Here is a 142,973-nt window from a genome sequence, read left to right on the forward strand (position 1 = left end):
AAAAAACCCTTCAAAAAATCAATGAATCCAGGAGCTGGTTTTTTGAAAAGATCAACAAAATTGATAGACTGCTAGGAAGACTAATAAAGAAGGAAAAGAGAAGAATCAAATGGACACAATAAAAAATGATAAAGGGGATATCATCATCGATCCCACAGAAATACAAACTACCACCAGAGAATACTGTAAACACTTCTATGCAAATAAACTATAAAATCTAGAAGAAATGGATAAATTCCTGGACACATACACCCTCCCAAGACTAGACCAGGAAGAAATTGAATCCCTGAATAGACCAATAACAGGCTCTGAAATCGAGGCAATAATTAATAGCCTACCAACCAAAAAAAGTCCAGGACCAGACGGATTCACAGCTGAACTCTACCAGAGGTACAAAGAGGAGCTGGAATCCCCTGCAGATACTGAAGGATGACTGTATACTTTAATCTGGTATCATTTTTCCTTCTGCTTAAAGAACTTTCTTTAACGTTTTGTAATGCAAGTCTGCTGCTGATGAAGTATTTCAGCTTTTGTGTTTCTGAAAACATCTTTATTTCACCTTCATATAGAATTGTAGGTTGACAGATTTTGCTTTCGGTGCTTAAAGATGTACTCTTTCTCTTCTGTGGGTTTTAAAAAAAATTTTTTTATACTTGGATTCATTGAACTTGGGTTTATAGTTTTCATCAAATATGAAAAATTTTTGGCCATAATTTCTTCAAATATATTTTCTGAGCCATCATCTTTTTCCTGTTCTTGGGAATTTCAACTGTGCAGATATTAAGCCACTTAGAGCTCATTATGCTCTGTTAATTAAAAGAATATTTTTCTCTGCATGTTTCATTTTAGACTGCCGTCTTTTGTTATGTTTTAAAGTTCATGAATCTTTTCTTCTACAAAGTCTAATCTAGCAGTCATCCCATCTGGTGTATTTTTCAAATCAAACACTGTTTTTACTCTGGGAGTTTGATTTGGGTCCTTAAAAATGTATATTTTATATCTCCACTTAACTTAAAAAATTTTAAATATCTGGAACAGTTTTAGTAGATGTTTTAATAGTTTTAATAACCATGTTTGTTTGCTAAGTCTTTTTTTTTTTTTTTTTTTGAGACTGAGTCCCGCTGTCTCCCAGGCTGAAGTGCAGTGGCACAGCTTGGCCCACTGCAGCCTCCACCTCTCAGTTCAAGCGATTCTCCTGCCTCAGCCTCCCAAGTAGCTGGGACTACAGGTACGGGCCACCACACCTGGCTAATTTTTGTAATTTTAGTAGAGATGGGGTTATGCCATGTTGGCCAGATTGGTCTCAAACTCCTGGCCTCAAGTGATCCACCTGCTTCCGCCTCCCTAATTGCTTTGATTACAGGTGTGAAGTGCTGTGCCCGGCCCTGCCATAGGTGTTTCTATCAGACTCCCACAGTGCAGAGATCCTAGACTTTCTCTCCATTTCTTGCATTTCACAAGGCAATAAAAATAAAATCTCAGATTTGAGTCCTCTGAGATACAATACTGGATGCAAGACAATGAACAAATAATGTGTTCACTTATTGAAGAGAAAGGACACGGGGCTTAGAATTTTATATCGATATGGTTTAGATTTGTGTTCCCGCCCAAATCTCATGTCGAATAGTAATCCCCAATGTTGGGGGAGATGCCTGGTGAGAGGTGATTGGATCATGGAGGCAGATTTCCTTCTTGCTGTTCTTGTGATAGTAAGAGAGTTCGCATGAAATCTGGTTGTTTGAAAGTGTGTAGCACCTCCCCCTTCTCTCTCTTTCTCCTGCTCGGGCCATGTGAGACATGCCTGCTTCCTCTTCACCTTCTGCCATGATTGTAAGTTTCCTGAGGCCTCCCCAGCCATGTTTCCTGAACAGCCTGCGGAACTGTGAATCAATGAAACCTGTTTTCCTTATGAATTACCCAGTCTCAGGGAGTTCTTTATGGCAATGTAATAAAAGACTAATAGATATATCCAGTAAAGACTTCATTCAAATATGAGAATACGATAAAAAAAATTCTCAGGCATACAAAGTCTTAGAAGATTCATCATAGGAAGGCCACATTGGAAATATGCTTGAAGGAAGTATTCATATATGCAGTCATGCACCACATAATGAAAATTAAGTCAATAAACCACATACGTAATGAGGTCCCATAAGATTATATTATTATTATTTTTCCTGTTCCTTTTCTATGTTTAGATACATAAATACCACTACATTACAATTGCCTACAGCACTCAGTACAGTAAAACTACTGTACAGGTTTGAAGCTTAAGAGCAGTAGGCCACTATATGGCCTAGGTGTGTGGTGGGCTATACCATCTAGATTTGTGTAAGTTCACTCTATGATGTTCAGATAATGAGGAAATCATCACAACAACGCATTTCTCAGAATGTATTCCTGTTGTTAAGCATTGAACGACTGCTTATAAATACTTATCATTTTTATTGCTATGTGATAAAAAAGTTGGGAGATCACTGTTTTAATGGTCTCTAATATTTATCCCCATTTTGCCTGATCCATATTTTATCAATTAGGGCTTTCTAGTATTTTTCTTGTACACTTACGCAGTGACAATCTTTCTCTACTGTATTGTTCTTTCAATAGTAAATGGTTTTACATTTGTCCTTAATGAACTTCATCCCTTTTTTCCTTCCTGATTCCACTCTTATAAGGGTCATTTAGAATTCTGATCCTGTTCCTTTAGATTGCTGAATGACTAGAGGATTATCTGTATTAAAATCATTTGGAGAAGATTAAGGGATTGTTAAAAATGTAGGTATTCATCTAGGCCTACTGAATCTACACCTCTAGGGATAGGTTCAAGTAATTTATATTCATTTGTCTCCCAGGTGATTGTAAACATTAGAAGCTTGAGAATTCTGTTCTAAGTGCGATCTTTCTGGAATGTTTTCTCATTCCATTAACTAGTTTTCCAGTTCTCTGGATACCAAGTGGATGTCCAAGAATTTAATTCAGTTCTAACACTAACTACCTGGAGTTAGCATCAGACTCCAGAGTTTTAAAATCTTGATTCCCTAAGACTGCCTTCACTCCAGAGACCAGTCACAAGTATCAGGTCCCCAGGTAACCCACACTTCTGTTCAACTTGGCTACAAATCTGTGGGTTCCCACCTGCCCTGAGTTTCCATAATTTGCTGGAACATCTCACAGAACTCAGGAAAATGTTTTTTTATTAAAGAAAAAGAAAGATAGATTATTAAAGATACGAATCAAGGCATGCCACCTTCCCTTCGTGGCACTGTGTTCACCAACCTGGAAGCTCTCTGAATTTTCTTGTCCAAGAGTTTTTATAAAGGTCAATCTCTCGCCCCCAGCCTCCTCTCTGGAGCTCAGTGGGAGGGTCTGAAACTTCCAACCCTCAAATCACTTGGTCTTTCTGGTGACCAACTCCATCCTAAACTCATAAGGGGTTTCTTACAAGTAACAAAAGATGCTCCTATCACTCAGGACATTTCAAATGTTTCAGGAGCCCTGTGCCAGGGACTTGGGACAAAGACCAAATATATTTCCTATTATACCACACCATTCTTTCTTATCCTCATCTGAATGTCATCTGTACATCTGTCTATATACTTTCTATGGTTTTATTAGTCTGTTTTCACACAGCTATAAAGAACTACCTGAGACTGGGTAATTTATAAAGAAAAGAGGCTTAATTGACTGACAGCTCCACATGCTGTACAGAAGGCATGGCTGGGAGGCCTCAGGAAACTTACATTCATGGCAGAAGGCAAAGGAGAAACAAGCACGTCTTCATATGGCCAGCGAGAGAGAAGGAGAGGGGAGAGGTGCTATGCACTTTCAAGCAACCGGATCTCGTGAGAACCCTATTGCGAGACAGCACGAGGGGGATGGTGCTAAACCATTAGAAATCACCCCCATGATCCAATCACCTCCCACTGAGCCCCACCTCCAACATTAGGAATTACAATCCAACATGAGATCTGGGGGGGACACAGAGCAAAACCAGCTGTACATGATGCTTAGTCCTGTGTGGTGAAGTGAGTACTAACTCAGCAGCCCAATAGCATTAGTTCAATTTCTGGCTTTGAACAAAGCTGTGTGACCCTAAGTGATTCAATCTCTGTGACACTTATCTCTAAAATGGAGATGACGATTCCTATCTCAACATTTTGTGCTAAGTATTCAATTAAGAGTTATTAAGTTTTCAGGCTGGGCATGGTGGCTCACGCCTGTAATCCCAGCACTTTTGGAGGCTGAGGCGGGAGGATTTCCTGAGCTCAGGGGTTTGAGACCAGCCTGGGCAACACAGGGATACCTCATCTCCACTAATTTTTTTCTAAAAATTAGCTGGGGTGGTGGTGTACACCTGTGGTCCTGGCTACTCTAGAGGCTAAGGTGGGAGTATGGCTTGAGGATGGCTAGGAGGTTGAGAATGCAGTGAGCTATGATCACACCACTGCATTCCAGCATGGGTGACAGAGTGAGACCCTGTCTCAAAAGAAAAAAAAAGGGTTATTGTTAAGTTTTTGTACAGTGCATGATCCGCAGAAGTTGCAACCACATTGCTCATGAAATGTCAACAAGCTTGAGGGTCCAGGCTTGAATCTTTCACAATATGCTTTGCTATGCTCAGGACAGATCTCTTTTGAGTACAACTATAAAGATTTGTGCAGTCACCCAGTAGCTATGTAGTGTCAGTTATTTTCTCAGGCAATGATGAATATTCTTCACAGGGCACAACCTTGTTAAAATAAAGATAAGACAGATTACATACATTTCTTTTTTCAGTCAACCAACTCTACCACTCAATATTAGGAGATTAGATAAATCAGATAGAACAATTTTCACTGTAAAATCATGTTGCTAGTTGTCAATCTGCTGTTTTAAAAATATTTATTAATTGATTTGAGGATTACTGGATTACTGTTTCCAGGTGTAACGTTATACATATATATTATTATATAGGGCTCAGTTCACCCAGTTATATTTATTGTACTTAAGGAACCTCCACCCTGGATTAGTTTCTTGGCCAAATTATTATGCAATTTCTTTCTATAAATATAGAACTGTTACTAAAATTTCAGTATGAGTTCACACTTATAGAATACTTGACGAGCAAAATCTTTTCCTAAACTTTTTTGATACTGCAAACTTAAGCCATTTAGAAATAAATCTGCTCTTTCTTTTCTTTGAGATGAAGTTTTACTGTGTCACCCAGGCTGGAGTGCAGTGGCACGATCTCAGCTCACTGCAACCTCCACCTCCTAGGTTCAAGCAATTCTCCTGCCTCAGCCTTCTGAGTAGCTGGGATTATAGGCACATGCCACCCCGCATGGCTAATTTTTAGTAGAGACGGGGTTTCAACATGTTGGCCAGGCTGGTCTCGAACTCCTGACCTCAGGTAATCTGTCCTTCTTGGCCTCCCAAAGTGCTGGGATTACAGGCGTGAGCCACCATGCCTGGCCTAAATCTGCTCTTTCAATGTCTTCATAATCTATTCCAAACACTATCAGTAGGCAAACATGTATGTGTGCACACTGGTGTTCTTTTTGTCATCTTCTAGATAGTATTCTGGAATTCTTTAACATCTGTAAAAGCAGACTTGTTTTCATAATTATACATTATGACCACTGAATAATCAACTCATTTAGTAATCTTATTAATAGAAAACGTGCAGGGCTTTGGGAGGCCAAGGTGGGAGGATCACTTCAGGCCAGAAGTTGGAGACCAGCCTTGGCAACTTAGTGAGACCCCATCTTTATACAAAATAAAAATAATGATAATTTTTTAAAAAAGAAAATGTGCAGGGCACATAATTTTTCTATGGCAGATTGTATTTTCTATAGATCACCACCAATATACATCTTATCCCACTTGATCTTCTTACAGTCTGATGCTGTTGTTCTTCCATCAAATGATGACAGTCTGTGTTCTCTCCCTTTGAACCCAGGCAAATCTTTGTAACTGCTTTGACTAACAGAATACAGCAGAAGTGAGCCTGCTATATAAAAGGCAATATGGCTTCCATCTCCTTCTTCTCTCTGTCTCCCTCCACTTTGGAACCCAACCACCATGTTGTGGGGAAGCCCAGACCACATGGAGAGGCCACATGTTAGGGTTCCAACTGACAGCCTCAGCTAAGGTTCCAGCTAACAGCTAACATTAACCACTAGACAAAATCAAGCCTTCAGACTAGAGCTTTCCATAAAACATTCTGTGATGATGGAAACGTTCTATGTCTTCGCTGTCCAATACGGTTGGTAACTTACTACCACATGAGGCCATCGAGCAGTTCTAAGATAGCTAGTGTGAATGAGGAAGTAAATTTTAAATTTTATTTGACTTGAGTTAATTTAAATAACCACATAATTGCTGCCACATTGTGCAGTTCAGCTTCTTTTGGTTGCAGCTATCAGCCTTGGAGTCTTCCATCTGAAGTACCAGACATCACTGAGAAGAAACAAACTACCTCCAGTATGTCTTCTCTGTATTCCTCCTTTTTTTTTTTTTTTTTTTTTGAGACAGAATCTTGCTCTGTTGCCCAGGCTGGAGTGCGGTGGCATGATCTCAGCTGACTGCAGCCTCTGCCTCCTGGTTCAAGTGATTGTACTGCCTCAGCCTCCTGAGTAGCTGGAACTATAGGCATGCGCCACCATGTCCAGCTCATTCTTGTATTTTTGGTAGAGACGGGGTTTCACCATGTTGGCCAGGATGGTCTCAATCTCCTGACCTCGTGATCCACCCGCCTTGGCCTCCCGAAGTGTTGGGATTACAGGCATGAGCCACCACATCCAGCCTCCTAACTCTTGTAAACCATTAAAGAGAGTAACTAATTATTGTTGATTTAAACTACTCAGTTTTGGAATGATTTGTTATGGAACAATCAACAACATTTATTTATTTATTTACTATTTTTTAGAGACAGGGTCTTGCTCTGTCACCCAGGCTGGAGTGCGGTGGTGTGAGCATAGCTCACTGAAGCCTCAAACTCCTGGGCTCAAGCAATCCTCCCACCTCAGCCCCCTGAAGCTGAGACTACAGGTACGTGCAACCACCCCTGGATAACTATATATATATATTTTTGTAGAGCTAGGGTCTTGCTATGTTGCCCAGGTTGGTCTTAAACTCCTGGCCTCAAGTGATTATCCCATCTCAGCTTCCCAAAGACAGGCGTGAGCCACCCCAACCCCCACCCCCAATCAACAAGGAATACACTTTCTCTGCTTTATGTGGCTGTTCTCTACAGCAAATAGAAACTCGCAAGTCTCTCACATCTTTATTCCCCCCCCCCGCCCCAGGTGAGTTAACAGGAATCTCCCATCTTTTAAAAGCCTTCTGGCTATGATTGTATGTATCTTCTTCTCTTCACAGCCAGGCTTTTTGAGTGACCTTCGCACCTTCCTCACTCACAGCTTTCTACTCAATGCTCACTAGGCTCTGGACACAAAGGAGGTCACAGTAACATTAGTTCGGGCTTCTTTCTCCCTCTGGGGCAATGTAGGGCTTCAGCGCCCCACCCTGTCTTAAAAAGCCACTCCCTTCTGGCTGAGAAATTGCAAAAACCTATCTCTTCTGAAAGGACTAGAAAGAGACTCTTTTTAGGAAAAGGCACCTCTTCCTGAGGGCTGATGCGGTCGTCAGCCAGGGTCCACGGGTTGGCAAGTGGAGTGTGGGCTCTCCTTGGTTTGATGTCTTTGTGAGGGCACCAGCAGTGCGGGCTGCACAACCTGATGCTGTAGCTGGGTTCCTGGGGTGCTCTGAGCTTTCTGGAACTTGTCCATCAACATTCCTCTCATGTGGGCTCTGGTCTCCTTGCGGATGTCTGTGGCTCATGACGCTTCTGGAGGGTGGTGTCTTGGGAAGCACCCATTCCAGTCCACAGTGCTTCCCAAATTGCAGAGCCCTTGGGATGCTAGCGCGGAGCTACTTTCCGGCTTCTTCCCACCCCCCCCCCCCCCGTGCTCCTCAATGAAATGTGAAGAACGGCTGGCCTGTCAGCTCCACTATGCAGCACAAAGATAACCATGAATGCAGCTCTTTAGGCTGCTGTCTTAGTCTTCCTCTTCGCACCGGGCTCAGAAGCCATCATGGGTGTATGACTGGCCAAGAAACAATGCAGCCCTCTCCATGCACACCCTCTTCCTATTTCTGCACACCTCCCCTCAGCAGCATGCAAAGGCCCCTCTTGAGATCCCCTTCTTCCCTTCCCGAAACTGGCTTGTTGTCAGCTCTCAATTGTAATCTTGGGATCCAAAGGAGCTTCACGATTGCAAAGTCAGTAAAACTCCCAAATGCTGGGTTTGCCCAAATGAGTCAGACAACTGGGTGGAGAGCGTGGTTTGGGGTTTCGATTTCCTAGAACACACTACCTCTATGACAAAAGGGAGGGCATATTTCCATGACACCAGGTCTCTGGACGTGGGATAGCCTGCTTTTTCTCTCCATTGGGAAGACACAAGTTGATTTCACAGAAGGCTGAGCAAATGCCTGACTGTGCTCTGAAAGGTTGTTTTCACAGTCTCAGAAGGCCTGAAACATGGCAAACCATCTTATACGCAAAAATTAAACAAGGTATGTCAGGATTTGACTATTTGCCGTTTACATCTAGGGGGTCCGTGGGTCAAAAATGAGTACATTCCAGTCCCTGTAAGAAAGGACCAATTTATAATGAGGGGTTCTAATTTGTTTGGAAAATACCAAAGTATTACTAATTATGTTGATTATAACTGAATCCAAATTTCGCAGTGAAATACACACACACGCACGCGCACACATACACACACACACACACACATGCACATGCACACACACATACTCACACATTTTCCCCCTTACAAATCTGCTTTGGAACACTAAATTAATAATGGATCTGTTATTAATCAAGTAATAAGCTTTTGCACTTTTGGTTTAGAGTGAATAAACTCAGTGATATTAACTAGACAGGAGTTTTGCAAGAGAAAAGGAAATGCTATTTTTCCCAAGATGACTTTCTTGGATATCACTGTCAAAATATTGTCTGGTAGGAAAAAATTGCAAGCATGATTAAACTTCTTGTATATTTAGTGAATTTTCAGCATTAACTATACAAGTCCTCACAATCTTGCGAGATAGATCAGATTTCCTTTCTAATTTGAATAAACAGACTGTGCTCAGAAAGGATACTGATGCTTACTAAAATTCAACATTTTTAAGAAAACATTTTCATATTGTATACTTATGGATAATTTTACACTTAAAACCAAATGTGTGCCTGGATTTTTCTAGGTCTTCTGGCATAAACATAGCATTGTGAAAAAAAAAACGATGCTCAGAGTGTTAATTTTGATATTTCAAGAAATTTGTCAGTCAGACACAATTATAAATCTAAGCTTGGGTACCAATGCTTCTGTGAAACAAAGCTAGAAGAGATTCCTTTTGCTGACTTATCCCTTGGGATATTTGGGTGTGGCTTGTTTTCTTCTCTGACCGAAACAAAGATATGCAGGAAAATCTTCTTTTACAACTAAAATTCTTTGTTCTTACAAACGAGCTTGAGGAAAAAAAAAGCAGCAGATCTAGCCAGCTTAATCATTTGCTTATACTAGTGCATATATTGGATTTAGTCCAAGTTAACAAAAATAAAGCCGCAGGATAGGTACACGCAGTCGTATATTTAAGCTACTGACTCACATACACGTTAATGTCTGAAAGTCTTTAAAAAATATGAAGGCGGAAGAAAAACAGTAAGCAGTGATAAAACATAACAAGTTTTCTTATTCTTTATTAGTTTAAAGGAAGCTAGAACCTAATAACAATATGCCACATACGGCTCAGAACCAAACAAAAGCTGCTTAGTTATTTATTTTGCATTTGCATTTTGTAGGAAGTGAGAAAAAAACAGCTCTATTGGGACTCAAGTTTATTTTCAATTAAAATCCCCATAAATTAGGAAATGGCTCATAAAATGGAGAAATTGGAAAAAAACGTTATTCAGAAAAAAACTTTAAGTGTGCTTGTTTCCTGTAGCACCTTGGATTTTGTGATCAGTCTTTTAAAGATATTTAAAAAAAAAATTCAACCTCTGTCTTCACGTTTAGGACAGGGCATAACGGTGTCTTGTCCTTTCATGCAAATAAGAGGAAAAATTTATACTTGCTTAGTTTCGAGCACTGAAAGCACTCGCCCCTAATTCTGCCATTTGCTCATGTCCCACATGAATAAAAGGATACAGCTTAGAAACCAGGGCCTTGCTGCTATTGTATTTTTTTCTAATTAAAATTCAGAGTATTAAACACAGTTGAGTACATCCATGCATACATGACATACCGTCATCACATACCGGAAGCTCCCATCAAGAGCCCCGAGCAAAGCTCGTTTCATAACATCATTAAGATTCATTGTACACTGCGTTTCAGAAAGGCTTTGTGAAAGCAGATAATAATGGCCTGTCAGAAATGCACAAACAGAAATTGATATTAAATTGTCCTTTCCCTCCTTTTAAAATATGGGAATCTATTAATAGCTGCATTCCCGGTATAGGGGACTCAAGGCTTCAGTTAAAAAAAAGTCCCCAGCTTCTTAATATTGTAAGCTTATTACCAAAATAAGAGTATAAAAAGTTAAGTGAAAAATATTTGAGTAACTAGGTGGGGGTATTGCTGGGAATGCTAATCAAATATAATGACTATCAAAAACAAAGGCAGGCGGAGCTGAGGAGTGTGAAGGTAGATAGCATTGCTGAGTCACAAGGCGGAGTGTTTAATTTGGAACAAGTCAAATAAAAGCACTGCTTTCTTTTCCTTAAGAACCTTTGATACTCTTTATATTAACCTCAGAAAAGAAAGTTCTCTCATTTGAACATTTTTTTCTTTTATATCCTGCTGAGTGAAGATGCCTGGGGGGACAAACTTGACAGCTGGCTTCCCGAGTACAGGCGTAAGTATGATGTTATCTGGGACTTTAGTGGTGAGAATTCATGTCTTTAGATTCGATATTTTTCTTTACCGTGCTCATTGATGACACATATGTGCTGAAACAATAAAGGATTTAAATGCATCAGTTTCTTAACAAAATATGAGACACAGAAAAGGTGATGCAGTAATAACTGAATGCCATCCTGTAATTGGCTATTGATCATTTAAGTAGAAATGTGTGTATTTATATGTGTGGGTAAAATCTAAAGAGACCCATTCAAATGCTTGACAAAAGGTCCTTTGTGGTTTTAGTTTGGAGCCCTATTCTGAATCTGGCTCCCCAGGTCCCTAAAACCCAGAAATGCTGAGGGAGCAGTATGTTTAGCCCTGCTAGAAACAGAAGTCTCCTACTGGTAAGATGACAACTGCTTGGGTGAATGGAGAAATAACAGTGGCAAGCACAACATGGGCTCTTATTCAACCCTTTTTGGGCAACAAGCAAAGGGTTAGGAATATTTTGATTGAAAGCAACAGAAATGGCACCAGGCTAATGTAAGCAAAAAAGGAGGATTTGGATGGGCTCAGTGGCCCCTGTCTGTAATCCCAGTACTTTGGGAGGCTGAGTTGGGAGCATGATTTGAAGCCAGGAGTTCAAGACCAGCCTGGACAGCCTAGCAAGACCCCATCTCTACAAAAAGTAAAAATATTAGCCACGCATAGTGGCGTGTGCCTGTAGTCCCAGCTACTCAGGAGGCTGAGGCGGGAGGATCACTTGAGCCTGGGAGTTCAAGGCTGTAGTGAGCTATGATTGCGTCACTGCCCTCTAGCCTAGGTGAGACCCTGGAGTGAGACCCTGTGTCTTTAAAAAGCGGGGAGGGGGAATTTATTGGTGGAATACTGGGGTAGCTCTCAGAATCCAAGGACGAGCTGGGCAATTAAGCAACTAGAAGGCAGGAACAAGGGCAGCTCCAGAGACTTTCACCCATGGTGCTATGGATACTCTCTGGGGGCACTGCTATCCTAGTGGTTGAAGTCTGAACACACTCAGTCTCTGTGACTTTTGGTTTAAGTTTCTAATTCCCAGGAGAGAGAGACTGATTGGTCCACTTTGGGTAAGTTGTCTACCTCTAGATCATGCAGTGTTGGTCAGGGTCACACAGCTGGGGTCCACACTAGGGGTCCACGTCTGTGTGGTGAGATCATTTCCCCCAAAGAGGGAAGAGTTATGAGCTGCATGCCACTGTAATTGAAACCTGCTAGAGTTCAAGCACTGACACAAACCAGTGTATAGAATATTGGCTATTGTTACGGCTGGTTGGGCACAGTCAGTGACTATTGAGAAGAATCAGTGTCAAACCATAGTTCTGCTTTTCGCTTCCTATTTCTTTAGTACAAAATAGAGATAATCATAATTTGCCTCCATCATCCTGATACCTACCCTGCAGAATAGTAGTGGGACTTAATTGGGAGTACGGATGCAATGTGCTCACCATACTCCTGACATAGAAGATACTCAGTCAGTAGCAGACATCACTAACACACATTCAATACTTTTTTAAATTGTGAAGTTCTTATAAAAAGGGGGTTAGAGGTTTGCATGCAAGACTTACATTCAGATCTCTGAAGTATTCATTGTAATCTAAGGCATATCCCACCACAAATAAGTTTGGAATCTCAAATCCAGCATCTTAGCAGAGAGAGAAAGAGAAAAAAAAAAAAGGAACAAAATTTAGATTATATAAATGCAAGTCACCATATGCTGCTGTCGGCACTCAAACTTGAGGACCTTTCATTGAGGCAGGAGGGAGTGAGAAATGGTGAGCAATGCACAGGATGAGCCCAAGAGGGACCTGGACCAGAGGACTACTTGGGAGGAAGGAGGCAAGGCAAACAAGCCAACCTACAACGAAGAATGACTGATATAGCATACAGAGCTTAGAAAGGGCTCAGGAAGCCTGGTGCATAACAAGAAATATGCATAATTGAGTCACGTGGCCCTGGTGTTCTAAAGCAAGCTGCAGGCAGTGATACGATGCCAAAGGAAACACTCTCAACAACACAAAGGAAAGTTCAAGCGGAAGACGTTACGATGCTGCATTATGTGAACAGGTGCGTGGGCCACAGCAACTAGAAAGCAATTCTCCCGCTGTACTCAGTGTCTCGGCTGTTTAAAGGGCTGGAAAGCAAAAGCCAGGACACAAATGAAAGGCAACGGGATTGTTCAACTTGAGGAAGAGAATGTGGAGGTTGCATTAATGCTGGTCTTTGGGTTCATGATGCAGAGGATATTAATGAGCTCTCTATTGAGGGCAGAATGAGAGGGAATGGATTTAAGCACAGTGCAAGATACTTATGATAAGCAAAAGAAGAATTCATTGAAAAGATGATGATTTTTTGTCAGAAAGGATTCCTTTTTTTTTTTTTTTCTGAGACCGAGTCTCGTGATCTTGGCTTACTGCAATCTCCATCTCCAGGGTTCAAGTGATTCTCCTGCCTCAGTTTCCTGAGTAGCTGGGAAGACAGATGTGTGCCACCATGCTGGGCTAAATTTTGTAGTTTTAGTAGAGATGGGGTTTCACCATGTTGGCCAGGCCAGTCTCGAACTTTTGGCCTCAGTCTCCCAAAGTGCTGGGATTACAGGCATGGGCCACTGAACCCGGCTATTTTTTGAGAAAGGGTCTCAAAAAGGGTCCAGGCAGAGGTGCAGTGGTGTGATCATGGCTCACTGCAGCCTCTACCTCCACAGGCTCAGGAGATCCTCTCACCTCCGCCTCCCGAGTAGCTGGGACTACAGGCATGCGCAACTATTCCTGGCTAATACTTATTGGAGAGAATTCTTAAGGGACAGAAAATAGCTCTCTTTCTTCAGAGGTCTTGAAACAGAATAAAGGCGCACTGGTCCAATGATTTTCAAACTTGTTTCAGTGTTTTGGAATCTTACAAGTTTGCTTATTACAGTATTATAGGTGAGAGATTTATTGCTTACTTTTAATGGAACTGTACTTGGGTACAGCCAGGGCTTATAGCCTGGGCAAAGTCATCTCCACAGTGACTATGACCAATGATGCTTTCACAAGAAGAAAACAACTGGTTCATGCTCATAGAAAGTACTGGAGGTACTTATTTTCTAGGGGGTTGCATTATGGAGTCCCTTGCTAGGAAGCCTGCTTGATTCCTCCAAACTGCAGAGTTTCTTGAAAAAAAGAATCAGAGAGGAGAAGCAAGAGCAGAAGAGGTCAGAAGTTACATTGAGCATAAAAGAAAGAATCAATAGGAGAAAGGAATGCAAAGTACAAAGCCTCATAAATCCAGAGAGAAAGAAGGAACAGAGATTCTGAGCTAGCTAAAAGAATATGAAGCCGGGTGCGCACCTGCAGTCCCAGCTATTCAAGAGGCTGAGGCAGGAAGATCACTCGAGGCCAGGAGTTCGAGACCAGCTTAGGCAACAAAGTGAGACCCCATCTCAAAAAGAAAAAAAAAGGTAGGGTGCAGTGGCTCACACCTGTAATCCCAGCACTTTGAGAGGCTTAGGTTGGTGGATCACCTGAGGTCAGGAGTCCAAGACCGGCCTGGCCAACATGGTGAAACCCCATCCCTACTAAAAATACAAAAATTAGCCAGGTGTGGTGGCACCTGTAGTTCCAGCTACTTGGGAGGCTGAGGCAGGACAATCACTTGAACCTGGGAGGCAGAGGTTGCAGTGAGCCAAGATCGCGCCACTGCACTGGGTGACAGAGTCAGATTCTGTGTCTAATAATAATAATAATAATATGAGCAAATCCCAAGAAACCCTGTTTGTAACCAGGGTTGTAATAACGACTTGACAGGAGCAATGCAATCCTTCCATTAGGCAGGGCAACTCACACTGGGAAAATGAGAGCCCAAAGCCTATTTGAAGGCCAAACCTTGAGCTGTCATAGAATAAAAGAAGGACGATGGATCAGTAGGACAATCATGAATCAGAGTGACCTATCCTTAGCTGGCAAATGCGGGCAGCTCCTACGCTTACATTTGCAACAGCAGATGTTACTTGCAGATGTAGTGGAAGAGTCAGGGCAGTGACCGAAATCAGATTGCCTGGGCTTAATATTGGCGTGACACTCACGGCTACATGACTTTGGCAAGCTATTTAAGCTTGCTGTGCTCAATTTCCTCATCTGTAAAGTAGGTACAACAACAGCTCCTACTTTAGAGAGCTATTGTGTGGATGAAATGAGCTCATCTCTGTATAGCTCTTAGAATAGTGCATGGCACATCACGACCTCTTCCTGGTGTTAGCTGCTATTATTTTATTGCTGTTATTATAAGAGATATAAGAAATTTGTCATTAATTGGATATGTTTGAAGTGAATGTTTTTGAACTTCAGTTAAAATCTTATCTATACACTGAGTATCCTGTACTATTTCCTTAGACAATTTCTGCTTAGTAACCACATGCAACCGTGACTACATCCAGATTATACCTTTGATAATAGTAATAGATGGGAACATGCGATTGGGTCTCTCTGCCCAGAACTGACATGGTCCAGAGTTAACACATCCAGCACAGGCATGAAACTTGTTTTTAGAATGTGGAGTCACTGGCTAAATGTCGCTGGTGTGTCACCCATCCATACTGCACTTCTCTTTCGCTAATGTTTGTTCAGCTTGCTGAAGAGAACTGTAGCCAAATTATCCCAGGAGCTTTGGAGCAAATGTAAGTTATAAAAATCAAGCTGAAGTCTGCCTATGCAAGTGAAAAAAAATCACCTCTAGTGTTAGAACAATAAATAATCAGGCTGCGTGTTTATCCTTCCTGGTGTTAGAACTAGGCTTATTATGAGGAGAAGAGAGGAGAGTGTCCTAGATGAGGAAGCCCTACAGAACACATATCTGAAGTCAAGTGTGAAGATGGTATCTAGAGATACCTGCTCTGCTAATTCTCTATGTTATGGACCTTTGGTTTGGAGGTGAAGGGGAGCTGTCTTAGATTTCCCCTTCTGTGCGTTACAATTCAGTCTTGCTAAAGGTCACCATTATGCATTGTCTGGTAATAGTTCCAGATGATGGCATAAGAATCCCTCTAAACCTCCATAGCACCTCTCCTTGTCTGACTGGTGAGAACAGAGGCCAAGGTGGGGATCCTATGTGTCTGAGTCAGTCCAGCGGGATCAGGTCTTCCTCTACTCCCTGAAACTTTTCAGCTGACTTCTCTGTAGTTAAGCTGCTGTGTGAAACATACAAATAAAAATACCCAATGCACGGAACAGAGTTCCTGTGAAAGATGCAAATGAGAACATTGAAGACCCTCATTTTAAAGGGTTCTGTTTTCCCTATCAAGGTGGGGGAGATCATGAGGAATCTGTGGGACTATCAGCCCTACACAGTTTCAAATCCACATGCAATGCTGTCAAATAGGAAACCAAAGATTCTTAAACATAAAATGAAACACCACAAGCACAAAACAAACAAACAAACAAACAAAAAAACTAAAAAACACTTACAGTCAGGTCTAAAGCCATCACTTCTGGGTGTTCTCTTCACCAACAAACTACCATTAAAAAAGACATGCTTTAGTGAACCCAATCAAATCTCTATGAATTGTAAACAGAATCAAGCATCATTAAAAGATGTACTTGAAATACATATTTTGCTACTGTGGCACTATATAGATGGTTCTGGATACAAAGAAGAGAGCAGGTCAAGCAAAATGCCTACATCTGGAATCCCACTGCTTTGGGAAGACAACGTGGGAGGATCACTTGAGCCCAGAGGTTCAAGACCAGTCTGGGCAACATAGCGAGCTGGGTGTGGTGGCACCTGCCTGTAGTCCCGGCTACTTGGGAGGCTGAGGTGGGAGGATTGTTTTAGCCCAGGAGTTGAAGGCTGCAGTGAGCCATGATTGCACTATTGCACTCCAGCCTAGGTGACAGAGTGAGACCCTGTCTCAAAAAGTAGATAAAATATAAAAAAAACTTTTTAAAAAGGTAGCTGTCAGCCAGGCACGGTAGCTCATGCTTGTAATTCCAGTACTTTGGGAGGTCAAATCACTTAAGCCCATAAGTTTGAGATCAGCCTGGCCAACATGGTGAAAACCCATCTTTACTAAAAACACAAAAATTGGCTGGGCATGGTGGTAGGCGTCTGTAGTCTCAGCTACATGGGAGTCTGAGGCAAGAGAATCGCTCGAACCCGGGAGGCTGAAGTTGCAGTGAGCTGAGATTGTACCACTGCACTCCAGCCTGGGTGACAGAGCAAGACTCCATCTCAAAAAAAAAAAGTAGCTGTCCTAGCTACTCAGGAGGCTGAGCTGGGAGGATCACTTGAGCCCAGAAGTTTGAGGCTGCAGTGAGTTATGATCACACTACTGCCCTCCAGCTTGGCCTGGGCGACAGAGCAAGACCCTGTCTCTTATTAAGGAAAAAAAAAGGGCCGGGTGCAGTGGCTCATGCCTGTAATCCTAGCACTTTGGGACGCTGAGGCAGGCAGATCACTTGAGGTCAGGAGTTCCAGACCAGCCTGGCCAACATGGTGAAACCCCATCTCTGCTAAAAATACAAAAAATTAGCTGGGTGCGGTGGCAGGCGCCTGTAGTCCCAGCTACTCGGGAAGCTGAGGCATCAGAATTGTTTGAACCCAGGGGCTGGAGGTTGCAGTGAGCCGAGATTGTGCTACTGCACTCCAGCCCAGCCAGCCCAGCCTGGGTGACAGAGCAAGACTCTGTCTCAAAACAAACAAACAAACAACAAAAAAAATGAAGCGGAGCGGAGCAATTGCACGGGGGCTCATCCAGCTGCTCCTGGAAACAGCTAATGGAGGCACAGTAAAGAGGAACTCAGAAACACGGCAAAGCATGTCTTCTTCCCTTTCTTCTCTCAGGCTAGCAGTCAAGGGCTGTTTTTCAGTGTGGTAAAACTGTAATACCCCAGGGGAAAAGGTCACTAGTTTGGAATATATTACACTCTTTGGAAAGAGCATCCTGTGTTAGCATCCCTTTTGGGCTTGCTTGGAAAACTAGAAATTACTATGCTATGAATGTCCAACTCACCTGGCTACCTTAATCATGTTGGGCTTGTATTTCTCTATATTGCTGAGTAGTGCTTTCATGGTCCTCCCAGTTCCGACGACATCCTTTGCAAAAAGGACAGATAAATTCAACAAAATGCATTTGAGCAGCACTATAGACTTTTCACCCAGGGAGATACTCCTAATTAATAATGCATCGTAATTTAAAATGCCATCCAATTTGGAGCCACAGTAGGAGGAAGAGTTGGTTATGTTTTATTTAGACAGGCACTTCTTTCTGGAAGCTGAGTTTTGGGGAATCTACTGGAGACTCTTTCTTCCTTGAATCCTTTAGCTGTGTTGAAGGGCCAAATTTAGTCTTTGGACAGCATGTGGGACTCCTCGTTGAGTACACTTGGACTCGTGTATGCACATTCAAGGACTAAATTTGGCCCAGAGGTTATGTAACACAATACAAGGCACATGAATTTTCATGGATATGTACATCTGAATACACTGAATGGATAAATGCCTCCCCCTTGTCCTCCCCTACTCAATGGGGGATTCTATGGCTGGGAAGTGAGAGGTGTCTGGACAGCAGCTGGTGACAGCCTGTGAATTCTGAGGGTCCACGGCTGCAGTGAGCTCGGGCTCATCTCTGCTGATGAGCTGCTGCACAATTAGAGGAGAATGGGCAGCGGCGATTTATTGTCCTAAGGACAGGAATCAGCTGTCATGAGCTGATTATCAAAACAACAGGTCTGAATGTAGCCAGGGTTGGGCAATTCATTTGGTTAGAGGGTCTACTCCATGGGTTATACTGAGCAAGAACTCCAGATACACATGGCGCACACAGGCAATTGTGTAACAAAAGGTTGAAAACAGGTCCCCTGAATTTTTTGCTGTTTGATGAGACAAGCGTGCTCCTGAAGGAAACGTGGCCATTTGCTGTATTAGTCCACTACTGCCATAGGGATCCCACGTTCTCTTTTCTCTCTTTTTTAACAGAAAAACAAAAGTTAAAAAAAAAACGAAAAACAAAAAACGAAAAAACATAGCTTTCCCCATAGCTCGCCATTTTTAATTGATTGTGTTTAGGATTTTGATGCTGAAAGTATTTGAGAATTCTCGAAATCATCAGAGGTCCTTAGCAAAGACACTGAATTCAGGGTAAACAGAGTTCTAACCTTGGTTTTACTGTGAAATGAATTTGATTCGGTGAGCTAGTTTCCTCTTCTTTAAAATTGTCTGATTCACAAAGAAGTATAAGAATCAACACAGAGATACGTGGAACTGGATACACAAAAAGGATAAAGTCGTCCACAAATATTGTTGCAAAGCTTTTATTCTACATTATTTGAAATCAGGGATGCTATCTGGCCCCTATTCATTAAATTTGGAGAGTATGCACCCAGTGGGAGCTCAAGAAATCCTTGGTCAATTTGATAACAAGGTTTACAGTTTAAAACTCACCGTTAGATTCTTTCAACCTCCAAGTATGGAAAAGGAAATGCCAACTTACCTCAACAATGAGAACATTCTGAAATAAACAAAACCCATATTTTAGAATGTGATGCCAATCTGACTCAGAGGATACATACACATTTTTTTGCTTATAGTTAGAATTTCACAATTTGCTTAGACTGTCCTTCCCCATCCATCTAATTCAAAGGACTCGAGGTGATCTAGGTTTTCCAGATTCTTTTTAACAGGTCCTCTGGAATTAGTTGGTGGTGCAATATTAGTATCTATATTTAGGTTAGAAGCGAGCTTATCTTAGACCTGTCTGACGAACTCTCCATAAAGTCATCCCATTTTAGTAATTCTGCCAAGGGCCTCCCACCCCCAGCATTCCCTTGGGAGGCAAAGCCTGTTGAGAGTTTACCAGGAAAACAATGCAACATGAACTGCATTGCTAATGGAGACCATGCTCGGTAAATGCATCATGGGTTCAGCTGTGACAGCCTTACTCTTGCACAGCCACCAAAATCCCTGGGGACTCAGGATTTCCTCTTGGATTGTCAACCTAGATGAAGAGGGTAGGCTAGAGAAAGGGCTGGGAGGTGCCTGGTCTGTATTTTTAGTGAGCTGGTTAGATTCTTTGCAACAAACTCTCAAGGCATTCCTCCACCTCTCCCCTAAGAACACTGTGATATGGTTTGGATCTGTGTCCCTGCCCAAATCTCATGTTGAAATGTAATCCTCAGTGCTAGAGGCAGGGCCTGGTGGGAGGTGACTGGATCATGGGGGTGGGTCTCATGAATGGTTTAGCATCATCATGCCCCTTGGTGGTGTTGTCCTGATAGTGAGTTGCCCTGAAATCTGGTTGTTTAAAGATGTATGACACCTCCCCCTCTTTCTCTTGCTCCATATCTGTCTCCAGACATGTGAAGTGCTGCTCTCCCTTTGCCTCTGCCATAATTTTTTTTTTTTTGAAACAGGGTCCCACTCTGTCACCCAGGCCAGAGTGCAGTAGTGCGATCTCCATTCACTGTAACCTCCGCTTCCCGGGTTCAAGCCATTCTCCCACCTCACCTTCCCACGTGGCTGGGATTATAGGTATGCACCACCATGCCTGGCTAATTTTTGTATTTTTAGTAGAGATGGAGTTTTACCACGTTGGTCAGGCTGGTCTCAAACTTCTGAGCTCAAGTGATCTGCCCTCCTTGGCCTCCCAAAGTGCTGGAATTACAGGCACGAGCCACCACACCCAGCCACCTTCTGCCACAGTTTTAAGTTTCCTGAAGCCTCCCCGGAAGCAGAACAGATGCCAGCATCATGCTTCCTATACAGCCTGCGGAACTGTGAGCCAATTACGCCTTTTCTCTTTATAAATTACCCAGTCTCAGGTATTTCTTTGTGTCAGCGTGAGGAAGGACTAATACACGATGATTGTACTGCATTTTAATTTCTTGTTTGATATCTGTCTTCCCCACTATATTCTAATCTCCATGACGTGGGGATCATGTTTGTCTTGATTCCTACCGCATTGCCAGAAACTAGCATAATGCCTGCATATAAATGCTCAATAATTATTTGTTGAATAAAGCAATAATAACTGATTAAAATTATTACTGAGTTAAAACTGACCGATTAATTGGATTAGCAGTGACATGTTTGTTAATGCTGCCCCACCAAATTAAAATATGACTGTTAATATACCATCCCAGTTTACTAAATGGTGAGATTATTCTTTCAACGTAATGGTGTTTTTCTTTCTTTAGCTGACCTTTCATTTTTCTCTATGATTTATACAGTAATTTAAGAATCATGGCCTGGCACAGTGGCTCTCATCTGTAATCCCAGCACTTTAGGAGGCCGAGGTGGGTGGATCACCTGAGTTTAGGAGTTCGAGACCAGCCTGGCCAACTTGGTGAAACCCCGTCTCTACTAAAATATACAAAAATTAGCTGGGCGTGGTGGTAGGTGACTGTAATCCCAGCTACTCAGGAGGCTGAGGCGGGAGAATCACTTGAGCCCAGGAGGCAGAGGTTGCAGTGAACCAAGATTGCACCACTGCACGCCAGCCTGGGTGACAGGGTGAGACTCCATCTCAAAAGAAAACAAAAATCAGATAAAATACTACACATTTGATAACTTACTTATGTTTAATGCAAGATTTAATTAATAAAGATGTTAACCACCCAACCACCAAACCAGCCAACCAACAACTCTTGTTAACTTTGCACCGTATGTCAAATGCATTCTTATGTGAAAATAACTTCTTGGAAGTGTTTTTCTGTCAGTTATGACATTTTTATTCATTAAATCCATTGAAAATCTTAATTTTATCATGGAAATGTATAAGATTATTTTGTCCATTTTTGAAGCAGGGCATGCCATGGTACCTCCACTCTTTCAGTGTATTTCAGTATATTGAAACCCCTTCTGTAACAAAAAATACAAGAGTCATGCTGCCAGGGGAGTCCTCTTGGTATTTTCAACACGAATTTCTATGATCTTAACGACCAATTTGCAGTAGTTACTTGATATGTGCATTTTTAGTTTGATTGACGCTTACCAATCAGACCTATAAACCAACCAGAATACTTGGAGAATGTTGTGGTTAATTTAATTTTCTGGCTCACAATCTCTTTTTGTTTCAACTTTAAAAAGAAAAACCTTCCTAAAATGTGTTAGTCTGCATTCCTGCCTAATTAAGTAGAGTGTATGTATTGAATGTAATTAAATATTTTTTGACAGTACAGAACCTTGCAAAACAATAGAGTCATCTTTGAAAAGATTAGCTTCAATTCTAAGATATAGTGGTAAGTGGGAAGTAAGATTTGGATGTATACTGATATTGAAAGATATTGAAAGACACTGTCAAAATTATTCAAATACATTTTCAAATCAAGGTAATGCATACACATGTTTAAAATAGATTGAGGCCAGGCGCCGTGGCTCACGCCTATAATCCCAGCACTCTGGGAGGCCGAGGCGGGCAAATCACCTGAGGTCAGGAGTTCAAGATCAGCCTGGCCAGTGTATTGAAACCCCTTCTGTACCAAAAAATATAAAAATTAGCTAGACTTGGTGACCAGCTTGTAGTCCTAGCCGCTTGGGAGGCTGAGGCGGGAGAAGTGCCTGAACCTGGGAGGTGGAGGTTGCAGTGAGCTGTGATGGTGCCACTGCACTCCAGCCTGGGCAACAGAGTAAGACTCCATCTCAAAAACAAAAAACAAAAAACAAATCAAATAGATTGAAAGGTTTTTAAAAGAAAAACACCCCTCCATCACTTCACCTCTGTTCGCTCCCAATTTTGTTTCCCAGAGACAGTCACTTTTAACTCTTTTAGCTGTTTTTCTGCTTGTTATCTTTTTATTTCTAAAATATAGACTTAGTCATGTTTCACATAGTTATTTCTATACTTAAAAACATATTTAAATCATTTATTGACTTTTAGTTTGCTTGTTTCTTAAAAAGGGTTTAAGCATAAATGCATATTTTTAAATTTTATTTTTATTTTTTAGAGACAGGATCTCGATCATAGCTCCCTGTAACCTCGAACTCCCGGCCTCAAGTGATCCTCCCTCCTCAGCCTCCCAGAGTGCTAGGATTACAGGCATGAGCCACTGCGCCAGCCGTGTATTCATTCTTATTATAGAAAGTGCATGTATTTCCTTATATATAAATAGATATCTGTCAAAGAAAGTTTGTACTTTCTATAATATATAAATATAAAACATTACAGAATGCTTGAAAACCAGAAAAGTCTAAAGACTTTCTAAATTTTTGATACATGCTTAACTGTTTATATAAAATTTTTATGTGCTTTAAAATAGATTAAAGGTATCATGACATTCTTTATTATGTATAGCCAAACTATTATACATCCAACAAAAATGATGATAATTTCTTAACATCATATAAAGCCTACTATATTTTCAAATTTCCCCAGTTGTCCTTAAAATGGCCTTTGTATCTGCTTTATCCAACCTATACCATGGATGGATCTTCCCTTCTCTTTTAATTTAGAACAGTCTCTTTTGCTATATAGGCATACCTTGTTTTTTACATTTCCCTTTTTTCGTGATGAAGTCTCACTCTATTGCCCAGGCTGGAGTGCAATGGCGCGATCTCGGCTCACTGCAAACTCTGCCTCCTGGGTTCAAGTGATTCTACTGCCTCAGCCTCCCAAGTAGCTGGGATTACAAGTGTGCACCACCATGCATGGATAAGTTTTGTATTTTTAGTAGAGATGGGGTTTCACCATGTTGGCCAGGCTGGTCTTGAATTTCTGACCTCAGGTGATCTGCCCCTCTTGGCCTCCTAAATTTCTCTTTATTGCACCTTGCAGAGACCATGTTTTTTTTTTTGTTTGGTTTTTGTTTTACAAATTGAAGGTTTATGGCAACCCTGTGTTGAGCACGTGTATTGGTGTCATTTTTCTGATAGCGTGTACTCACTTTGTGTCTCTGTGTCATATTCTGGAAATTCTTGCAATATTTCAAACACTTTCATTGTCATTGTGGTTATGGTGATCTGGGATCAGCAATCTTTAATGTATTATTTGTTTTTATTTTATTTCTTTTGAGACAGAGTCTTGCTTTGTTGCCCAGGCTGGAGTGCAGTGGCACAATCTCGGCTCATGGCAACCTCTGCCTCCTGGGTTCAAGCGATTCTCCTGCCTCAGCCTCCCAAGTAGCTGGGATTATAGGTGCACACCACCATGCCCAGCTAATTTTTTTGTATTTTTAGTAGAGAAGGGGTTTCACCCTGTTGGCCAGGCTGGTCTCCAACTCCTGACCTCAGATGATCCACCCACTCGGCCTCCCAAAGTGCTGGGATTACAGGCATGAGTCACTGTGCCCCACCTAGACTGACTCTTTTTAGGGACTAATGCACTTGGTGACTTTAAGTTGAAGCCAATGCTCACTTACCATTCCAAAAATGCTAGGGTGCTTAAGAATGACGCTAAATCGACTTTACCTGTGTTCTATAAATGGAGCAACAAAGCCTGTTTATACAGGCACATCTGCTTACAGCATGGCTTATTGAAATGAATATTTTATGGCCACTCTTGAGACCTACTATGCAGAAAACAAGATTCCTTTCAAAATATTATGCTCATTAGCAATCTACTTGGTCACTTAAGAGCTCTGATGGAGATGTTTACAAGGAGATTATTTTCATGCCTGCTAACACAACATCCATTTTGCAGCCCATAGAGTCATTTAAACTTTCAAGTCTTATTATTTAAGAAATAGATTTTGTAAGGTGATAGCTGCCCATAGATAGTGATTCCTCTGATGGATCTGCGTAAAGTAAATTGAAAACCTGAAGATCCACCATTCTAGATGCCATTCAGAGCATTCGTCATCCATGAGTGGAGATCAAAATATCAACATGAATAGGAGTTTGGAAGAAGTTGATTCCAACCCTCATGCATGACTTTGAGGGGCTCAAGGTTTCAGTGGAGAGGTCGAGGGCGGTGGCTGCTGCAGGTAATCCTAGCACTTTGGGAGGCCGAAGTGGGCAGATTGCTTGAGCCCAGTGGTTTGAGACCAGCTGGGCAATATGGGAAAACTCTGCCTCTACAAAAAATGAGGTGGGAGGATCACCTGAGCCTGGGGAGGTTGAGGCTGCAGTGAGCCATGACTATGCCACTGCACACCAGCCTGAGCGACAGAGCGACAACTCGTCTCAAAAAAAAAAAAAAAAAAAGACTTTAGTGGAGGAAGTACATGCAGATGTGGTGGCAATAGCAAGAGAACCTGAATTAGAAGTGGAGCCTGAAGATGTGACTGAATTGCTGTAATCTGATGATCAAACTTGAACAGATAAGGAGTTGCTTTTTATAGATGAGCAAAGAAAGTGGTTTCTTGAGGTGGAATTTACTTCTGGTGAAGATGCTGTGAACATTGTTGAAATGACAACAAAGAGTTTAAAATATTATATATACTTAGTTGATAAAGCAGTAGCATGGCTGGAGAGAATTAACTTCAATTTTGAAAGAAGTTCTATGTGGGTAAAATGCTATCAAACAGCATCACCATCTACAGAGAAATCTTTCATGAAAGGAAGAGTCAATCTAAGCAGCGAACTTCACTGTTGTCTTGTTTTAAGAAATTGCTACAGCCACCCCAACCTTCTGAAGCACCCACCAGCCTGATCAGTCAGCAGCCATCAACGTCATTGCAAGACCCTCCACCAGCAAAAAGATGATGACTCACTGAAGGCTCAGATGATCATTAGCATTTGTTTTTAGCAATGAAGTAGTTTTTCATTAAGTTATGTGCCTTATTTTTTAGACATAATGTTATTGCACACTTAGTAGACTACCATACTGTATAAACATAAGTTTTATATGCACTGAAAAATCAAAAAATTTGTGTGGCTCTCTTTATTGTGGTGGTCTGAAACCAAATCCACAATAACTCTGAGATATGGCTGTGCCTAAGATTAGCTTAAAGAGCTAAAGAGCCAAAACTATTTATCTTTATATAATCAATATATAACATGGAGGCTGGTTGCGATGGCTCATACCTGTAATCCCAGCACTTTGGGAAGCCAAGGCAGGCAGATTGCTTGAGGCCAGGAGTTTGAGAACATCCTAGCTGACATGGTGAAACTCAGTCTCTACTAAAAATATAAAAATTAGCCAGGCATGGTGGCGCACACCTGTAGTCCCAGCTACTTGAGAGGCTGAGGCACATGAATTGCTTGAATGAGGGAGGCAGAGGTTGCAGTGGGCTGAGATCGTGCCACTGCACTCCAGCCTGGGTGACAGAGTGAGACTCTGTCTCAACCAAACAAAACAAAAGAAATGAACAAAAATACATAACATGGAGACTGGCATCTAGTAGGTGCTCAAGAAATACCTGTGTAGTGAATCAACAATTTTGACCTCATTTCTTTCACTTTCTCTAGTTCATTGTATTTCTGATTCATCCCCTCCATTTTTCCTTAACAATCTGCAATTCCTCCTTAACCAAGCTATCATCAATGTCTATTGCTTTTAATTTTGCACTAAGCAATTTCCTAAAATTCGCGTTTTTTGAGTGGGCAACTTCTCTTTTCAGTACACACTGTGCCTCCTAAACACTTCCAATCTGATAACTCCGATCACTGCATCTGAGATGTTTGCCAGTTACTGTCTTAGTCATCTCATCACACCTAGCTCATTTCCTCCCAGAAAGCCAGTAAGATCTGCAGCCTGGGAGCTGCAGGCAAAAACTCTATGAGGAATCTCTGGCTAATCACAAGGGATTTCCTAACAAAAAAGAAAAAGAAAGGAAGAAAGAAGAAAAGAAGGGAGGAAAGAATTGCACAAATCTACATGATATTCTTAAACAGGTTATTCCTACTTCTAGTATTTTAGAGCACACAGTGATTTGCACACCACACTGTCTCATCTGCAGCAGTGTAGTTTGGTGGCTGTGGTCTCACTAATCAAGAGCAATGGCAGCAGTGACAACGGGCTGTATTGGGGATGTGGAGAATGAGTAGGAATGTGAATATAAACCCCATGGAAAAGGGAATGTAGTTTAGCATTTCATTTTATGTGATAATTCACAAAATTTCCAGAATCATCAGTCAGTGGGTCTTTCCATTATTGTTCTCAGCTTAGTGAGATGCAATAAAAAAAGAATGATTTAAACAGTTAAGGCAGCCAAGGGGGAACTTTTGGCAGGTTCCGATGCTTCATTCTGGCATTTAATTAGAATCTTAGGCTGGGCACAGTGGTTCATTCCTGTAATCTCAGCACTTTGGGAGGCTGAGGAGGGTGGATCACGTGAGGTCAGGAGTTCGAGACCAGCCTGACCAACTTGGTGAAACCCCATTTCTTCTAAAACTACAAAAATTAGCTGGGTGTGGTGGTCTGTTCCTGTAATCCCAGCCACTCAGGAGGCTGAGGCAGGAGGATCGCTTGAACCTGGGAGGTGCAGGTTGCAGTGAGCAGAGATCGTACCACTGCACTCCAGCCCGGGCGACAGAGCGAGATTCTGCCACAAAAAAAAAAAAAAGAAAAGAAAAGAAAAGAAAAAAACACTTATTTGAGGGCAGGTTTGGGGGGCATGTCTCCCAAAATTTTGGGCTTAACCTGCACATATGTGTTTTCATGTTGCCAGATTTGAGCCTGTTTCCATGCATTTTGTTTTATTCCACCCTTTCAGAGGTTCCTCATGAATATGAATAAAATCTTGCTTTAATAGATACACACATTTTACGAAGTGCCAATATTAAATCAACTTTGGAAAAAAAAAATCAACCAGAGAGTACATTGTGTAGACAGCTTAAACACACCGAATAAAATGCTTTTAACATCATGAAGTGAAGAGGCCATTTAACTTAATCATTGAGGGCTCACTTTTTTCAATAGCAATGACCTATTTAGAACCATGACTCAGACAGCTTCCCTTGTGAGCTTCCTTTCCTTGGAAGAAAAGAAAGAGAGAGAGAAAAGAAGAGAGAGAAAGGAAGAGAAAGAAAGGAATTTTTAAAAAGCAAAACAAAAAAAAGAAAGAAAGAAAAAGAAAGGAAGAGAGAAAAAGAGAACAAAAAAAGAAAGGAAGAGATGAGAAAGAAAGGTAGTTTCTCGGGGTTCAAAGTAAAAAATGTTTTATTTAAAAAAAGAAAGGGAGAAAGAAATGGAAGAAAGAAAGAAAAAGACAGAGAGGGAGAGAGAGAGAGAGAGAGGTGGCTATGCAGAGTCTCCTTTTTTTCTAAATATTTTAATCCCATGTCTTCAAGGGCTCCAGAAGTATTGTACAGTTATGGGTTCATAATGCCTCTAACTCACAGCTTGACAAGATTATGTAGGTGAGCTATTTCCCCATGTTTTATAGAGTTCTTTCATACACAAATTTAATTTTAAAAAATCCTTTCTAGCCCTCCCTCCTTCATTTAACTCTGTCATGGCTCCTTTTGATGCCACGATTCCTTCTTTTCCACCCTAACTTGGCTCCTGTAGTTCAAGTGCTCCTGCAGGCTCCGCCAACCCCACCTCCAAACTGCTCTCTCCCCTCTTTCTGCCATTCTTCCCTCTTGTCAGTTTCATTTTCCTAAAACACAGCTCCATGATGTCATCTCTGCTCAAACACTTTTGTGCCTCTTGTTTGCTTTGCTGAGCAAGTTCAACTCTTCATTGCGACTTTCAATGTATTCTACACACCAAACCGCGTGTTTTCAGTTTTTTTTTTCCTACTACTTCCCCATTTTTGATTAATTTCCTTCAGTCATGCTGGTCCACTTATGTCCAGTGATCCTACTCTTTTCTCGATTACCCCATTCCATATTTTAATTTTTATTATTATTCTTGTAGGCTTTGTGGAATTTTCTTCGAAGCCGTCACCTATTTATGGAGGATTAGGGCTAATTATTAGTGGGGGATAGGTTGTGGTATTGTATTAAATTTTGGTGGGGTTTTTGTAGGTTTAATTTTTTTTTTGTTTTGAGACAGGGTCTTGCTCTGTCACCCAGGCTAGAGTGCAGTGGCATGATCTTGGCTCACTGCAACTTCTGCCTCCAGGGTTCAGGCAATTCTTCTGCCTCAGCTGGGATTAGAGGTGTGTGCCATCACGTCTGGCTAATTTTTGTATTTTTAGTAGAGACCAGGGTCTTGCCATGTTGGCCAGGCTGGTCTCAAACTCCTGACCTCAAGTGATCCACTCGCCTCAGTCTCCCAAAGTGCTGGGATTACAGGCATGAGCTACTGTGCCTGGCTGGCTTAATGGTTTTTTAAATTTATTTGGAGGGAAGGATCGTTGGTTTTGGGTACATGACAGTGATAGCTATGGAGGAGTACCTTGAGGCTTGGGGGTCAAATGTTGCCATTGGGGGACCCTTCCTCTCTCTTCTGTGTTAGTCACAAACACTTCTATTCCAGGCAAAAGCTTACCCTCCCCTCTCTAAGACTATCTGAATCCTAAGGAATCCTTCATTCTTTGGATTTCTTTAAATCCAAGGAGAGTCTTGTGTGGAAAGACCTATGGGACTCTTCTTAGAGTGTCAAGCATGAAATAAGATAAGGTATGTTCCTGGGAACAAATTCCTGGCAGAGTAATAACATGATACATGTAGTTTAAATGTAAGTTTACTGAATGACTGACAAATTGTATTATGACTATAGGAGAAAGGAGAAGTCACTGCAGCCTCAACCTCCTGAGCCCAGGTGATCACCCACCTCAGCCTCCTGAGTAGCTGAGACTACAGGCGTGCACCACCATGCCTGGCTAAATTTTAAATTTCTTTTGTAGAGACACAGTCTCACTATGTTGCTCAGGCTAGTCTCAAACTCCTGGCCTCAACAATCCTTTCATCCACTGCAGATATTTATTGCAGTTTCAGACTTTCTTCTACACCCATTAAAACAAGTATCCACTAACTGTTGGGTGCCTTTTCCTTTTACATTTTTTTTTCCAGCCAGTGTATATTCTGCATGATGGAAAGATTTTGGAGAGCCTCTAAAATTATTTCTAAAATCTTGCCAATCCTTATTTTTTAAATTTTATTTTTTCATTGATACACAATGTTTTATGTATTTATGGAGTACACGAGTGTTTGTTACATGCACAGAATGTGTAATGAGCAGGTCAGGGTATTTGGGGTAGCCATTGCCTTGACTGTCTGTCATTTCTATGTGTTGGGAACATTTCAAGTCTTCTAGCTGCTTTGAAATATACAACACATTGCTGTTAACCATAGTCACTCTACATTGCCATTGAATAGTGGGGCTTATTTGTTCTGTTTAACTTAATTGATAACCTTTCATGGAGAGGCTGAATGAAGAATGAGTGAACAGAGTGGGTCATATGAAGGCCTTTATCTTTTTTTTTTTTAACGTTACTCATATCTTGTATTTTATTTCTTACGAAAATGGCTACCCAAAGAAGTCATCGTAGCAGCCTACTATTCTAAGGCAGCAACTATAACTTAAATGCTAACAAACTCACTCCATAAGACCGAAAACCCTTCCCCAGGGCTGTAATGGGCATTTAAGTTTCCCAAACCCAGTGACAACTAATGATTTTTATTACCTATCGAATGGAAACAAATGGATTTTAATAGTTGCCCTACAGCTGAAAAACTCCACAAGCAATACATTGCATCTACCTACATGATCCGTTGACTCATGTCAGAAATAGCTTCTAAAACATTTACAGCTGTGATGTTCAAACTGGGCTCTGGCTACTTCTGGTGGTTATTTGGTGTTATGCCAAGGCATATTGGAAGGCCTTTATCTTTTTTAAGGAAAAGGAAATTTTAAAAGCTAAGTGAAATTTTTTTTTCACTGTTCCACCTCAGCTGTGTTGCATTCACTTCCTCAGTCCCCCTTGAATCTCCTGTGAGGAAGCCCTTCTGCCTCAACAAAGAGGGTGCTCCTCCCTCACTCAGCACCTTTCTCTCCACCTCTCAATTAACCAGCTGGTGGGTTTGTCCTTGGGTGTGACCAGGTGGACTTATTTACCATTTCCCTCTGCCCTGTCCTCTCTTCCCCCAAATTAATCGAAGACTTCTAATTTCTATATAAGAGGACCATCCACTTGTTCAGTCACCAAATATTTATTCCAATTTGTTATGGACCAGGTATGGTCTCTGCCCACTTCATGCTTACTTCCTGGTTGGGGAGAGAGGCAAATAAAAAATAAGCCCTAATGTAAACACTGCAACTTGTGGAAAGGGCTCTAGTGGAAACAAGGTATGGATATACAGATTATTATTATTTTTTTAAGGGACAGAGTCTTGTTCTGTCGCCCAGGCTGGAGTGCACTGGTGCCATCATAGCTCACTGCAGCCTTAGCTCTTGAGCTTAAGTGGTCCTCTTCTTCAGCCTCCCAAGTAGCTGGGATTACAGGTGCGCACCACCATGCCTGGCTAATTTTCGTATTTTTAGTAGAGACAGGGTTTTGCTATGTTGGCCTGGCAGGTCTCGAACTTCTGACCTCAAATGATCTGCCTACCTCGGCCTCTGAAAGTGCTGGGATTGCAGGCATGAGCCACCATGCCCAGCCGTCTATGTGCAAATTTCTTCTTGGCATTCATTTGGGAATTTTAGAGTTGTCACTTTGACAGACTCCATAGCAAAAGCACAAGGTAAACTATTTCTTTTGTGTAATAAACCTGTAAGGCAGTGTCCTACAATAAAATGCTAAAATGACGTATTAGCTAAAGACCACTCCAGGGTCGTTAAAACTTATGAATTTCTGGAAATTACTTTGAGTATTTTAGCTTTCTAGGATGTTGCTTTATGCACCAATGTAACAGTAACATCAAATGGTGGCTTAGTGGTGCATTAACAGCAACAAGTTAATTCCGATTTTTATGCAACACAATTTACTGCTAGATAGCCATTTAACACATAGATCTACTATGCTGTAGAGGGAAGTACACTGTTTTGTAGTCAGAGTCCTTGTGGCTCCACTTTGGGCAGCCGAAGCAGGTGGATCACTTGAGGTCAGGAGTTTGAGACCGGCCTGGCCAACATGGTGAAACCCCGTCTCTACTAAAAATACAAAATTTACCCGGGCATGGTGGCAGGTGTCTGTAATCCCAGCTACTTGGGAGGCTGAGGCAGGGGAATCATTTGAAACCAGGAGGTGGAGGAGGTTGCAGTGGGCTGAGATCATGCCACTGCACTGCAACCTGGGGACAGAGCAAGACTCTGTCTAAAAAAAAAAAAAAGAAAAAAAAGTCCTTGTGGCTCTATAGCCATCCTATGATTATTACACATATTTTTATTAAATGTGGCTGCTATTTTTTTCCCTACCCGGGCATTGCATAACAATAACAACCACAAGTATGAGAGATTAAGCTTGTGTAATAGACTAATCCATTTAACTTAGAAAGCCAAGCTGTTCAGGGATAAGGAATACAAGCTAAGTCAGTACGACTGAACAAAAACAAATTCTGGATTGCTTTTATTCGCAGCAAATATGCATTTCAAGTAACATTCCACGAACATCATCTTCGTTAGGAAACAACTCTTCTTTCCAGTTTATGTATTTATGTCAGAATCTAAACAGTCTTTTCACTTAATTATTAAGCACTGGCAGATTTGGAACTCCAAGTTACAACTGGAGGTGTTCTTCCTATTATCTAAGAGTTTACATTCTTTTTAACAGAAAAAAAGGCAAAGTGCTGAAAACGCACTCTTAAGAGTTCCTTTTCTCTTCCCTCCCCAGATTTTGTACATGTCAATGAACCTGTGTAAATGTCTTACTGACGTGCCTAGGTGCGGAGGATGGATGAAAAAAAAAAAAAAGGCAGACGAATAAATAAAGGGAAAGCTTCCTTTTCAGAAGGTGCCTGGAAAGATGAGTAGAAAAGGATTAGAACAAGGTGGGCAAAGGGGTTTTGCTGTCTGAAATAAGATTGGAAGGAAGCTTGGAGAAGAAAGCTTTGGTCTGCATGGTGTCTTGGAAGCATTCTAAAAAGAGTGTTTTAGAAAGGGGAGATCATTAAAAGGATTCACGCAGCCATTTGTATGAATTGGAAAACCCGGGAGCGTGTCTGAAATGTCCTGTGAGTGCTGACCTGAAATGCAGGTCACCGATGCCCCCAGACATCAATGCGGTCTGAGCACAGTTACATGAACAAACCTTTCCAGCCAGCGTTGAAAGATCATCGCCTCCGATTATCTGCATCTCACCCATGGACTGGTCATTCTGCAAAAAAGAAGAAAAAAAAAGGGAGACAATTTTACCGCACAAGAAAACCTTTAAAGCACATTTTCCTGTCTACCCAGTTAGTGGCCGGAATGTGCCTTACAAATATAGCACAAATAGCTAATAGGGATTCATGGTTGCCTATGGTTACCAAGAGCCACGCTCCTGCTACTGCCCTTGAGACAAAGCTTTCTAATGGCTGGCGGGGAGAGGCTGGGTGTGCAGGGGGAATGGGAGAGAGGAGAGAGGACAGACAAATTTAACATGAAGCAAAACACTCTGGAAGGTATCTGAGCCTATCCTGGAGCAGAGAAAATTGGAGAAGACAGTTACACTTCTGTGCTTTGCCTACCTAGGGGTGGACTGAGTGTGTGTCAGCTTTGCCACCAAGCCCTGATTAAAGATCTGCAGTGGAGAACAGTCAGATTCTGGTTCCCTGAGAGACTGGAGGCCTCCTCTACTCCCCATCATTGGAGATCCACCCCCTCATCTGACATCCAGGGCAATTCTAACAGGCCATGAATCAAGAAGTATTGTACTTAGACCTTCTGACATGAATGATGAGGCCTCAGCCAATTTCTGCAGTCCTAAGAATATGACACTCAGAACTATATGTGTGTGTGTGTGTGTATATATATATATACACACAAAATAAATATAATATACAAAATATATATACAAATATATATGCACATATGTGTGTGTATATATATGTGTGTGTGTGTGTGTGTGTATATATATATATATATATTTTTTTTTTGAGACAGGGTCTCACTTTTGCCCAGGCTGGAGTGCAGTGGCGTGATCATAGCTCGTTGCAGCCTCAATCTCTCAGGCTCAAGCAATCCTCCCATCTCTGCTTCCCAAGTAGCTGAGACTACAGACAGGCACATACTACAGTGCCTGGCTAATTTTTTTTTCTTAATTTATTTTTATTTTTAGTAGAGAAAAGATCTTGCTATGTTGTCCAGGCTGGTCTTGAACTCCCGAGCCCAAGTGATTCTCCTGTCTTGGCCTCCCAAAGTGCTGGGATTACAGAGAGGTGCCACCATGCCTGGCCTCAGAGCCATATTTAGAAGACTTTTCTTTCAAATCCTGTTAGAGTTTATGATCATTTACTTTCATCATGTTTATGTATGGTATATTATCCTGTCCTAATGAAATCTCACAAAACAAACAAACAAACAAACAAAATGGATTGTTACATAGTGACCATCATAATAGAATGGCACAGAGGCAAAACAAGAAACAGAACCAGCCACTTGTCTCCCAGCCTCATTACAGACCCACATTAAAGGAACCAAAGCCGATATATTCAGGCAGTCTGCTTCATGACCAAGCAAGAATGCCGTGATGTTGCAATCCCTTGATTCTAACAATAACCTTGGGGAGAAAAAGACAATATAGGCACCATATGTGCTACATGCTGAACCAGGAAACGTCTTTAGTTACTGCTGTGGACAGCTGTCACTTTCGCTAGCTCAGCACCTTTCCTCCTAAAGAGGCCCTCCCTCTTCCTGCGGGGAGTCCATTCCGCATGGTTCAGGTAGGGCCAGGCCTTCGCAGTGCAGGCCAACCAGCTGGGCCTGAAGCTATATCCAGTCTCAGACTTCCCAGCTACTCAAGCCAATTCCCTTAGGAATTTTACTGGGCTGGTTTGAATTGGATTCTCTCACTTGTAACTGAGTCTCTATCTAGAAGTACAGTTACTTTGTTATGGAGTTGGTCATCTGGGAAGGGAAAAAACAGCCAAACCACCAGTAGGACAGTTTTGCCAATGAAACACCTTTTGTCTTTTTACCTTGCTGCTCAAACAAAAAAAAAAAAGACCTTATAATTTTTTTACTTTTTTTTTTTTAAGAGACATGGTCTCACTCTCACCTAGGCTGGAGAGCAGTGGTGCAATCATAGTTCACTGCCGCCTCAAACTCCTGGGCTCAAGCGATCCTCCTGCCTCAACCTCTCAAGTAGCTGGGACTACAGGTGTGCACCACTACGCCTGGCCAAATATATTTTTACTTCTGCTTGGTAAAGCATTCACTCCTTACCATGGATGGCTGGAGGGAGCACAGGCAGGCAAGGAGAGAGGCTTCACACACTAGCTCATCCTGAAAGTGGTCCATTAAGTTAGATAAAACCAGTGATTTTCTTCTTATGGGAATTGATGTCAAAAGGAGAAACATCAAAGGATATTCAGAATTTACAGATGTTTTGCTGTTTTTGTTCATATATCACCAGATATTCACAAGTAATCATGATAGTGGTTAAGGACTTGTCAAAAATGTCAAACGAGAAAATTTTCTTGTCACTGCTAGAGATGCTGAAATAGAGGAATTAACATAGGAAAAATTTCTGCATATTAGACTTAAATATGTTGTTAATAGCAGCAGGAAAAATAAAATTTCAGTACTTCCAGGGACTGGGTTACACAGAATTGAATACAACTACTAAACCACAAAGTTTAATGTAACCAGTGAGATTTATAGTCTGTCAGATCAGAGTACATTTCACAATAATTCTATTATTTTCATCTTCATTCTATTGATTAAAACCAAAAGCCAAAAAACATCAGATAGCTAAATAATGTGCTAAAAGTCATAGAGTATGTTACCAAGCAAGTGTTACTTAAGAAAGTCTTACTTCTTCCAAGTGTACAAACATGTTTTTAAAAAATTTTTAATTGACCAACAATTACTGTATATATTTGATATGGTTAGGCTGTGTCTCCACCAAATCTCATCTTGAACTGTAGTTCTCATAATTCCCATGTGTCATGGGGAGGGACCAAGTGGGAGGTAAATGAATCATGGCGGCAGTTACCTTCATGCTGTTCTTATGATAATGAGTGAGTTCTCACGAGATCTGATGGTTTTATTAAGGGGCTTTTCCCCCTGCTTCGTTCTGCACTTCTCCTTCCTGCCATCATGTGAAGAAGGGCATGTTTGTTTCTTCTTCCACCATGATTGTAGGTTTCCTGAGGCTTTCCTAGCCCTGTGCAACTGTGAATCAATTAAGCCTCTTTCCTCTATAAATTACCCAGTCTCGGGTATGTGTTGTTATTAGCAGCATGAGAATGGACTAATACAATATTTATGAGGTACAATGCGATGTATGATACGTTTCTACATTATGGAATGATCAGATAAGGCTAATTAGCATATCCATCACTTCAGATATTTATCATTTCCTGTGTTGAGAACATCTAAATCCTCTTTTAGCTATTTTGAAATATACATTATTATTAATTATAGTCTTTGTGCTGTGCAATAGAACACCAGAACTTATTCCTCCTATCCACCTGTAACTTTGCACCCAGTGACCAACCTCTCCCCTTTTCCCATTCTCCCCTGCTGCCCCCAGCCTCTGGTAAGCACCATTCTATTCTCTACTTCTATGGGTTCAACTTTTTTATATTACACATATAAATGCAATTATATGGTATTTATCACTCTGTGCCTGGCTTATTTCACTCAGCATAATGTTCTCAGTCCATTCATGTATATACACGTTTTTAATATTAGATTTGCCCTTAATTCATCTGAAATTTATATCTTCCAAGTGGGTATATTGTCAATTGTTCCAATATAATTTATGGAATTATTATTTTTCCCTACTGGTTTGAAACATCATTTTGATCGTATCTTTCATTCTCGTATGTAAGGGTCAGTTTCTATATTTTTCTAATCTAACATGTCTACTTCAACATTAATTAATCTAATATGTCCAATTAATTAATCTAACTTATCTATTTCCAATACCCAAATCATATTGTTATAATTCTCATAGTTTTTTTCTTTTTTTTTTAAGAGACAGCATCTTGTTCTGTCACCCAGGCTGGAGTGCAGTGATGTAATCATAGCTCATTGCACCCTCAAACTCCTGGCTGCCAGCAATCCTCCTGCCTTGGCCTCCCAAAGTGCTAGGATTATAGGTGTGAGCCACCACGCCTGGACTTATCAGAGCTTTTTAGTATGTTTTAATATTTGATAGGGCAAGTCCACTTGTTAGTTCTTTTTAAAAATTGCCTTGAGGCTGAGGGTGGTGGCTCATGCCTGCAGAGGCAGGCACTTTGGGAGGCTGAGGCAGGAGGATTCCTTGAGCCCAGGAGTTTGTGACCAGCCTGGGCAACATAGTGAGACCAACATTTCTACCAAAATAAAACAAAACAAAACAAAAAACCCAACCAACCCAAAACTGTCTTGGTTACTTTCGTACATTTTTTTTCCTGTCTGGTAGGTTGTACAAAGATCAACTGAATTAATGCACACGGAACATTTAGAACAGAACCAGGCACATGGTTAGCATTCAGTAAATGCTAGACAGGATTAATTTCTTTTTAAAAAATTTTATGGCCAAGGGCGGTGGCTCACACCTGTAATCCCAGCACTTTGGGAGGCCAAGGCAGGCGGATCACGAGTTCAGGAGTTCAAGACCAGCCTGACCAATATGGTGAAACCCCATGTCTACTAAAAATACAAAAATTAGGTGGGTATGGTGGCACACACCTGTAGTCCCAGCTACTTGGGAGGCTGAGGCAGGAGAATCGCTTGAACCTGGAAGGCGGAGGTTGCAGTGAGCTGAGGTCACGTCACTGTACTCCAGCCTGGGCGACAGAGAGAGACTCCATCTCAAAAAAAAAAAAAAATTTATTATTATTTATTTTATTTTATTTTTTATAGAGATGAAGTCTCACTGTATTGCCCAGGCTAGTCTCAATCGCCTGGCCCCAAGCAATCCTCCCACCTCAGTCTTCCAATTTCTTTTTCTTCTTTCCCCAACCCCCCGCCCCCTGACTCAGCCCCTGAGGAAATGGCTACTCCTCAGTCCTCCACTGGTACACTGGAGTCTAGAGCTCCCCTGGTTTAAACACTCCAGAAAAATAAGCCTTTTATTTCCCACTGGGATGGTGAAGGAAACTTAGAGGTCCAGCTTCTCCATTCAAAGGCTTTCAACCAACCTTGTTGTTTTCATTCCATTCCTTCCTTACTCCACCTTCTAAAAACCTACTCCTGAGCCTTTCAGAAATTTGTGGCACCACTCCCCTACTTCTCAGTGACAGTCCCCTCCACAGGCATTTTGATGTTCACTTTCTCTATTCGGCAGAGTCAGTGCTCTTGCTTGATCAGGCACGTACCACCATGCCCAGCTAATTTTTTTTTTTTTTTCGGTAGAGATTGGGTCTCACTATTTTGGTCAAGCTGGTCTCAAACCATTGGGCTACAGTGATCCTCCTGCCTCAGCCTCCCAATCGCTGGGATTATGGCCGTGAGCCATCCCACCAGGCCTAACCATGATATTTTTCTAATGGTTCAAAATCATCCTATATTTCTTGGATTGATGTTTGTGTGTTTTTAATGAACGTCACTGGTTTGAAGATAGATGAACAATCCCAAATAAAATATTATAAGTCAGATGGGTCCATTGTTTTATTTTCTTTTTGCTACCTTTGTGTATTTTTAAAGCAAAGTTATGCCAGCCTCATGTAATAAGTTGTTTTTTCTATGCACTAGAAGATTCTGTAATAAATGGATTTAGCTGTTTCACTAATGTTCAGTAGAGCTCAGAAATAGTTTTAGTTTATTTTATTTTTGAGACAGAGTCTTGCTCTGTTGCACAGGCTGGAGTGCAGTGGTACAGTCTCGGCTCACTGCAACCTCCGCCTCCCCAGTTCAAGCGATTCTCCCACTTCACCCTCCTGAGTAGCTGGGATTACAGGTGTGTGCCACCATGACGGGCTAATTTTTGTATTTTTAGTAGAGACAGCATTTCGCCATGTTGGTCAGGCTGGTCTTGAACTCCTGGCCTCAAGCAATCTGCCTGCCTCAGCCTCCCAAAGTGCTGGGATTACACACGTGAGCCACTGTGCCTGGCCAGAATAGGTATTATTTAATCTCCAATTTGCAAATGAAGAAACAGAGACAATAAGAGTTTAAGAAACTTTCCTAAAGAGGGCTGGGTGTGGTGGCTCACACCTGTAATCCCTGCACTTTGGGAGGCCGAGGTGGGTGGATCACTTGAGGTTAACACCAGCCTGGCCAACATGGTGAAACCCCATCTCTACTAAAAATACAAAAAGTAGCCGGGCGTGGTGGCACATGTCTACAATTCCAGCTACTCAGGAGGCTGAGGTGGGAGAATCACTTGAACCTGAGAGGTGGAGGTTGTGATGAGCCAAGATTGCACCACTGCACTCCAGCCTGGGCGACAGAGCGAGACTCTGTCTAAAAAAATAAAAAAATAAAAATAAAAAAAAGAAAAAAGAAAGAAACTTTCCCAAAGAGGTGCTGCTGGTAAGCGAACGAGCCCAGTTCAATCCTAGATTCGCCTGACTACACAACATTCTTGTGTAGCACCTGGCCCTCCCCAGTATTCCTGGAGGAAAGAAGCACATAGTGGGTCCTCCCTGGAGAGGAACACCACGGGGAGCAGGATCTGGCTGCGTCAGTGAAGTAGTCAGAGGCATAAGTTGAAATGGACAGGAGAAATCAACATCTCCGTAGGAATGCTGGTGGCAGAGGATGTGTGGATTTACTTAAGTACGAAAGGAAACCTTTGACCTCTAGTCACGCATCTTTGGAAAAACTATTTTGGAAATATCAGGTGACCTGGTCTCTAGGTACTCCATAGAGCACTCCAGATAGCGCAGCAGGGGAGACGATTCCTCACCAAACAGACAATTTGGACTGCTTTGAGAACGTTCAGGAAAAAAACAAACTGAGGAAGAATATCCTAAATATCCTGTCTGAGGAACCAGAAGAGGAAAAGTAAAGAAAACAAATAAACAAGAGAACCACCCTCTAAGCCATTCATTTCAAGAGTCACAGTGCAACTGGTTTCAAAATCTCTACACAAAGGCTGTCTCAATATTCTCCGCCCCCACAGAGGCCTTAACTTTGCTTTTCCCCTTTTTTCATCCTAATCCTTCCTCTCAGCTATTCTCCTGTGCTCAAAGAGGTGGCTGATACTCTATCAAATGGACAGAGATGCAAAACAGAGTCAGAAACGGTTCATTATAAGATGATTTAATGATCAAGCTGGAGAGCTCCTAACTAAAATGTTGCAAATGGCTCGAATTGATTTTTTTCAAAACTCTGAGCATTTGATACCAGCTCAGATAATAAGGACAGGTGAATTGATTCCAGTATTCCTCGTTTTCCAATCAGTGGTTGATGTGAGATGTGACTTGTAATTGAGTCCCTCAGTCTTTTAAGCTGCATGGAGCCAAAGTGGAAGTTGATGCAGAGCCAGGGTCAGTGAAGCTCTTGCACTGTCCCTTGCTTCCACCAGAGCTGTTCTACCTGTCTCTGTTGTATTTACTGAATTTTTTTTTCTTTTTTGAGATGGGGTTTCGCTCTTGTTACCCAGGCTGGAGTGCAGTGGTGTGACCTTGGCTCACTGCAACCTCTGCCTCCCGGGATCAAGCGATTCTCCTGCCTCAGCCTCCCAAGTAACTGGGATTACAGGCGCGTGCCACCATGCCCAGCTGATTTTCGTATTTTTAGTGGAGAGATAGGGTTTCGCCATGTGGGCTAGGCTGGTCTGGAACTCCTGACCTCAGATGATCTGCCCACCTCGGCCTCACAAAGTGTTGGGATTACAGGAATGAGCCACCGTGCCCAGCTGTATTTACTGAATTCTAAAGAAGACACTGGGGAGGAAATGTTCTGCTATCAAAAAACCCCAAAAGTTTGAAAACTATTAGGTGGGTGCAAAAGTAACTGTAGTTTTTGCCTTTTTTCAAATGGCAAGTACTGCAATTACTTTTGCACCAACCTAATATCACGTTAATGTTTTTATCCCTTGAAATCAACTTACCTTCTTTTCAGATTCCTGTTCGTTTAAATACCCATTTGGTGCTTAGATTGTTTTTGTGAAGAAACTCATGCTTGCAATCTCTGTGGGGTGAGTCGGGAGAAGGGAGAATGTGGAGACCAAGCGAACAGGCAGCTGGCGTCTCATGAATTCAGGGACCAGGCTGCCTGGGTTCCGGCCACAGCTCCACTTTTTGTGCACTGACCTTGAGGAAGTTATCTAACCTTTCACCGCTTCAGTTTCCCTATGAATAAAAAGAGTATATTCAGAGTTCCTACTTCATGGGAGCATAGGGAGGATTAAATGAATTAGTATGCATTAAGCACTTAGAAAAGTGCCTGGCATTTTATAATAAATAATACATAAAGTATGTGCTCTGTCTTCTTGACATCTGCCTTTAGTATTTTTTTCTTTTCTTTTTTTTTGAGACAGAGTCTTGCACTGTTGCCGAGCCTGGAGTGCAGTGGTGTGAACTCAGCTCACTGCAACCTCCGCCTCCTGGGCTCAAGTGATTCCCCTGCCTCAGCCTCCCAAGTAGCTGGGATTACAGGCTACCAGGCCCGGCTAAATTTTTTTTTGTTGTTGTTGTTGTATTTTTAGTAGAGATGGGGTTTTGCCATGTCTTTAGTCTTGCCCTTAATCTTAAGAAACATGCACATCTGTGTGAGTCTCCTGACATTAGTTTTGTGGTTTATTCTTTGTTCATTCACACAGAAGATAACACATACATGTAAGCCATGTGCTCTGTGGTTAGGGTTTACTGAGGCGGACTGGCCCCATGAGGCATATGGTTAAGAAGGACTGCTGTCCCTCTGGTGCCAATCTATTGATTGGCTCTCACCTTGGAAACGCACTCATCTGTGTGTTCCTTTGGGGTTTCTCAGTGAACCTCCAGTTCCCATGCTGCAGTGTCTGATGTTTACACTGAGCCATTGTGTGGGCAAAATTTCCATCATTCCACTTCACTGTCTTTCTCTCTCTTTCTTTCTCTCTCTCTTTCTTTTTTCTTTCTTTCTTTCTTTCTTTCTTTCTTTCTTTCTTTCTTTCTTTCTCTCTTTCTTTCCCTCTTTCTTTCTTTCCGTTTTTTTCTTTCTTTCCTTCTTTCTTTCTCTCTTTCTTTCCCCCTTTCTTTCCCTCTTTCTTTCCCTTTCTTTCCCTCTTTCTTTCTTTCTTTCTTTCTTTCTTTCTTTCTTTCTTTCTTTCTTTCTTTCTTTCTTTCTTTCTTTCTTCTTTCTCTTTCTTTCTTTCTTTCTTTTCCTTCCTTCCTTTTCAGAGCCTGACTTTGTCATCCACGTGGGTAAGCAGTGGTGCAATCATAGCTTATTACTGCAGCCTCAAACTCCTGGGCTCAAGCGATCTCCCATGTCAGCCCCCCAGGTAGCTGGGACTACAGATGTGCACCACCACACCCAGCTCATTTTTTTATTTTTATTTTTAGAGATGGGGTCTTACTATGTTGACCAGGCTGGTCTTGAATTCCTGGACTCAGGTGATCCTCCTGCCTTGGCCTCCCAAAGCACCTGGCCCCACTTTGCTGTTTTCATCCTTTTTCTCAATGGACAGCGGTCACCTAGAGATCATGCTCTGACCCACGTTTGTACTTATTGGCTCTCCCTGGACCCATGTTGGTTTTTCTAGAGAGCTATTTACAGTCAGCAGGGCATGGAGTGATCCTGAAACTGCTTTGCAGGATGGAGGTAGAAGATCTGTGGTAGAACCCGAGCATGGAGTTCCTGATATTTTTCCAGGTCTGGCTGCATTTTTATCTCGGGGATCAGGTCAATTCCTTTCTGTAAATCCACCATTTTAGCTTGTGGGAATTTAAAAAAGAATTCACTACTTGTAAACAAAAGAACCTCAACAATCACTCTAGTTTACAGGAAAAGTCAATATTCCACAAATTTTGATAAACATTGTTAATTACCAATTCCTTGCGACCCCTCTCACCATGGCCAATGAACACCGACCACCATTTTGCACTGAGGGCCCTGGAGTTCTGGGTACAGGAAATGCAATTTGGTTCTTGGTCTTGGCTGGGCATAGCTCATACCACACCTTTCCATCTCTCTTCAAGTGGGTAATTCTTATTCTTTCTTCAAGGCTCAGTTTGCGGGGCACCGTAGCTCACATCTGTAATCCCAGAACTTTGAGAGGCTGAGGCAGGCGGATCACCAGAGGTCGGGAGTTCGAGACCAGCCTGGCCAACATGGTAAAACCCTGTCTCTACTAAAAATACAAAAATTAGCCAGGTATGGTGGTATGCGCTTGTAATCCCAGCTATTAGGGAGAGTGAGGCAGGAGAATCGCTTGAATCCAGGAGGTAGAGGTTGCAGTGAGTCGAGATCTTGCCACTGCATTCCAGCCTGGGTGACAGAGCGGATCTGCCTCAAAAAAAAAAAAAAAAAAAAAAAAAAAAGAAAGAGTCAGGCATCATCTCTTCTAGGAAGTTTTCCTGGACTCCCCCTGGCTTCCTCTGCTTGGGTGCCCCAATAACACTATGCATATCTGGATGTCAACAAAGCACATCCGACTGAAATTTTCTGTAAATGTAGCAACTGCCAATGGAATGAAAGCTCTTTCAGCACAGCAGCCGACTTTCATCCTAATTGTACCCCCAGTGGCTGGCACGTTGTAGCATTCAGCGTTTGTTGAGCCAGACTGAAGCTTGTAAGCACGCATGTTAGCTGTATTTTTAATGCTTCTTCCCCACCCACTTTAGCCACAAAATGTTGGCAAGCAACACTTCCTGTTATGTGTGAGTGATTCCCACCCAAACTACATTTCTTTATTCTTATTACTATTATTTTATTATCTCAGTTCCTGAAAAGCCTCTTTAATATATACTTTTATTTTTATTTATTTTTTTAGAGATGGGGGTCTCACTATGTTGCCCAGGCTGGTCTCGGACTCCTGGGCTCAAGTGATCCTCCCACCTCAGCCTCCCAAGTAGCTGGGACTACAGGCGTGTGCCACCATGCCCCACATCCTCAAAATGTTAAAAAAAAAAAAAAAAAAAAAACCTAAATGCAAAACGCCATGTGAATTCTGAACATTGAAAATATAAAAATATGAATTCTTGATATTTTAATACCAGTAGTTCATTGGATAATGAGTAAAAGATACAGTTTTCAAGTGAAACTAGCAATTTTAGCCAGGAAAGAAATTATATATATGTAATTACATATATACAAATGTTTATATATAAACATATATACATAATTTATACAAATATTTATATATAAACATATAGAATATAAATATAAATGTATTATAATTATAAATAATATAATATAAACATTATATATGTATATGTTCACCTGTACAATTTAGTTCATTTGAAAGTACGCATTCATCTGGCATTTCCTGACTTTGGTGTGCCTAACTCTCCAAACATGATGTAACTTTCTTCTAAGACAAAATGGCTTTCTGTTTAATGACAATGATTAATCACTGTATTGTAATTGGTATTCTACTCCACCCAGTTTCCAAGAGGGGTCCTGGTTAGCTAAGCGTAATCCCTACTGCACAGAGAAAGGTGCTTTTCTTTATGAGAAATAAAGGGAGGATGAGTCAGAAGGAGGGACACAATGATGGGAAGAAGCTACAGGCTAGTGGGAAGAAAGAAAGGCCGCCATGAAAAAGGAAAAAGGGGAGGGGAGAAGGGAATGGATCTTTATTTCAGTTTAGTTATAGATGACCCCAGGAAAAGAGGAAACTCAGTTTAAAAACAGATTCAGCCACATTGCTTTACATGAGCTTTGTTTGAAACCTTGAAGCAGGATATCCTTCTGTTTTGAGCCTTGGTATGGACTTCTTGTTTTGATTTAGATTATGTTTTTAAATCATGAGGCAGAAGGACAAACACATGGAGCCTCTTGACACATCTGAATGACCCCAAAGACTCCAGCAAAGTTTATGTTTTAAAATGTAGTTGATGATATCCTAGTGGTGATCATTTCTTAAGAGACCTTTTTTTTTTTTTTAGACAGAATCTCGCTCTGTTGCCCAGGCTGGAGTGCAGTGGCACGATCTTGGCTCACCGCAACCTTCGTCATCCAGGTTCAAGCGATTTGCCTGCCTCAGCCTCCCGAGTAGCTGGGACTACAGGCATGCACCACCATGCCTGGCTAATTTTTGTATATTTTTTAGTAGAGATGGGGTTTTGCCATATTGGCCAGGCTGGTTTAGAACTTCTGACCTCAGGTGATCCACCTGCCTCGGCCTCCCAAAGTGCTGGGATTACAGGTGTGAGCCACAGTGCCCGGCCAAGAGACCATTTTCTCCATACAATTATTAAAAAAAAAAAAAAAAAAAAAAGGAACATTTAGAATTATCACTTAAATAATTAAATGAAAATGATTGTTCAAAAGTAACAACATCTTAAACCAGCTCTCATGAAACTGTTTTAAGATTGCCAGGAGGATGACATGGTGTTGAGGAAGGACCCAGGGAGAGAAGTGGCAGCAGATTCTATGCCACGGAGCCATGGAAACTTCTAGAACACTCACCCACCTTCTGGCATTTGACTGAATCTATCTTCATTTCCATGCTACCATATTTGGGCCCAAAAAGTTGAGCTCTGTGTGTCACTTCTCAGCTCAAAATATTTCTGAGGATTCCCATGCCTGCAGAAGTCTGGTTTTGTCATAACAATGGGCAGAGCCACCCGCAGAGCCAGGCAAGCGGAGCCCTGCATATCACAAATACCAAACCACAAAGACATTTATTGTTGCTGTTTTTCTTTTTGGTCTTATAAAGAAGATTTTCTTTAGAAAGTTCTGTAACAGAATGAGCTAATGGAATTATTCAAGAGGACATGTATGCTGAAGTAGGCCTTCCCTCCTCTTTGCAGGGTAGAGTTAGGGGCAGTGGTGGAGAAAAGAACAGCCTACCTGGGGAAACAGGCAAAGAGAAGGGGATATTGGCCACCCTAAATCACCCAGGGTAGGTGTCTCAGCAGGATGGCCTCCCTAGATAATGACGCTCCCTTCAGCCCCTTGGCTCAGAAGGTATAGTCTTGGAGGCATCTGAGTTGGAAAAGAGGGACATGGAGGAGAAGGACCCAGGACTCCCAGCGCTATTAAGAGCTTCCTGGGTCAGTCCCAACCAGGGTGCTGGAGGGTCCTGTCCCCACCTGGGGGCCCTGTCTTCAGCTCATGCCCAGCCTTGCCCAGCAGATACCATGTTCTGCCCAGGCTTGCAGCCTGTAGGGATGAGCCTGGCCCCTTTAGTCAATCTCCAGGTCGAGTGAAAACCTGAGCTTGGCCATGAACAAATCTATCAAGTTTTAAAACCTTAACTATTTCGACAAAGGGTATGTGGATCTGCCTTTGTATTCTTGTCCTGGGACCCATAAATGTTAGGGGCAAGCCTGACTCTCAGAATCATTTACTGAGCATTTAAATTTACCAAGTGCCTGGCACATAAGTAAGCACGTTACTTACATGAATCCTAACACAGTCCTATGAGGTAGGATCCAGCAATCACACTACTTAATATTTATCCAAATTGAGTTGAAAACTTATGTCTGCAAAAAGTTACCTAGATGTTTCTAGCAGCTTTATTTATTTATTTTGAGGCAGAGTCTTGCTCTGTTGCCCAGGATGGAGTGCAGTGGCATGACCTTGGCTCACAGCAACCTCCGCCTCCCAGGTTCAAGTGATTCTCCTGCCTCAGCCTCCTGAGTAGCTGGGATTACAGGTGTGCGCATCATGCCAGGCTAACTTTTTTTATTTTTAGTAGAGATGAGGTTTCACCACATTGGCCGGCTGGTCTCAGGCTCCTGACCTCAAGTGATCTGCCTGCCTCGGCTTCCCAAGTGCTGGGATTACAGGCATGAGCCACCACGCCTGGCCAGCAGCTTTATTTATAATTGCTAAACTATGGAAGCAACCCAGAGGTCCTTCAGTAGGTGAATGGATGAATGGACTATGATGCATCTATGCAATGTATTACTATTCAGTGCAAATAAGAGCTATCAAGCCATAAAAAGACATGAAGAAAAATGCATATTACTAAGTGAAAGAAGCCATTCTGAAAGGCCACACACTGTAAGATTCCAATTAAATGACATTCTGGAAAAGGCAAAACTGTGGAGACAGTAAAAATATCAGTGGTCAATAGGGGTTAGGTGGGAGGCAGGGAGAACGAGGCAAAACACAGGATTTTCAGCGCAGTGAAATTATCTTGTATGATACTACTACTCCAGTGGATTGATATCATCATACAGATCTAAACTCATAGAATCTACATCACCAAGAGTGAACCCTAATGCAAACTACGAACTTTGGGCGATAATGATGTTTTAATGTAGGTTTTATTGTAACAAATGTTCAACCCTGGCAGAGGATGTTGATAAGCGGGAAGTCTATGTGGGGCTATATGAGAAATCCTGTACCTCCCAGACAGCTTTGCTGTGAAGCTAAAACTACTCTGAAAAATAAAGTCTATTTTAAATATTATGAGGCAAGTAACTGGTACTGTTATCACCCCAATTTAAGTAACCTGGTTAAGTAACTTTGCCCAAGTTCCTACAGCTGGGAAGTGATGTTGCTGGAGGCTGGAGCCAGGCTGGAGATTTAACACACGACCCCATCTTGCTCCAAAGCCTCCACCTGACCAACAGGTTCGGCAGCTTCTCTATTGGCCTGATCACAATCTGCCTTTCAGTGTGGCCTGCACTCCAGTGTGTTCCACCGTGCGTGGATCACTTGTGCAGATTGTGATTCTGTATGTGTGGGGTGGGGCCTGACAGTCTGTGCTTCTTTCTTTTTTTACCCCCTACACTCGGGGTCTCATTATGTTGCCCAAGCTGGAGTGCAATGGTGCTATCATAGCTCACTGCAGCCTCGAACTCCTGGGCTCAAGAGATCCTCCTGCCTCAGCCTCTAGAGTAGCTGGGATTGCAGGTGCCTGCCACCATGCCCAGCTAATTTTTTACACATTTCTAACCAGCTCCCAGGTGATGGGGGTGCTGCAGGTCCACAGGCCACCCTTTGAGTAGCCAGGGTCCATGTTCCACACATATCAACTTGTGGGCTAAATCTAGTGCGTATCCTGCATTTTACCATCTTTGCATTTTACATCTTTGTATCTTGTTAATAGTCCTTCTAATAGGGTTTGGCTGTGTCCCCACCCAAATCTCATCTTAAACTGTAGTTCTCATAATCCCCACGTGTCATGGGAGGGACCTGGTGGAGAATCATGGTGATTCAATTATCATGGAGAACAACCTCCATATTGTTCTCATCATAGTGAGTTCTCACGAGATCTGATGGTTTTATAAGGGCTTCCCCGCCTCCCTTCACTCTGCACTTCTCCTTGCTGCCACCGTGTGAAGAAGGATGTGTTTGCTTCCCCTTCTGCCATGACTATAAGCTTCCTGAGGCCTCCCCAGCCCTGCAGAACTGTGAGTCAATTAAACCTCTTTCCTTTATGAATTACCCAGTCTCGGTATGTCCTTACAGCAGAATGAGAATGGACTAATATACCCTCTATCCAGCATGGCTCTCTGTCATATCTCTGCCTGTCAAAATCATAATCATGCTTAGATATCCAAATTAAGTTCCACTTTCATTATAAACTATCACCTGAACCTCACTCCACCACAATTGTTGGCCAGAAGTGATCTCTCCAGCCAACCTGCTTCCTTTGCATGTGGCACCCGTTCAGGCAGCACTGGTTACTTCCTTGTTATATTAGCTACCCCTTGTTCACTGCATATGCATCTGTTCACTTCTGTGTTTTTTAAATTTTAAATTTTTGTAGTTTTTGTAGAGACAGGGTCTCACTATCTTGCTTAGGCTGGTCTCAGACTCCCGGGTTCAAGCAATCCTTCTGCTTCAGCCTCCTGAGTTACTGGGACTGATTAATTTTTGTATCTTTATAGAGACAGGGCCTTGATGTGTCATCCAGGTTGGTCACAAACTCCTGGGCTCAAGTGGTCCTCATGCCTTGGCCTCCCAAAATGCTGGGATTACAGGAGTGAGCCTCTGCACCAGGCCCACTTCTGCTGTTTTGAAAGCAGCTCGAGGATAGGGACTTTACACCTATCTCCTTAAAGGTTCCTTAACACTGAACAGGGCCTTGGACATAGAAAGGAACATGGTGTAGGACTCAAAGAGTGGCTCAGACCCTGCCCTGCCCCTGTCTTAAGCTCCCTGATGCTAGTCTTCTCTTCTAGAAAATGAGTACAGTGACACCTACCCGTTTGGGTTGTTGTGAGGTTTAATTTAAATGTCATATGTAAAGTGCTTTACCCAATAGGCTCTTGATAAATGTCTATTGGATTGAATTTGCCTCTCGTATTATCTGTAAATGGGAAGGGAGTGGACATGGGAGTGAATTAAGGATAAAGCCAGACCTGGCACTGAGTGTCTTAGCTTTTATTCCAATACTTTTTCCACTCTCCCAAGCTTTGCTGCCTTTTAATTCTATGAGTAGCTGTCATTCATGTAGCTAAAATTTGTTGGTGTTTACAGAGAAACACTAGAATGTTATTTACTGGGTTCACATTTTCTATACAAATCACTGACCAAATTCAGATAGGGCTTAGAAAGAAAAGGCATCAATGTACCCTTAGGTCTTGGTAAGCCATAAAGTAACATAATATATAATATACATCAATAATGTGGTGGTATCTCGACGTAACTCAACACAACAAAACTTAAAGGCAGGCAATGGTTTCCAGATGCAATGTGGGAAAAGAAATTATTATGATCAGCTGGAACAATTGACTTAACCAGTTACTTTCTGGGACACTGTGGCAAACTCACTTGATTTCTCATTTACTTCATCTGGAAAATGGAAATGCTGCTACCACCTGCCTGTTATGGTCTGAATGTTTGTTACCTCCCTCCCCAACCCTGCCCAAAATTCAGATGTTGAAATCGAATCACCATGATACTAGGAGGTGGGGACTTTGGGGGGTGATTAGGTCATGAAGGCTGAGCCCTTGTGAATTGGGATTAGTGCATTTAGAAAAGAGACCCCAAAGAGCTTGCTTGCCTCTTCCACCAAGTGAGGTCACAGCAAGAAGGCACCATCTATGGACATGAAAGTGGGACCTCGTCTATGGCCATACCACCTAGAACACGCCTGATCTCGTCTGAAAGTGGGCCCTCACCACACACTGAATCTGCCAGCGCCTTGATCTGGGAATTCCCAGACTCCAGAACCATGAGAAAGAAATCTCTGTTGTTTATAAGCCGCCCGGTCTATGGTATTTTGTTACAGCAGCCTGTACAGACTGAGACACCACCTTACCCACTTCTCAAAGTTACATAAGGAGCCAACAAATTACTGATATATGCAAATGCTAGGAAAAATGTAAGAAACTTTATGCAAAAAATTATTAACAATATCATTAGGCATAGTATAGAGCTAAAGGGAAAAGGCAATTGATGTGAAATAGAAAATGGAAGACTTGAAGGGCAAATATCAAGTGTTTCATGCATTGTTATTACTTTTTAGGCTTAAGGTCTTTGTTCAGACTTCTCCAGGTCTCAAATGAGACATGAACACTGTGGAAGAAAGTCAGAGAGCAGAATGTTTCTAGAACCACCTTCCATTTTTCAGAATAAGAAAAGATGGCTTATTTGATGTAGGCATGTTGATTGGCAGTGCAGGCTTGCAAATTCCTTCAGTATTAAGTCATGTCTTCAAAACTGGGTGGGGTGCTGAGTTATTAAATTTTTTCTTTTCCTCTGGAGGCTAAGGGCTTGGAAAGCTGGAGGCTACATGTAAAATGAGTTGGGTGGTCTCGGGCAAATTCTGTGTAAACAGCATTGCTCATCTAAAAGTAGCACAAAACACTGCACATCTGTCTGTCCATATTATCCAAACAGAATCTGGACTCCATTAATGTGCTGAGGAATAAATGTATCCTCTAATAAATGTTTTTGTAATCACAGTGAAAAGGAAGTTCCAGGACCCCTAAGGAAATGAGACTCTGGTGTACCAATTTGTTGGCAGAAGCCTGGAAGAGGAGTGGGAGAAGGAAGCCGACCACAGCTGTGTCTGACTTAGGTTGTGCCTTCTTTGAGCATGAGAAATGTGAGGTTCGACATCAGAAGCTACAATTGAGTACCATAGTCTAGGCTGCCGATGAGCAATGCAAAAATCACCTGGGGAAGGTGACCTCTGCTCTTAGGATTTTGCGGGAGGATCTAAGAACAGCTCCTCAATGAGACATTCCACTGAGGCTGCATAATGGGCAACTGCTAAGCTCCGAATGTCCGGCACATCCACACTACATGGCCTAGCAAGGGCCAGCGGCTATGGAACAAGGCACATGGGTTGTCCAGTTTTTGCATTCAGATATTGCTAGCACATAAAACATCTACTCTTCTCTCCCTCTGCCACCATCAAATATTTCTGGTCATTGGCTGATGAGCATGAGGCTTCTGTTTTGTAAGGGAGGGAGGAGAAGAAGTTTGACTGAGTCAGGGTGGCAGGGAAGACGGAACAGGAGGGAGGGCTATATGAACTCTGTTCTTTGTCTGGCTCCTTTGCCCATATATTGATTGAACTGCTTTCATCAGAGACTGTAAGATCCTGGGAGGAGTTAAAGGCCAGAAGCAGGTTATATTCAGAACTGTTCAGGGTCGCCTGTGTCTGTGAGAAACCTAGCCCTGCCTGGCAGCTTTGGGCAGCCCTTGGCACTTATATGGGCACTCCCTTAAAAGGCGCCATCAGCAAAGGCTTCACTAAGGATCCTAGAAGTGGCTTCTCAGGGAGAACCAGGAAAAGCAGGAACTGCAGCAGGGGTTGGCAGAGGAGGTGGCAGATGCTCCGTGGTAATTGCAACTGACAGGCTCATTTGTGGATGCAAGGGAGGACCCATTTGGGAACCCTGAGAAATTCTCAGGAAGGTGAGAAGAGTTCAACCCAAATCCAATGTACTTTGGGCATAACTATAAAAGGACCCAATTTTGTATTTACTGACCAGTTATGCCAAGGGTTGAAGCTACATAGAAAATGACAATTGGTGTTAGAAATTTCAGTAATTTATTCGGAATTGATTTACTCTTCTTGTGATCATGTAAATTTCATTTGCTGTAAAATTCATGATATATCATGAAACTCCACTGAGTATGGGTGGAGTTACATATACAGGATATATACCCTTAACATAATGCAGTTTATAAAACTGTTTCCTAATATAACAAAACCTTGTTTTTTAATTTTAAATGATTTGAAGGGAATGATTTTTATTGCTGTAGTTTACAAATGTCATTATACTTTGGATAAGCCCCTGTGACTTCTGCTTCTTGCCTAGATGGAGTAACAAAGATCAGATTTATCCTCTTTCCTTAAAAACAGAAAAGACAGGCTGGGTACAGTGGCTCATGTCCATAATCCCAACACTTTTGGGAGCTGAGGCGGGATGATGGCCTGAGCTCAGGACTTCAAGACCAGCCTAGGCAACATGAAACTCAGTCTCTTAAAAAAAAAAAAAAAAAATTAGCTGTTGTCCCAGCTACTCAGGAGGCTGAGGTATGAGGATTGCTTGAGCCCAGGAGGCTGCAGTAAGCTGTAATCGTGCCACTGTACTCCAGCGTGGGCAACAGAGTGAGAACTTGTCTCATTAACAACAACAACAAAAAAGACAAAATATATGAAACAACAGTTTCAAGATACTAGACATCAAGCAATAAAGGACAAATCCTTGCAAGACAGAGATAAATAAGGTGGGCCCTACGATTGCCTCAGCTTACTGTCTTGCTAGAGTTCTCAGGCCACTTAACATAACCTCCAGGTTTTTCTATGTTGCCACAAATGACAAGATTTCATTCTTTTTAATGGCTGAGTGTATATCTACCATACCATCTTCATTCATCTGTTGATGCACACTTAGTTTGGCTATTATAGTGAGTCATGCTGCAATAAACATGGGACAGCAGGTATCCCTTTGACATACTGATTTTGTTTCCTTTGGATAAATGCCCAGTAGTGGGATTGCTGGATCATATGGTAGTTCTTTTTTTTTTTTTTTTTAAAGAAATGGGATCTCATTATGTTGCCCAGGCTGATCTTGAACTCCTGGGCTCAAGCAATCCACCCACTTTGGCCTCCCAAAGTGCTGGGATTACAGGCATGAGCCATTGCAACTGACCTAGTAGTTCCATTTTTAATTTTTTGAGGAACCCCCATACTGTTCGCCATAGCAGCTATGCTACCTTCCCAAAAACAGTGTATAAGGGTCTCCCTTCTCTCCATCCTTATCAGCATTTGTGATTTTTTTTGTCTTTTTTATAATAGCCCTTCCAGCGGGTGTGAAGTGGTATCCCATTTGGTTTTGATTTGCATTTCCCTGAAGATTGGTGACATCGGGCATTTTTCATGTACCTATTGACCATTCGTATACGAGTGACATTCTTCACAGAAACAGAAAAAATAATCTTTTCATGATTCTTATGGAAAAATGACACCAAGACCAAGTAGGTGACACAGTCCTGGTCTGCAGTCACATATTTCTCAAGCACTCCTAATTCAACAATTCAAATTTAGTAACAAATTGTGCGTATGATAAATCCACTGGTCCATAAGCAGAAAGAGACTGGGGTATTTCACAAGGGAAGTGGCAACGAAGTCAGTATTCTTCAATAGAAAATTGGCATTTTAGATTCTTATTTCTAGAGGGGGCATTAAAGACCTAAAAGCCAGTTTTGGTACCACTGGCAAGCATGGGTACATATTAAGGATACATGAGTGATTTTCAAACCCGCCACATAAAAAGTTTGATTTTTATCACTCCAGTTTGTATTTGGCTGAGGAGTATGGGGAGAAAGAGCTTCTGAGCTCTCTTAAAACCCTGGGATCTAGCTATCCATAGATAAGACAATCCACCCAAATTCTGCTCATACAGTATCAGTCTTTGTAATGGCACAGCTGACTGAAAGAAAAATAGAAGTAGCACATCCTATGTTTCATAATGTTATACATTTGAGAATGAAAACTCACTTGAAATTCAAACACAATTTAAAAGGAAGGTATCCAAACTTGAAAAAAAGTTTTCATGAGTCTATCTCTTGATAATTAGATAGGCATGTATAGTCATAAAGTTTTTGAAAACACTGATTCTTTTCTCTCTCTCTCTCTCTCTCTCTCTCTCTCGACAGGGTCTTGCTCTGTTGCCTGGGCAGGAATGCAGTGATGCAATCATAGCTCACTGCAGCCTTGAGCTCCTGCACTCAAGCAATCCTTCTGTTTAGGCCTCCTAAGTAGCTGGGACTACAGGAGAGTGCCACCACAACAAGTTACTGTTTTTTTGTTTTGTTTGTTTGTTTGTTTTGTAGAGACAGGGTCTCAATAGGTTGCCCAGGCTGGTCTCAAACTCCTGGCCTCAAGTGATCCTCCTGCTTCAGCCTCCTAAAGTGCTGGAACTACAGGCGTGGGCCACTGTGCCCAGCTTCATTTTCTTATAACTAGAATACATTTCATTAGTTTATAATAGTAATAATAATAGCTAGTCTAACCTTTATAGTGATGGATACTGTGCAGGGTTGTACTTACTCGATCTCATTTTCTAGATGAGAAAACGGAATCTTAATTAAATAGTTGGTCCAAGCTCACTCAGTAATTGGCAGAGCCTGAATGTGAACCCAGGCCTGCCCCATAGCAGAGCCCTCCTGTTTGACCATTATGTTGAACTTCAGGGAAATGACGCAAATCGATACAAATCAACTTGGCAATGCTGGCAGTATCAGTGCTCAACATGGGCACCCACAGGTTGTCACCTTATGACGTCTATTGGAATGTGCTTGGGTCAAGGCAGAGGAGGTGCAGAAACTGCTTGTCTTCTGATAACATTACTGTGGTCCTCAAAGAAGTATGAAATAGGACTGCATTGGCCAGGTGCGGTGGCTCATGCCTGTAATCCCAGCACTTTGGGAGGCTGACGTGGGGGACCACAAGGTCAGGAGATGGAGACCAGCCTGGCCAACAAGGTGAAACCCTGTCTCTACTAAAATATACAGAATTTAGCTGGGCGTGGCAGCGTGTGCCTGTAATCCCAGCTACTCGGGAGACTGAGGCAGGAGAATCGCTTGAACCTGGGAGCCAGAGGTTGCAGTGAGCCAAGATCACGCTGCTGAACTCCAGACTGGCGACAGAGCTAGACTCAATCTCAAAAAAAAAAAAAAAAAAAAAAGAAAAGAAAAAGAAAATAGGACTACGCTGCTGGCCCTTTGGCCGTGGGAAGTGCTGCATGAGCTATGAGTCATGCTCTTGGGCTTCGGCCTCTGTGGATGCTGACCACTGACCATCATCGGGGGCTCTGGACAGGCAAGGTGGGTTTTGTCTGTCACGGTCATGTGTAGTCAGGGGAGGAGAGTGGTTTCTCTTTCCACTTCGTGCAGCTCAGAGTTCTGTGAAGGCACCTAGGAGCCAACCTCAGTTTGTGGATGAGGCAAAGTGGCCCACAACCAGGTTCCTGCTCTGCGATCCCCAGGGCAGCTCCATTTTTGAGGTTTTATGGAAAACATCACTTAAAACATTTCAGTGCTGAAAAAAAGTTTGAAAATTACCCTCCTCCTGGGAGACAGCACAGGATAGTGGTTAAGATCATGGCTTTGGAGTCTGATAACATGAGTTCAAATCCAGGTTCCACTCCTGCGGATTGTGTATGCCTTGGGCAAATTAACCCTTCTGAGCCCCAAATGCAGCCTGGCTCAGAATGGGCATCAGGAAGTGGTGGCGACACACACCACTGTCTGGCCCCATCTGTGGGTGGTGAGATAGGGGGAAACCAGGTTAAACTCAAAGAGAGACAGAGATGCCTAGTGGTTCATGAAAGAAAGCCCTGGGCTTGGCTTCCCAGACGGGTTTGAAGCAGAGAAGGGTTTGCCTACGTCGTACCAGTCAATGTCTCCTAAGATCACAAAACTGGATGCCACCTTAGAGAAAAAGCAATCCTTGTCTTGTTATAAACTGAGGACTGAGGAAATTGTTCTTTGGACCAGGTTTAAATTAGAAAGCTATATCCTGCAAAACATTCTATTTTTATATCCGAGTAGGATTTTTCCTTCTTCTGGAATATCCACTTTCTTTTTTTTGTTTCAGATGGAGTCGCTCTTGTTGCCCAGGCTGGAGTGCAATGGCATTATTTTGGCTCACTGCAACCTCCTCCCCCTGGGTTCAAGAGATTCTCCTGCCTCAGCCTCCTGAGTAGCTGAGGTTACAGCCATGCACCACCACACCTGGCTAATTTTGTATTTTTAGTAGAGACGGGGTTTCTCCGTGTTGGTCAGGCTGGTCTCAAAATTCCGACCTCAGGTGATCCGCCCACCTTGGCCTCCCAAAGTGCTGGGATTATAGGCGTGAGCCACCATGCCCAGCCTCCACTTTATTAGTAGTTTTCTATGCCTTAGAGAATGTGGGGGGTGGTGCATGAAGGGCCTGGCTTGAGCTTAGGGAAAAGGAACAGCACTGGAATAGAAGTGAAAGAAAACCTAAAAACCTAGGAGGGCAAGAGCTGGGGTGGATTTATATATATATATATCTCCGTAAATACATACACATGCATACACACGTTCTCTATCCACATATCTAGAGAGGGAGACTGATTAAAAAATGGAAATCAATATCCCTTGATGCAATTTTTAACCCATTACAACAATAATAATGATATGAGTACAGACCTTTCTGTATAAAAATGTTTTCACATAATTTTCAGACACCTGGAAGTTATGTCAACGCATATTTAATCTAAAAACAAAATAAAACTAGTTCCCCCCACTTCTTTCTTTCACTGTACTGACACAGTGAAACATCTCTGGCCTCAGCTAACTCTTTGGCCACATGGTGCTCCCACCATACATGTACAGAGAGGGGCTTTTGGTCCTGGGAAACTGGGGCACAGAAGTCAACAGTAGGTGTTCTAGGACAGGGGTCCCCAAACCCCAGGCTGTGGATTGTTACTAGTCTGTGGTTGTTGGGGACAGGGCCACACAGCAGGAGGTGAGCAGCAGGAGAGGGAACATTACTGCCTGAGCTCCGCCTCCTGTCAGATCAGCAGGGGCATGAGATTCTCATAGGATCACAACCCTGTGGTGAACTGCGCATGTGAGGGATCTAGGTTGCATGTTCCTTACGAGAATCTAACTAATGCCTGATGATCTGAGGTGGAACGGTTTCATCTCAAAACCATCCCCCAACCCTTCCCCAGTCCACGGAGAAGCTGTCTTCCACAAAACTGGTCCCCGGTGACAAAAAGGTTGGGGGCTGCTCTTCTAGAGGTTGCTTCCCCAAGTCTTTAATTAGGAAGAAAGGCCATTTCTTCACTGGGCCTCCTCACGAGAATCCCAGAGTTCACTAGCTCAACTGCTGACAGTGTAATGCTAGTTTTAGTCTTTTCTTAAAGGAAAGGGAGAAAAAGATGAAAGCAAATGTATCTTATTTGGAGGCACTTCAGAGGAAAGACAAAGTATGTCATTCGGTCTGTTGTGAGGAGCACTAGGTGGTCAAGCACTAAACACTCTGGAAAAATCCTGAAGTGTCCTCTGTGAAATTCAAGGTCTTTCCAATACCAAACAAAAGTGCATGCCACTCAGCATGTTCTTCTAAAAAGTTGAAAAGGCTGGGTGTACCTCACACCTGTAGTCTTAGAACTTTGGGAGGCCAAGGAGGGAGGATCCCTTAAGGCCAGGAGTTTAAGACCAGCCTGGACAACATAGCAAGACCCTGTTTCTACAAACAATTTAAAAATTAATCAGGTGTGGTGGTGTGAGTCCGTGGTCCCAGCTACTCAGAAGACTGAGGTGGGAGAATTGCTTAAGTCCAGGAGTTCAAGACTAGCCTGGGAAACATGGTAAAAACCCATCTCTACAAAAAATACAAAAATTTGCTGGGCATGGTGGCATGTGCCTGTAGCCCCTGCCACTCAGGAGGCTGAGGTGGGAGGATCGCTTGAGCCCAGGAGTTTGAGGCTACAGTGAGCAATGATGAAGCCACTACACTCCAGCCTGACAGAGCAAGACTCCGTTTCAAAAACAAAAACAAAAAAAAAAAAAACCCCAAATGGAGAGCATTCTGAACCAATAGAAATCCCCTCCTTGGGGTCAGTTAACAGGCATTCCTATCCTTTTTCTAGTTACCAGTCTAAACTTAACAAAAACCAAACAAAATTAAAAGGTACTCCTACTACTTGCTGTCCTCTTTTAGGATGTTCACTGATGGCTTCTCTTCCCCTCCTCTCAGAATTAAGAAGGTTGTGGTATTTAGGATAAAAAATGAGGCAATGTGATGTTTTAGCAAAACTCTCTGATGGCAGGAAACCCTGTTAGCATTTTGATAGAGTGAGTCAGCCATTGAGGCCTTCAGGGGAGTGATAAGAGGGTCCCCAGCGTGACACTCCACAACTTGATGGAAATCCAGGGCTTCTTTGTAAGAATAACTGTTTTTCCCAAGAAGTACAAACTAAAAACACAATGAGGTAGCACTTTTGGCCTATAACATCGAGAAACATGTTAAAGAAACATAGTGATAATATCTAGTATGTGGCAACAACATGAAAAAATACTCTTTCATGAATGACTGTCAGATATATACATTAAATGCAACTGTTTGGCAGGGAAACTTGATCATAAGGTCTCAAAAGCTTTCAAAGTGCACGTGGTCTTAGGAGCAAATCTAATGGAACAATCGGAGAGGTGCACAATATTTTATGAATAAGGATGTTTATCACAGCATTTATGGTGCAGGGAGTCTTTAAAGAATCTAACTGTCCTATAATAGAGGAATACTTGAAAAGTATGTAAAGGTGTGCATATCATGGGTTGCTTACCAGCCATTAACAGTGATCTTGTAAAGTACTTTTTTTTGATAAGTGTCCAATTCAGGATTTTCTCAGCTGCAAGTGACAGGAACTCCATTTGAACTAATTTAAACAGAAAGGTGACGGACTGAAAAGAAGAGCTGAGGCTGTGCGCAGTGGCTCACACCTGTAATCTCAGCACTCTGGGAGGCCGAGGTGGGCAGTTCTCTTAAAACCAGAGTTTGAGACCAGCCTGGGAAACATGGGGAAATCCCGTCTCTACAAAAAAAAAAAAAAAAAAACCACAAAAATTAGCTGGGCCTGGTGGCGTGCACCTGGAGTGTCAGCTACTCGGGAGGCTGAGATAGGAGAATCAATTGAGCCTAGGAGGTCGAGGCTGCAGTGAGCCATGATTGTGCCACTGTACTCTGGCCTGGGTGACAGAATGAGACCCTGTCTCCAAAAAAAAAAAAAAAAAAAAAAGGAATGAAGAGTTGGACCAGCAGGCTTAGGAAGGCAGTTCAAGTGACAGTGGCAATCTATAATAGAACCAGGAACCCAGATGGCTTCGGGTCTCCCTCTCCTTTTCTCCTTCTTGTCTCTGCTTCTCCTCCATCTTTAGGCTCACATTCTTGCCTCATTACCCAAGAGGAAAGGATTTCCCCCTCCAAACTCTAGTGTGAAAAATTCCAAGAAATACTTGATTGGTCTGGCTTGGATGACACATCTACCCTTGGACCAGTCATTGTGGCCAAGTATACGTGAACCATAAGGATCAGCCTAGGGTATACGAGAAATTGCTAAGAAATGAATGTTTGTCTCCCCCAAATTCACGCATTAAAATCCTAACCCCCAATGTGATGCTATAAGGAGGGGGAGCCTCAGGGAGGTAATTAAGTCATAGGATTCTTTCCCTTATTAAAGAGTCCCCAGAATGCTTGTCTTTCTGGATACAAGAAGCTGGCCACATGCAAACCGGAAGCCCTCACTAGAACCCAGCCATGCCAGCACCTTAATCTTGGACTTCCAGCCTCCAGAATTGTGAGAAATAAATTTTTATTGTTTATAAGTCAACCAGTCTATGGCACTTTGTTACAGCAGCCCAAGCGGACTAAAATACCTACTCTTCCATCAAGTGCTGTGAACAAAGGGCCACGTGGATCCCCTGTGAGAGCAGTGGAGTGAATGGAATACCACCGTTGGGGCGACTGAGGAAACTGCTGGAACCAGGGAGCCACCCCCCAATTTGTGTCTCCCACAACTTCAGTTGATAATATTATTGGTCAATGCTTTCTTTCCTAGTTGGACCTCTTCTTGTGAGGTTAAAGCACAACTTTGTCTTATTTTATTGCAAGTGAAGGCATTCCTTTGTGACTGTGTGGTTGGGAAGTGCTCTGAGATCAACTGGATTGGGGTTACACGCTTGGAGCTGTGTATGACTATTCCTGGCTATACTGTTTGAGTGGGACCAAATAGAATGACCTGCCGCCACTGACCAACGACCGCATCCTCCACAAAACCTAGGGAGTGGAAATTGATTTTGGGAAATAACAATTTACCCATTATATGGAAATCAAGCAGAGCATTGCTAGAACATACTGATTTTTAACTAACCAGAAAGTGGACTCTACCATGCTATCATCAGAGATGCCACATCTGACATCTGAACCGTATACTTTAGAGACAAAGAAAAAATACAACATGGCTCTTTAAAAATCCAAGTTTTCAAGATAATAGAGACAGATGACGATGATGAATGATGGTCATTTTAAACACGTTCCCACAACAATAAAATGCTCTAATTCAGTTAGAGAACAGCCAACAATGTTGCGGGAAGTATTCCGAGTTGAACAATAATGCTGCTTTTGTGGATTTATTTATTTTACAGATATGGGTATCTGTGGACTCTCATCTACCGGTATTGGGGGATTTAGGGCATTGGTGGAAAATGAATTGGAAAAAGAACTCAGAAATTTTATAGAACTCATAAATTTTATTTATGAAGAAAGTGGTAGATATGTGGAGACTGCTAGCTGGTGACAGTTTAAAAATCAATTAAAAAAAACTTAAGCTATTCCATCAATGGGTAGAATTCCACAGTTCTCCTAATTTACTGATGCAACCTCTCCCTTTTGAAAAGTGGCCTATTTATTTATTCGATACCATTTCCCACACTGTTGGATTGGGAGAATTTAAGAAACTTTGCCCCTACAGAATTTCCTCCCAAATATAAATTCTTGAGAAAACCTAAGCCAATATTGAGCAGATGTGAGAAACGGAACATTGCCTTGGTCTTGATCCCCAGTGGCTTAGCTCTGGGTGTGTGGTTTACACACTGTTCCATGTCTAGGCTCAAAGAGGCAGAGAAACTAACAAGCCAGAAACTTGGAAGCTCTGTGGCTGATATTTTAGCCTTAGATAACTTAGAACTTTTGCATCTGAATTTTTCCTGTCAACTTTTGCAGCTCCATAAAGTTATCCTCTTACTCTTATTAACAGAAAGGCAACATCTCAGATCCTTCTAGAATCTTGAGTGGAAACAGAGGGAGAAGGAATGTGTGGAATAATTTTGTGAAAGGATAACTTGCTGAAAAATATGATCTTTTTGATATACAGCTCTTTATTCTTTTAAATATTCTCATCAAAGTGATTCACTGAATGAAAAAAATTCATTGAATAAAAAACATTCTACAAATCAAATCAACAAATCTATATAATATTGTTTGCAGGCCAGTTTGGAAATTTTAGTTCCTAAATTTTGTACATGTTTATATTTAGAATTAAAAAATAAATAACCTGGGTAAGTCCTGTTTACAAAGACTCAGGCCGAACATTTTATATAAATAAAAATCTATGCATAAAGCTTGTACTTAAAAAGGAAGAGCTCTGTTTCCCAGGCATGTCCCTAAGAAACGAGACTATTTTGTGGTAACTTGTCACTAACAGGTGTTTGCAATTAGATTCTGAAATTTGTGGTCTGAATATGGAACCTGAAACTGTCAAAGTACAAAGTAAGTACAACCCAGAATCATATTCTAGCATTGGAAATGTGCCTAGTTTTCTCGAATTTTTCAGAATCATATGCTTCAGACATCATTACAAATCTAACAGAAAATTGTGTCTTTGTTCCTATATGTATGTGTATCACAAGGCAACAATTATAATTCCTCTGTTTCTCACATGGCCAGATCATGCTCTTGTTTCTTGTTTTTTGAATGGCTGAGCAGGGTAACATCAAGTCAATAAGAAAAAAGGAACCTGCAACTATGTAAGAAAGAAACTAAGTGGGTGTTTCTTTGTTGGCAGAATGTCAGCAATTAAGGGTGAAGGAACCCAGCAGGCCTGAGAGAGTGTAATAAAAATAGAAATTATAGATGGAAAGTCTCATTTAAAGAGAAATGACCACCACCACCTCACTTAATAACACACCCTAAAATTTTTTTTTATTTTAAAGGCTGAAACAGGAATGTAATCCCAGCACTTTGGGAGGCCAAAGCGAGAGAATTGCTTGAGTCTGGCAGTGTGAGGCCAGCCTGGGCAACATAGCAAGACTCTGTCTCTACAGAAAGTTAAAAAAAAAAAAAATTGGCCAGGCATAGTGGTACATGCCTGTAGTCCCAGCTACTCAGGAGGCTGAGGCGAGAGGATCACTTGAGCCTGGGAGGAGGAGGCTGCAGTGAGCTGTGATTTCACCACTGCACTCCATCCTGGGTGACAAAGAGAGACCCAGTCTCAAATAAGTAAGTAAATAGATAAATAGAGGCTGAAACAAAGCGACTTCATTTCTTATCTTTCACATGTTTTTATACTAGTCACACAGAGAATCTCTTATTGTTGTGTTGGCTCACTCTGCATTTGCAGTGAATTTATCTTCCAGAACATGCAGGAACAGCCAACTCCCCAAACACAGATGGTCTAAAGGCATGGTGACTGCCACAGTATCCACTCACAAGGGCCAAAGCCCCTTGCTTCAATTCCTGCACCCTTTATCTAAGGCGTGGTTGGTTGTTAAGAGGTGGCGGGGAACAGAGTGGAGGGGTGTGTCCTGGTGACAATCCCTGCACAGCTGTAGTGGTTACTGGCAGTGAAAACTGCTGCAGCAAAGGGAGGGAAAGAAGGAAACTGATGGCTCATAGCAATCAATGGATTACTCATCAAAGCTGCCATCATAGCTGGATGGAGGAGGGAGGCGATTGTCCAGGATTTTTTTTTCTCCTTAATCTTTCATCTGCTCTTTTGCAAAGCAGCAATCCACATTCTAGTTAGGCATTAATCTCTGCCTGGTTAGTTTGATTGGCCAGCTCATAGAGCTGTGGATGGATGCCAGTGACTCACTATTACAGGGCCCCAGTTTATTTTTATCTGCTCCAGGGCCACAGACTGTAACCTTCAGTACAGTCGGTCATCTTGAAAAAGTGCATGTCATTGGAACCTTGAGCAGGAATGAATTCTAGGAAATGTCTAGTTCAGGCCTTTTACAAAGGAAAGAGCCAGTCAACTTCTGTCCAAGACCTGGTGGTTTGGTGGGTTACATCAGAACCAAGACTAGAATCTTCTCCTCATAAATTCCATTGCAGAGCAAACTATCCTAGGAAAGGCGATTTTTCTAGGTGCTCCAGAGAAAATTGACTTTTATATTTTTCTTCAAACTTAGAGCAAAGAGAATGACAGATTCAGAGAACTGTCTTTTCTCATCACCCAGTGACAAGGTAACAAGAAGGAAAGTAAACAAAATGGAGTCTAACAGAACAGTTAGATTTCCTTCTTCCTCATTGCCTTGGTACTCTGACATAATTATTGGTTTGGATATTTACTCATTTATTCTTTCGTCAAATATCTGCTGATTTTAAGAAGGTCGTGAAAGACTGAGTTAGATTATTTGGCTCACGTTTTCTCCTGTAAATTTAATAAGAAAATATAGGGGCCAGGCGCGGTGGCTCATGCCTGTAATCCCAGCACTTTGGGAGGCCAAGGCGAGTGGATCACCTGAGGTCAGGAGTTCGAGACTAGCCTGGCCAACATAGTGAAACCCCATCTCTACTAAAGATACAAAAAATTAGCTGGGTGTGGTGGCAGGCACCGGTAATCCCAGCTACTCAGGAGGCTGAGACAGGAAAATCGCTTGAACCTGGGAGGCAGAGGTTGCAGTGAGCTGAGGTCATGCCATTGCACTCCAGCCTGGGTGACAAGAGTGAAACTGCGTCTCAAGAAGAAAAGCAAAGAAAAAAGAAAATACAGGGATTGTTGTGAGAAAACATGTTTTCACCTTTTACTAAGGTGCATTTACTAAGTAAATTATTTATTAGGCATCCCCTATAAAGTGAAGACTAATAAAGCCAATGATTAGTAATGTTCTATTTGTTAACTGGTAATGATTATACACAAGGTTGTTCACTTGGTGGAAAATTCATTAAGCTGAACACTCATAATGTGGACACTTTTCTGAATGTATGTTGCACTTCAAAGTTTTTAAAAGGTGCCAAGTATAGGAAGAAATTAGCAGGCACAGCCCTAGTTCCTAAGAAGCTTCTATTTTAATACAATCATCCTACACTATTTATGGAAAAAGAAGTCCCAGGAGAGTACTGAAGTCTAGAGAGGTCTCACAGCTGGCTTGGGCGGAGCCAGGAGTAGGAGCTGGTCTTCCTGGTTTGACATCCTCTTCATTTTGTGCTTCCACTCCTTCTCAGGATGAAGTAGTATTCTTTTTTTTTTTTTTTTTTTTTTTTTGGGGACAGGGTCTTGCTCTGTCATCTAGGCTGGAGTGCAGTGGTGCGATCTCAGCTCACTGCAGCCTTGACCTCCTGGGCTCCAGCGATCTTCTCTTCAGCCTCCCAAGTAGCTGGGACTACAAGCGAACACAGCCACACATCCAGCTAATTTATTATTATTATTATTAATTTATAGGGCTGGGTCTCGCTAACCTCCCCAGGCTGGTCTCAAACTTCTGGGCTCAAGTGATTCTCCTGCCTCAGCCTCACAAAGGGCTGGGATTACAGCTGTGAGCCACTGCACCCAGCTGGAGTCCTATTCTAAGAACTATATTTGAAGAGGGTCACTGAGAAAAAAGGTATCACTTTATTCCTTCTTGGCCTTGTTCTATTCTTTCTAAACTGTAAACTGAAAATGTTAGTCTTTCTTTGGGCTAACTAAACTGTAAAGCACCAAAATTTAACAGAGGGGCTGGGCGCGGTGGCTCACGCCTGTAATCCCAGCACTTTGGGAGGCCGAGACGGGCGGATCACGAGGTCAGGAGATCAAGACCATCCTGGCTAACACGGTGAAACCCCCGTCTCTACTAAAAATACAAAAAAAAAATTAGCCGGGCGCGGTGGCAGGCGCCTGTAGTCCCAGCTACTCGGGAGGCTGAGGCAGGAGAATGGCGTGAACCCAGGAGGCGGAGCTTGCAGTGAGCCGAGATTGCGCCACTGCACTCCAGCCTGGGCGACAGAGCACAACTCCGTCTCAAAAAAAAAAAAAAAAAAAAAAAAAAAAAAAAATTTAACAGAGGTAGCTCGTGCGGATGAAGTTTATCTGATGGGAACAAAGGGAGTTTTTTCAGTACCGGCCCTGAGTGGGCTGCACATTTATACCACTAAGATTCTCTTTCATCTAAAATATACACACACACACACACGGAATCTCAGACTTGCAAATATTCTTATTATGAACCTGACAAAAGCTAGTCTGTGGGAATGACCACTTGTGAGGAGCAGGTCACATTAATGTATATCTTTATTGAGATGTCCCGCCTCACAGACATCTGCGCAATCATGCATTTCCATCAGGCGCAAAGTACGAAAGGGCTCCTGCAAGTCCTTGAGGTAGGTGTGCTAGTCTTTGGGATAGCATGTCAGGGAGGCAGGCAAGTCTGCTACATGGAAGCCTGGGGACACTTCAGCCCCGTGAACTTGTCACCTTCAATGCCACCTCTTGGACGTCCCCCCCACCCCCGACTTAAGGTTCCAGAGCCTTCTCTTCCAGAAACACCTTAAGAATACATCTGAACTTCTAGGGATCTCTGACAATCCTGCAAAAAAGACTAAGCCATGGTTTAGAGAGACCACTCTTACTTGTTTCTTTACCTACGCTACTGATCCTGTCCATGTGCCCCTCATCACCAGCCTGCCACCTTCTGTGGATTCCATCCCAAATCCTATCCTCCACCTTCAACCCCATTTCATATTCCCTAGTCAATCCCTTCCATAGTGTCAATTTCCACCTTATGCCAATGACTCCTCCTTTCACTTTTATCTCTTATCAAGATATCTCTACAGTACCAAGGTTCATCTTCCTAATGGCCTGCTGGAAGTCTCCACATGGATGTTCCACGGGTCCTTCAAAGTCGTTATGTACAAAAGTCTATGCTAGCCAGGTGTGGTGTCACATGCCTGTAATCCCAGCACTTTGGGAGGCCTAGGCAGGTGGATCATTTGAGCGCAAGAGTTTTAAACCAGCCTGGACAACATGAAGACCCTTTGTGTCTACAAGTACAAAAAAAAAAAAATTAGCAAGGCACAGTGGTGTGCACCTGTAGTCCCAGCTACTTAGGAGTCAGAGATGGGAGGATCGCTTGAGCCTGGGAGGTTGAGACTGCAGTGAGTTAAGACCATGCCACTGTCCTCTAGCCTGGGCAACATAGTGAAACCCTGTCTCAAGAATTTTTTTTTTTTTTTTAGACAGAGTCTCACTCTGTCGCCAGGTTGGAGTGCAGTGACGCGATCTAGGCTCACTGCAACCTCCGACTCCCTGGTTCAAGCAATTCTCCTGCCTCAGTCTCCCGAGTAGCTAGGATTACAGGCACATGCCACCACTCCCAGCTAATTTTTGTATTTTTAGTAGAGACAGGGTTTCGCCATGTTGGCCAGGATGGTCTCAATCTCCTGACTTTGTGATTCACCCACCTCAGCCTCCCAAAGTGTTGGGATTACAGGGGTGAGCCACCGTGTCCGGCCAAGAAATTTTTTTAAAAGTGTCTTGTCTGTCATCTTTATCCTTCCTGCAGGATGGTTTCTTTCTCTTCTGTCCCTTATCTCAGTGATGGCACATTATCCATCATATGCCCAAGCTGGAAACCACAAGTCTCGTCCTTTTATCAACTGTATTCCATCAGTTATCTATTAATTTAATCACCTAGAGGAATTAGTAGTTATTGATTACTTATTTAATAATATTTTGAGGTCTCATTCATTCTTTCTAATTACTTTTTGTACCCATTTGCAATCCCCGCTCCCTCCTCTCACCCCTCCCCTTTCCAGCCTCTGGTAACCATCCTTCTACTCTCTATCTCCATGAGTTCAATTGTTTTAATTTTTAGTTCCCACCAATAAGTGCAAAGTTTGTCTTTCTGTGCCTGGCCTGTTTCACTTCACAGTGTCCTCCAGTGCCATCCACGTTGCAAATGATAGGATGTCCAGGCTATTCTTTGTAGATCTGCTCCTGTCCCCTCCCATACATGGTGTGCTCCTTCCATCCCAGATCAGGCTTCCTCCTGTAATCTTGGGCAACTATAGACATTGCTTTCTCAATGCTTTCTCATTGCTTTCTCTGACTCCCCATCTCCTCTTGGCTGCGTAGAGAGCCCCACTCCACGTTCCTAACTCAGCTGAAAAAGCCTCTGCCTCTGTCTCCATGCTTTGTGCTTGTGCTTCACTATGGTTCTAATCACACTGCCAGTGCCAGCTACTCTCTGAGGTCAAGACACATCTGGACCCCCAGCTTACAAGGACTCTGATATATTGAATATGAAGCAACAGTAAGAATTACAAAAACATGGTGTCACTTCAATGCTTACATCACACACACACACACCCCCCCACACACAGTCTCAGACACAGAGGGAGTACGCTGATATATGAACAAATGACTTGTATGAATGAATGAATGGATGTGCCTTACCATGTGGAACAAAGAGCACTCCCTTGAAAAATGGACAGAATGTAGATCACATAAAAAGCTGTCTTTAATTGCTTGATATCTGTGGCATTTCTGCTAAGGGACCAGTTAACTAGAACATTTTTACTTATCAAGGAAATAAAAAGGAGATTGCTATAAGACCTCATTTCATGGGAGCAACAGTGGCCACGAAGCCCATGTGTAGGTTTTCCTCACCTGCTCTCAAGAGCTGGCTTGAGGGCTCTGAGCTACCTGCTCCCATTTGAGCATCACAATCTTTGGTTCTAAAAGGCACAGGGCCAAAGAGGAGAGAAATGGACAAGCTGTCAGGAGGCTGTGGCACTGTTATTGGTTTTACTGTTAGTTCGTCTTTATATGTTTGGAATATAGGCATATCATTATATACATTTAGCATATAAAGCAACTTGTGTTTTACTTTCCGGAATATAAAAGTCATATGAACATGTTATAGAAAAATGGGATAGTATAGATAAGTGTAAAAATGGGGCCAGGTGCGGTGGCTCACACCTGTAATCCTAGCAATTTAGGAAGCTGTAGCTAGAGATTCGCTTGAGCCCAGGAGTCAGACACTGCACTGAGCTATGATCACACCACTGCACTCCAACTTGGGCAACAGAGCTAGACCCTGTCTCTAAAAAAAAAAAAGAAATAAAAATGGAAAATTACTCAGGAAATGAGGACTAATAATGACTTGTATGAATTAGAATTTCTGTAGAATAAAAGTATTCACCTAGGCTGGGCATGGTGGCTCATGCCTGTAATCCCAGCACTTTGGGAGGCTGAGGTGGGTGGATTACTTGAGGTCAGGAGTTCGAGACCAGCATGGTCAACATGGTGAAACCCCGTCTCTACTAAAAAATATAAAAATTAGCTGGGTGTGGTGGTACATGCCTGTAGTCCCCATTACTTGGGAGGCTGAGGTGGGAGAATCGCTTGAACCTGGGAGATGGAGGTTGCAGTAAGCTGAGATCATGCCACTGCATTCTGGCCTGGGCAGCAGAGTGAGACTCTGTCTCAAAAAAATAAAAATAAAAATCAAGTATTCATCTTAAATCACTTCAAGGCAAATTCCTCAGAAAACATCTATGGAAATAGCAACATAATCGTTTTTGGCATTTTTACACTTCATTTGAGTTCTGAATATCCTGGGTAGCTTCACTAACACTATTAAAGAAGTTACATTCTTTTAAATGTAATGTGTTAGATATTTATTGTTAGAATAAAAAAATTGGAATAATTGTTTTCTTTTACTTTCTATCCTTTTTTATTTTAAAACTACAATCAAGTTCATTTCAGAGTGAAGTATTCTAACTCATATAAATAGAGAACACAGAATAAAAGAGTATTTCATTCTAGGGCTAGGCAACAAAATGGCATGACCTTTGTCCTAAGAGTTTGATTTTCAGTAAAATTTCTTTATAAAGTTTTCTAGCAACCAAGTGTTTGGAACATTAAAATGTGGGAAAATTTTACTTGAGGGCAACATTGCTTTCTAGGATACGGTCCAAGACATTTAAAATGAATGTTGAATAGGGCCTTTTATAGTAAGTTTCACTGAGTACTGCGAGATCCACACCAAAGTCCCCCAGGGCCCGGGGCTACATCATACTCTCGTATCCCCACCATTGCGGCAGATACATTTTTATTGCGTTGCGTTGAATTGAACATGCCGTGCCCTCTGTCTTTTATGGAATAAAGAACTAGAAGACTCACATTGTATTTCAAGGCAATATTTTTATCCAGCATGTTTCTTTACATATTTTGACATTTTTCATAACCTCAAGCAAGAAGAAATATATCATCCAGCAGTCATAGTGTCCAGTTTCTTCATGAAGACGGCGGGTGCAGCCAGGGCTCGAAGACAGTGAGCCCTAGAATGGTCCAGGTGCTACTGTACACCTCACTGGATCTCTGACCTGATTCTGCTCTGATCTTGGTAACTGAAACCGGATGTGGAAACAGGGAATGAGCACTTGGACGTAACCCCTTTTGCTTGAGAGGGTATTTGGAGATTCTCACAGGGGAGCACAGCTACTCATATACCCTTGACCGAAGGCCAGTCCTCCTCTATCACAGATGGTTGTCCTCTTCAACCGAGCACGCAACTTTGGGAGAGACACACATGGAGCAGTGAGGGAGGAAGGAGACACCTGCCTAGCCAGCCAGATCAGCCAGATAAACCCTAGCAATCAATGGGGTGACTGATGTCACAGCCAGATAGCCCTCACATCCCCCTTTTCCAAATAGCCCCTTTGATTCCAGCCACCTCAAGAAAACCAGAAGACCTCTGGCTGGGGTGAGAACGCAGGATGGAGTGCAGTTGTTCTAAATGTAAAGTATCATCCTAGGAAGATCAGCTCTAAACAAGGTATCCAACATTTCTGAGCCTCCATTACCTTCTGTGTTAAGTGGAGATAAGAATAACTACCTCAGGCCAGGTGCAGTGACTCATGCCAGCAATCCTAGCACTTTCGGAGACTGATTGAGGCCAGGAGCTCAAAACCTTCCTGGGCAACACAGTAAGACTCCCATCTCAACAAAAAGCCAAAAAACACCCAGCATGGTGGTGTGTGCCTATAGTCCCAGTTACTTGGGAGGCTGAGATAGGAAGATTGCCTGAGTACAGCAATTCGAGACTGCAGTGAGTCGTGATTGTGTCATTGCACTCCAGTCTGAGTAACATAGTGAGACTTTCATCTCAAAAAAAAGGGGACTATCTACCTCAAAGGTAAGAAAGAGATATTGTAGAACTTTTAATACATATGTGGCTATAAGCTATTTTTTATTTAAAATATATCCATTACCCCTTTTTTTTATTATACTTTAGGTTTTAGGGTACATGTGCACAATGTGCAGGTTTGTTACATGTGTATCCATGTGCCACGTTGATTTCCTGCACCCATTAACTCGTCATTTAGGATTAGGTATATCTCCTAATGCTGTCCCTCCCCCCTCCCCCAACCCCACAACAGTCCCCGGAGTGTGATGTTCCCCTTCCTGTGTCCATGAGTTCTCATTGTTCAATTCCCACCTATGAGTGAGAACATGCGGTGTTTGGTTTTTTGTCCTTGCGATAGTTTACTGAGAATGATGTTTTCCAGTTTCATCCATGTCCCTACAAAGGATATGAACTCATCCTTTTTTATGGCTGCATAGTATTCCATGGTGTATATGTGCCACATTTTCTTAATCCAGTCTATCGTTGTTGGACATTTGGGTTGGTTCCAAGTCTTTGCTATTGTGAATAGTGCCGCAATAAACATACGTGTGCATGTGTCTTTATAGAAGCATGATTTATAGTCCTTTGGGTATATACCCAGTCCTTTGGGTATATACCTTATCTCATGGTCCAGCTTTCATTTAGTTGTTTGCAAGTCAGCTTCCTTTACTAGGCTATGGATCCTTGTAAGGATGAGAATTGTATATAGGTTTTTTTGTCCCCCTAATTCACAGGATCTAGCAGAATCACTGATGCAGAGAATATCAGCAAATGCTAGCTGAATGGATGAATTTTAAAATATTGCATATATATTTTTAATTTGTATAGCTTTGTATAGGAAAAAAAATCCCCTTGTTCGAATAGTTACAGACGAATATGCTATACCTGGCAATAAGTTTAGATTTCAAATGTTCTTTTTCCAGATTTTACCCTCTACATTGAGAAATGCCATTTAGCTTTATCTCACCTCCTACTGAAATTTCATGATGACCTTAGCACCTCAGTAATTAGGTGGGGGTCTAATCTAGCAGTGTAGGGCCTTTCTCAATGCCCATAACCTGACCTTACTGAAACATTCCAACGAGATACATAAATTTTGGCCAGGCGCATTGGCTCATTCCTATAATCCCAGCACTTTGGGAGGCCAAGGCAGGTGGATCGCTTGAGGTTGGGAGTTTGAGACAAGCCTGGCCAACATGAGGAAACCCTGTCTCTATTAAAAATACAAAAAAAAAAAAAAAATAGCCAGGCATAGTGGTGCATGCCTGTAACCCCAGCTTCTCGGGAGGCTGAGGCAGGAGAATCGCTTGAACCCAGGAGGCAGAGGTTGCTGCAAGCCGAGGTCGTGCCACTGCACTCCAGCCTAGGTGACAGAGTGAGACTCTATCTCAAAAAAAATAAATTTTCCAATAATCTGAACAATGGTGGAAGCTGAAGATTCGGCAAATTAAGGACAATCAGAATCTTGACGGCTCACACATATTTTAAGAAGTAGGGGAAGAAGGCAGCTTTGGTTGAGGAAAGAACATCGCATTGAAAACCAGGAAACCTAAGATTGAATTCTCGTTTTAAAAGCTGGCAGACCACAAGTAAGTCATCTAACAACTGATAGGTTTTTGTCTCATTTCATGTGTAATGGAGGTAAGGAGACTTACTTCAAATTGCTGCTGGACAATTAAGATAATGCACATGAAAATACAGTGTATGATCTTAGTAAACATCATAATCAATGTTGAGTGTGAGTGAATCACTAAAAACCCAGAATTTTAGGCTGTCAGTATAAGAGCAAGCATTCTTCCCCCTTCAGGAGTATGTAATTATAGATCCATCTAGCTTTAATAAAACCCAGCATACAAAAATACTAAGCCTACAAAATAATGCAAGCCCACTTATTTCACTATAAAAAGATACTTAAACCACCACTGGACTTCATTAAATAAAAGCTGAATTTGAGGCAATTAAAATTCAACACAATTTACAAAAATAGTTATTACACATGACTTTTCAGATTAAAACAAATCAAAAAATTTTAAAAAAATTACTGAATCAGGCACCCTGATCTCCATCTTCCTAAGGAGACAGATGCCTAGAGAATTAGGTAATTGCTTTTTTTTTTTTTTTTTTTTTTTTTTTGCAACCTCCACCTCCCAGGCTCAAGTGATCTTCCCATCTTAGCACTCCCAGCAGCTAAGTAATTTTTTTTCCAAGACCGCTTAAGCACTGTACATCTATTTCTTTATCGAATTCCAATTAAAATATGCTGACCTCAAAAATAAAAACAGTGATATTTAGAATTACTTGTCTAAAAATCAGCTCTTTCGAGGTATAATTTACATATGCCATTTTTTAGTATATAATTCAATGAGTTATGATGAATGCACAGTCATCTATCATTACAGTCATGATGTAGAATAATTCCATCACCCCCAAAAGCTCCCCTGAGCCCGTTTTTAATTGCTTCCTTCCTCTCCACTTATAGCCTCTGGCAAACACTGTCCTGCTTTCTGTTATGAAAGTTTTTGAACTGTTATGAAGTTCGTTTAAATGGAATCATACAGCATGTAGCCTTTCAAGTGTGGCTCTTTTACTGAGCACAGTGCACTTGAGATTCTCCCATGTTGCTGCTGGCATTCCTTGCATGCAGTCCATTGCTTTGTATTGCTGAGTAGTACACCATTCATGGATATACCACAGTTTTTTCAATCCTTCATCAGTTTGTGGACATTTGAATTGTTTTTAGTTTGAGTTATTACAAATAAAGTTGCTATTGCAAATAAAGTTGCCTTTGTGTAAAAAGTGTTTTCATGGGCCAGGCGTGGTGGCTCATACCTGTAATCCCAGCACTTTGGGAGGCCCAGGCGGGTGGATCACGAGGTCAGGAGATCGAGACCATCCTGGCTAACACAGTGAAACCCCGTTTCTACTAAAAATACAAAAAATTAGCCAGGTATGGTGGCACATGCTTGTGGTCCCAGCTATTCAGGAGGCTGAGGCAGGAGAATCACTTGAACCCAGGAGGTGGAGGTTGCAGTGAGCCAAGATCACATCACCGCACTCCAGCCTGGGCGACAGAGCGAGACTCCATCTCAAAACAAAAACAAAAACAAAAAAAAAACCTGTTTTCATTTCATTTGGATAAATACATAGGAGAGTATGATTGTAGATCACATTGATAAGTGTGGGTTTACTTTATAAGAAATTGCCTGCTGGGTGCTGTGGCTCATGCCTGTAATCCCAGCACTTTGGGAGGCCGAGGCGGGTGGATCTCTTGAGGTCAGGAGTTCAAGACCGGCTTGGCCAACAAGGCAAAACCCTGTCTCTACTAAAAATACAAAAATTGGCCCGATATGGTGGTGCATGCTTGCAGTCCCAGCTACTGAGGAAGCTGAGGCAGGAGAATTGCTTGAACCCAGGAGGCGGAGGTTGCAGTGAGCAGAGATCAGGCCACTGCACTTCAGCCTGGGCAACAGAGCAAGACTTCATCTCAAAAAAAAAAAAAAAGAAATTGCTGAAGAGTTTTTCAGAGTGGCTGCAGCGTCTTCCATTCCCATCAGCAGTGTAGAGGAGTTCCAACTTTACTTCCTCAACCAACAACTGTTCCTATCTGACTTCCTGGTTATAGGCATCCCTGGGTGTGAGGCAGTATCTCTTTGTGGTTCGATTTGTATTTCCCTGATGACTAATGATAATTGAAAATCTTCCCATGTTCTCATAGGCCATTCCTATGTCATTTTTGGTACAGTGTCATTCAAATCCTTTGCCTGTTTTAAAAATATTGGGCTGTGTTCTTACAGATGTACTGTAAGAACTCTATATCTGGATATAAGATCTTTATCAGACATATGTTTTGCAAATATTTTCTCCCAATCAGTCTCCCAAACTTTGAAGTCATCCTTAACACCTCTCATTCTCTTTTACCTCATATCCAATCCTCCTGGCTGTAGCTTAAAATGTATCCAGAATCTGAGATTTCTCACCATCTCCACTCACCCACCCTGATCCATCAGCTCTCACCTGGATTACTGCAGTCACCTCTGAACTGGCCTTGCTTCTCCCTCCTATCCTAAACGTGGCGTCCTAAGTGAGCCTTTTAACCCATAAATCATATCATGTCACCTTTCCACTCAAAAACTTCCAAAGCCGTCCCTTTACTAAGTCAAAAACTACAGACACTTGGCCGGGCGCGGTGGCTCACGCTTGTAATCCCAGCACTGTGGGAGGCCGAGGCGGGCGGATCACGAGGTCAGGAGATCGAGACCACGGTGAAACCCCATCTCTACTAAAAATACAAAAAAAAAATTAGCCGGGCGTGGTGGCGGGCGCCTGTAGTCCCAGCTACTCGGAGAGGCTGAGGCAGGAGAATGGCGTGAACCCCGGGGGACGGAGCCTGCAGTGAGCCAAGATCGCGCCACTGCACTCCAGCCTGGGTGAAAGAGCGAGACTCCTTCTCAAAAAAAAAAAAAAAAAAAAAAAAAAAAAAACTACAGACACTTACAGAAATAGAGAAAATTCCACTTATAATTTTTTGAAATCAGATTTGACAATCCAGTTTAATAAAATCTTTTCACTAAATAAAATACAATGGATTTCAAGTATGGCAACTAAAAGTTTTAAGACCATTGGCCATTGAAATGGCAGCCACTTTATGGAGAAAACACGAACTTCACTAGGGCTGCTCAGCTTTCACAGCAAAGTCACTGAGTAGAATAATTCAACGCCAAAGCTAAGATAACCTTGTAATTAGCTTCCCCATGCTGGTTCGCTTAGGTTAGCTATCATTTTGGAAGGTGTAATATTGTCAAGGAATAATGTCAGGCAGTCTTGAGGTTCTTACTGTTCTTTTAACTGACCCTTTGGGTAACTGCATCTGTATTTATTAGCTTTATAAGATGATTCATTATACAGTTTTAAATTGTAATAAAGTTCTCTATTGGGTATTAGTGACATGCTTCTTACTGTAATTCCTAACAATGTAACCTATTTTAGGCCCAAACTGAAAATTTCTTTGTCCCAGAGAATTGGTTAAGTACATTTCCACCATGATCATGACAACAAAGAGGTTAGAATCAAGTTAAGCTTAATATCTCTTATCTAAGTATTTAGAAATTGTCATCTCTGCCAGAAATAATCCTTTCAAGTTAATCTCAATGATTTTCAACACCCCTATTCCGATGTATTCTCACTCAGATTATATAGTCAGAAACTAATAAAGATAAGGCCACTTTGGCAATGATTTTAAAGCAAATTTTAGAATCCATTTACCTCTAATGGGGACTAGAACTTATATAAGTAAAGGTCAGGAAACACACAAAGCAGTTGTAGATTCAAGATGCACAAACAAATCTTTGAGACTTATGTGGGACTTATGTGGAGAAACAGGATTTCTATGGTTATTTTTAAACGGGGTTTGGAGATTTTTAAATTCAGGGACTGATGAAATTTTATTTTCCCTCTGGGGAAATTGCTTGACTTCTGAGAAATATCCACTTTGTCTAATTTTTTGTACATTGATAAACTGAATGACCATGAACTCTAGTAGGAAAAGTGAAATCCAAAACTAACACTGCCCTATGAATTTCTTGGCCAAAGTGCTTTCACGCCATCAAGTTTCACAGTCAAATCAGATAGAAAATAAATAATAAATCATAGAACCAAGACTCAAAATCATATATTTAAATAAGAAAATGTAGTTAATCATAGCCACAAGTAAACATTGTTTTAGGACACAGAATCCATTTGCTAAATATCTAAATATTTTATTCAAGAGTGAGGAATGTAACTATTTCTACTAGAAGTATTCCAATTTGGTCTGAGTTACTATGAAAATAAAAAGAGAGTCATAGCGTACTCTCAAAAAATTATTTCTTAGGCATTTGCTATCTGCTTTCTATTTTGTGAACTAGGGAGAATAAAGCCAACACCCATGTGTACTGAGAGCTCTAATGTAAAAGTACGTAAGGGTGAGAAGAAAAACACAGAAGAAAGGTGAGCTTAAGGCCATTTTGTGCCTCACAAAGATGTACTTCTTGGCATCTGGCAACACTCTCAGACAGCAAGGTGAACTTTTTTGCCCTCAGCATCCCATGGGTGTGATATTATCTTAACCTTATACATGCTATGATCTGGTTTGAAGGGCAGAGTTTAAGAGAAGTCAGTGAGATTTATTTTGGAATATATCAAGAAAATAAGGCCTTGAGACCTCTGCTTTATTTCTTCCAAGGTCTAGGCCATAATAAATGTCTTTTAAAGAACTTTATTAAAACTAGAGCTCTAGCCAACTCCTTCTCTGACTAGGTTCATGTCAACAAATGCTTCATCTTTCTCACATTAAAACAAGTAGCTTCTACCTCAGGTCTAGCTAAGATGTAAGAATAATCAAAGTTGTTACTTGCTGATCACCTGTTTGGATGATACAGTACTAGGGGCCTTCCATATGCCATCCAATTATTACTCATAAAATCTTCTCATAGGGGTCAAGGGTTGAAAAACTACCTACTGGGTACTATGGTCACTACCTGGGTGATGGGTGCAATCGAACCCTAGACCTCAGCATCATGCAATATACCCGTGTAAGAAACCTACGCATGTACCCCTTGCATTTAATATGAAAGTTGAAAAAAAAATCTCATGAGACACACATGGCTAGCCTTATTTTATAGTAGAGAACACTAAGATTCAGAAAGATTCAGTAACTTGGTATCAAAAATTAGCATGTGATATTGGAATTTGCACCAGATGCGTCTTTATTCTAAAGTTTGTGCTTATGGTTTCCATAGTCTCTTCATTATGCTTGCCTCTTCAAAGACTCCTGACATTTGGACAGGGAAATGGGTCCCTCTAGCTTCCTTTAACGTGCTTCCAAATAAATGACAGCTTCAAAAGGCATAACTGCTTGACTTAAACGGTAAAATCAGAGCTTCTTGTTCTCCTTTTCATGACCATTTCTCACATTTGGCTTCCATATCCCTATAGGCAATGTCGGAATTGTGCCCACTCCCTAGGCAAGAGGTCATTTCACTGTTTCACTCCACTTCCCATAACTGGGTGTCCAGATAGGCTGCTACTGCTGACACATCATCCTTGGCTGAACCTGATTGGTTCTTTGTTCTTAAAGACACTTGAGCCCTTATCAAGGTCACCAACAGTATCCATCTTGCTAACTATGGTGGACAATATTCAGTCTTCTTACTTGTTCTATTAACTGCATTCGATGGCTGATCAGCCCTTGCTTCACTCAGCTTCCAGGACATGATTCTCTGGTTGTTCCTCCTCAGATTCCTTTACTAGTTTCTTCTTGTCCTCCCAGCTCTCAAATAGTGGGAAGCTCCAGGTATCAGTCCTTAGAGTTCTTCTCTATCCACCTTCACTCCCTGGATGACCCATTCCTTAGCACAGCTTTAAATCCCTTCTATACATTGACCACCTTTAAACAAATATCTTCATCCTCTGCCTCTCTTCCCTGAACTCCAGACTGGTATATCCAACTGCCTGCTTATCTTGGATGTTTAGGAGGAAAAATATTCCAAAACTATACCCTGGTTTCCTTTCCAAAGCTCCTCTTTTCACGATCTTCCCCATTTTAGTAAATGGCAACTCAGTTTATACTCTTGCTCAGGCCAGAAACCTTACAGCCATGTCAATGTCCACTAATGTAGAATTCATCAGAACGTATGGGCGATGGCTTTGTCTTTACCTATAAGATATATACAGAATCCAAATACTGCTCACCAGCTCCTCTGTGACCATCCAGGTTCCAGCTATCGTTATCTCTCACTGCAATTACTGCAATATCTTTTCAGCCATCTCCCCGCTCAACCTTTGCCCCTTTCATTCTATTCTCAGCACCACACACAGACTTATTCTTTAAAATATAAGTCAGATCATGACATTCTGCTCAAAACCCAGTGAAACCTTCCTACTTACTCAGAGAAAAAGGCTAACTCCATACAATGGCCTGACAGAATCTGCAAGATTTCACCTCTCATTATTTCTCCAAGTCACCTCTGACTAATTTCTTCTCACTCTTCTCTGGCCTCCTTTGCTTTTCTTCAAATGTGTCAAGCACATTCCCACCTAAGGGCCATTGCACTTGCTGCTTCCTCTTCCTGGAACTGACTTCCCCTGTCTGTATGGAGAGCCTTTGTTTATTTCAAGTCTCTGCTTCAATGGCGCTACTTACACCTTCTCTGACCACTCCCCACAACCCCTCCAGCCTACTCTGTCTCTTTCTCCATAGCATTTTTCACTTTTTGGTATATTTCGTGTTTTGTTGTTTTGTTTTATTTTCAATTTCCTGTCTGTTTTACCTAGAATGTAAACTCCTGACATACAAGTGTAACTATTTGGCGAATGAATGGGCTACGCAATTTAGGGCTTGTTGGAACCCTCAATAGCATCATCTCTTTCCCGACAAGGCTATCTCTTCCATCTAAACTTTAGATTTTCCCTTACAGTCCAATTACCATATATGTGTATCTTCTCATTGCCCTGTATGTAGATCCTCAGCTCAATGGTGTACTCGAGGATCCAGGCTCTGTCCCTTTCCCCTTTGCCATCCTCAGTAATTAGCTGCATTCATATGCTTGTCTTTTCAATGACCCAAGGAGATTGCCATAGTTCCAGGAGTCACTTAAAGACAAAATAACATTTTGCTAAAGAGAGAGATTTCCTCCCATAATCTACTTTTCATGAGGGAAGTAAACCATTCCCTCTGGGAGGACTCTCAGCAGGCTTCCTTTTACTGTGTCAAATACCCCATTTTTTAAGTGCAAGGGAGGCTGGGAAAGCAAGCTGCTGGTGTGAGCAGCCTCTGCAATGGGATGCAGAAAGTGTGGTGAGGGTAGGATGGTTGTTGGATAGAAAAAGCAAGTGTGTCTGTTGCGGTACACATATTTTTAACTTCCGAGAAATTTTTCTTCTCCTCTTGTCTTCTCTTAGTCTGTTGCAGACTCTTGTTCTTACTTTAGAGATACCAAGATTTTATTCTGTCTCCATGGGAATGTTAAACATAATATTTTGATGTTTTCTTCTATTCTCTGGTTCCGCTCTATTTTCTTGGGGTTCCTTTTTTAGGGTTTTTTAGTTTTATTTTGTTCTGTTTCGTCTGGTGTTTCATGCTAGACACTGTGCTGCTTGTTTCTAAGTGAGACACCAAAAGAGCTGATGGGAAAGGGTTATGTGTCCATCAGGGGGCAGAGATTGATGACAGATGGATTTACTAGTGGATTCCCATGGAAACAGATGTCCTTTTCAGTGGGGGAGTCCCCAATGCAATAGATGGAGGTCTTTTCTTTACAACCATTCAGTTTCTTCAAAGAACATTCACTGTCAAACCTCAGTGCCTCATTGGTGGGGGCTACGAGTGGTCACATGCCTGGCTGCTAAGGAAGAGAGCTGATGGTCTCAGAATCTCATATAAAAAGTTTAGCTGGATCTCCCCAAGTCTCTGTTTTACCTGGTGTCCATGTTTTTGGTACTTTTTTGGTTCATTTTTACTGAAAAATTAATCTTCAGTTTCCTGCAATAGTAGTAGAAGGGGATGAGGCTGGGTGGGAGGGGAGGAGAGCTGTCACCTGACTTCCAATGATGGAAGTGGGGTGGAGGACCAGGGAGTCTCAATGATCTTTACAATGACATCATCTCATTGCCTGCTGTCCCTGACATCACTGGAGCACTGAGTCTCTCAAGGCCTCATTTAACAGGGTTCTTTTTGGTGTCATTCACTGCAGGCACTTGGGTCCAACTTACCTCCATACCATTATGTTCATTTTCTCTGGACCTGCTGTCTTCTCTTGTCCAGTTTGTCATTTGAGGTCACTTTTAACTATATCATATCATATCATATTGTATTATATATATCCATGTCATTTTAGTGGAGAATGCAAATCAATGTGTGGTCAATATCTTTTTTAATTTTTTTTTTATTTTAAGAAATGGGGTTTCACATTGTTGCCCAGGCTACAGTGCAATAGGGATTATAGCTTACTGCAGTCTTGAACTCCTGGGCTCATGGGATCCTCCTGCCTCAGTCTCTCAAGGGCTGTGACTAGAGATGCATACCACCATGCCTGGCTAATTTTCAGATTTTTGTAGAGACAGGGTCTCACTATGTTGCCCAGGCTGGTCTTGAACTCCTGGGCTCAAGCAATCCTCCCCACTCAGCCTCCCAAAGCTCTAGGATTACAGGTGTGAGCCACTATGCCTGGTCCAATCTGTCCCTTTTCAATAGATGTTCCAAGACATTAAAGATTATATAACTTCAAATCTGTCAGGGACCTTACAGATCTTGAAATCCAACCTCATCATTTTACAAATGAACAAAGGAAAACCCATAAAAATGAGTTCCTTGCCAAAGTGAATGGTGGTAATGGGCCCTCCTTCTGGGAAGCAGTGTGGAAAGACTGCGGCCTCCATGCTCTTGAATCAGCCTGTCTAGTTTTGCATCTTAGCCCCATTCTCGGCCAGCTCTATCTTAAACTGTCTGTGGATCACTTTCCTTACATGTAAAATGGGGATGATAAATGACTTATTAGGTTGTGGTGGGCACTAATGAAATAATATTTATAACTGGTGTGAGATGGTATCTCACTGTGGTTTTGATTTGCATTTCTCTGATGGCCAGTGATGATGAGCATTTCTTCATGTGTTTTTTGGCTGCATAAATGTCTTCTTTTGAGAAGTGTCTGTTCATGTCCTTTGCCCACTTTTTGATGGGATTGTTTGTTTTTTTCTTGTAAATTTGTTTGAGTTCATTGTAGATTCTGGATATTAGCCCTCTGTCAGATGAGTAGGTTGCAAAAATTTTCTCCCATTCTGTAGGTTGCCTGTTCACTCTGATGGTAGTTTCTTTTGCTGTGCAGAAGCTCTTTAGTTTAATTAGATCCCATTTGTCAATTTTGGCTTTCATTGCCATTGCTTTTGGTGTTTTAGACATGAAGTCCTTGCCCACGCCTATGTCCTGAATGGTATTGCCTAGGTTTTCTTGTAGGATTTTAATGGTTTTAGGTCTAACATTTAAGTCTTTAATCCATCTTGAATTAATTTTTGTATAAGGTGTAAGGAAGGGATCCAGTTTCAGCTTTCTACATATGGCTAGCCAGTTTTCCCAGCACCATTTATTAAATAGGGAATCCTTTCCCCATTTCTTGTTTTTGTCAGGTTTGTCAAAGATCAGATAGTTGTAGCTATGCGGCATCATTTCTGAGGGCTCTGTTCTGTTCCATTGATCTATGTCTCTGTTGTGGTACCAGTACCATGCTGTTTTGGTTACTATAGCCTTGTAGTATAGTTTGAAGTCAGGTAGCGTGATGCCTCCAGCTTTGTTCTTTTGGCTTAGGATTGACTTGGCGATGTGGGCTCTTTTTTGGTTCCATATGAACTTTAAAGTAGTTTTTTCCAATTCTGTGAAGAAAGTCATTGGTAGCTTGATGGGGATGGCATTGAATCTATAAATTACCTTGGCAGTATGGCCATTTTCACGATATTGATTCTTCCAACCCATGAGCATGGAATGTTCTTCCATTTGTTTGTATCCTCTTTTATTTCATTGAGCAGTGGTTTGTAGTTCTCCTTGAAGAGGTTCTTCACATCCCTTGTAAGTTGGATTCCTAGGTATTTTATTCTCTTTGAAGCAATTGTGAATGGGAGTTCACCCATGATTTGGCTCTCTGTTTGTCTGTGATTGGTGTACAAGAATGCTTGTGATTTTTGTACATTGATTTTGTATCCTGAGACTTTGCTGAAGTTGCTAATCAGGAAACAACAGGTGCTGGAGAGGATGTGGAGAAATAGGAACACTTTTACACTGTTGGTGGGACTGTAAACTAGTTCAACCATTGTGGAAGTCAGTGTGGCGATTCCTCAGGGATCTAGAACTAGAAATACCATTTGACCCAGACATCCCATTACTGGATATATACCCAAAGGACTATAAATCATGCTGCTATAAAGACACATGCACACGTATGCTTATTGCGGCACTATTCACAATAGCAAAGACTTGGAATCAACCCAAATGTCCAACAACGATAGACTGGATTAAGAAAATGTGGCACATATACACCATGGAATACTATGCAGCCATAAAAAAGGATGAGTTCATATCCTTTGTAGGGACATGGATGAAACTGGAAAACATCATTCTCAGTAAACTATCGCAAGGACAAAATACCAAACACTGCATGTTCTCACTCATAGGTGGGAATTGAACAATGAGAACTCATGGACACAGGAAGGGGAACATCACACTCCGGGGACTGTTGTGGGGTTGGGGGAGGGGGGAGGGACAGCATTAGGAGATATGCCTAATGCTAAATGACGAGTTAATGGGTGCAGGAAATCAACATGGCACATGGATACATATGTAACAAACCTGCACATTGTGCACATGTACCCTAAAACCTAAAGTATAATAAAAAAAATATTTATAAGGCACTTAAAAGAGTACTTTCAATAGTAATCAATATATTATTATTAGTTTAAATCAAATTCAACTTTTAAAAATCCTATACCTGGTACTATTAAACTAGAAAGATATCTTAGGATATATTAGAAATAAGTCTTTCTCTTAAAAATATACTATAAGGCTATAGTAACCAAAACAGCATGGTACAATTACAAAAACAGACACATAGACCAATGGAACAGAATAGAGATTTCAGAAATAAGACCACACATCTACAACCATCTGATCTTTGACAAACCAGACAAAAACAAGCAATGGAGAAAGAACTTCCTGTTTAATAAATGGTGCTGGGAGAACTGGGTAGCCATGTGCAGAAAATTGAAACTGCACCCCTTCCTTATATTGTATACAAAAATTAACTCAAGATGGATTAAAGACTTAAATGGAAAACCCAAAACTATGAAAACTCTAGGAGAAAATCTAGGCAATGCCAGTCAGGACATAGGCATGGGCCAAGATTTCATGACAAAAACATCAAAAGCAATTGCAACAAAAGCACAAATTGACAAATAGGATCTAATTAAACTGAAGAGCTTCCGCACAGCAAAAGAAACTATCATGAGAGTGAACAGACAACTTATAGATGGGAGAAAATTTTTGCAATCTATGCATCTGACAAAGGGCTAATATCCAGAATCTACAAGGAACTTAAACAAATTTACATAAAAAAAAATTAAAAAGTGGGCAAATGACATGAACAGACACTTCTCAAAAGAAGACATTTAAGTGGCCAAGAAACATGAAAAAAAACTCAACATCACGAATCATTAGAGAAATGCAAATCAAGACCACAATGAGATACCAATCTTGCGCCAGTCAGAATGGTGATTATCAAAAAGTCAAGAAAAAATAGATGCTGGTGAGGCTATGGAGAAATAGGAAAGCTTTTACACTCTTGGTGGGAATGTAAGTTAGTTCAACCATCATGGAAGACAGTGCGGCAATTCCTCAGAGACTTAGAACTAGAAATACCATTTGACCCAGTAATCCCATTGCTGGGTAGATACTCAAAGGAATATAATAAATCATTCTATTATAAAGATACATGCACACTTATGTTCACTGCAGCACTATTCACAATAGCAAAGACATGGAATCAACCCAAATGCCCATCGATGATAGACTGGATAAATAAAATGTGGTATATATACACCATGGAATACTATGCAGCCATCAAAAGGAAGGAAATCATGTCCTTTGCAGGAACACAGGTGGAGCTTGAAGCCATTATAGTCAGCAAACTAATGCAGGAACAGAAAACCAAACACCACATGTTCTCACTTAAAAGTGGGAGCTGAACAGTGAGAACACATGGACACAAGGAGGGGAACAACACACACTAGGGCCTGTTGGGGATGGAAGGTACAAGGACAGCATCAGGATAAATAGCTAACACATGTGGGGCTTAACACCTAGGTGATGGGTTGATAGATGCAGCAAATCACCATGGCACGCATTTACCTATGTAACAAACCTGCACATCCTGCACATGTATCCTGGAACTTAAAATTCAATTTTTTTTCAAAAAAGGAAATAAGTCATTATAGTAGATGTATTCTGCATAGAGTAGTCTAACAATACCACTGATGGAAAAATAACTATCCCTGAAAAAGTCTACAATAATCTATCCATTTGATATATGTTTAAATTTATCCATTAAAAGAAACAAACATGGAATTCCATACTGGTTTTCAAAATAAAGTATTTCACTAATCTTCTAAAATTACTAACGATTCTGTTACAGGAACACTACCTCAAAGCATCTAAAATGGTATTCTATTTTGCAGATCTAAATTGACCTACACCGAAAGTAAGTAGCTTTTGCTTTAAGTATAGGAATAAAACAAGAATATGTCACTTTCACAGTGAAGTATTTCCCTGCCTACAACACAGTGGTTACAAGTGATTTAAAAACAACAACAACAACAAAGGTGTCATTATCACTTCCTGAGTGATCAGGGCTCAGATATCGATGGAGTAAAGTGTGTGTTTAAAAATCATTTTTGTCCTACGAAATTATCTTAATATGAAGATGAGGGAGAATATTACACATTTTCATTTCTTAGCTCTCTTATACACAGGCCAATGTGATTTTGGAAACGCGAGCTGGGGCAGCCTTCTGAGCCTGCCTTCCAGCTATCTTTCCTAATTAGGGAGGATCCACACCCCAAAACAACACACAGAGGTGTATAGGGCACCAAAGCCCATCCCGGTCCTTCAGCAGGGACTCCTGAGAGCTGCAGAGAGGAAGGAGTCATTCCCGGCCTTGATGATCACATGCTCACCAACACTTCCCACTGCTGTATTAGATTAGCATTTTTAGCAAAAGTACTGCTGACTCATCACCAACTGCTGGCCTTTTCCTTTCCACTCCTGCCTAGTCATTCCTCTCTGTGGCGTGGGCTGCGGGGGCCCTGACGTACTGTTGTGCCCTTTTCCTCACCGAGAGTCATCCTGTTTTTAATGACATTATTCTCCTATTTGTCAATGTCTATTTGAGTTCATTTCTGTTCTCTAGGAAAAAAAAAAAAAAAAGCTAGGCAAACAAAAAAATTTCAAAACTCCTCCTCCAAATGCATCCCAAATTAATAAGTAGAAAATTAAAACTTCTTGTCCTTGAAAGCCAGATTGTAAGCATTTTGAATTACCTAAGTGGTTAACAATAATACTGTGTTTAATAATGGCAAACTCACGCAAGAAAGGAATATACACTATGGGCTAAAACAACAATAAAACCATTAAACTCAAACTTTATTATAGTACAATAAGCATCATAAACAATTGTCAAAGGCATTATTTTTCCATAAATATTTTCCCCAAACCATTTTATTATATATCCAACTGTGTTTCTTTTCCCCTCCAAATCCAAATCCAAATTTTTTCCTGGTAACTTTCCTAGCCATTAAAGTGCATGTGTTTTATAAAATACATACGGAATATGTAATTTCAAAAAGATTTTCATGGTCTTGATGCTAAATTTTACATTCTACGTCAGTTACAAAATGTTGATAAAAATAACCTAACATAAAATAAGGATAATTATTAATATTTTGCTGCCTGCAATGATTTTCTTGCAGAAAATGAGAAATTATCTGGGCATAATTAATAAAATACATCATTAGATCCTTTTTGGAAAAGATCAGGTATATATCAGTTAAACTGATTACAGCATTGATATGGTTTGGCTCTGTGTGCTTACCCAAATCTCACCTTGAATGGTAATAATCTCCATGTGTCATGGGAGGGACCCTGTGGGAAGTAATTGAATCACCGGGGTGGGGTTTTCCCATGCTGTTCTCATGATAGTGAATAAGTCTCATGAGATCTGATCGTTTTATAAAGGGGAGTTCCCCTACACATGCCCTCTTGCCTGCTGCCATGTAAGACATGATTTTGCCCCTAATTTGCCTTCCGCCATGATTGTGAGGCCTCCCCAGCCATATGGAACTGTGAGTCCATTAAATCTCTTTCCTGGGTTGCTTCTGAGATGGCTGAATAGGAACAGCTCCAGTCTGCAGCTCCCAGCATGATTGATGCAGAAGATGGGTGATTTCTGCATTTCCAACTGAGGTACCTGGTTTATCTCATTGGGATTGGTTGGACAGTGGGTGCAGCCCATAGGCCGCAAGCGGAAGCAGGGTGGGGCGTCGCCTCACCTGGAAGCACAAGGAGTTGGGGAATTTCCCTTTCCTAGCCAAGGGAAGCTGTGACAGACTGTACCTGGAGGAACTGTACGCTTCCGTCCAAATACTACGCTTTTCCCACAGTCTTAGCAACCGGCAGACAAGGAGATTCCCTCCCGTGCCTGGCTCAGCAGCCCCACGCCCACGGAGCCTTGCTCACTGCTAGCACAGCAGCTGAGATGGACCTGTGACGCTGCAGCCAGGCAGTGGGAGGGGCGTCCACCATTGCTGAGGCTTCAGTAGGTAAACAAAGTGGTTGGGAAGCTCAAACTGGGCGGAGCCCACTGCAGCTCAGCAAGGCCAATGGCCTCTCTAGACTCCACCTCTGTGGGCAGGGTATAGCTGAACAAAAGGCAGCAGTCAACTTTTGCAGACTTTAACGTCCCCGTCTGACAGTTCTGAAGAGAGCATTGGTTCTCCCAGCACAGCGTTTGAGCTCTGAGAACGGACAGACTGCCTCCTCAAGTGGGTCCCTGATCCTCATTTAGCCTGACTGGGAGACACCTCCCAGTAGGGACTTACAGACACCTCATACAGGTGGGTGCCCTTCTGGGACGAAGCTTCCAGAGGAAGGATCAGGCAGCAATATTTGCTGTTCTGCAGCCTCCATTGGTGATACCCAGGCAAACAGGGTCCGGAGTGGATCTCCAGCAAACTCCAACAGACCTGCAGCTGAGGGGCCTGTTAGAAGGAAAACTCTCAAACAGAAAGGAATAGCATCAACATCAACAAAAAGGGCATCCACACCAAAACCCTATCTGTAGGTCACCAACATCAAAGACCACAGGTAGATAAAACCACACAGATGGGGAGAAACCAGAGGAGAAAAGCTGAAAATTCCAAAAACCAGAGCACTTCTTCTTCTCCAAAGGATCGCAGCTCCTCACCAGCAATGGAACAAAACTGGACAGCGAGTTTGAGGAGCTGACAGAAGTAGGCTTCAGAAGGTCGGTAATAACAAACTTCTCCGAGCTAAAGGAGCATGTTCTAACTCATCGCAAGGAAGCTAAAAACCTTGAGAAAAGGTTAGACAAATGGCTAACTAGAATAAACAGTGCAGAGAAGAACTTAAATGACCTGATGGAGCTGAAAACCATGGCACGAGAACTTCATGACACATGCACAAGCTTCAGTAGCTGATTCGATCAAGTAGAAGAAAGGATATCAGTGATTGAAGAACAAATTAATGAAATAAAGCAAGAAGACAAGATTAGAGAAAAAGGAGTGAAAAGAAACGAACACAGTCTCCTAGAAATATAGGACTATGTGAAAAGACCAAATCTACGTTTGATTGGTGTGCCTGAAAGTGATGGGGAGAATGGAACCAAGTTAGAAAACACTCTTCAGGATATTACCCAGGAGAACTTCCCCAACCTAGCAAGTCAGGCCAACATTCAAATTCAGGAAATACAGAGAACACCACAAAGATACTTCTCAAGAAGAGCAACCCCAAGACACATAATTGTCAGAGTCACCAAGGTTGAAATGAAGGAAAAAATGTTAAGGGCAGCCAGAGAGAAAGGTTGGGTTATCCACAAAGGGAAGCCCATCAGACTAACAGCAACAAAAGCCAAAATAGACAAATGGGATCTAATTAAACTAAAGAGCTTCTGCACAGCGAAAGAAACTATCATCAGAATGAACAGGCAACCTACAGAATGGGAGGAAATTTTTGCAATCTACCCATCTGACACAGGGCTAATATCCAGAATCCACAAAGAACTTAAACAAATTTACAAGAAAAAACAAACAACTCCATCAAAAAGTGGGCAAAAGACATGAACATACACTTCTCAAAAGAAGACATTTATGCAGCCAAAAGACACATGAAAAAAAATGCTCATCATCAGGGGTCATCAGAGAAATGCAAATTAAAACCACAATGAGATACAATCTCATGCCAGTTAGAATGGCTATCATTAAAAAGTCAGGAAACAACAGATGCTGGAGAGGATATGGAGAAATAGAAATATTTTTACATTGTTGGTGGGAGTGTAAATTAGTTCAACTATTGTGGAAGACAGTGTTGCGATTCCTCAAGGGTCTAGAACTAGAAATACCATTTGACCCAGGGATCCCATTATTGGGTATATACCCAAAGGATTATAAATCATGCTACTATAAAGACACATGCACACATATGTTTATTGCGGCACTATTCACAATAGCAAAGACTTGGAACCAACCCAAATGTCCATCAGTGATAGACTAGATTAAGAAAATGTGGCACATATACACTACGGAATACTATGCAGCCATAAAAAAAGATGAGTTCATGTCCTTTGCAGGGACATGGATGAAGCTGGAAACCATCATTTTCAGCAAACTATCACAAGGACAGAAAACCAAACACTGCATGTTCTCACTCATAGGTGGGAGTTGAACAACAAGAATACATGGACACAGGGCGGGGAACATCACACACCAGGGCCTGTTGGCAGGGTCAGGGCCTGGGGGAGGGATAGCATTAGGAGAAATAACTAATGTAAATGTTGAGTTGATGGCTGCAGCAAACCAACATGGCACATATATACCTATGTAACAAACCTGCAGGTTGTGCACATGTACCCTAGAACTTAAAGTATAATTTAAAAAATAAATAAACCTATTTCCTTTATAAATTACCCAGTTTTGGTTATGTATTTATTAGCAGCATGAGAACAGATTAATACAGGCATACTTTTTGTATATATACATAGCATGCTTAAGTTTCATGGGACCAGCAAGCTCTCAAATGATAAACGGAGGAAATGCAGAGAACATGAAATACAACTGAAATCTTCAGGCATCTGTTGTGATTAATACTAATAACACATACACTTTCTTGTGGGTCTGACCCTTCCTAGTTACCAGCTTCCTCCCTCCTAACTGTTAAGTCACTTGCTCCCTGTCCTATCCCCACCTCATCTACTGGCTGGACCTCATCAAATCGCTAGGAAGAAATCCAACCTTAGGTGGGGTTGGAACTCTGTGGAACTGCTAGGCAGCCAACTGGAGTCTGATGCCCAGTGACTGAATGTTATGCCTCTAACAATGGTTTTGGTCTTTCTGCCCTGTTCCCAAGTTCCAGTATCCACTGTGTGCTCTGGATTTGTCCCTTGTCCTGTGCCCATGTCCCTTCCTGGGAGCTTGCCCAGTACTCCTGCGGAACTAGAGGGCTTTCTTCTCTGCCAGTCCACCTCCTAGGGACTGGAGTCCTTTTCCTCTTCCACAGATCGAGGAGACAGACGTGGTGTTAAAGGACCTAGTTTAGACGTCACTTCCTAGCTGTGTGTCCTTGGGAACCCAGCTAACCCCTCTGGCCTCCATGCTCTTACCTGTGAAACTTTATAAGGATCTTGCAAGGGCTTAATAAGCTAATAGATATAAAGCACTTAGAACAATAGTTGGCCCTAAGTAGTCAGTGAATATTATGTTTTATTAGCAGTGGTATCAACATACACAAGTGGGCTGACACTGGCTACCTAATACTTGGAGTTCTGAAGGCTGTGATCTTTCATCCATCTTTTTTTGAGATGGAGTCTCATTATGTTACCCAGGTTGGAGTGCAGTGGCACAATCTCAGCTCACTGCAACCTTCCCAGCCTCCTGAGTAGCTGGGACTACAGGCGCCCGCCACGATACCTGGCTAATTTTTGTATTTTCAGTAGAACTGGCATTTCACCACGTTGCCCAGGCTGGTCTCGAACTCCGGAGCTGAAGTGATCTGCCTGTCTTGGCCTCCCAAAGTGCTGGGATTACAGGCATGAGCCACTGCGTCCGGCCATTTCATCCATCTTTCGACTACTTATGACCCCTGCTGCACTGGACTTCAACTTGCATCTGTAGCAGAGTGAGTCCATTCCCCGAGATGTCCGCTCCAGGGCCGGGTCCTGTTCCTGGTCCTGGATTCAACCCCAGCCTGTTGTAGTCAGCTGAGTTAAGCACAGCTCTGTCCCCAGAGTGATCTCTCAACACTGGATTGATACTGTAATTTAATAATTACTTCTGCATCATTCTTTTATTTTCCCTCTCAGTGTTTGCTTTCCACAAGGAAAAACAAACTCTAATGAGAATTTCTATAGAGGACTAAATTTGAATATAAAGAATGTATATTAAGAAAATGCCTGGATATTTATAAAATAAAAAGGCTGTAAGGAGTGATAACAAACAATATTGAGATTAACCTTATTACATAAATGGGCTTTGGTTTCACTTTAAAAAAAAAATTTCACTTCATAGAATTAACTATCTCAGAGTAAACTTGCCTAGGGCAATGCTAGATGACCTCTTTTTAGGCCAAACTAGATATTTGTTTCATGCCAAGTTTCTTCATCCATGCCCTGCTGAAAGCCCATAGTAAATACCTCTTAAAAACCGAAAGTCAAAGAGAAAACAGGACCGTCAATACTCTTTGTTTCAGTACACATAGGAACAAGACAGATGTTTCAGCGTTTCTATCCAGAGGTCACAGAGAAATTATGTTCTGGTTTTCATAAATACTTCTGATTAATTTTTAATGATTTATGTGAACTGACTCAAACCACCCAGGCCTATTCCTGATTTACTCTTTAGTTAATAACTCTCCCTTTGATGTCTGCAAAAATGTTTTAAAGATGTTAAAAAATATTTTAGACACTAACACGGAAAAAATCTGTAGCTTCAAAGGAAATACCCAACTGTTTGCAAAAAAGTATTGAAGTGACATTGCAGGACCCAGTTTTTTTTTTTTTTTTTGGAGACAGAGTCTTGCTCTGTCACCAGGCTGGAGTGCAGTGGCACAATCTTGGCTCACTGCAACTTCCACCTCCCGGGTTCAAGAGATTCTCCTGCCTCAGCCTCCCGAGTAGCTGGGACTACAGGCGTGCACCACCACGCCTAGCTAATTTTTGTGTTTTTAGTAGAGGTGAGGTTTCACCATGTTGGCCAGGATGGTCTCTATCTCTTGACCCTGTGATCGGCCTGCCTCAGCCTCCCAAAGTGCTGGGATTACAGGCGTGAGCCACCGCACCTGGCACAGGACCCAAGATTTTTAAATGACCAAAGAGTAAAGACAATGTTTTCTGTTGTATTTTAGCTATTCGAACACTTGCAAATAAAATTGCTGAAAAAGAGCTACCAATTTTCACTAACTCCAAGTTACACGTTTTTTGTTATAATATCTCCCAAATCAAGATGCATCTTACATACAACCCATGTCAAGTCATGGGTTAATTTAGACCATTTTTTCTTTCATAGTGGTACACAAAGTAACAATCTATGATGTCTTTAGATTTAATGAAATACGGTAAATTTTAGAATTTTTTTGGTGTCTCATCTTCCCTCTTCTAGTCCTTTATTTTCTTCTACTTTCCTATTTCTTTATTTTTCCTCTCCATTGTTACTTAAAAATATATATGTGTGTGTGCAGGTGCTTACCTATAAACCTACTTTGGACCCATCTGGCACCCCCCAAAACTGAGGAACTCTTCTACTATCTTCAAAGAATTGGAGTCTTTTTTCCTCACCCAAAGCCCAAGGTGAGACTCTACTAAACACAGATTTCCTGTCTCAGAAAAGGAGGCTTTCTTTTTCTTTTTTTCTCTTAAGACAGAGTCTTGCTCTGTTGCCCAGGCTGGAGTGCAGTGGCACAATCTCAACTCACTGCAACCTCCACCTCCCAGGTTCGAGTGATTCTATTGCCTCAGCCTCCCAAGTAGCTGTGATTACATGTGCCCGCCACCACACCTAGCTTATTTTTGTATTTTTAGTAGAGATGGGGTTTCACCATGTTGGCCAGGCTGGCCTGGAACTCCTGACCTTAGGTAATTGGCTCATCTCGGCCTCCCAAAGTGCTGGGATTACAGGTGTGAGCCACCATGCCCAGCCAAGAAAAAGAAGCTTTTGGCTGAGCGCGGTGGCTCACGCCTGTAATCTCAGCACTTTGGGAGGCCGAGACAGGCAGATCACAAGGTCAGGAGATGGAGACCATCCTGGCTAACACGGTGAAACCCTGTCTGTACTAAAAACTACAAAAAAATTAGCCGGGCGTGGTGGCGGGTGCCTGTAGTCCCAGCTATTCGGGAGGCTGAGGCAGGAGAATGGCGTGAACCCGGGAGGTGGAGCTTGCAGTGAGTGGAGATCGCACCACTGCACTCCAGCCTGGGCGACAGAGGCAGACTCCGTCTCAAAAAAAAAAAAAAAAAAAGAAAATGAGGCTTTCAATTCCAGGCACCCTTGTTACTTGGAAACAGTTCAGCAAAAGTTCACCTTGGCGGAGAGTGAAGACTACTCACTAAAACTAAAGACACTGGACCTGGCTTATCCATTCTGTTCCCATTCCTCACTAGCACAGATAACAAGAGCTGACTGATTTAAACCCTTTGTTCTGAACTGTGGGAATGAGAGAGAAAAAATGTATTTAGCGTTTCTCTTCCCTCAAGGGAGGAGGTTTGTGGCTAACCCTTAGCTCTAATGAGCTTCTTTAATACGAACACCAGCTTCCCCAGGGGCCCACATCCCCTGTGTGGCAAATCTCTCGGCCCTACTGTGGTTACGCTGTGAGTTGTATTTTAGCTCCAAAAAATCTCTTGGTGTTGCCAACATGCAGGAATTATTCATACAAAGCAGGGCACATTCAAACAACATGGGGCGGGATCTAGGGCAACTGTGGCTTGCCTAAAAAAACATTCATCCTCAATTTTTAAAGCCTTGAAGTTGTAGTTTGAAGACTGTACTTTGTACAGAGGTTAGCTAACCAGATTGGTGGAAAACAATGAGATCAGAATGTTGCACCTCTGAATTACACTTTATCCTCACATTGGATTGCATATAAATTAATGAGCTTTTAAACCAGGGCAACATTTGAGAGGGAATAAAGGGAAAAACTTGGCAAATAATGCATCCACATACAAAAAAAGCTGTCTAAAAAGTCACTTGCTGGCACCTAACAATACTTCTCTCAAATCCTCCTGTTTTTCCACTCAAAGTCCCTTAGAATAGATATCCCAAAAGGCCTCCCACTTCTACCCTGATAGAGCTTTCTCAAAACACACTAAATCTGATTGCAGTCCTAGCTATTTGGGAAGTTGAGGCAGGAGGATCATTTGATCCCAGGGAGGTTGAAGTTGCAGTGAGCTATGATCACACAACTGTACTGCAGCCTGGGTGATAGAGCGAGACCCTGCCTCTAAACACGTGTACACATACACACACACACACACACACACACACACACAATCGGGTAGCTCAAGGGGCTGCTGAATTATGCCTGTTTCTCTTTGATTCGAGTCTCTATATGCTTAGGAGTTAGTATGAAGCCTGAAGCTCAAGGTTCTTTCCGAATTTTTCTGGATTTGGCCTCGTAAAACCAGCAAGCAAACTTTAAGTGAATCCAGAGAACAAGCAGGTAGAGTGAAAGTTCATTTCTTGTGGAATATCTCCATGGTGCAGGGCAGAAAGAGGAAAAGAAAAGCATAGTTTTCCATAATTTACAGAAAAACCCAGTGTTAATATTCATTTTCTTAGAAGGTACTACTTGATAGCTTATTAATTCAACATATAAAACATTTCAGAAAAAAAAGCAGGTAATTGTCTATTTATGGATATTGTCATTCTTCCAGCAATTATAAAAGCTGGCTTAGCCGGGTTAGGTAAATGTCAAAATAAAGCTCAAGAAAAAATAATGCTGATTCATTTGGTCAAATGTTCTTCCTTTTAGCCTAATTTATCTCAACACATCTCTAGGGAGACCGTACGCTCCATTGGTCACAATCTTGGGCTCTGGCGTCAAATTTAGATTTAAATACTAGATCCACCACTTACATGCTGCTTGACTTTGGGCATGTTACTGAACATCTCAGGTCTCCGTTTCATTATTTGTAATACAAATATAATAAGGCTACCTGTTTCTTATTTTGTGTCTATTTAATCAAGTTTGGAGTTTCCTTTGTTCCTTTTCATCCTCTTTACTGGCTGAAAAGTTATAAATACCATTCCTATTTTTCAGTGGTCACCCTTAAGAGGTGCTGTTTAGAGAAATACACAAGGAAAAGGTATGAGAAATTAGAAAGAAATAGTAGTATTTAATTTGACATGGATTACAATGGTGATAGTTTCAGCAATATAAAATATATCCTGGGTCATAGAACAAGCCTCAAAAAATTTAAAAGAATTGAAATCATACCAAATATAGTTTCTGCAACAGAATTCAACCAGAAACAATACAAGAATTATGTATGGAAAATCCCCCAAATACTTGAAAATTAAACAACATGAGACAACCAATGAGTGAAAGAGGAAATTAGAAAATAGTTTGAATTGAATGAAAATGAACACAATATATCAAAATGTATAGAGGTAGCTAAAGACATACTTAAAGGAAAACTTATAGAATTATATGTTTGTATTAGAAAATAAGAAAATCTCAAATCTATGAACTCAACTTTCATTTTATGAAACTAGGAAAATAAAAGAAAATTAACCCCAAAACAAACGGAAGGAAATAACATAAAAGCATAAATCAATGAAACTGAAAACATAAACACAAAAGAGAAAATCAAGGAAGCAACAAATTGGTTATTTGAAAGAATAAAAAAATTGAAAAACCTTTAGGCACACTGCTGAAGAAAAGGAAAGAGACAGAAGATACAATTTAATAATATCAGGAATAAAAGAGAGAATATCACTACAGACATTAAAGATAAGGGAATATTATAAACAACTTTATGTCCAGAAATGTAAAAACTTAGATAAAATGGACAAATGCCTTGAAAGACACAAACTATTAAAGTTCACTCAAGAAAACTATTAGCCTGAATACTCCCATATCTACCAAATAAACTTAATTCCAATTAAAAAAATCTGACAAAGAAAGCTCCACGTCAAGATGGTTTTACTGGTGAATTCTACCAAACACCAAAGACGAATTAGTACTAATTCTACACAAACTCTTCTGAAAAAAAGATGAGGAGAAAATACGTCCCAATTTATTTTATGAGACCACTATAAGCCTGATACCAGAATCAGAAAAAGGCACTACAAGAAAACAAAAACAAAAAACTATGGTTTAATATCCTCCAAGCACTTAAATGCAAAATTCCTCAAAAAATTAGCAAGTTGAATCCAGCAATATATGAAAAGGATAATATGTCATTATATTAATGGCAAGATAGTCCAACATTAGAAAACCAATCAATGTATTTTACCATATCAACATATCTAGAAAAAGCAATGATGGATATTCATTCATAATTTTTTAAGAAAATACCAAAAAACCTCTTGGAAAACTAGGAATAGAAGGAGCTTCCTTAACCTGATAAAAAACATCTTCAAAAAACCAACAGTGAGTATTATACTGATTGAAAACAAGGCAAGGATGTTTTCTCCTACCATTCCTATTCAGGAGTGTATAGGAGGTCCTAACTGGCACGATCATGCAATGAAAAGAAATAAAAGGTCTGTAAGTATAAAGGAAGAAGCAAAGTCATCTCTATTTAAAGAAGAAATTATTATCTTCATAGAAAACCCAAAGAATCTATAAAAAAGCTATTAGAACTCGTGAGTTTCATAAAGTCATAGGATTCAATATACAAAATTAATAGTATTTCTAAATACTACCCATAAATAATTGGAACTTGAAATTCAAAGAAAAACTTACTGAATATAATGGGATCAAAATCATTAAATATTTAAGTATATATCTAACCAAATATGCCTAAGATCTGACACTTGAAAACCAGAAAACACTGAAATAAGATCTAAATAAATTAGGAGATATACTGTGTTCATGGAATGGAAGACTAAATAGTGTTACAATGTCAATTCCCCCCAGATTGATCTATAGATTCAAAGCAATCTTGATAAAATTCTAATGTGTTATTTTGTAGAAATCAGCTACATGATATTAAAATTTATATGGAAAGACAAAGAACAAGAATAGCCAAGGCAGTTTGAAAAAGAACAAAGTTGGAGGACACATACTATTTAATTTACAGAGTTATTATAAAGTTACAGTAATCAAAGCAGTGACAATGTAGATGAACAGATCTGATAGTGTCCAGAAATAGACCCACATACACATATAAGGTAAGCTGATTTCCAACGAAAGATTGAAAGCAATTCCATGGAAAAGGATCGTCTTTTTGGCAAATAATCCTGGAATAATCAAACACTTGATGCAAAAATGGAAAGAAAAGGAATCGCAATCCATACCTTATATCATAGTAAAAAAACTAACATGACATGTCTCATAGACCTAAATTTAAATCTAAAACTATGAAACTTCTTTTTTTAAAAAAAGAAAATCTTTGTGATCTTGAGTTAGGCAGATTTCTTAGGTACACCAAAAGCATGATCCACAAAAGGAAATGCTAGATTAACTGGACTTAAAAAAAATTTTTAATAATGCTCTTTGAAAAACAAAATGAAAGAAACCTCACTGACTGGAAAATATATCAAAACACATATCTAATAAAAAATTCATGGGCAATATATTTTTTAAAACTCTCAAATACTATAATAAGAAAACAACCCAATTTTTTAAATGGGTAAGTAGTTGAACAAACACCATCAAAAAAGCTATATGAATAGCAAACCAACAAATGTAACTATGTTCAAATAATTATTAGGGAAATGCAAATTAAAACCACAATGTGATATCATCACCTATTAGAACAGGTAAAATCAAGAAAAAAAGAAGGAAAAACTGATAATACTAAGTGCTATTGAAAATATGGAGTAACAGGAACTGCCACATATTGCTGGTGGGAATTCAGAATGATTCAATCCTTTGGAAAAAGAGTTTGGCAATTTTTTTTTTTTTTTTTTTTTTTTTGAGATGGAGTCTCATTCTGTTGCCCAGGCTGGAGTACAGTGGCATGATCTCGGCTCACTGCAACCTCTGCCTCCCAGGTTCAAGTGATTCTCCTGCCTCAGCCTCTCAAGTAGCTGGGATTACAGGTATGTGCCACCACACCTGGCTAATTTTTGTATTTTTAGTAGAGATGGAGTTTCACCATGTTGACCAAGCTGATCTTGAGCTCCTGACCTCAGGAGATCTGCCCGCCTCGGCCTGCCAAAGTGCTAGGATTACAGGCATGAGCCACTGCACCTGGCCAGGCAATTTATTATATACACTAATCATGTGACCTCCCATCTTGCCCCTAAATATTTACTCAAGGGAAGTGAAGTCATAAGTACATACAAATACCTGTATGTGAATATTTATAGCAGCTTTACTTCTAATTGCTTCAAAACAGAAACAACCCAAATATCCTTTAGCTGATGAATGGACTAACAAACTGCACTCTATCTGTATAATCAAATTCTACTGGACACTAAAAAAGAAGAAGAAGAACTGATACTGTAAACCAAAAATAAAATTCTAAGCCCCCCAACTGTGGGGAATGAACCCCTCCTCTCAGCCAAGGGCATTCCAGAGTTAACCTGAAAAACTCCTTCAGGCCATGATGGGAAGAAGAAGCCAGACATGCCTCATGATGTCCTCCTCCCTTTAGGAATTGCTGATAGAATAGACCCCTTAGGTCTGATAAGAAACATTTACAATCTATTCTCTCTGAAGCCTGCTACCTGAAGGCCTCATCTGCATGATTAACCCTTGGCCTCCTCCACAACCCCTTGTCATTACCCAGACATTCCTTTCTACGGATGATAACCCTTGCAACCAATTGCCAATCAGAAAATCTTTTAATCTACCCATGATCTGGAAGCCGCCACTTCCAGTTGTCCCACATTTCCAGACCGAACCAACGTACACTGTACATGCATTCATTGATGACTTCTGTCTCCCTAAAGTGTATAAAACCAAGTTGTGCCCTGATCGCCTTGGACGCATGTTCTCAGGATCTCCTGAGGGCTGTATCACAGGCTACTTGTCACTCATATTTGGCTCAGAATAAATCTGTTGAAATATTTTACAGAGTTTGACTCTTTTCATTGACAATATACACAATATGGATGAATGCATTATGTTATGATTTATGGATTTACTAAAGCTACATGATATATGATTACATCTGTAAGACATTCTGGAAAGTGCAAAACTTTAGGAAAAGAAAACATTATCTGTGGTTTCCAGGGCTTGGGGTTTCAGGAGGTTGACTATGAAGGACACAAGGATATTCTTTGTGTTTTTAAGGAAACTGTTCTGTATCTTGACTGTGGTGATTTACATGATTGTATACATTTGTTGAAATTCACTGAACTCTAAAAAGGATGGATGTTACTGCATGTACAACGGTGGCTCAATAAACCTGACTTTAATTTAAAAAAAATGTTAACAGGTTTTTAAAATGCTGTTAACCAGAGACAAATATAATAAGGGTCAGGGCCAAGTGAATGAGAAAAATCTGGTAAGAAGGAAGCACAGGGATTTAACCCAGAATGAAGATAATCTAAAGAGAGAAAAAATTCTCAGGAGAAGATAAAACCAAGAAATTAGAGCTAAGATGTCTTTAAAAACCAGCTTCACTCTGGCCTGAGAGGTCATCAGGAAAACACAGAGTATCTTAAGAAATAAGAACTAATTTCCAGCTGCTCTAAAACTGAGGCAACTGAGAGTCACAAGAGGAATGTGGAAGACAGATTGGTGGCCCTGAAGACCACTGTCCCCTGGTGTACATACCCTGCATAATCCTCTCCACTTGAGTGTGCATAAGACTTGTAAACATGGTGGGAATTCGCACCAAAGATTAGGTGACTAGTCAGGTGACTTTGAGTTCATCAAAAGGCAGGTTACCTGGGTGAACATGATCTAGTCTGGTGAGCTATAAAAGAAGGGCTAAGATTATTCCATCAGACTTGAAGAAGCAAACAGCTAATGGTGTTGTGAACGACCTGTGGGGTAATTGAAGCAAACATCTGGGGACAACCCACAGGAGTGGAGAGTCTACCAACTCCAGCCTACAGTCAACAAGAAAATGGGAACTGAGCTTTGCCAACAGTCAGTGATCTTGAAAACCTCAGATGATACCAAGATCCCAACTAACACATTGATTTTGTCCCTGTAAGGTTCTGAGCTGAAAACCCAGCTACACCATGCTCAGATTTCTGATCTACAGAAACTTTAAGATAATACATGTGTATGTTGGTTTAAGCCACTGCGTTTGTGGTGAGTTTGCCACACAGCAATAGAAGGCCAATTCAAAGAGTGATTCATGAATTAAAATGTGTCAAGTTAGTTAGTCAATGAGAATATTTTCATGGTTTGACTCCAAGAGCTCCTCACCCTAGTAAGTTATTTTTAATGTTTTACTATGCATTAAATCAAAAAGCATCAAAGAAGTTAACATCATAGAGGGAGGAGGAGGGAGACTAAGGAAACAACAGCTTTTTTTTTTTTTTTTTTTTTGGCAAGGCTTTCATTGTCATCCAGGCTGGAGTGCAGTGGTGCCATCATAGCTCACTGCAGCCTCCGTCTCCTGGGCTCAAGTGATCCTCCCCCTTCAGCCTCTTGAGTACCTGGGACTATAGGCACATGCCACCACACTCAGCTAATTTTAAAAATTTTCTTTTTGTATATAGACAGGGTCTTACTATGTTGCCCAGGCTGGTCTCGAACTCCTGGCCTCAGGGAATCCTTCTGCCTTGGCCTCCCAAAGTGTTGGGATTATATGCATGAGCCACTGCATCTGGTTAGGAAACATCTTTGGAGAATAATTCCATTAATTCTGCCCAGTGGTGCCCACAGAAAGCCAGAATTAATGGAGTAAACTGGTGGAGGGGCCTTCTGCTGGAGCTCCCTGGCCTTGTCTCCTTACACTTGGCAATGTGCTGTTCCTATAGCCTTCCCTTCTTTACTTCCAGGCCACAACTGCAGCCACCCAAGTACTAAGACTCCTCTCTGGGCTGGACACCCTCCCACAGGTCCCCAGGACCCACAGTGACATCCAGAGTAGAAACAACAAATCAGTGTTCACACTCTGACCACACTCAATTGTGGGGCTGGGCACCAGGATATAACCACTCACTTTATCACCATAAAAGAAAGCACAAATCATTACTGCAGAGTCTTCCCATATATGTGAAAATAGAGAGAAGGTCCCCACCCCACACCCTAAATAATATTGTTTGAATTCTTATGTTAGGTTGCAGTATTCTTGCAAATTAAAAAAAAATTACCCTTCATTTTCATCTCCATTTTTAAAAATCGCATTCTTCATTTTCATAACATTATTGATTCTTTTATCCTAAAGCATTGTTAAATGAAATATCATAAAACGGAACTTGTAATAACTTACCCTGTAACTTTTTAGTCTGATGAAATCAACCTTCATTGAGACAAATCGATCTGAATTTCGGCTGATGTTCTTAAGGTGTTCTACGAGATCAGCACAGAATTTGTAACCTCCTTTAAGCACACACAGGACCATGATGTCACTATATCCTATGTCTTTCATAATATCCTTGGCCAGCCGCTCAATTCTGAAAGAAGGATAAAAGATACATTAAGGCACAACTAGTTCTGAGTATTTATGTTGCTTTAATGAAAATGCAAGATGTATTGTACATATTCGATTACTCAGGGGAATGTGGGAAAAACCTTGGGAAACAGAAACCCACAGATAGAAAAGCTTTGTTAAGGTTGAACATAAGGTGTTCAAAACATACTTCTTTTTTTTTAAGATGGAGCCTCACTCTGTTGCCCAGGCTGCAGTGCAGTGGCACGATCTTGGCTCACTGTAACCTCCACCTCCTGGGTTCAAGTGATTCTCCTGCCTCAGCCTCCCAAGTAGCTGGGATTACAGGCGCCCGCCACTATGCTCAGCTAATTTTTGTATTTTTAGTAGAGACGAGGTTTTGCCATGTTGGCCAGGCTGGTCTCGAAGTCCTGACCTCAGGTGACCTGGCCACCTCGGCTTCCCAAAGTGCTGGGATTACAGGCATGAGCCACCATGCCTGGCAGTATTTACTGAATTCTAAAGAAGACACATGATCATAAAAAATGTACATCAGAATGTCTGGCATGCTCCTTAAAAAGGAACACTTGGGCCAAGAGTGGTGGCTCACACCTGTAATCCCAGCACTTTGGGACATCCAAGACGGGTGGATCACTTAAGGTCAGGAGTTTGAGAACAGTCTGGCCAACATGGTGAAACCCCGTCTCTACTAAAAATACAAAAATTTGCCAGGCATGGTGGTGGGTGCCTGTAATCCCAGCTACTCAGGAAGCTGAGGCAGGAGAATCGCTTGAACCGAGGAGGCAGAGGTTGCAATGAGCTGAGATTGCACCACTGCACTCAAGCCTGTGCGATGGAGCAAGGCTCCTTCTCAAAAAAAAAGGAACATTTGTTTCCAACATGATAAAGTAAGGAGGTGAACATACCCTCTCTAGAAAAGCAACTATAAAACTGAGCAAAACTGCCAAAAACAACCATTTCATCATGCTGGAAATCAACCAAAGACATACAACAAACTGAGAAGCATTTAATTCTGAAAACACTGAACACTGGGTGGAAACAGCATGAGTCTGGGGCATTCTTGTGTGGGGATGCTCTTATTACCCCGCAGCCCCCATCCCCAGCTCTGTTGTTCAAACAGGTAGTTCCACCAAGGTGGTGCACTGCCAGAGGGAGCTCACCTGATTTGGAACACTGTAAGCTAAAATGGTCACCTTGGTGGCAGGGCTCCATTATCCTGAGGTGCAGTCCCTGCTGAGCAGTCCCCACTGGCAGGCTGGCTGGGGATTTGATAGGAAGTTCCAGGGAGGAGGTTAGACAGTCATAGAACAGAGGCACACAATAAGTTCTTCATGCATCTCAATTGACCAGAGGCTATACATATGCACAGCAGAGTGAGTTCAAGCCACCCACACATTCCTGGACAATGAAGGCTGTGTACATGTGCAGAGAAGGCACAAGAAAGCTCAGGGGAAATACAAATTAAAACCACAATGAGATACCATTAGACAGCTACAAGAATGGCTATAATCAAAAGGACAGACAATATTCAATGTTGGCAAGTATGTGGAAAAACTGAAACCTTCATATGCTGCTGGTGGCAATGTAACAAGGTGCAGCCACTTTGGAAAATAATTGGCAGTTTCTTACACTTACCAGAAAACCGAGAATTCCACGTTGAGAAATCCATCCAAGAGAAATGAAAAGATATGTCCACACAAAACTTATATGTGAATGTTTATAGAAGCATTTCCACAATAGCCAAAAATGGGACATCCAAATGTACATCAACTGGTCAATCAATAATTAGCTATTGTACGATTTCCTTATGCAAAATGGCCAGAAAAGACAAATTTATAGAGAAAGATGCTGGAAGTGGGAGCAGGGATTGGCTGCAAACAAACTTTTGGGGACAATGGAAATGTAAAACTGGATGGTGCTGATGGTTGCCTGACCATAAAAATTTACTAAAAATCATTTAGTCGTTCACCTGCAATGGGTGAATTTTGTACAGTAGTATATAAATTAATCTTGTGTGTGTGTGTGTGTGTGTGTGTTTGAGACAAGGTCTCGCTCTGTTCCCCAGGCTAGAGTGCAGTGGTGTGATCATGGCTCACTGCAGCCTTGACCTCCCAGACTCAAGTGATCCTCTCGCCTTAGCCTCCCTAGTAGCTGGGACTACAGGCCCGTGCTACTATGCCTGACTAATGTTTTTTATTTTTTTGTAGAGACAGGTTCTCACTACATTGCCCAGGCTGGTCTCAAACTCCTGGCTCAAACAGTCCTCTTGCCTCAGCCTCCCAAAGTGCTGGGATTACAGGAACGAGCCACTGCACCCAGCCCTGTAAATTGCATCTTAATTTTTTTTTTTTTTTTGAGACAAGATCTCACTAATTGAGACTAGCCCAGGTTAGTCTCAAATTTTTGGGTTCAAGTGATCCCTCCACTTCAGCATCTGGAGTAGCCTGGATTACAGGTGCATGCCATAGCCCCTGGCTTATAAATTTATTTTAAAGGTGAAGACGGACATTCTTGGGCCCCACCCTAGAATATCGATTTGAAATTTCTAGACACAAAGCTTAAGAATATGCATTTTAACAAGTTCACTGGATGATTCTCTTGTACAAAGAAACGGCTTAGGGTAACCCTACCCAGGAGTCAATCATGTTCTGACTGATTTTAAATTAATTTAAAATTAGAAAATTCAGGTAATAAATGCAAGAATTTGTTTAAATTAGGAGCTTCCCAAACTGGTGTTAAGGGAAATCCCTTCTGAGAGTTATAAATAGGTAAACTGAGTACAAAGTCTCCCTTTGCTCAAAAAAAGGTTGGTTTAATTGTTAAAGTCAAGCAGGTTTCTTTTCTGTATTCTTCTTTTCTTTTGGCTGGAATTTCCATATTTTTAATATGCTAATGTTTGTTTTGATTCGTCAACTGAGAGATAAAAATATGGGAGATACAAAATTTCCAAAGTTTATTTGATCACGGAACTGTCCCCTCTCTGTGAGGGTGGGACTTCTATGCCACGGAAAAGCCATCTTAGGACATTGTTATTTTGAGGCTGTTACTTATAATAGCTTATGTATGTATATCCTTCTTACCATGTTACCATACCGCCTGAACAAATGTCCAGGTAAACCATTCAGTTTAAGCATACGTTCATTTTATTTCAAATTCACTGCCCTATATAAAAGTTCTCTCTACCACTATAAAAAGCAGCTCAGGAATAGGGTCCTAAAGTATATTGTGGGATTCACACAAGTGTGGGCCAGCCCAGTGCAGGACCAAGATTGACACAGGAAATCACACTCACCTGTCCACAATGATGCCGTGAGGGATGAGGACATATTCCAAGTCTCCGTAATAGTGCTGTGGGTACGTGAATAAGTTCAAGTCATACCCTGGCCAATCGTCCATAATCTGCAAATCAAATTATTTTGGTTATGGTATTTTTTCATCAGAAATTTGTTTAAAACATAACAAAAGAGTATCATTTGAAAGCAGAATTCCCTCAATCTATGAAAAGTTTAGTGGAACAAGGTTATTTGTTTCCACATCCTGATACAAGGCTTAGTACTAAAGTGAACAGAGCACTCCATTCCCAACTATTGGCATCATAAAATATTTGTTTTGTTTTGTTTTGTTTTCTTTGAGACTTTGAGACAGAGTCTTTCTCTGTCACCCTGGCTGGAGTGCAGTGGGGTGATCTCAGCTCACTGCAACCTCTGCCTCTCAGGTTCAAGCAATTCTTCTGCCTCAGCCTCCCGAGGAGCTGGGACTACAGGCATGTGCCACTATGCCTAGCTAATTTTTGTATTTTCAGCGGGGACGAGGTTTTGCCATGTTGGCCAGGCTGGTCTTGAACTCCTGACCTCAAGTGATCTGCCTGCCTTAGCTTCCTAAAGTGCTGGGTTTACAGGCATGAGCCACCACTCCTGGCCTATCATACAATAAAAATATAAAGTCAGTGTTTTATAGCTAACCTGATAGTATTATTTATGAGTGCATATGTGTAATATATAATTTGTCTCCAAATTATATATATATTTATATATACTATATATTTATGATATATATTTAAATATAAATATAATAAACAACATATTTGTAATTCTAAAATACATGCAGTATCATTATATTATTATATATACTATTACATTTCTATTCATTGTAAGTTCCTCATCTGCCTGGAAAAGATTTCTTATTAAAAATACGTATCTCCTGGGATCAGAGTAGACCCAAACTTTTGAGTGTCTAGTCACTATAGTAAAGACTTTAAAAGGATGTATTATGTTGGACACTTAAACTGTCCTATTAGAAACTGATGGTCCAGAAAATTGGCCTATTCACATAGTGGATGGACTGATAGTAAGTATCCCTCGCTCTTAGGACTTGATGTACTAGTTTTATGGTCAGAATAGTAAAGAGGTGGGGGAGAAATGGAAGGTGAAGGTGGAATTACTTTTACTTTTGGAACATCAAGAAAAGATGTAATAATGAAGTGTTTTACACACTCAGATCATACTCTAGCTGTATTCCAGTTTCCCATTCTTTTTTTTTTTTTTTCTCTCTGAGACAGGGTCCCGCACTGTCACCCAGGCTGGAGTGCAGTGGTGAGATCTCTGCTCACTGCAACCCTGCCTCCCAGGTTCAACTGATCCTCCAGCCTCAGTCCCCTGAGTAGCTGGGACCACAGGTGTGCGTCACCATACCCAGATAATTTTTATGTGTTTTTTGTAGAGATGGGGTTTTGCCAGGTTGCCCAGGCTGGTCTTGAGCTCCTGGACTCAAGCCATCCACCTGCCTTAGCCTCCCAAAATGCTGGGATTACAGGTGTTGGCCAGCACAACTGGCCTCAGTTTCCCATTCTTTACTCACACTTTGCCTCCTCTGTCCAGCTTTGAGCTTCTGAGGCCTTTCACAATGCAGACCCACTCTAATTTTCCAGCCCAACTCCCTACACCTTTGCTTCCTGCCTTCAGAATGGTTTGCAGTCAAGTCAGGATCCTTCCCAGCTCTGGGTTTCATTCATTCATTTGCTGTGCACCCCTTCATTCTCTCTCCCCCTTTCCTCCTCTACCTCTGTATTCCAAACTCAGAAGCTCAGGTCATACCCCACTTCTTCCTGGAGGCCTTGCTGACTGCCCCCAGCCTCTGATCTTCTTTCCCAAATTCCTGGTGCCCCTTGTAGCTGTTTTACCGAAGGCTCCCATGCAGGATCCTTGAGAAGGCTCCTGTCCCTTGGAATTGTCACTGACTCCTTTCTTTCATCCCCCTCAGGCAACACAGCAGAAAACTATCTTCGATTCCCTCAAAATTTATCCAGTACCACCTCTCAGCACCTCCACTGCTGTTCCCCCACCCCCAGGCCAGTCCATTGCCACCATGATTTCTCCCAGGACTGTCCCAGGAGCCACTACACTTGCCTCCCTGCTTCCACTTTGCAGCCCCTCCACATGGAAGCGGGCATGCTCCTTTAAAAAATGCACATCATAGCCAGGTACAGTGGCTCATGCCTGTAATCCCAGCACTTGAGAGGCCGAGGCGGGAAGACCCCTTGAGGCCAGGAGTTAGAGATCAGCCTGGGCAACACAGCAAGATCCTGTCTCTGCAAAAAATTAAAAAATGAGCCAGGCAAGGTGGTGCGTGCCTGTAGTCCGAGCTACTCAGGACGCCAAGGTAGGAGGATCACCTACCTCTGCACCTACACTGCAGTTCGAGGCTGCAGTGAGCTATGACTGTGCCACTGCACTCCAGCCGGGGTGACAGAGCAAGACCTTGTCTCTCAAAAAATAAAAAGACAAAGGACATCCTATCATGGCAGCCTTCTGCTTAGATTTTTTTCAAGGGCTTATCACTTTACTACGAGTAAAGACCAGAGTCCTGACTGTGGCTCACCAGGGATTACCTGTCTGACTCATTCCTGGCACTCTTCCTCTTCCCTCTGCTTCAGCAGCTGTTCTCTTGCAAGTCCTCCGATCTGCCAGTCACACCCCTGCCTCCTGAGCTTTGCACTGGCGCCTCCTCTTGCCTGCAACACTCTTCCTCCAGATTTCCACATGGCTGTCCTCTACTTCTTTCAAGTCTCCATTCAATGTCACCTCTGCAGAGGGGCCTTCCCTGACCTTCATAGCCTGTTTTACCACTGGATGACGTGTGTGTGCATGGGTGTGTTCTGTCGGAACATGAGCTCCTTCTGGCGGAGACTTTTTCTGATTCATTGTTGAATCCCTCAGTGCCCAGAATGCTGATCTGGAATATGGTAGGTGCTCAAAAATGTTAAATGAATGAATGGATAACACAGCCTCCATTCTCCGGCTACCTGAAAACCTGAACTCTCAGTTTGTCTCCTTGTGATAAAGAGCACCACTGTTCAAGGTTCTGGAGATTCCAATGTGTCATATCCATTGGCTGACTGATGGCCACATGGTGTATATCATCTATGTTATTTTTTAACAGACAGAATCTCCCTCTGTTGCCTAGGCTGGAGTGGAGTACCACAATCATAGCTCAATGAGGCCTCAAACTTTTAGGCTCAAGCGATCCTCCCACCTCAGCCTCCCAAGTAGCTGGAGATAAGGAGCTCAGCTACCATGCTCAGCTTATTTTCTTAAATTTTTTTGTAGAGATGAGGTCTGGCTATGTTGCCCAGGCTGGTCTCAAACTCCCGGCCTGAAGGGATCCTCCCACCTTGGCCTCCCCAAACACTGGGATTATAAGTGTGAGCCACCATGCCTGGTCAATCTGCATATTTGATTTGAAAAGTGTCTCGTTTGCTCTCCCTCTACCATCAAACTGGCTGGTGGGACTGCTGGATTTGCACCAAGCTCCTCTGGCTGCCACCCTGAGAACTCCTTGTACCTATAACCTCTAACACTACAGCAGCTGGCCAGAGTCTAGACTACCAGCTGTACATGAGGAGACTCTAGGAGAGCCTCTGGCAGGCCACAGTAAAGACCAGACCAGGAGAACCCTGACTGGCCCCAGGCCCCAGGGGGATCATCCAGGTGTACAGCATTTCCTGGATTGCCTTCCAGACCACATATACTATCTACCCCACTTTCTGGAGCTCCTCCACCAGTGGCACCATTAACTAGTGGTCTTCTGAATCCATTCCTCCAACCACATCAATCCTTTACTGCCCCCGTTCCGGTTGAATCTCGGAGCATACTCTCCACTCCATGTTCAAGAGTTTGGCTCTGACACCTACTACTGCGATGTTAGGGAGATGACTTACCGTCTCTGAGATCCAGTTTTCCCTTGCTTTAAATAAGACACAATAAAACCTATGGATAGGGTTATTGTAAGGATAATGTATTTAGAATACCTGGAACACTGCATGGTGTATAGTACATGATGTTTGATGCATAATGCCAAAAAAAGGAAAGAGACTAAAAGTGCCAAAAATGAATGCCAAAAATAGGAAAAAAATGATAAGAAAATGACAAATGAAACAAACCTATAGATTAAAACTGTAACATGGATCCATAGCCCGGAGGCCACACAGGGTAGTGTGTTAAGAGCATAGACGTGGAAGCCTCACACACCTGGGACAAGCCTGCCAGCCATGAGACCTTGGGCATATTAAATTCTCTAAGTCTTAGTGTATTCATCTATGAAATGGAGTTAGTGCCTGCCTCATACGGCTACGGTGAGCATTAAATAAGATAATGAATGTGAGGCTCATATCAGTTTCTGGTCTATAGTACTTATGCAATAAATGCTAGTCACTTAGATGAACTGAAACATCAATCATTTAACAACAAATTATACGTTTTAATTCATCTAAAGAAGTGCCTCAAACCTATATGCCAGTGTTATTATCTTAGTTAAAACTATACATTTGAGGCCTGGCACATTGGCTCATGCCTGTAATCCCAACACTTTGGAAGGCTGAAGTGGGAGGATCACTTGAGCCCAGGAGTGTGAGACCAGCCTGGGTAATATAAGGAGAACCCATCTCTACAAAAAATAAAAAAAAAAAAATTGTTCTGGTGTGATGGTGTGTGCCTGTAGTTTCAGCTACTTGGGAAGCTGAGGCAGGAGGATTGCTTGAGCCTAGGAGGTCAAGGCTGTAGTAAGCCATGATGGCGTCACTGCCCTCCAGCCTGGGCAGCAAAGTGAGATTGTCTCAAGAAAACAAAACAAGAAGTATAAAAGTAGAAGAAATATACTTCTTTAAAACTGTTCTATAATCCAAATTGGCCATTATTTTCAATTAATCTTAAATAGTGAGTTTTCATTGTTGAGATGAAAGTCGATTCAAGATGATGGAAATACTGGTTTATGCTTTGTTAACTTCAATAGTGCATGCAAATCATGTTGTAAATAAATCAAAATGATTGTTGTGCTTCTGTTATGGCTGGCTTCCCATCACACTCCGTGAAAATATGGCAATATCAGAGATAAGTAATCAGGTATAGCTCTATTGAAAGCACAGCTCTACTAGGTGGTAATGCAGGAATGGAGGTTGCTATGAACCGTAGATAATTGTTATTCATTTGCTTTTTAAAAAATCAAAACCAGAGTCTGTAGATAGTTTCAGTATCACAGATAATATGCTCTAAGTGTATTCAGTACAATGCTTTCTCTGTTCAAAACAGCAAAACATAGCCAAGCTGGGGGAAGTGACAAACCCATTAACTGAGTCATTTTATGCAACATCTAAATCCCAGAACTAATTCTGATTCTCTTTTTCGCACTGAAGATGCACTGAAAACTTTGTAAGTCATTAAAAATAATTTTTTTGTGCTTGGACTATTTTTTGCATTATTTTTCTCCCTGAGGAAGAAAACACATATAAGAAGCTAATCACTGCTCCTCTCCCCTGCTGAGCTCCACAGATTGGCCCCACCTTCTCCTTCAGGCCATAGCTCTCATCTGTCCTCCACCAGCAAGACAAAGGGGGTCTCATCCCTTCACTCTAATTCAAAGAATCCCAGACAGGAATTCTGGGATTCCTGTCCAAGCCCTATAGCCAGGGAGGGAGGTACCCTGGGAAGGGCCCCACCTCACAACCACACATCTTGAAAAGTGGGGATAAGTGGTTTGCTAAAAGATTCCCAGGTTCTGCTCACAGAGGAACGAAGGAAACTCGACAGGTCAACCACGTCGTATCCACATGCCTTCCTCTTCTGTGGTGGGTTTGCCCCTCAGAAGGAAAACTCATTACCACCTAGTAGAGCTGTGCTTTCAATAGAGCTATACCTGATTACTTATCTCTGATATTGCCATATTTTCACGGAGTGTGATGGGAAGCCAGCCATAACAGAAGCACAACAATCATTTCAGATTTCTCTATTCTCCTGATTCCTACCAAACTCACTTAGGTAAGTACTAACGATGGCTCAGTTGATAATCCTTTGGCAAAACCAAACCAGACAAAAACATGTCTAATAACCCGATCCCCAAAAGCCAGGTGGATAGAGAAGATCTTTATCTCTCCCTGAGAAGTAACAAAGAGGTATCAACCAGGAATCTGGTGACTTTATGAGCTCCAGATCAAGTGACAAGCCAACTCCGAGCAAAATTTCTGACCTTAGGATCTACCTCTCTTATGTGGCAATTAGCATTTGCTACCATTTATTGTTAATGGTATAAATGTCCTACCTCCCCAGTTCAACCGAAAGCCAATTTATAGGCAAGAGCCATCTCAAATCTCTTAATATTCCCTTCTCTTGCACAAACTTTACTTCTCATTTTATGCTTATATCATCTGACTCTACATCCCTTGCCATCTTTATCAACAAATTTCTACCAACTCGGAATTTTCTTCTCTACCTCATTCCTGGACAGTTCCTTGGGTGATTTACTCCAATGCCTACCTCGACGATCCTTCCAACTACTTCATCTTGTAGCTCCTTCATCAGCCTTAGCTCAAACTACATCCCTAGCTCAAACCACATCTTTATTCCCCATTTAGCAATACATTCACATAGCCAGACCAGTCCTACAGACAGCCCCAACCCTGAAATTCCATCCTGGAATCACAGCTTCCTATGTAGCATAGTGATTGAAAGCTGGTTCAAATCCTGTTTCTGCCATTTGCTACTTATGCGACCTGGGTAATCGCTCAGTGCCTCAGTTTCCTCTTCTGTAAAATGGGGAGTACCCTAGACCTCCCTTACAGATTTGTGCTCAAGAAATGCTTGCTATTATTACCTGCCCTCTGCCCCTTTTTTGAGATAGGGTCTCACTCTGACACCCAGGCTGGAATGCAGTGGCACGATCATGGCTCACTGTAGCCTTGACTTCCTGGGCTCAGGTGCTTCTCCCACCTCAGCCTCCCCGGTAGCTGGGACTACAGGCATGCACCACCATGCCCGGCTAATTTTCGTATTTCTTGTAGAGAGAGGGTTGGCTGCCCAGGCTCGTCTCGAACTCCTGGGCTCAAGTGATTCGCCCTCTCGGCCTCCCAAAGTGCTGGGATTACAGGTGTGAGCCACCACTCCCAGCCACCTGCCCCTTTTTAAAACTGGTACTAATTTGATTTTTTTTGTATCCCATCCTTGAGAGCTTTCTATTCTCCCAGTAAACTCACCCTCTGCAGCTCTCCCTTCCCCGCTACCTTACATGCCATGAGCTGCCTTCTACCAGCAGCTTCGATTCACTCTGAAATTGCCTGCTTATATCCAACTTGAGGTTAATCTAATTATTCCAAGTTCTACTGGAGAAAAGGATGTACATGTAGGGACTGTCTCCATTATACATGGATTATTTCCCACCTTTGTGGGCTCTCATGCAATCACCAAGCCCCTTGGCAGCTGGTCCAGTTTATACTCATTTTTTTTGTTTTTTTATTGATTTATTTTTTTTGAGAAGGAGTTTCACTCTTGTTGCCTAGGCTGGAGTGCAATGGTGCAATCTTGGCTTGCTGCATCCTCCACCTTCCGGGTTCAAGCAATTCTCCTGCTTCTGCCTCCCAAGTAGCTGTGATTACAGGCATGCACTACCATGCCCAGCTAATTTTGTATTTTTAGTAGCAGCAAGGTTTTACGATGCTGGTCAGGATTGTATTGAACTCCTGACCTCAGGTGATCCACTCACCTCGGCCTCCCAAAGTGGTGGGATTACAGGTATGAGCCACCTCACCTGGCCCTCCACTCTCTTTATACCCCTCTCACTACCTCTTTGCATCTTTCCAAAAATTACCTTGCTTCCAAGAGGACCTCTGTTGACACCAATAGACTGGGCTATTTACAGTGTTCTCTCACTTGTTTTTTAGACTTCAACAATTTACCTACTCTATCAGTGCATCTAGATTCACCTTATTCTTTTCTAAAAGTATGTAGTATGTTACGGTAGTACAAGTTGAGTACCCCTTATCCAAAATGCTTAGGATCAGATGTGTTTCCAATTTCTGATTTTTTTTCCTTTGGATTTTGGAATATTTGCATTATACTGCCTGGTTGGGCATCCCTAATCTGAAAATCCGAAATCCAAAATGCTCCAGTGAGCATCTCCTTTCAGCATCATGTCGATGCTCAGAAAGTTTCAGATTTGGGAGCATTTCAGATTTGGGATTTTTGGATTAGGGATGCTCAACTTGTACTATATTTTAACCATTCTACCAATGGAGTGGTTGTTTGAAAGATTCTCCCTACTAATGGCTTTGTAATTGTTAAATACAGTGGCTGTTTTCCATCTTGGTATCCAGCTTGCTGTCCCTGTAGCATCTGACACTTCTGATGACCTCTTGACCCCGCCCCTCCTGCTCAACAATGCTCTGTCCCCAAGGCACCCACCACGCTGCCTGCCCTCTCACCCTTCAGCGTTCTTTCTCGGTTCCTTCAACCGGCTTCTCCCCCACAGGCAGCCTCGTATATTTGGGACTTTCCAGGCTTCCATCCTTAACAGTTGCTTTAATTGTTTTTTCCATATTCACTGAGCACTCCCGAACATTAAATACTATTCTTTTTGCTGATGATTTCCAAATCTCTCCAATCACTCTCCTGAATTCCAAATGTGAATTTCAAATTGCCTACAGTGCAGGCCAACCTGTGGGCCTTACAGGCACTGCAGACTCAATTTGTCCAGAATGAACTTAATGATTGCCCTTTTTGCTTTTCAGTCCCCCTTCCATCCATCGCACCGCTAGCCTTGCCCCTCCTCCTGGGGCAACTGAAATGGTTTTTGTAAAAGCATAAATCGGATACAATGATTCTTTTGCATTTGGTATGCGGGTCTCTGCCTGCAGTCCACATGGCTACTCGTGTGTACCCTTCAGATCTTGGCTCAAAGGTCACCGCAGAGAGGCTGCCCTGACCACCTGAGCAAAGGCATCACTCCCCCCTTCTCCAATTACCCTCTATCCTGTTACCCTCCTCCTATTGCACATATCTCTATTTGAAATTTTCTCTATTTGTTTACATACTGCTTGCCTGTGTCTTCTCTAGAACGCAAGCTCATGAAGACATGGCCTTTGTCTTTTGCACCCCAGAGCCTACAACACCTCCTACAACCCAGCAGGACAATAAACGTGTGGAATGAATAAATCAACTCATCCTTTAAGAAGGAAAGGTCCTGCTGTTAAATTAAGCACTGAGCCCCACATTTCAACCTGACCCATTCTGTCTGAATGTGACACGTTTCCCTCCCCAGCCCACTTACTTTAGTTCAGGCCATTCATATGCATAAACAGATTATCTGTGAATGACAAGCTGATCCCTGGAAAGAGATGGCAAGTTAGCCCCACCCACCATCCTCACCACCATTGAGTTTCACATTGAACCTGACACAAGTTATAACCACCACCTTCTAGGAAAACCATTTCTCAGGAAGCAGGGAGAACGTGGCCACAAGGTCAAGAACGGGTTGGATCCTAGCACATTGAGAGATGGGTACCCTCTGGCTGACACTGCCAGGATTCTCAGGGTTAATGAGGCTCAGTTCTGGGAAACCAGCACCCCACACCCTCCCATCCGGACACACTGCTAGATATTTTACATGCATCCTCCCAATTGGCTCCAGAGCCCAGCTTGCTGTTGCTCCCTTTTACAGACAAGCCATAGGTCACTCAGGAGCCGCCAGCGTGTCCTAGAGCTCCTGCAGAGGCCTCCACTGTCAGCCCCCAACCTGGGTACCAAAGGCTTCAAAGCTCAAGCTCTGTCCACTTGAGCTACTTTATTTCCTAGCTGCCTTCAAAACCCCTCAGTGTCCTTTTTAAAAACAAAACTTGAAGCCCGCCCTGGAGGAGTCAAGAGGAGGCCCAGGAAGAAGGCCTCCAGAGCAGCACGCGGGGGTCTCTGGGGCCCCGCCCGGCTCGCAGAAGCGGCTCCCCGTGGCTCGTGGGGATGGGGACGGCTGGGCGCCGGCGGGACGCTGCAGGAGCGAGCTACCGGCCGGAGGACGCGGGGGGACGCTGGGAACTCGGGGTGAAGGGACGGGACTCATTGTTTCGTCAGATTGGGGGCGGGGAGAGGAGGCCCGGGTCTGAGGATGGAAGCGATCCTCGCCGGGAGGGAGAACAAAGCGGTGGCCCGCTCTCTCCCCCGACGCACGGCAAGCATTTAATCTACAAGCAGGGTGCCAGGGAGGGAGGGGAGCGGGACGAGCCCCAAAATCGGGAGTTTGCATTTACCACGACGCCTCGCCCGTAGTCTGGCGCCTCCTCGCTGCTCCCGGCCATGTTTCTCCCGGGGAACGCGGGAAGGGAAGACGGCGCGGGAAGGAGTAGGGAGGGCGAAGGCTGCGTGGGGGATGGGACGTGGGGATGGGGACGGGGACGGGGACGGGGCCGCCCCGCCCCGGGCCCGCCGGCGGGAAGCAGCGGCCTGGCGCGGATCCATGGCCCCGGCGCTGCGCCCCCTCCCCTGGCTAGGCCGCGGGGGAGCGGGGAGCAGCTGCCAAGCCGCGACCGCTCCCTCTGAGCTCGGGCCCCGGGAGCGTCCCTCGCGGCCGCCGCTGTCGCTGCCGCCGCCTGCCGGATGGTCGCGTGCAGCCCCCGGCCCCGCCGCCAGGCCCCGCGGGGACTCCGGAGCACTAGGCAGCCCGCGGCAGGAAGAGAACGCGTTCGCCAGGCCCCTGATTCCCAGATCTACCGTCCCAGCCCTCGGGCTAACAATCTCCTTGACTCCTCCCTGCCAGATTTCATGCACGCGATCGTCCCAAGCAGAAGCGTGAAAGAGCCTGTGAGCCTGCGTGCTCTTGGAGGATGGGAAGTGTCCTGGATGTGTTTTCAAACCTTGGAGCCGCCACCCACCTCTCTCCACCTCCGCTCACCTCCCTCCACCTCCCCTCACCTCCCTCCACCTCCCCTCACCTCCCTCCACCTCCCCTCACCTCCCTCCACCTCCCTTCACCTCCCTCCACCTTCCTCCACCTTTCTCCACCTTCCCCCACCTCCCTCATCCCAGGGCCTGGAGCTGGAAAGATTACACCCGATTGCTTTTAGGGTGGCCCAGATCTGCAGTGATCAGATCTGGGCTTTGAGGATCCAGCCTTTTGGCCTTTAGTCAACTGCATTCAGGCGAGGAGGGGGAGAGATTTTTACACATTCTCTGCTTTACCAGTTTTGCAAGAACATCTGGTCAGATTGTAATTGTTCCAGGTTGCAGCTTTATTAAAGCAATCGCTCTTTTCTGATTAGAAATCCTTCTTGTATGAGTCTGTTGTTCATTTCAACCCCTCTCAGATCCCTATGCTCCGGTTCTTTGTCCACTCCTGCAGGTTCCTTTTTCTCGGTGTGTCTTCATTCCCTGGGTCCCTGACATCTCACCAGCGTCTTCCTTCACTCAGCCCAATTCGGGTCAAAGCCCTGAATCCAAGAGAACTGAACACAGTTTTCCTGATGCAGGCCTCTTTTGTTCATCTTCGAATTCTGGCACACAGAGGGGAGAGGAATGCTGATTTTGCCTAGTTTAAAGGGGAAATAGTTATCAATCGGTTAATGACGTTCTAGGTTGGAAAAATATTAGTCATCCAGACTTGGCGCCCTGGTCCTGCTCAGCAGGGCTGGCTCTTCATGTCGTTTCTAAGCGCCAGCGCCTTGGAGGGTGCAGCTCCAGAGATCCCTGAAATCAGGCATCTGCTTGGCAACTGCCTCACAGAAATGGGGGGTGTTGTTTCCCAGCACACAGGTTAACATTTTCTCTTAGTAATTGTCAGAGGGCGTTGTTTTGAGCCATTTTTGTAGTCTGCGTCTCACTTCTTTTCCCCAAAGTCAAGCACCATCTTCCATTTTCATTTTCGAAGACCAGGCCCGGGAACCATATTCACAAGCAACATCATTAAAATTTCCAGGAGCAGAAAAGTGCTATCATTAGGATGATGATCAAATTTTAGAGTTCACAAGACTCTCGTGGGGAGCTGGTTAATGCAGCTTCACTGGGTGGGGAAGATCTGTGGAAGCACCTAGAATCCTGCACCTGCTGAGAGACACTAGATGGGTGTGATGTGGGTGGCTCATGACCCATGCTTTAGGGGATTCCACTAGACCATCTTACTGCTTGGATATCAAAACTTAGCCATGAGGCTCAGTGTGGGTGCAGGGCCAGATTAGGGGGTACAAGGAACTTCAAAATATGTCACAGGAATAGTTGCCATACAGAAGTCAAAAAGCATCAATTTTGGTTCCAGCCTAGACACTGTGGAAGATGTAAGGGAAATGGTAGATAAATCTTCTTCCCTTAGAAAGGCTATTAAACGTAAAATCCAACAAGTTCACAGCGAAAAATGTAACTTGCTTGAAAGACAACTGGAATCTTATGAATGTGTGCTCAAGAACATCCTACATAGACTTATATAGGTCATCCTATAAAGGGCACAGAATGATGAGTAAATAGTTTTTAAAAATCTAATTCATTTTCTTTATTATCTTTGTATATTTTGATAATATTTTGTGCATTCTGATTACACTTCAATACTTTGGAGAGCATTAACATAATACAAAATAATACCTGATAACCCAAATAGTATTTGCAAAGACCGGTATCCAGAAATAACAGCTCATCTGTCCAGGCTTTATTCTTAATCTTGCATTATGAGGATTTAGAGGCAAAAATTCTTTTTAAACCTCAAATTTCTGTTACATGTTGTATTAGTCTGTTCTCATATTGCTATAAAGAACTACCTGAGACCTGGATAATTTATGAAGAAAAGAGGTTTAATTGACTCACAGTTCTGCAGGCTATACAGAAAGCAAGGCTGGGAGGCCTCAGGAAATTTACAATCATGGCAGAAGGCAAAGGGGAAGCAAGCACATCTTACCATGGCAGAGCAGGAGACAGAGAGAGAGAGCAAAGGTGCAGTGTCACATACTTTTAAACCATGAGATCTTGTGAGAACTCACTCACTATAACGAGAACAATGTGGGAGAAATCCACCCTCATGAGCCAATCGCCTCCCACCAGATCCCTCCCCCGACATTGGGAATTACAATTCAACATAAGATTTGGGTGGGGACACAGAGCCAAACCATATCACATGTCTAGTGGAATAGCTTTGGACTAGGACCTCTATTTTTCTGTAACAATCCATGTTACTTTAGCCAATGAGTCTAAGCCAATTATATCAGTGTAATATACATCAATTTTCTCATCCGTAAAATGGAGCCACCCATTTATTCTCTACTGCATATGATGAGATGAATGTGAGATACCATGCAAGAGAATTCTTTGCAAAATGCTATAAAACTGTAAGATATTATTAACCTGAGATGCTGTAAAAATGTATGACCAAATGTTTGTAAAATGATTCCATGTGAAAATGACAAGGAATTGTCTTTTAAGGTTGATGGGGCTAGGCACCATGGCTCACACCTGTAATACCAGCATTTTGGGAGGCCAAAGCAGGAGGCTTACTTGAGGCCAGGAATTCAAGACCAAACCTGGGTAATTTAGTGAGACCACATCACTATAAAAAATTAAAAACTTAGCCAGATGTGGTAGTGTGGCACCTGTAGACCTAGCTACTGGGGAGGCTAAGCTGGAAAGATTGCCTGAGGCCAGAAGTTTGAGGCTGCATTGAGTCATAATTGCACCACTGCACTCCAGCCTGGGTGACAGAGCAAGACCCTGTCTCTACAAATAAATAATAATAATAATAAAAGATTGATGTAAGGTGACCAATCAGGGATAGTTATAGTCTAGGGATAATCTAGAGCTGCTATGAGAATGAATACAGAAAAATGATAAAATTATTAAAATAATGAGATTTTTCATAAGAAGGGGTATTTTAGCTCAGACTGTCCATTTCCTTTTCTTTTTCCTTTCCAACTTTTATTTTAGGTTCGGGGGTATACACACAGGTTTGTTTGGGAAAATTGCATGTTGCAGGGGTTAGGTGTACAGATTATTTTGTCACTCAGGTAATAAGCATAGTACCTGATACATAGTTTTTTGATCCTCACCCTCCTCCCACCCTCCACCCTCAAATGGTCAGACTGTCCATTTTCTAATATGCCTTTGAAGGAGCTATAAGAATAAAGATGTGCATCTTTGCAAAGTTAATAACCAGTCAATATACTTGCATTTTTCTGTCATTCTCTTTATTACATTTTAGCAGTAGTTTCTCTGCATTTTATTTTTTTGTGTGTTTATATTGTGTTTACTTATTTTTTTTTAGTTTTATTTTTAACTGACACATAATAGTTGTACATATTATCTATGGGGTACAGTGTGATGTTCCACTACGTGTATACATTGCATAATGATCAACCCAGGGTAATTAGCATACCCATCATCTCAAGCATTTTTCATTTCTTTGTGGTGAGAACATTCAAAATCGTCTCTTCTAGCTGATTTGAAATATACAACACATTATTGTTAAATATATCACTCTGCTGTACCATAGAGAAGGTGTCCCCAACTACCGGGCTGCAAACTGGTACCAGCCTGTGGCCTGTTAGGAACTGAGCTGCACAGTAGGAGGTGAGTGTCAGCGAGCATTCCCACCTGAGCTCTGCCTCCTGTCAGATCAGCAGCCGCATTAGATTCTCACAGGAGCACAAACCCTATGGTGAACCGCACATGGGAGGGATCTAGGTTGCATGCTCCTTCTGTGAACCTAACTAATGCTGGATGATCTGAGATGGAACAGTTTCATCCTGAAACCATGCCCCCTCAAAATATGTGGAAAAATTGTCTTGCACAAAACAGGTCCTTGGTGCCAAAAAGGTTGAGACTACTGCATTAGTATACCAGAACTTACTCCTCTCATCTAACTATAACCTAGTACCTACTAACCAACCTCTCCTACTCTTGCCACTCCTCCCCACTTTTCACCTGACTCTGCTAACCAGTATTCTACTCTCTACTTCTATGCGATCAACTTTTTAAAATTCTGCATATATGTGAGATGATGTAGTATTTGCCTTTTGTGTCCAGCTTTTCTTGCTTAACATAATGTCCTCCAGGTTCATCCGTGTTGTTGCAAATGACAGGATTTCATTCTTTTTGTTGAGGTCTTATCCAAAAAATCCTTGCCTGGACCAATGTCATGAAGTGTTTCCACTATGTTTTCTTTCTAGCAGTTTCATCGTCTCAGGTTTTATATGTTAGTCTTTATTTTGAGTTGATTTTTTTCTTTTGTTTGTTTTGAGACGGAGTCTTGCTCTGTTGCACAGGCTGGAGTGCAGTGGTTTTATCTCGGCTCACTGCAACCTCCGCATCTCAGATTCAGGTGATTCTCCTTTCTCAGCCTCCCGAGTAGCTGGGATTACAGGCGCCCACCACCATGCCCGGCTAATTTTTGTGCTTTTAGTAGAGACGGGGTTTCACCACATTGGCCAGGCTGGTCTCAAACTCCTGACCTCAAGTGATCTGCCTGCCTCGGCCTGCCAAAGCTCTGGGATTACAGGCATGAGCCACTGCACCCAGCCTTGAGTTGATTTTTGTATATGGTGAGAAAGAGGGGTCTAGTTTCATTCTTCCACATGTGGATATTCAGTTTTCCCAGCACCGTGATTCTCTGCATTTTAAATTCTGTAATTATCCTGTGCCACTACCATGGTGAAAACACAAATATTTATAATTCACTGAATTCTCTGCCAGCCTGGAGACTTTTGTCCTGAAAGTGTATACTAATTTTTTTTTTTTTGACATTTTGGTAATTGACGTTTGTCAATACAAATCTGTAATTGAAGGAACAGTTCAATCTATCCACTGAATTGTTCCTAGTCCGTCACTCAGTGACACTAGATTGGAAATACAGAAAGGCATTTAATTCTTTCTGCACTAGACTGGAAATACAGAAAGGCAGTTAATTCTTTCTGAGTCTTGAAACATGAAAATAAATTAAAAAAACTTTCAGTCTGGGAATTGTGTTGAAATCCATAAACATCTGAAACTTAGTGACTCAGATTGTTAGTCACAGAGTCACTGGTTAGAATCTGGATGAAATCCACTGTGGACAAAGGCCAGTAATAATGATGATGATATTTTGCTTTTCCATAGTGCCCAACAAAACTCTTTACAAATGTTACAAGTACAAAAGAAAGAGTAGCAAGACATTTTTTCTGCAAGTGCTCAGGCTAAGTAAGACTCTTGCTACCTTTGAAGTACTTTATTTTTCCCTCTACATAAATACAAAAGAAATGTAGTGGCAAATAATTGCAACAAAACCCAACTTAAGCAAAGGCCTCATTAGTATTCAATTAGCGTAGTAACCCGTCTTTCTTGGTCTCTTGTTTGAAGCAGACTGGATCCAATGTGTAGTCTTGGAGTAAAGAAAATAATGTCTCCAGAGTAGGTCTTACAAATAAAGCCAAGGCTACACTCAATTGTGTTTTGTATTATTACACTTTCATTAGTAATTCACCTTCCACTGAAGAACACACAGAGGGTAGATCTAAGTTTGTTCTCTTGCAATAATGTCAGACATGAGGAATATCAGCAGTAAGTGCTGGGCAGTTTCAGAGATATCCTCCCACTATCTCCCCATCTGACCGGAACAGGAATTGGATAGCTTCAGAGCAAAAGAATAATGTGTCCATGTGTTCCTCCAGATCTCAGAGTCCTGGCAGTCGACCTCAACTCTCTTGGCCACCATAAAGCAGTCATTGAAAGGACACAGCTGCAGGAACTAGGGACTAAGCAGTAAATAAATCCACAGGGCTGGAGGCAGAAGTTGTGCACATGACCCTAAAACAATACTCTGTGGTTATGAACGAACAGATTAACATCTGATGGTCCTGTGGCAGCTTATGCAAAATTAATTGGTGCCTCAGCCAGTGCTAAGTTTCTAAAGGAAAGATGTCCACTTCAAAAACAAAAACAAAAAAAGGGGGTGCCTCCTTAGTCAGCAACAAATTTGGCTGGTGTCCTGGGGAGACGACCAACTAGAATGGGAATGGAGCTGTTTATTCTCTTACCTGTACATGGATTCTCTTCAGATCAGAGCTGATGTATAACAGCCACTGGCAATATCCCAAGATATGATCCAGTGATTGCCAGGTTATGGGTTGCGTCTTAGAGTTAAGGTGAGAGGAGCTTGGGAGAGAGGTTGAGAGATGTGGCTTGAGAGTGGGAGAGATGGAGAAAGTAAAAGAAATTGGACACTGATCTACATAGAGCAATACTTCCCTAATTGTGTGTTTGATCCACTTTATATTTGAAGAAAATGGCGTTTTGATTCATTAGGTTTGAGAAACAATTAAATAAGCACAGTTAAGCCAACTTCTATGTTGCAGGTCTTCTAGGAGTCTTTACTATGCCAATATGCACTGCCAATATTCAGGAAGACTGTTGCAAAATGCAATGTTTCCCAACCTTTTTTTTTTTTGTCTATGCAAACCTTTCTGGAAGGTGTTTTATAAAGGTTTTAAAAATATTGCAGTATTATGAAATGTTTAAATTTATGCTTTTAATGTTTTCTCCAAGTAAGAGGTTTTATATATTCTTAAAGATACACTAAAAGGACTAAATATTTTATATCTAATACTGTTTTCAAACTGTGCATAGATATTTTTTCTTTGTAAAAATATACAATAGGAATTTAAATGAAAATGGCTAAGGCCTTTCTCATCTTGTGAAATACCCTGGATTTACAATTTGGGATATGCAACTTGGTATTTTCCTAGAAGACAAGGAACTTATTTCCACCTCCCTACCCCCACCTCCATCCCCCACCCCCATTCCCATTTTTGCCATTTTCTCTCCCTCAGGTGTGAACAAAATCAGCCTTCTGAATAGCAAGAGAGATGAAAGCCATCTCATTGTGGCAATTCCCTTTTGTCTCTCTCAGTGACCATGTGGTAGCTTGCAAAGGTAATTGTTTGTTTTTAGACATTGCCAACATGTGGAATATCCCAGTGAACCAAGAAGCAGAGCTGGGATGTGGTATTAAAAGTCATACAAAGGTATGGGCATACTGGGCTCGTGGTTCCTTTCAAGGAACTCTCCCAGTGGGAATCTATTGCAGCTCTCACATTAATAGTCCTGTGGGTTGCACTTGAAGGAACTGGGTCCCTTGTGTTTTATTTATTTTATTATTATTATTATTATTATTATTATTATTATTATTTTGGAGATGGTGTCTTGCTCTGTTGCTCAGGCGGGAGTGCAGTGGAGCAATCTCAGCTCACTGTAACCTCCACCTCCTGGGTTCAAGCGATTCTCCTGCCTCAGCCACCCGAGAAGCTGGGATTACAGGTGTGCACCACTATACCCTGCTAATTTTTGTATTTTTAGTAGAGACAGGGTTTCACCATGTTGGCCAGGCTGGTCATGGACTCCTGACCTCAAGTGATCCACCTGCCTCAGCTTCCCAAAGTGCTCCCTCGCCACACCTAATCCTCCCAAAGGATTACAGGCATGAGGCACTGCACCCAGTGCCTATTTTTTTTTTTTTTTTTTTTTAAATAGAGACAGGGTCTCACTCTGTTGCCCAGGCTGGTTTCGAACTCCTGGGCTCAAGCCATCCTCCCGCCTTGGCCTCCCAAAGTGCTAGGGTTATAGACATGAGCCACCACACCTTGCCATTCCTTGTGTTTTCTAACTAGGCATCTCTTACCTACACTCCCATGGACTGTAGGATCCATGGCAAGTTGAACCTGACTCATAGAGGGTCAAATCTGCTATGTTTCAGCCATTCTGTTTATAACTTTTTAAAAGAAAGTGCAAAGGTATTTTTCCATTTTAAATTAGTATATACAAATTGTTTTAAACTGGAAAATATAGAAAAACAGAAGTAAAATAGAAAAGCATGTTAAACATATTTTGGTGCCTTCTTCCAGTTTTGTGATTCTGGAAAGTTTATCTTACCTAGTTGTGACTAAATGCACAGACTGTAGTTCTGTTCCCTTCTTTTCTGCTTCACATTCTAAGTAAAATAAACATATAACACAAGTGTTTTTCCATAGTATAATAAACTCCTTATAAACATCATTTGAAATAGCAATGCCATCACTTATTTAACCGTTCCCCAGTATAAATATATTACTTCCAAATTTTGATTGTATAAATATATAAATAAATGTGTTTGTAATAAACCATTTATATGCATTTTAACTATTTCTAGAGGATAAACTCTCCAGAAATGGAATTTCTAAGTTAGAGAGTATAAATATTTTAAGGCTCTTGATATATATATTGCTAAATTTAGCTTACATTATTAGTGTCTTTTCAACAGAAGAATACAGTAAATCTTATAAGATTTTTCACTGAAAGTGAATTAAATTTTACTGTGAAAACACTTTGAGGTTCGAGGGAAAAGAATATTAGCTAACATATTTTAAAAGCGTAGTAATTAGAACTAATAAAAAAAGTCAGTTTGAATTTGTGATTCATTATTTACTCTACACTATTTTAAAACAACGTGGTTTTATCGTTGTAGTCCATAAAGTAATACCTAGACTAATGAAAAGTTTATGGTGCTGTGTTTCAGGGTTTTGGCTCCAACTCAGGCAGACTTAGCTTTAAAACCAGACTCCACCACCTACCACCTGATTTTGACCGTGGGCAAGTTTCTTACTTTCTTTGCCTTATTTTTCGTATCTGTTGAATGGAGATATGCCAGTTCCTGCTTCTTAGGGTTACTGTGAGGATTAAAGAAAATAATGTATTCAGAGTGCTGAGTACCTAAGGAGTGCTCAAAACCTTTTACCCAATATTAAAATAGAATTATTGTAGTGGAATTCCTGGTCAGTTAGAAGTTCTGTGTTATTAATGATAAACATGTCAGTTAGCAGTTTAAAAAAATAAACCTACAATCTGTAAAACTTCATCATGTAGATGAGCTAACATTCTCCCATGAAATTATATTTATGTCTTGTGTTATCAACTCGTTCTATACATGTTATATCATATTTATATGTAAGTATGTAAAACAAAAGTAAATTACAAGAAAATCTCTGTCTAGTTAGTATAAATAGTGATGGATTCTGAATTAACAGTCCCATTTTTTAAATTATTGCTTCATTATTTTTATCTTACATTAGGAAGAAAATATTAGTCTGATTTGATGCTCTTAATGTTTGGAATATAAAGGACAACAATACACATTAACTTCAAAATCAATGAATACACTTAAAATAAGCTCTATAGCAAACATAACTACATCACTAAATCTCAATATTTATAGTTTATTTCTAAGGAACAAATGTAAATGGATCAAATTTTAAAAATCATTTAAACGTTTTTCTAAGTGTCTGTAAAAAGGATTAGAAGTGTAACATACATGTTGAAAGATTGTCCCTCAATGCAGAAGTGGGCATTGAATTTGGCATTTGGGTTGAAGCAGTTTTCTCTTTCCGTAGCCATTTTACATGCTGTTCGGTTACTGTGGTCAGTGGTTTTCTTGCCTTAGAACTCACTTTACCTTAGATTCTCTTCTGCGTCTTAGCTCAGCAAAATGATCACGATCCTTCTGAACCTAAAGCTCAGGCCAACATTGTCATTATCTCAATTTGTCTCTTGGCTTGAGAAAGAACTTTCAGATTCTCTTCAGTTCATATCAAACACACAAAGCAAACAACCCTAAAAGTCACACACACAGGTGAGAACTTTCCAACACACTTTAAATTAAGGCAATTCAAAGAATAGGAGACTAGAAAAATCTAGTTTGCATGGTAAGGCCAGATGCTGAACCCAGAAATAGTAATTTCTTTCTAACTCCAAGATTGATGTCACTGGCTTTCCATTCTCAGATTTCTCAGCATGTTCATTACAATCAGCCACAGAGTACAGCTGACACGTAGGTCACCTTTTCCAGAGAATAAAGGGATGAGAGATGGGTGACTCAGACTTTTCTGTGGGTCTGGGTATTTTGCCAAAGCTTAAGCGATATAGACAGAATGCCTTAGAAATTGTGAAAGTCATACCTGGACTCTGTACTCATTACCTTTCGCCTTGTTAGTCAAGTCGTATTACCTTTTATATTCTGTTTTTGTGTGTGCAGTGTTACCTGTGACCTTTCTGTATTCTTTTTCAACATTTATTTTCTAAGTCTTAAAACTAGTCTGTGTTTCTGAGCTCTTGCTTTAGGCATAGTTCTGAGGTTCAGACCAATTGCCTCATCAACTGGGTTGATTTTTTAAAGTAGCAGATTTTTTAAAATGGCAAATATGAAGAATGGTTATTGAGGTTGTTATTATTCAGAAACCTCTTTCAGTTGGTTTGGAAAACCTGGAACGTACAGTTCTGATGATTTTTCTTATTCTTAGAGACATTACACATGTTCTAAAAGTTTTTTTCCAAATCTCCTTCCATATTTTCTTTTTCTTCTTTTAAAAGACAAATAAGAAGAAAAATTTTGATATTAAAAGCAAACCATGAAAAATGATGTAAAACATCAGGCAACCAAAAATTCCCAAAAGCCAGTTTGCTTTTTCCTAGAGAAAAATAAAAATGGTAGAAATAATGATCTAAGAAACATACTCCATTTCACACAGCACATTCTAGGAACGTCTGAAGATTAATGGAGCATGCAGGAAAGGCTTCTTTATCCATTGTCGAAAGCTGTGGACAGCCCTGTCATGCTGTCATTCTCTAGGTTTGGGAGCTTAGAAGATTTTGCCAATGGAAATACCCAGGTTTGTAAAACGCCATGCATTTTACCCGATTTTATAAAGATCAGGGTTTCCCAATATTAGCAATATAGACACTTGGAGCTCCATGATTCTTTGTGTGAAACTGTCCTGTGTATTGTAAGCTGTTTAACAACATTCCTGGCTTCTTTTGCTCCTTAGAACCCAGTAGCACCCCCAATTGTAACCATCAACAATGTCTTCAGAAAGTGCCAAATGTCCCTGGCGGCTGAGGGTAGAGGGTGATAGCCCAAACTCATCCCCTGCTATTCTTAAACATCACTGCCCTAGAGTAACAGCCTTTATACTGACCTCAGCTGTTTCCTACTCTGTTTTAGGAGGTAAATGGAAATATTAGGCTCATAGCTGATAGACCCATGGACAGTAGGTCTGTAGCTCTCTTGAATATGGGAATAACGAGAGAAAAGTTTGTGTGGGGGGGTTCTTTCTTTCATGCTTCCTGGAATAAAAAACATAAACACAAAGAAAGCATAAATTTTCAAACATAGAAAAACGTAAGTTAAATGAAGCTCAGGTCAAAATGCAAAGCCAAAATTAGAGACCTGCACTTGATTTTTAATATAAAATCAATCATTTCCATTTTCTTCTAGTCTTTCAAAATTGGAATTTGGAGTTCATAATATTAATAGATGTCCAAGATTCATTGATATTACTTCCATTTCATATAAAGGAAGATGACTCTCGGGAGACTAAGCAATGTACTTATGACTATCCACAGTAATGATATTTTAAATTCGTGGGGCTTACAGCCTTACAGCTCCAGAAGTGAGCTTCCCTTCTTAGACCTGCCTTTAACATAGAACTGTCCAGGCTGAGCAGCCTGGCCCATGCTTGTAATCCTAGCACTTTTGGAGTCCCAGGTGGGCAGATGGTTTGAGCCCAGGAGTTCAAGACCAGCCTGGGCAACATGGCAGAACCCCTTCTCTACTGAAAATACAGTAACTTAGCTGGTCGTGGTGGTGCACACCTGCAGTTCCAGCGACTCAGGAGGCTTTGGTGGGAGGATTGCTTGACTAGGAGGTTGAGGCTACAGTGAGCCATGATTATGTCACTGCACTCCAGCCTGGATGACAGAGCGAAATCCTGTCTAAAAAAAAACATTAGAACCATCCAGGCTAAGATGAACAAGCCATTGTCCTGCTATTGTGGGAAAACCTGGAATCAGGAATCTCAACCCTGAAATCTACCATGTCCTGCCTCTATCACTTACTGTGTGATCTTGGGACTCACAACCCTAAGGTTCAATTCCTTTGTGTGAAAAATGAGAACAACTGCAATTGATTAATGCGACTGTTTTGATGATTATGTTAGTATCACTATCACCACCACCCACCTTATTCTTCCGCATTTCCTCCTTTTCCTTCTTTCCTCTCCACTTGTGTCTGGTCCACTGGCCTCCAGGGGCCACAGCCCTCATTGACTTGCCCAGCCCTGATTCTGAGCCCCAGCCCTAAAGAGAGATCACGCAAACCTCTGATGAGTTTTCAGAAAAAGAAGCTTACGTGCTTCATCAAATTATCTCTGTCAATGCCTTACTACTTGAAATGATTTCTTTAAATTTCCAAGTGCTTAGATGTCTATGAATATGGAAAATTAAGTTCTCTGTGGAATATAATCAGAAATGCCTTCGGGTTGAGTGGAAGGAATATTGGCAAGGATTCCTTTATGGATGGATACTCAGTCCTTTGCAGGGCACTCCATTTCATTTTTGAGCAGTTCTAGTTATTGAAAAGTGAATACTTTCCTCTTGATTTTTCTTCTGGAACAACACTGGTTGAATCTCTTTCCTTGTTCACTAATGAGCTACAGAAATCAGCAAGTCGTGGGCCTATAAACTTGCTGCATTTAAAGATTTTATATGAGAATACATCAAATACAAAATAATGAAACGAATTCCACAGCCACACAACCACCTGAAACCTGGTCTTGTTTCTTGCATTTAGTAGAGGTTGTGTAACTTGGGAGGTTGACCTTATTCTTCAGTTAAACGATTTATTAAGTATGAACATTAAAATTTCAGAATAAGAGATATAACTGGCAGAGAAAGTAAGTTATATTTGGCTTTGCCTGCAATAGTATTTGGATATTGACTCAATAGAGGATGCCCATAAGAATACTTTGCCAAGAACACATCCAGATTCATCACCTCCCTCCTGAAGAATAAGTGTGAAGCACAGTGCAAGGAGAGTAGAAACTGGAACCTCTCTGCTGCATCCAGAAAACAGAAAATCAAATATGTCACTTACATAATTTGCCATTTTGGCATCAATGCCACCTTTATATTTAAAGAGGAAAAAATGAAATGTGTGCAAAGAAAGGCCTTAATAATAAAGTGGCTAATAAAGGAGAGACCTCAGTGTGTTGTACATGCAACTTTCTCATTAACTTTGAAAGCAGCACCAACTTTTGCTGAGACCAGAATACTCTCTTGCGTTCTTCAGTCCTTTCTCCCAGTGCTGTGGGCCTTGTTTTGGACATCAGAAACACCTTTTCTCTGAGACAATTTCCAGCATTAACCGAGCAGCCTGGGCTGCAAGCCCGGTGCCCCAACACCGTTTTCATTATTCTCTTAATGGAATCACACTCTGTTAGAATGTGTCACTCCACATGTGTAAGGATTAAAACGGATGGAATATAGTACAAGAAAGATGCTGGAGATTAAGTGAAATCTTAGTGAAGAGTATTTCCTGTACCTTTTTAGGCATCTGAGTATATTCCTTTATTTATGGGCATCCACACTCTCACCCATCAGCACCTCTACTATGAATTATTGACGGTGAGATCTTGGACAATTACCTAACCTCTCCATGCTTCAATTTCCCTATCAGTAAAAGAGGATGATAATCATATCTACATTATAAGGCTATTATGAAGACTGAGTTAATTTAGATCAAGCACTTAGAATAACACAGACCCTAGTAAGAGCTATATATGTTTCCTATTGTTACTACAACAGAGAAGAAAATGTGGCAGTGTCTCTGTTTTTCACTTTATTGCCTATTCATGGCTTTGAAAAGTCATAACAATTTTTTTTTTTTGCCTAACTAAATAGGCAGATTTATTGCCAGTTATGAACAAGACCTGCTGCTTTGCACATCATAACAGGCCAGAAAGATTCCAGATTCCATGGGTACCAGGTTCAATTTCTGGCCTCCACGAATTCAGAGTTCCTGAGTCTTCTTTTTCTGGTATGTGTGTGCATGTGCATGTGTGTGTGTGTGTGTGTGTGTGTGCATGCACTGAAGCGTGGCAGAGACAGATCCAGCTGGTCCAGACTGCCCGTTCTTCTGTCATTACTCTACATAATGAAACCGTGTGATTTCTTTCATCAGGTGCAGCTGGTACCACCTGGTCTGCCTTTAATGGGTGTTCTGCCCAGAAACGATGAAAGGCTTTGGCTCTTACAACTGAGAATAAACCCCCAAATGAGCTGAATACTCACCATGGAGGTAGCGGGGGAAGGATGGGGAATTTTAGTTCTTCTCTTTCCTTCAGTGAAGCTTTATAGTTCTCATTGTGTTACTCTTTGCTTAGTTCAATGTTTAGGTCGTCAAACGAATTTTACGAGAGCCTTTTCATCAGTCTGGCTGTAATCCTGACCCTCCTTTATGCCTTTGATGACCTTGATTGGATAGTAATGACTCCTATCTGCGTGTGTGTGTACGTGTGTGTATGATGTGTGTGTATGATATGTCTATATGTGTGTATGTGTGTATACATGTGTGATATGTGTGTATGATGTGTGTATGTATGATGTATGTATATGCATGATGTGTGTATGTGTGTGTATGTGTGTATGATGGGTGTATATGTGCATGTATATGATGTGTGTATGTGTGTGTGTATAATGTATATGATGTGTGTGTATTTTGTGTGTATATGTGTGTGATATGTGTCTATATATGTGTATGATGTGTGTATACGTGTGTGATATGTGTGTATGTGTATATATGATGTATGTGTGTGCATGATGTGTGTATATGTGTGTGTGTACGATGTGTGTGTGTGCATATGTGCGTGTATATGATGTGTGTATGTTGTGTGTGTATGATGTATATGATGTGTGTGTATTGTGTGTGTATATGTGTGTATGATTGTGTATGTGTGTGTATATGTGTGTATGATGTGTGTGTATGATGTGAGTATGGGTATGATGTGTGCATATGTGTGTATGATGTGTGTATATATGTGTGTATGATGTGTGTGTGATGTATGTGTATGATGTGTGTATATGTGTATATGATATGTGTGTATGATATATGTGTATGATGTGTGTGTATGTGTGTATGATGTGTGTATATATGTGTGTATATGTGGGTATGATGTATGTGTATACATCTGTATGATGTGTGTGTATATGTGTGTATGATATGTGTGTATGATGTTTGTGTATGATGTGTATGTATGATGTGTGTGTATACATGTGTGTATGATGTGTGTGTGTGTGTGTGTGTGTACAGGCTGCTGGTAGTCCTGGCCACCAGTTACACCATCACTGGGATGCTGCAAAGAGTGCAAAATATTAGTGGGAAATTTCATTACCTGATAGATTTTTGAAAACCTATCTGCAAGTAAGAGCTTGGGCTATCATTCCTTCTTACTTTTGATTCTAATATAGGGAGCAAGGTTTTCCCAGGCCCAGAGGAAAGAACTCTCTCTCTGTTGCCTTTTTCCTTTGTCTCTGACATCAGTCCTTTTCCAGGGCTGATACACAAGGAAAACAAAGCGTAAGCCTAGCCATTGTGAGGTGCTCCTGCCCATGAAGTCTGAGAAGGCACAAATTCGATGTCTTGCTGAGCCAACAAGGCAGACTTAAAAAATAGGAATCCACCAATCTTCAACCAATCTCTACCTCACAGGTGCCAACATCCCCTTGCTCATCCAGGAGCTAACATCCTCCTTGGGTGTTAGACAGCATCCTTTGTTATGTAAGATCCTTCCAGCGGTGCCGTGCTTAGACCTGCCTTGCACAGTATCGCTGCACACCCACGACTTTTCTCAGCCCCTACACTGCCTCTTCTGCTCCTTTGTATGCTTCTGACTCCTTCAGCTGCGGCCTTTCTATCCTTAGCGTATTTGGATAAGCGAATTCAGTACTGCCTGAAAAGATTTGATGGTGGGATTTCAGACACTGTAGTGAGTTGCCAAAAGCAGACCAGTTGTTCGAAAACCCATAGTTTCACCTAGGTGTTCTGTATGTTACTCAAGGCTCTGTTGTACACAGAGCTTGCTACCTTTGGAGAGACAGAAGTCGAATCACACATGATCACTCTGTCTCTATTTTCCCAACTATTGCATTTGACTTCTTTGTTGTTGTTGTTGTTTTCTTGAGATGGAGTCTCGCTCTGTCACCCAGGCTGGAGTGCACTGGTGCGACCTCTGCTCACTGCAACCTCTGCCTCCCGGGTTCAAGTGCTTCTTCTGTCTCAGCCTCCAGAGTAGCTGGGATTACAAGTATGTGCCACCATGCCTGCCTAAGTCTTGTATTTTTAGTAAAGACAAGGTTTCACCATGTTGGGCAGGCTGGTCTGGAACTCCTGACCTCAAGTGATCCACCCGCCTCGGCCTGTCGAAGTGCTGGGATTACAGGAATGAGCCACCGCGCCCAGCCACATTTGACTACTTTATAAGTAGCAAGATGAATGTTTTCAGTCCTTAAGTAAGCCCATGCTACTCCTTTGGCTGTGAAGACTCACAGTTTTAGAGTCTGTAAGTCATGTTTGCTCAGGATGGGTGTTACGTACTTAAGATATTATGAACGTTTCATAACTCTTTTTCTGTATGTCCATCACAGAACTACAGAATCAATAGGTCTCTTTTTATAAGTGAGCTCTGAAGAAAAAATCATATAACATGGAAAAAATGAAAAAGGAGACCACGATGCTGACTTTTCTAACAAATACTACAAGCTGTAGTTCGGTGTTCTTATTTCTCTGCTTTAATAAGATTGTAGCATATAGTTTTTAAAGGAAAAAATTTACAGAGAGCAGTGAATTTGAAGAAAAAATTTGGAGGGGGCCCTTTGTTTGCAAAAATACAAATAAGAGCAGTTTCAAAACGGCTACTTCAGTGCTGTCCATAGTTACAATGCCCCTGTAGCTGATGAATTTTATCATGTGGAACGACATTTTAGGCCTTCATCGATATTTATCCTCTCTTATCTTGAATATTTCTTATGACATTCCCTAAGGAAGTCTAAAACTTTTCTAAGAAACTTTTGCATCATCTTGAACTTGCATCTGCTAAGCCTGATTGCCTTAGAAAAAACCCAGTCTTTTATATCATTTTGCATAGCAACATCCCAAACACAGCAAACATGATGATACATGGAAAAGAAAAAGAGTCTGGGAGAAATACAGCTATGAAGGGACCAGCTTGTGTTTCCAGAAACCACCTGAGGACAGTGTTGTTGCTCTCCCATGACAGCTGCAAGGGACCAGCCCCATTCATGGTTCTCATTTCCTGAAGCTCTTCTTTAGCAGTTCTTACAAAGTTTTATTTTATTCTGAAATCACGTGAAGAGGAGGAAAAATCAACGTTTACTGAAGGAGGGAAAATCCTTTCAAGATGATCTGTACTCCCATAGGATGGGCTGCATATTTTAGAAGTATAGTAAGTATGCACTGTTCTGAAACAGTTACCATAGGAACAATTTTTTTTCCCATTAAATGGAAGGGTAATCACTGTCATAAATTTCCACACAAATGTCTAAGCTACACAAATTAAGCATTGGTTGGGAGTAAAATCCAACTGACTGCATATTTAGACACCCTTTTAAATAGGCAGATGATAGAGAGGAATTATAGACAGAATCCTTCCTTTAAGATATTTGCATATCCAGGAAGGGTGTGGTGGCTCACACCTGTAATCTCAGCACTTTGGGAGGCAGAGGCAGGAGGATCACTTGAGGCCAGGAGTTGGAGACTAGCCTGGGCAACATAGCAAGACCCTGTCTCTACAAAAAAAAAAATTAAAAATTAGCTAGGTGTGGTAGTGTACACCTGTAGTTCCAGCTACTTGGGAGGCTGAGGCAGGAGGATCACTTGAGCCCAGGAGTTCAAGCCTACAGTGAACCATATTTGTGCCACTGCACTCCAGCCTGGGTGACAGCTTGAGATTCTATCTCTATTAATAAAAAAAAATAGTTTGGGGCCGGGCATGATGGCTCACGCCTGTAATCCCAGCATTTTGGGAGGCCTAGGCAGGAGGATCCCCTGAGGTCAGGAGTTTGAGACCAGCCTGGCCAACATGGTGAAACCCCATCTCTACTAGAAATAAAAAATTAGCCAGGCATGGTGGCACCCACCTGTAATCTCAGCTACTCAGGAGGCTGAGGCAGAAGAATCACTTGAACCCAGGAGGCAGAGGCTGCAGTGAGCTGAGAACATGCCACTGCACTCCAGCCTGGGTGACAGAGTAAGGCTCTGTCTCAAAAAAAAAAGTTTGCACATCCAACAGCCAAACTACATGTTTACTAAACAAACCATCAAAGAAGGCACTTTGACACTCACTGCTTTTTTTTGAGACAGGGTCTTGCTCTGTCACCAGGGCTAAAGTGCAGTGGCACAATCATAGCTCACTGCAGCCTCAAACCCTGGGCTCAAGTAATTCTCTCACCTCAGCCACCTGAATAGATGGGACTACAGGCGCAAGCCATTACACTTGGCTAATTTTAAAAAAATTTTTTTTTATTAAAAAAATTATTTTTTGTAGAGACAGGATGCCACTATGTTGCACAGGCTGAGCTTGAACTCCTGGGCTTAAGCAATCCTTCCATCTGGGCTTCCCAAAGCGTTGTGATTACAGGTGTGAGCCACAGCACCTGGTCACCCATTGCTTTTTAATTCAGCTCTAACTTCCTAGGAGGGCATCATCCCAGCTCCTATCTGGAAAGCCCTCCCAAGCAATATCAAAGAGGATTCTTATAGCCTGGCTCATAAGTATTTATTGTGAAGAAGGGAGCAACATACCACTGTGTAGTGGATACATAGGGTTCTGTAAGCAATACCAAGTGTCAAATGGGGTTTTAATTATGAAGGCTTGCACAATGAGCTGGATTTGAGCCAGATTTTTAAAAAGGTAACATCTAGGAAACAGTGGAATGTTTTGGTGGAAGAGCATGTTCCATTTATCTTACAATGTGCTGTTTTCATGTCTGAACATGTCTAAACTCAATGGTGTTTCACAGTCACTATCGACCGGGGGCAGTTGTGATGTATGCGACATTATGCACCGAGGAGCAAACTTGGTTATTGTCATTTCAACTGAGGTTTGTCTATTGTTGGCTCTGTGCATGTTAGGTTTAACTGACATTTAAAATGTCTTGGCCAGGCGCAGTGGCTCACACCTGTAATCTCAGTACTTTGGGAGGCCTAGGCGGGCGGATCACCTGAGGTCACGAGTTCAAGACCAGCCTGGCCAACATGGTGAAACCCTGTCTCTACTAAAAAAACCAAAAAATTAGCTGGGCGTGGTAGCGGGCGCCTGTAATCCCGGCTACTCAGGAGGCTGAGGCATGAGAATCGCTTAAACCCGGGAGGTGGAGGTTGCAGTGAGCCAAGATGGCACCATTGCACTCCAGCCTGGGTGACAGAGCGACACTCTGTCTCGAAAGAAAATAAAAGAGTTATCATTATCTTAAATCAAAGAAAAAAACCTCTAACAATTAATTGTAATAATGTTTCCATCTCTCTTCGAATTTTATACTTGCTGAAAGAGCCCTTTTCGACTTAAGATACAATTTTTTTCATGTATTCTTATAATTTTTTTCATGTATTCTTATAATTTTTTTCATGTATTCTCATAATTTTTTTCATGTATTCTCATAAAAAGATTAAGGATAAGGTACAGTGGTACAGTAGTCCTCCTGTATCTGTGGTTTCAGTTTCTGCCGTTTTAGTTACCTGTGGTCGACATGGTTAGAAAATATTAAATGGAAAATTCCAGAAATAGCAATCCATATGTTTTAAACTGCACGCTGTTTTGAGTAGTGTGATGAAATCTTGCGCCATCCTGCTCCATCCCACCTGGACCTGAATTGTCCCTTTGTTCAGCAGATCCACACTGTCTACACTCCTTGCCCATCTAGTAGCACTTAGTGGTTTCACTTAGTCGACCAGGCTGTCAGATCGACTGTTATGGTATCACAGTACTTGGATTCAACTCTCAATTCACCCTCATTTTACTTCATAATGTCTCCAAAATGCAGGAGCAGTGCTGCTGGCAACTCGGACATGCCAAAGCAAAGCCATAAAGTGCTTCCTTTAAGTGAAATGGTGAAAGTTACGGACTTAATAAGGAAAGAAAAAGAAATTGTATGCAGAGGTTGCTAAGATCTATGCTAAGAATGAATGTTCTATCTGTGAAATTGTGAACAACTTGTTGTTTTAATTGTTCTTTTTTATTATGAGTGGCTATTCATCTCTTATGTGCCTAATTTATAAATTAAAACTTAATTTAGATATGTACAGAAAATAATGTATAGTATATACAGGGTTGAGTACTATCTGCAGTTTCAGGCATTCACTGGGGGTCTTATAATGTATTCCCCGCAGATAAGGGGGACTGCTGTTATCCTAAAATATCCTTATATTCATAGCTGGACTTATCTTGATCACTTTCTTACTCACAATTGTCGGTGTCCATATTTTACCATATTTTCCGCACTGTCAGGAATGTTACAACTTTTCACACAAGAGGACTCCAGCGTTGTCTCTGGGATTTTATTCCAAGCTACCAACTCCTCATCTGCATTTTGATACTGGTCTTTCCTCCTAAGACAACCACTTCCTTCAACTAATATCAAATTCTGCCACTCTGCTCAGTTTTGGCATCTTTCTGTATACATAAAAATGTTTCCTTTCCCAGGACAAATAGTAGTGTAATTATTACTATTATTATTATTGTTATTATTATTATTATTTGAGACAGAGTCTTGCTTTGTCACCCAGACTGGAGCGCAGTGGCAGGGTCTTGGCTCACCACAACCTCCGCCTTCCGGGTTCAAACGATTCTCCTGCCTCTGCCTCTCAAGTAGTTGGGATTACAGGCCCCCGCCACCACACCTGACTAATTTTTGTATTTTTAGTAGAGATGGGGTTTCACCATGTTGGCCAGGCTGGTCTCAAACTCCTGACCTCAGGTGATCCGCCAGCCTCAGCCTCCCAAAGTGCTGGGATTACAGGCGTGAGCCACCACTCCTGGCCTAGTGTAATCTTTTGTAAAGTTTTTTTTTTTTTTTTTTTTTTTTTTGAGACAGAGTCTTGCTCTGTCACCCAGGCTGGAGTGAAGTGGTGTGATCTCAGCTCACTGCAACCTCCGCTCCCTGGGTTCATGTGATTCTCCTGCCTCAGCCTCCCAAGTAGCTGGGATTAGAAGTGTTCGCCACCACACCTGGCTAATTTTTGTATTTTTAGTAGAGACAGAGTTTCACCATTTTGGCCAGGCTGGACTCAAACTCCTGACCTCAGGTGATCCACCCACCTCGGCCTCCCAAGGTGCTAGGATTACAGGCTGTAATCTTTTATGATGACATTTTAGGTTTAATGATATACAGACATGTAAAAAAATTGAATAAGCACAGTATGATATTAGAACATATTATAAGAGAGCAGAAGTTCAATGAGATGAGAATGGGGCAGAAATCAAACTCCGTAAGATCCTCAGAAAAATATTAGTAAATTTAATAATTTTAGAATTTGTTTTCTCTTAAACATTTGAATAAATTGTCTAGAACGCTTGAATTCTGATGTGATTTAAAAAGAAATCTAACAATTTCAATATAGTTAAAAAATCTATTGTAAGAAAATTAGCCCCAATATGTGTATTAAGGGGATTGTAATAATAAAATATCAGTCGAGAATAATAAAATACCAGTCTGAAAACTCACTCACTATACTTTAATTGTATTGACATGGAAAATACAATAGTTCTTAAAGAAAGTAGACATCTTATGAAGAATCAATGCCAGATACTATTTAAATATATCTTATGAGGTAATGCTGGGAACATAAGACTAAATGACAATATAATAATGCAGATTTTATAAAGTGGATTATTCTGATTAAGGCATTTGGCTTATATTTTTGCTTTTTAAAAACTTTTTTTTCACTTTATAAAAAGTGTAATGGTCAGTTGTCATCAACTTGCTTGGTTAATACTGAAATAACTAGAAATTTTGAAGATTTAGAATCTTGGCATATTATTTTATTTTTATGTTATAAAATATACTTAGAAAAAACAGACTTTCAGGATTTACAACTGTATTTTAATTCCATAAAGGGTGTGCCAAAGCTATCTTTAATAACGTTTTGGGTACATTACAAAAGAATTACAGCAATTTAATGGTACAGTGAGATGGTGATCCAAATTCTAAGATAATCTTAAAATTTGCAGCCTAACTCATCCATCTCACTGTTTATACCATCTATACCTATAAAGCATTCTTGCTAGTTAGTGCTGGGCATCATCTTACTAAGTGGGTGGCAGCTGCCTGTCATCTCAATAATTCTGAAAAAAAGCCAGGGAATTTGTTTTAAAGCATTTGTCCAGATTAAACCACATGTGGCCTCCAGGGTTCTCTGGGCCTAAAGCCTAAGCCTGCTGGCTGTGTTGAGCCATCGAGCTTATTCAGAAAAAAAAAAAAAAAAAAAAAAAAAAATGAACTGCATTCTCAAAGCCAATAAAGATAAAAGAAACCTATGTTAGTCCAAAACAGCACAGCTCATGGGTGGGAATTGCACCAGATTAAGATTTGTCCTCAGTATTGGCCTCAGAAAAGTCAGGGGATAGAAAGGAAAGTAGACAGCTGCTTGCTAGGTCCTTCTGTTTTTTGTTTTGCTTGCTTGAAAGAAACTTGAATTGGACAGTTAACTTTGTCTTGATTAACTCTAGTGGTGAATAGCGGCCCTGAGCATACAACAGCAAACTGTGATTATGATGTTGATATGGTTAGGCTTTGCGTCCCCACCCAAATCTCATCTTGAATTGTAATCTCCACGTGTTGAGGGAGAGACTGATGGGAGGTGATTAAATCATGGGGGTGGTTCCCCCATGCTGTTCTCCTGTTCTCATGATAGTGAGTTCTCATGAGATCTCATGGTTTTATAAGGGGCTCTTCCCCTTTTGTTTCCTACACATGCTCTCTCACCTGCCACCATGTAAGATATTCCTGCTTTCCCTTCCACTGTGATTCTAAGTTTCCTGAGGCCTCCCCAGCCATGTGGAACGGTGAGTCAATTAAACCTCTTTGCTTTATAAATTAGCCAATCTTGGGTAGTATCTTTATAGCAGTGTGAAAACGGACTAATACAGATGTCTACTCAGGTAATACAATAGCTACATTGAATGTTTGGCACAGAATCCTATGAAAGATAAGACTTGCTAGAATTTCCGCATCTTAGAAAGGATCATAATTTGATTCTTCATGATAGTCATTGAATAAAGTGACATCTAAGTAATGGGAAAGATTGTTAGGCAGGCTGTAAAGCTGTTGACCTTGTTATTCCATGGCAAAAGATTTGGTAAAATTGTCACATGCATTGTCAGAGAAGGGAAGCCACATGCCTTTCTACCCCTTCCTGGGATACTGATTGGAAAAACTCAGAATATTGTGGTGGGTTAGAACGACTGCTCCTAAGTACTTTTAGCAAGATCATATGGAAGAGAAGGACTCAGGCGAGAAGCGTACAGTTTGCATAGAGAGATGTAAGTGTATGGTGGAGATTTTATTGTGTGTGAAGGGAGGTTCTCTCTGCATGCAGCCTGCAATCTAGAGTTAATAAACAAGTAGACTCTCAGCACTGGAAAAATACAATCAAGAAAGAGAAAAACACAAAACACAGGAAGCAGCCGACCCAATGCAGACCCCACCACTGAGATAATGAAAGCAGAACTCAGATGATTGCAATGTTAAAATTTGCAGCCTAACTCGTCTATCTCACTGTTTATATCATCTATACCTATAAAGCTTTCTTTTCTTTTTGAGACTGAATTTCATTCTTGTTGTCCAGGCTGGAGTGCAATGGCGTGGTCTTGGCTCACTGCAACCTCCACCTCCTGGGTTCAAGTGATTCTCCTGCCTCAGCCTCCCAAGTAGCTGGGATTACAGGCGCCCACCACCACACCCAGCTAATTTTTTGTGTGTTTTTAGTAGAGACAGGGTTTTCACCATGTTGACCAGGCTGGTCTCGAACTCCTGACCTAGGTGATCCACCTGCCTCGGCCTCCCAAAGTGCTGGGATTACAGGCGTGAGCCACCATGCCTGGCTATAAAGCATTCTTACTAGTTAGTACTGAACATCATCTTACTAAGTGGGTGGCAGCTGCCTGTCATCTCAATAATTCTGCAAAAAAGCCAGGGAATTTGTTTTAAAGCATTTATCCAGATTAAACCAATGAATCTACCAATGAATCCAAACTGGAAAATTCAACACAGTGTGGTTAAGGACAGGGCAGGGAGTGTCCCATATCCATAGCCCCTCTTCCATCCATAATAAAAACATAGGCATTAAAAATCAATGAAAGCATTGCTTTCTTAATGAGATCCACAATATTGATGGTGTGTGGTTGATAAAGAATGAAATAATAAAAAAGCCTTTCCTAACATAAAGGCTTACACTCATACATGATGCCTTTTATGACAAGAGTCTTCTGATCTCTGTAGGCTGTGACAGAAGAAACCAATCATCTGTCAAATAGGTGTAATTCTTCTATAGATATATGTCTAATTATTTTCATACTATGGACACTTATATGCATAGAATGTATACATTTAGAACAATAAGAAGTTGGTCATAGTGGTTGCTTATGTGAAAGGGACATGAGAAAGATGTCTTCTTCCTACTTACCTTTGGGTAAATTATACATTTTAGGTCATGTATATACATTACCTAATCACATACAGGCAAAAACAGCAAAGTAAAAAATAGTTCCTAATACAATCAACAAGTGCAATTTTCAAGCTCATTCACTGCAACATTGCTTTTAATAGGAAATATGAAAACAACTTAGATGTCCATCAATAGGGTACTGGTGAAATTTATTATATACGCCTACACAATTCAACACCATGTATCTACAAAAAGGAATGAAGAATATGTATTAATAAAAAATGAGCTTTACAGCATTACTAACTGAAAAAGGCAAATGTTATTGCATGTTCTCATTTAAATTTTAAAAAGTGAGAGGAATATACATATGTGTGTATGTAATTATTATGTATGTGTGTATATATGTGCATTTGTTTTTATACAACATTTATAGAAAAGTTACATTAAAAATTGATAACATTAGTTGTCTCAGGAAAGGAGAACTTGGTAGCAGAAGTTCAGGAATGGAATGGATATTTTTTATTCCAAAAGAATTCCACAGATGTTTTTCACATCAGCAATATCATTTAGATAAGTTTATGTTCTTGCTTCACAGACACCACTGACTTGAGTGCCTAGGGTAAGGCAGTTTTAACAAAAAATATACTACCCATCTATTCTTGTTTCCTAGATAGGCACCTCCTTTAGAATAAAAAACGTACATCTAAAGGCCATATCTGCGTGTGCAGTTTTAAAAATTAGTATGTGCATGGCCTTTTTACACCAGTCCTGTGAAACACTGTCTTTCAGTTTGCAGGTATAATGGGTATTCACTTACTCTGTTGCTAACTTCAATTCTTTTTCATCAAGCACATTAGGTAGAAAGAAAAAAAAATGCTATTCCCTTTGGCTTCACTCAACAATTTTTAAAATTATGAACACAGAGGGTTTTTTTGTTGGTGGCCTCAGACATTGTCCTAAGAGCATAGAATGTTCTATCATTGGAAACTCTCATTCTAGATAAAAGAACAATGTCATTCCTTTTTTTAGCTTTTCTTCTCCCATCCCTCTCCCTGTCTCCTCTCTCTCCTGTCTCTCTCTCTTTCCCTCTCTTTCTCCGTCTTCTTTTATTCTCCTTCTCTCTCTCTCTCTCTCCTTTTATAAATAATAGCACTGGCTTCCTAGAGAGACCATGTATTTAAAGTCCTTAGAAGAGGAACACTCTGTGGTTGAAAACCTCAAGGGACTGTTGTTAAGGAAGTTTTCATTTGAAAAGATTGAAAAATTAGTGACAATTTTTGTTTTACTTCACATTATTTCTAGTTTGTCAAATGATGTTCTTGGGTTGATATGTGTTGGTGCAAATCATTGGTTCTGTATCCGCCAGAGCTTTCCTGCATTCTGATCAGTTTGGAGACCAAACTCTTGTTTGCAGTAACTTCAAATAGTCTTAGAGTTTTATAGTTATAGACCATTAGGACTGGAAAGAGGGTTGGACAAAGTCTGGTTCTGTTTCTTTGTATTACGGATAAGGAAAATAAGGCTGAGGCTCACTAAGTGAATTTCCAAAAGTTACATAACTTGCTGTCAGTCAGACCTGCTGATTTTTTTAAACCATAGCACATTTTAGCAGAAAGAAACTAACCCTCCAGAAAAATTATCTTGCTTTTTTCTTCCCCCGATCTGTGTTTGTCTCTTACTTGGAGTAACCAGTGTTTATGAATAAATCACCTGAGGTTTACTAAGAACTTGGAAAGGAGCGAAATTAGATTGTTCTCTTGAGAGTTACTTATGATGTTCACCAGCATTGGCCTCCTTAACTGCCGAAAAATTTCCTTGACCTTTTGAAAAGTTTCCTTCAATTTGGTATTCAAACTGTATTGCTGTGGACTGTGTTAATAGGCATGGTGGGTCCAATGCTAATGTCGTGGCTGGTATTAATGGCATTAACATATCTAGAGAGAGAAAAGGATTCAATGGAAGAATTTGGACTACAAATAATGAAACAGAGGCCAGGGTGCCAGTGTAGTTGTTGACCTGTGTCTTACTCAGAGCCAGGAGAAAGTCTTGGCCAGGGTGTTGAGAATGTCATTCCCATTGTCAAGGATCTACTTTAGGGAAAAGGTGCTCCTTTTTTGAATTTTCTTGGCTTCCTGGTTTTCTTTTGACCTCTCTGGACACTAAACTTTCATTGTTTTGGCCTTTCATTTACTGACTCCTCTCCCACCTTACCTCTAAATGGTAGTTGCTGAGAGCTCATTCATTGCCTTCTCACTTTGTCCCAAGGTGATCGCATTCACGCTGATGAATCTCCAAACATACAGGTCTACCCCACATCTCTTTTGATCCAAATCTCTCACTCTTTCAATCATCTTTCTATCTCTTGATCTAAATTTCCAACTAGATGCCACAATTGTCATAAGCCTAACATGTTTAAAATCATATTCTTGATCTCTTCACCATATCTTCTCATAAACTGCTCCTCCCCTAGGTTTCCCCAGTTCAGAAAATGGCGGCCCCGCCCCCCACTGCCCCACTGCCTGGCTGCTCAAATCAGAATTTGGTTGTAAATTTTGAAACCTCCCTCTTCCCCCTTTCAATCCATCACCAAGTTATATTTTTACCTCTTAAATATTTCTTGAAGCCAACAGCTACTCTTTATCTGCACTACTACAACCTTGATCTGTGCCACTATCTTCTTTACCAACTAGTCCACTAACTAATCTCCCCATGCTCATCTGATCTTCCACTTCAGTCCAAGTAATGAATGATAATTTACAAACACTGATTGCCTCGTGCCACCTCTCTGCTTAAAGTGCATCAGTGGTGCCTGCCTTCCTCCTCATCTTCAGCTTGCACCTTTCTCCCCTTTTCTAAGTTCACCCCAGCCCCATGGCTGCCTTGCCTATCCATCAAAGGTTTCCTGCCCAAGATCCTTCACACATCCTTCTCTCTCTGCTTGGAGTTCTTTCCCCTCTGCAACCCTTTTCTTCTCAACTTTTTCCAACTTCCACTAATTCTTCAGTCTCATTTAAAATGTCAGATCCTACAAAATCTGATTTAGGATTCCCTTGGTATCCTCTTGCATAGCATCCTGCTTTTTTTTTCTTCCAAAACACTAATTTCAATTTCTAATTATAAATGCATTATATTTGTGTGATTATTTCTGTCTTCCCAACACAGCTATTTTGTTCACCATTATATGCCCAGCAACTAGAACAGTTCTTGGCACATGGCAGACAGTCAATATGGGTTGAATGACAATGAGAGAGCTATGTCAACTGACAGACTTTTTATAAAATAAATTTCTTTTTTCTCTTGACTCTGTTTTAGCCAAAGTACCTGTTGGGTGTTTTTTGTTTGTTTGTTTGTTTGTTTGTTCAAGACAGAGTCTCACTCTGTCACCCAGGCTGGAGTGCAGTGGCGCCATCTTGGTTCACTGCAACCTTTGCCTCCCAAGTTCAAGTGATTCTCCTGCCTCAGCCT

The 142,973-nt window shown here is 41.6% G+C and overlaps 1 protein-coding gene across 3 annotated transcripts; it reads right to left on the bottom strand.

The window, feature by feature from the left end:
• Nucleotides 1–9,721: 9,721 nt before the first annotated feature.
• On the bottom strand, nucleotides 9,722–114,435 carry PRTFDC1 (phosphoribosyl transferase domain containing 1). Of its 3 annotated transcripts, XM_063637328.1 has the most exons (10): nucleotides 114,277–114,361; nucleotides 113,307–113,363; nucleotides 104,011–104,117; nucleotides 100,539–100,722; nucleotides 32,909–32,974; nucleotides 19,387–19,404; nucleotides 17,908–17,990; nucleotides 16,364–16,410; nucleotides 12,491–12,567; nucleotides 9,722–10,996 (listed from the first exon to the last, which is right to left on the bottom strand). In XM_063637328.1, the coding sequence occupies exons 3-10, from the start codon at nucleotides 104,112–104,114 to the stop codon at nucleotides 10,949–10,951; spliced, it is 627 nt and encodes a 208-aa protein (XP_063493398.1). In that variant the 5' UTR covers nucleotides 104,115–104,117; nucleotides 113,307–113,363; nucleotides 114,277–114,361; the 3' UTR covers nucleotides 9,722–10,948. The 3 variants fall into 3 exon arrangements, with proteins under 3 accessions (XP_063493398.1, XP_055130894.1, XP_063493397.1); XM_055274919.2 differs by lacking the exon at nucleotides 113,307–113,363 and having other exon boundaries at nucleotides 114,277–114,435; XM_063637327.1 differs by lacking the exons at nucleotides 113,307–113,363; nucleotides 114,277–114,361 and adding an exon at nucleotides 106,606–108,424.
• Nucleotides 114,436–142,973: the final 28,538 nt, after the last annotated feature.

This window comes from Symphalangus syndactylus, chromosome 4, assembly GCF_028878055.3.
Source record: "Symphalangus syndactylus isolate Jambi chromosome 4, NHGRI_mSymSyn1-v2.1_pri, whole genome shotgun sequence".
Taxonomy (NCBI): domain Eukaryota; kingdom Metazoa; phylum Chordata; class Mammalia; order Primates; family Hylobatidae; genus Symphalangus; species Symphalangus syndactylus.

Coding starts and splice junctions, on each gene's coding strand:
- PRTFDC1 (XM_055274919.2), bottom strand. CDS start 114,324: ATGGCCGGGAGCAGCGAGGAGGCGCCAGACTACGGGCGAGGCGTCGTG. Junction 32,975..100,538: donor TCAGACTAAAAAGTTACAGG/GTAAGTTATTAC, acceptor TCTTTTTTGCAG/AATGACCAGTCCATGGGTGA. Junction 10,997..12,490: donor AATACTTCAGAGATCTGAAT/GTAAGTCTTGCA, acceptor TTATTGTTTCAG/CACATATGTGTCATCAATGA.